Source organism: Rhagoletis zephyria, unplaced genomic scaffold (assembly GCF_001687245.7).
Source record: "Rhagoletis zephyria isolate East Lansing unplaced genomic scaffold, Rhagoletis_zephyria_1.1 Rzeph_scaffold_01075, whole genome shotgun sequence".
In the NCBI taxonomy this organism is placed as follows: Eukaryota; Metazoa; Arthropoda; class Insecta; order Diptera; family Tephritidae; genus Rhagoletis; species Rhagoletis zephyria.
Window position 1 is genome coordinate 1,378 of NW_016158159.1, and position 113,814 is coordinate 115,191.

Genomic DNA, 113,814 nt, shown 5'->3' on the forward strand with positions numbered 1-113,814 from the left:
TTTCCCCCCATATCCACATTTTGAAATTCGGTACAATAGTTTTCGAAATATAAGCTTTTGAAAATATTGAAAGTTCTACCTTTACCCTCCCCCAGCACCACCCCTATTAATTTACACCAACAAAGATTTACACCTTTCAAATCAGTAGAAGGGAGCTGACCACGCCCACTTTTAACTTTGTTCTACCTCAACGGCCGCTATCCGCACTTAAGCCTCATACAAAGAGTCAAATGAGTTAGTTGAATGAGCTGATTCCTTGAACTGAGTTGGAGTCATTGAGTCAATTCCCATATTTGCTGTGTTACCCATCAGCACAGTATATACAGAATACTAGGTTCACATATAAGTAGATTATCCTCATTTTCGAGCTGAACACCCTAATCTGTAATTATAAAATAATCTCAGATTAAACCGATAACTTTTCGGTGTCCATCCTAGTCTTATCGATTGTTTTTGCAAAAAAGAGAAGAATGCCAAATGTAAAAGTAAACAAAAATGTACGCTAGCAAGGAAAAGAGGTTTGTAAAGGTTTTTTTAATAAAATGTTAAGTTAAAATATATTAATATTGCTTATTATAGCATAAAAACGTGATCACGGTGGCACAGAGAAGAAACATAACTTTTCCTTGAGATGTGAGAATAACAAGCACAACAGATTTGACGGCTAATAATCTGAGATTTGCCTGTGTAAACGGGGTGATTAAAAATCGAGCTTTCATTGTGATAATATTGATATGTGAACATAGTTTAATAAACCTTTTCACAGTTTTTCACCAATTGGTGCCCGAGGAGTACTTTTGGGTTGTGTGCAGCGTTTTTGTTTTGCGCGCACAGCAACACTTACTGTGGGGAATTTCGTCTCATGATTAGAAAAAAGGTCTTTTCGAGGATAAAATATATATAATTGTGTTATTTATGAACAAAATGTAGGTTAATGCTAATAAAATCAATGCTTAATTAAGAATAATCAATAGTTAATAATTAACGCTTGCGTTTCTATAAACTGGAAATTCACATCGTATTTTGTATGAAATAACGTGAAAGAAATACTTTGAATTCCCGAAGTCTGTATACAAAAAAAAAAATCAAGGTTTATTTAGTTATAGAGACTCCAACGCCTGCCAGCGCATCCGCCCAGACAGCTCATTAAGCACAACCATGTTTGAGCGGAACTCAAAAATACTTAGCATCAAAGTATATAATATCACATATATGAATCATACACACATAAAATACCATTTGCTATGAATTGCCTCCGTATAAAATCAGGACACGCATTTGCTTGGAGACTGCGTTGGTTATGGTGGTCATAACTTCAGCCAACACATTCAATGGTCCATTGCCCAGAGCTGCTCCAACATGATGAGTAGATTTTAGTGACTCTGGCTACAAGTTGGATATCTGAATATTGGAAAATAAATAGCAATTATCTCTTTAATATTAAGAAAAGTGGTTGTTTACAAAATTACCCGTGCCCCTCTGCCGTGGTACGGTTGTTGCTCTCTTTCATACCACAGTAATTTTGAACGCAACTCTGAATCAGCAAAATTCATGCTCCTTCTCATTATCAACTCTGATGAGATTTTACCCCCGAGGAGTACTCATGAAGGTTTATTACTCCATATACTGTCCTTTCGCGGAAAATATTGTAGGGTATACTAGAAATGCAGAAAAAATATCGATGCATCGCAAACATCGATGTTTGCTATTCGGTGCATCGAATAAAACCGATATGGACCTTCCGTTGTATATCGATGTATTTTCTTTCGTTGCATCGACTTTTGTGAGCAATGTACACTGTCCATTTTAAAATTATTTGGTATGCTTCCAAACTCTTTGCTCTAGTAACTATTCTAACAGGTCTATTCTGCGCTGGTAATAAAAGTTTTGTAACCGGTAAATTAAGTTCCTGTCAAATTTTAAACCCTTTTCGAATTCTGTGTACTCTTGTATGCGGTAAATTTTGTTACCATCTCATAAGCTGGTAACAAAGTATTCATTCTTCATAGCTGAATTGCTAGATATTTTGAACTGCATTACCAACGTAATTAGAATCGCGGTGACAAGAACTGGTAACATTTTTTGGTAATAAAATTTTCCGGTTACAAAATCTTTGGTAACGTGAAGAATAGACCTGTAAATGTGGAAATTTCACTATTTATGCACTTCTAGAATATACACTCTATTAATATTGTGCAAAAGGTATGAGTTATTTGCACTAATATATTGCTAATTCTTTAGTATTTAGAAACGTTTAGTGCCAAACGACCATCTACAAAATGAAATAAATTGATATGATGTTGTCACCGGTTCGGAGTCTTTTCGTTTGCTGAGTATGAGGCCTTATGTTGGACAAAAGACGGAGTATAAAGGACCCAAATGGGGGAAATAAGCCTATATTTACAGAAGATATGTAATAAAGTAACCGACGAAGACTTGCGTGCCGCTTGCACTTTTCTCCCAAACCCGCTGGTAAACCCAAATGAAGGTTAAAATTTAAAAACCCAATAAAATTTTCGCAAAATCTATAAGGTCCCTTTTATTAAAAACAAAAAAAAAACTGTGAGACAGTTACTATTTTACACCATGTATATGATAAAATATTAATAGCTGGAAAAAGGAGAACAAAAGAAGTACAAAACTAATAAAGGGGTACATTTCCATATATTTTTTTTGGGAGTACAAGGGAGTACATTGCAATAAAACGGAGTACGTGCACTCCCAAAAGCAGTACGTCTGGCAACCCTAGCTGACATAGATGCGCCCATGGTTACTATGCCGGACAGCTCCGCATACCATGTGAATCCATTGCCATAGCGCCGGCTTACTCTGCTGCTATAATTGCAAATACATCAGAATCCATAATTTTCCTCAAAATATGTAAAATTAACCAATTTTACAATAAACAAGCACACGAGTGTTTTTTTTTTAATTCCTTTCACCTTTGTTTTCCTTCATTCAGCTATCTTCGAAAAACAACTAGTAGCTGGCAATGCTGCACATATTTCCGCAAGGGTTGCGGCATGTGGATTTGTCGTTTTTCGTAGCGTAGGTACGAATTACGAATTACGAAAATTCGGGTTCTAGAATAAGGGCGTTAAACAAACAATGCGTGCACAACGATTAGCAAACGACAGTGCCGTACTTATCCGCTTCTGCATCTTCTACGATATGCCGATAACTAGCCGATGACGACAAGTGTGCAGATCTCCTTTGAAATGCATGTGCTCGGCTCAAAATTAAAGCGCGAGACGATAACGCAACTATGATTGAACGACAAGTGTGCAGATAGCCCCCAGTTTGTCCATGGCGGCAACGCATGAACGAACGCACGATACAAAAATTTGAAGGTAAAACCGCTGAGAGGCAACCAAACCTTTTTTGAACTTTGCTAACATAACAAAAATGTTTTTAAAATTTCAATGTCACAAATACATTCTCACTTTCATGAAAACTTCAATTTTATAAAGTAGACAAACTTCAAAAAATAAATCATGGCAACGCTCGTTTAGAGATACCTGATGAGGTTAATATTCTCAATTGTCTTGTCTCAAATTGTTGTATGAAAACGCAGCGTTAGGGAGTGAGACAATCCAGCCAGCAAGAAAGCGTGCATCTTACGAACATGTTTTACGAGGGATTCTCGGTTGGCGAAACGTTACAAAAAGGCTCGTAAACGATAAAACAAAGAAAGTAAAAGAACGAGGTTTGTAGTAATTTGTTAGCACAAGAAAAAATTTTCATTCTGTTGGAAGTTTTTCTTGAACCAAAATATTTTATAATGTATAATACTCGAATACGAATGCTTTTTCGAGCCGTTTACGACTGATCGTAGGCGATCGACAATTTCAAGCGAAAAAGTGCTCGAACACGAATCGTAGCAATGATTTTGCTGGCTGGGAACTGTCATGTTATCGAACCTTTATTTTTCATGTTAAATGTCGATACAAAATTGATATTACACAAACATCGATAGGTATTTTGTGTCCTAGGAGCATAGTTGCCAAATTGGTGCTTTAAGCACTATATTTAGTGCCTTTTGAAAATCAAAACGCAAAAAAAAAATTGTTTAGTGCCTTTTTTAGTGCTTTTCTTCTGAACTCGAATTTTTCCTAGATAATTAAATTATGAAATAATATGAAATATTTAACGCTGTGGCAGCACTGAATTTGAAAGAATCTGCATTAATTTTTTCGTTTGTTGCGATTAGATTTTTCTTTCTCGAGGTATACCAGTTTTAATGTGCAGCACTTCGGTATTACTTCGTAAGTATGAGAAAAAGTTTTGTGTATTTATTTATACTTCTAAATATCGTTTATTTTTTTACTCTTCTTAAATACAAGCTGTAATGAAAAAAAAGTATCCTTTGATACAAAAAAAATCAGTGCTTTTAGCAAGGTAAAACGCTTTTTTCCCCAATTCTTGGTGCTTTTTGAAACTGAATAGTTGGCAACACTGCCTAGGAGCAACGTATTAAAAATAAACATTTATTGTGTACGCAAGAGATTTTAACATAAAATCAACGTGAAAATGGATATAGCCGCGTTATCCAACGAAAATTTTAATGCAATTGATTGGATAAATGGAAGCTATAATAAACATTTGAAGGAAATTGGAAATGAAATCGATAAAAAAGGTCCGACCGAGAGTAATGATAATGACTTCATTGCTAAGGATTTTATTGCCAAAAATGTTTCTAAATTACACTTGTATATACAACAAGTGCATAATGCCGTTGAAGAAACAAGTCAGAAAGTAGTCTCTGGCATGCCTCGGGTGGTCAAGGACGCTTTAGAGCTTCAAACCGAGGTAGAGGAATTAAAGAAACGCATGCATGCAATGCGGAGAGAAATGACAAATGTTCAAGAAGAAACTGGAGATTGTATGGCAGCGTTGGAACGTCTGAATACGATGCAAGCTAAACTTCAAAAGGCTAAGGAGTCATTGCAGGAATCTGATGGATGGGGAAATCTAATTTGCGAGCTCGAAGATTGCTTCGAGCACAACAACTTGAAGGTACTTATGTACACATAAAATTTTATAATTTCCTAGATTAATAATTTAAAGATTTTATAGGGAGCATTCGACAAACTTCTAAGTCTTCAAAAATCACTCCAAGTACAAGAACAATTAGTTGGACATGCAGAAAGACTCGCCCAAGTCGAAGATTTTAAGAATCGACTAGAAGCAGTAGCTTCTCCAAACGTTGTTCAGTGCTTCTCTGAAGGTAGCGTTGAACATACTAAACAGTACGTAAACATATTTTCTGGAATTCAACGGGTAGCACAACTTGAGCAATATTATCGGGCTGTTCAAAAGAACTCGTTGCAACAAAAATGGAAGCAAATACTGGATATGCAAGCAGCAGAAAGCTCAAATCAAACTCATTTTCTTTCAGTTTTTTATAATTATTTATTAGAGCATTGCCATCAGCAAGTAAAATGGTGCGCACAGGTGTTTCATAATATGCAAGGCAATATTCAGCCAGTTATTGTTATAATAGAACTTTTACCGTCATTGCAACCGTCACGTGACAGCTACATATTACAGTTGCTTAAGGCATGTAATGAGAGGTTAGAGCTTCTGGAGGAGTATGCACAAGCGAATCACACTTTCATGGCGCATCTGACGGCATTCCTAGAGCAATCGAAAATTGAATTGTCATATGAAACTCATTGCCAATTATTGCAGTCTGTATATGGATATTTCCATAAATTCATAGAGCAATATCCACGTATAGAAGAGACTCAACTCTCAACTCAAGTAGATAAATTATTAGTAAGCCAAACATCGGCAGTGGATTCGGTTCGTCATTTGGACAATTGTAATCAAAAAATGTTTGATTGGCTGTCTGATGCATGTGAGCGATGTAGCCATATAACAGATGACTTAGGACTGTGTAGGCTTGTTGAAATAATATGTGGAATTTTGAAAAAAATGCTGGAAAATTTCTCAAAAACTCAACGTCAAATATCGCTAAGTATAGATAACGGTACAGAAAATTGGTCAATACTACAATGTTCTATGTCACTTTTGCAATGTTTGGCAGACTTTCAAATTAAACTACAAAAGTTTGAAAAATCTCTACAGATCCGCATGAGTAAGTTGAAAGAAAATCTAATTTCAACCAGTTCCTACAAAATCTCTGTTTATAAAACCTACGATATCCAAGAGCAAAAAAAACTGATAAGTAACATTGAGAAATACCAGAAAAAAAATATGGAAAGCAGTAGTGCTTATGCATCGTCTTCGATATTTTTTACATTTATTTATGATCAAATTAAAATACATTGCGTGGAAACTCATGAAATAGCTCTAAATGTTTTGCTAAAGCCAATAGAGGGACATCTATTAAATATTCAACCATCACTTAACCCGTCTTCAGATTCCTTGATGCCAGCTAATATGCCAGAGTTCAGTTTCGCGCCACAAGAATGCATTACTCAAATTGGGCAATACCTACTAACCCTGCCTCAGCATCTAGAGCCGCTTTTGTTTACGCCTTCGCCGTTGCTTAAACAAGGGCTGGAGATATGTAATGTAAAATATACACAAGCCGTTCCGTGTGCCGACATTTTATTGTCCTTAGTAGTGGAACAATGCTGTCAAGTGTATCAGTCTCAACTTCTACAGATAAAAAGCTTGTCTGCTGTCTCTTCCAAACAGTTTGCTGTAGATATCGAATATTTATCGAGTGTAGTAGAAGACTTGGGACTATCCATTAGTGCTAATTTATCACAAATTCTGATCCTACTTAAAGCTGCACCGGAAAACTACCTAGCATTGAGTGCTGGATGTGAGCCCCGCTTGGTAACAGCCATACGTCAAATCCGCAATATAGTTTCAACTCAATAAGTACTATACCAACTTGTGTGCCACTTGTACATCATCTGCAGTTAATTAATCTATCTTTAAGGTGACTATAAACACCTTATTTTACAGCCATCTGTTACTCAAACTCTGATTGTCTTTATTGCGGTATTGATGGAAAGGCTACTGGGACTTAGACACATACAGTTGTCCACAAAATAATAGGAGTGCAATATTTTGGTCAGTTTCGGATATTTCTTTTCTATTTATTTTATGTTTATTATTAACCGACATCACAAAAAGGAGAAAGGTTATCAATTTTTCGGGATATTATTATTATTTTTTGTATGTTACCGCATAACTTTTTATAATTCTTTTTCTTTTAATGAAAGATGTTGCCTCACTGGTGGTCCCATATTAATTTGGTTTAAAATTTTATATGAGAATTGAAGTCGGTTTTTTTTTATAAAAGTCTACCTGGCTGTACAACAAACACCATATAAATTTATATTTCAAACTTAGTACAAAAATTATAAAAAATTTGCGAATTTTCACAAAAATTTCAAACTTTTTAATCAGAACCTTTGGAAAAAATTTTAGTTTATACATATATTTGTAGCGTATTTAATTCTACTCTAATGAAGTGCAAGTTTCGAGCTTCTAAAAAATCAGGTTGATTTTTGGCAACTTTTTCTGGCAATGTCCTCCATATAAAAAAAATTGTCGAACACATTTTATATATGTAAGGGCAAAACGTGAAACACCTTCAACCAAAAAAATTGTCAAAAATCAACGGGATTGAAACTTGCACTTCATCAGATTAGAATTAAATGGGCTACAAAACTGCAAATCTTCTCCGGGGAGAAAGTATATGCCCCTTTTGAACGTTGACTACTAGATTTAAACAGTGTATAGCTTAAGCACTCCTTCAATGTTTTAATAATTTACAAAATTTTTAAGTAATAAAATCATTGACTATAGTTGATTATAGCTTTTTAAATGTTATTCTTAACACTCGCATTCGCATTCCGAAAATTCGCATTCCCATTTGCTAATGTGAAAAATATGACATTCGAAACATCCCTAATACATAAATATTGTCGTTATCAATGCAAAAGGTGATATTAAAAAAATAAACGTTTTTAGGATAAGCACACAAGTTTTAAATTTACTAAGGAAATGTTTTTAAAGCTGTTCTACAGACATTAATGTGGAAGTATTAGTTGCGTTCCAGGTGCTTCACGATTTGCAGGTTTTTACAGGAAGCCGTATCCGGTCGCCACCTTCCATACGGTTTATTAATGGCAAAAACAGCTTTTTCTGTAAATCCTATAAAACCTGCAAAACGTAAAGTACCTGGAACATAGCCCAGTAAAATCAGATAAATTTGGTAGGAAAATTGAAAAAAATTGTAACAGCGATTTTTTGATGCAGTTTACTTTTATTTGTAAAAATTTAATTTAGCCATATATGTAGAAAATTTAATTTCCCTCATTTGGGTTATAGAAGGTTTTTAAATATAGCACTTTTTATTGTAAAAAACTAGCAAAAACTGCTAAAAAATTTTACATTGTCACGGTTTTCGCCATTTGGTGACAATTTCTGTTGAAAATACATAGCATATTGAAATTCCAAGGTTGTAGAGAATTTCATTCTTCACAACTTTTATACCTAATTTTTTTTTCTACGACGCTGATTACGGGCGGGATCGTGCCAAACATAGCGATTATCTCAGTAAATTTAGATAAATTTGGTAGGAAAATTAAAAAAAAAACTGTAACAGCGAATTTTTGATGCAGTTTACTTTTATTTGACACGTAGATGTATTCACGGTCTCGCCCCTAAATTTTATTTGGCAACAATCCGCCACCTTGTATTTTTGTATTTTTTTTTTGGTTTTTTTGCGATTTGCAAGCTTATTTTGAATTTTTCATAAAAAATTATTAAATACAAATATGTAGAGAATTTAATTTCCCACATTTGTTATACAGAAGGTTTTTTTAAAAATACATTTTTTATTGTAAAGAAGTAGCAAAAACTGCGAAAATTTTTTTCATTCTCCACAACTTTTGTGCCCACATGGTTTTGTTGGAATGTTGTTACGGAATGTGCCGTAAAACATATTTTTACACCACCACTGAGGTAGAGTTTTTCCGTTTTTTAACGGGGTTTCCCCAGTAGGCGTACTCCACGGGCAACGTTTTGTTTTTTTTTTAATTGAAAGCAGGTGAAGGTGTTGAACGGCGCATCCGGTACATCGCTATGCTGATCGCGTTCCTGGCCTTGATCTAAGCGTCGTACAAAAAAAACTTTGGCACAGAAGTTGTGGAGAATGAAATTCTCTACAACTTTGGAACTTCAATATACTATGTATTTTTAACTGAAATTGTCAAAGTATGGCGAAATCCGTGACAATGGCAAAATTTTCGCAGTTTTTGCTAATTTCTTACAATAAAAAATGTTTTTTTTAACCTTTTATATAAAAAACGTGGGAAATTAAATTCTCTACATTTTTGTATTTAATCACTTTTTACGAAAAATGCAAAATAAGCTTGCAAATTGGAAAAAACCCCAAAAAAACTTAGATCCAAGATGGCGGAAATTTAGGAAGTAAACTGCATCAAACAATTTGCTGTTACAAATTTTTTTTTAAGAAAAAGTCTAATTTTACTGGGCTGAACGGGGCTATTTGAATTTTTAACATATGTATTTGTTTTTTTGGTATAACAGAGTTTCTTAGAGTTGACTCACGTTGTATATAAAATGCAGAGTTCCGCAATATATGGTGATAATATGTATGTAATTGTGAAACCAAATATTATTCAACTGATTTAAAAAAAATAAGAGATAAAAATAACGTCGCGACATATGACAAAAGTCCTCTGTAATACATATGTATGGACGTTTTCATCGGAAGGCCCACCACGAAAAAAATAAAAGTCATTTATCTAACGGATTTATGGGCCAATTTGTCTGCTTTTTAAAATACATATGAGTAGTCCACTTGCAAAGGGCGCTATGTAACATTTTTTCGATTTTTAGTTTTTGGTGGATTACGTACCAGTATTTAAAGTAGTTTCATGTCCAGTAACAACAGAGTGCAAAATCTTTTTATATTCTGAAAAAATAGCACCAAATGTTAAGTCTTCTTCCAAAAGTCGCTATCATACTATCATTTATAAACATTCAAAAGTATACATCTTCTAATGAACTTAGAAAACTGCTTTAGGTCGTATAGACTGTTAATGTTATCTTATGACATGTTATGTTACGTTACAATTTTATAAGGCCCTTATTTATCCAAATTTTTAGGTAATAATAAAAAGGTTTCAATTTAAATGTTACTTGTTGTCGTAGTCGTTTTTTTTCAAATTTATGGCTTTCTATTATAAAATCACATAACGCTGTTTGCAAGTGGACTACTCATATATACTGGCTATATAGTATATGTATGCATGCATGGCGTAATAAACAGGTGAAGTAATAAAACAGCTTTCTCGCTTTATTTGCTAGCATTCGGCAATATGCCGGCTATTTGGTAGTTTGACAGCTACACGTTCATTTGCATCAAAACTTCGTGGCGGCAACATTATTGATATTTTAATATAATAGCAAATATTGATCTGTTTTCTGTTAAAATATTTGTTATTATGTAATTGGATGTAAAATAGCCAATTTTCTAAATTTTTGAAGGGATTAAGTCGGGCAAAAATACGTTTTAGAAGCTCTCTCACAAATGCTTATATCAAGATATAAAAAGCCCTTACAAATATTGCCACTGATATAACTTATATCTAGCGACCAAAATGAGAGCTGGACAGCAATAAAATTTATCCTATGGAGACGGCCAGTTATAGTCAAATTTTAAAAGCAATTTTTCAAATAAGATAGTGTCAAAATCTTTCTCCTCGCTCTAATTCCTTCACCTGGTATAATGCCGCCATGGTATGTATGTAAGTCGAAACATTTTTGCGAAAAATGGTCTTGCTAGGTGACGCCAGGATCGAGATATTTTAAAAAACCGTCTTAGAAAAGTGCTTAGAAAAGTGCTTAGAAAAGTTTTTTTTCTCTTTTCTAACAAATATGAAATTTCGGGTTAATACACTTATGAAAAAAGCGTTTGATATGCTCGCCACTCCACTATGTTTTTAACCTAAGCTAAAATTCCTGTTTAATTTGCGTTAAAAATTCGTTTAAAAGGTTTAAAAGCAATATAAACAAAAGTATTACGATGGAAAAAAATGTTCCGTGCGACTGATTAAAATTAAATTAAGAAAGTATAAATAATTTTTGGGTAAAATCAAGACAAATTTTAAGAGACATCAATATTCAACATTATAAAAGTAGTCACATTGAAATATTCAGGTTTCGCTGAAATCGGCGCTTGAAATGTTGGCCGCGAAAACCACTTCTGTTTTTATTGGCCCAAATCATCTTTTGCACCAATTATAGGGCTAAATAGGAGCTAAGTTAAGCCCTCTGTCAAAATAAAAAAGTTTTAAATTACGGTTTATTTCAGTTATGCGTACGTACGATCACGCACGTCATAATGGAAATGCTCATGTGTACATATACATATATGCATGAAGTATGTATATTTGGAAAAAAAAAAATTTTCAAAATATTTTTTCTTTATTCTACGCTTGCATCAATAAAGTTAATTGGCTGGGAGGCATATGGGCCAACTTTAAGTAGTTTCTCTATTTATTTTTTATTTATATTTATAAATAAATAATCAATAACAGAATATTATTTAAAATCATTTTATATGTATTTTAATAATTAAATTTTAATAACAATGTATAAAAATGAATTTCTATTTAAATAAAATCAATTGTATAGATATGTATGCCAATTCATACATACATACATACACAAAGGTATACCCATACAAAATTGCGCGCATAGTTTTGACATTGCGAATTTAGAACGGCCTAAAATGCAAAAGAAGCAACACTTGTGTAAAGTGACAAAAGCAGTAAGTCATGAAACAAGTGTGAGACTGCCAATGGGAAGTCAGTGTAAGGTTATTTTCATCTAAGTAAATTTACAGGAAGTGTGATGGGAAACAGATTTCTTTTCTGCACAACTAAGTACTCAGTTTCCAGTGAAAATAATTCACATTGATATAAGCTAGTTATTCAAAATTCTAGGGTACGAAGCATTGATAGAAAATTAAAGCAAAATTAGTGTCGTTATTCTAGCAATATAAAAACCGTGCCTCAATTAAAAAAAAAAAAAAAACAATGTGAAAGATGCTCCTACATATCGTTGCCTTAATATAGAAAGGCCCTATCTGACATCGTCGCTGATTTACAAAAAGTCGTAACTAACTAAAAATCGAAAATTTTCGTTTTAATTGATTATGATGCATTTGATCGAATTATGTGGCCTCACATCGTTTTATGCAATAAAAGATTTTAGTTAGTTACGGCTTTGTGCATTTCAGCGAAGATGTGAGATAGGGCCTTTCTATATTAAGGCAACGATATGTATGTATGTATGTACCAAGTTGAAGTCTGTATATACATGCTTCGTTGGTTTAGTTCGCGAAAAATTGTTAACAAAAAGTGTTAAATAATAAAATCGATATATTTAATATAGGCAGCTCGTGTACATACATACATCCCATTCTTGTTTGTACATACATACATACGCGAATTGGAGTTGGTATGTAGTGGGTATGGGAAAATGGCTGGGTGATGCATTCATTTGCATATACAGTCAGCCAATAAAGTTTAGGTACAGCGAATTTTTTACAACACCGGCAACCCCAAAAATAAGAGTTCCAAACCTCATGCAAAAGTAAAGAAAGTTGTACAAATTTGCATCCAAATATTGCACTTTATATTTACACTATTTAGAAAAAAGTTGAGTACGGAGTTTTTTAGCCCATTAAAAAATTCTAAGATATCTGCGATAATTTTTGGCCATTTGAAACTTTATTATACTAGAATTGAACGAGTTGAAATGCCACACAAAAGACGTCCATTCCCCGATTCCCCACGCAAACTGAAATTTCCCGCTAATCGGGGGAATTCCCCAGGAGTTGGCTTCCCTGCAAAAGACGTGCCTTGCTACTAGAGATGGGCACGGGACTAAAAATTTAGTCCAGATCCCGCTCATCCCGAAATTCAATTTTTAAGTGAAGTTTTTCAGAATTTTACCGCGGAACCCGTGGATCCCGAAATCCATCACTAAGAAAAATTCACATGTCTTTCAAATTAATTTTAAATAATGAAAGATCTGGCATCTTCCGATTTTTTGTTTTGCTTTGCTGTTCGTTTTCGTCCCAATAAAAGATAAAAAAAGTCCATATTTCACACATCGTTTTTAAAGAAGATTTTCCGAATTTTCCAAGGTTGCTGTTTGATCGGGAGTGTGGGAAAAGGTCCCGTCCCGCCCGCAAAATTTCACAGACCTTCCCGATACCGCCAATCCCGGCCAATTTGAAATCTGTACCGTGGGTCCCGATATCCCGCACCCATCTCTACTTGCTATTGCAAAATAAACACACAGTGCTGATACAAAAATAGAAGGTAGTTTCATTTACTGACATTCGTTGTTGTAGCCGAACACTTGACTTTTAACAAGTTTATGACATTTAACTAAAATCATGCTACCAGATTCACAAGCAGCAAAATTTTTGTTTCTTGAAAAAGTACAAAAAAATTTTAAGTCAGTGAAGTTGGATGAAAATAAAGAAAGTGCTAGAATTCGGTACACCGGTGCAAAGGTTCGAAAATAATTTGTTTTGCTTTTTCGATGATAGGGTTCGTAATACGATGACAAATTGCTGACGCCAAATAATTTTAAACCTCTAAACGATGTACCGTTGAACAGGGAGGAGGTCGAGTTAAAATGATGCCCTGCAACTTGTAACAGTACCAATTTTTGGATTCTCGGGATTTTCTGATAAAGATGTGGCTGAAAATTTTAAATAATTTTTTTTTTAATTCTAAGTTGTGTATAAAGTTTGACAGTTTGATAAACTAGATTTTTATGAAAAAATAACAAAAAAACAAAAAAAATTCAACTTTAAAAACCTTGCAAATAGTTAAACAAAATCACATGTACTCATTTCTGCTCCCCACTGTATATCAAAATATTTTGGAAGCATATGTATGTATGTATGTACATACATTTTATTGGGAATAATGTTAACATACATATGTACATACATCTGTACTTCTTTTTCGCAAATTTCAGCTCCCAATTTCGAGCTCGACAAGTTGGAAGACGATCTGTTTCCCAATGTTCACGTGGGTTGCTCAAAGATTTAGTTTTGAATGGTGCTGAAGTGCCGAAAGACTATAGAAACAGCTTAAAAGCTGTGGCGAGCCCAAAATTATCATTCTTCGTACGCAAATTTTTCACGGAATCGCAAAGTTTAGACCGCCAAACTCTACTATTAACTGGACGTAATTATTCCAAGTCAAGAATACGAGAACTAGAAAAAGCAAGAAACTTGAGAATGTCTAAGATAAATGATGAATCGTTAACTATATTACATTATAACGACGTTTACAATGTCGAGCCGAATTGCGGGAAGGAACCAGTTGGTGGTGCGGCACGTTTTTGCACCGCAATTAAATCCTTCTCGCACTTGGAGCCTCTGGTTCTGTTTAGTGGTGATATTTTCTCTCCCAGCATGTGTAAGAGAGCTTATTTTTATAAAAAAAGATTCAAGCGTTAACATTAAAATATTATTCGTATGTATGTATGTAGTAAGCACGTTCACGCAGGGCGAACAGATGATACCGGTGCTGAAAAAAACTGGTACACACTGCGCTGTCTTTGGAAACCATGATTTCGGTAATTTATGTATATATGCATATATATCTTTCATACTACCATTTATGATTTTATAATCCACTTGCAGATCACGGTCTGGACGTTCTAGTCAATTTGATTAAAAATACATCCTTTCCGTGGCTTATGTCTAACGTTGTGGATAACGAAACAGGAAAACCTCTTGGAGGGGGAAAGATAACTCATGCCATGCGCCACAATCAAATATTAATTGGTATGATTGGACTTGTAGAGCGGGAGTGGCTGGAAACATTACCCACTATAGACCCTAACGAAGTAACCTATACGGATTACGTCGAAGCAGCAAATAAATTAGTATCTGAGCTGCGTAACGAGGGATGTGAAATTATCATCGCATTGACACATATGAGAACCCCAAATGACATAAGACTAGCGGCCAACTGCCCCGGTATAGATTTAATTTTGGGTGGACATGATCACGTGTATGAAATCAAGGAAGTTAATGGTGTGAAAATCGTAAAGTCAGGCACAGATTTTCGCCAGTTTTCAAAAATCGTTTTAAAAAAGGAACGTGATGAGAATGGTCAAGTTGTGGTAAACATTGAACAAGTAAATGTTACTTCGGATTTTGTTGAAGATAAAGACTTGAAAGAAGAGCTGGACAAATACTCAGGTATGTATAGATTTTTAGACAGAAGATTATTTTCAGAAATGGAAGTGTACAAATCTGGTACACACGTTACATATCGGCCGTTATCAATGCAAAATGAAATGTATGTACGTACAGTTAAGAACATGAAAATAGCAGCACTATGGTGGATTTTTATCAATCCGCATAAAGTGTATTCAGTAAAATAAAAAATAAAAATAAAAACATATGTCAAAATTATCTGGTAAGTCAGTACAATGTTTGTAAAAATTAAAATCTTGGGAAATTAAGGTAGCTTCAGTTGTAAGTACAATAAAAAGAAAAATTTCAATGAATTTTTTGATAAAAAAATTTACGAACCACATAAGTAAAAAAATTACCAAGCACTGATAATGATTTTTAATTTGAAATATTGTTAAATTGGTATAAATGTGGGAAAGAAAATACTCCCATTTATTGTTTTAATATTAGTTAAATACCTGCTATTTTCGTATTTGCAGCTGTACATACATACATACATATGTATATGTATAAATATTTATAGTATTTTTACTATTTTAGAGGTTATTGAAGCCAAAATGACTGAAGTTGTGGGCAACTTTAGCGTGGATTTGGAAGGACGTTTTTCTGTGATCCGTACCCAAGAAACTAATCTGGGCAATTGGGTTTGTGATGTTGTTTTAGCGGCTACCGGAGCGGACATTGTCATAATCAACGCAGGCACTTTTCGTTCAGATCAAATACACCCGCCCGGTCCGTTTACAATGCGTGATTTGGTGAATGTTATCCCCATGCGGGATCCACTGATTTTAGTAGAAATTACGGGAAAATGTTTGTGGGAAGCCTTAGAAAATGCTGTTTCTGCTTACCCCAAGTTAGAAGGCAGATTTCCTCAAGCAAGTATCTTAGTGAACATTCCTTAGTTTACCCTAATTTCACTTAACTTTTTATATGTGTGTATGTATGTATATTATAGGTTAGTGGTGTAGCATTTGCCTTCGATCCTTCTAAACCACCGGGAAAGCGTATAGACCCGCGATTGATACGAGTGGCAGATGAGTTAATTGATTTACAGCAAATGTACAAATTATGTATAAAATCATACATATATAACGGTTGCGATGGTTTCACTATGTTCAAAAATGCTAACATTCTGGTAGGTAATATTTACATTATTTCAAAAGATTTCTAAACTAGCCGACACATTTTCAAAATGGTAAGTAAAGATCGATGAGGATCTTAGTCCGGAACTAGGGCTTGCAATACAGAACCATTTCAAAGCGATAACTCTACGCAACGAAAAAGGCGATCATCAAACCAAACATCGACAATCCTTAGTCACGCTTTCACGACGGCACAGCATGGTGCAAATGCTAGACAATCTTGATCTAAATGGGCCATCACCCATAAGGAAGCTATCTGTAGGACATCACGCTAAATCTATAGATGTTTCAAACACAAAAGCGTCGAAGGTAAGAACGCTGCAAAAAATTTAAACAAAAGCATTCAAAATAAGGTATCGTTTTTGTTTAAGATGCTACGACGACCTTCCTTGGAGGACTTAGAACAAGCTAGCTGCGAACTGGCTCCCACCGTACAAGAGAGGATTGTGCGCATTCAGAGTGAAGAGCACTATAATCAGTTATTGAAAAGAAAAGGAACTCCAGTAACGAATTCTGTAATTACCGAGGCTGAAGATGAGTAATTTTAATTTTGTAAAAGTAATTATGAATTAGTTTACTTATATTAGTACAAAATGAAGCATGTTAGCTAAGAATACCTGCTTTAATAGTTTATACAATTGAAACATAATCACAAAAGATTAATCTAGTTTATGTTTCATTCTACGCTTATCAAATATATAAAAATTGAGATAACGATTATTTGTTAAACATTTTTAAATATGTAAGGGTGCGGTAAAATTATCCCCACGCCTCGCAGAAGGGTGCCACTAGCTAGTGCTAAATACTATTTTTTTTTCTTTCTTGGTTTATTTATAGATTAATTAACAAGTAAAAAATTTTTAAATATGTATGCAAGTATAAACAAGCTCATATGTTTATAATATATTAAAATATGTTTTTCTCTACATATCACAACGCGATTTTCCTGAAAAATAAGTACAAAGGTACAATACTGTTCCGACTACACGAAAACAGCATACAATTTGAAAATTAAAAGAAGTAATATACCGTTACACGGCAGTAAGAATTTATCCCTCCATTTATTCAAAAAAGTATACGCTAGCATAAAGTGTTGTTCAGAAACATTTGATATTTTTTTTTAAAACCTTCCTCCTCCAGTCTTTTTGTGTCGGACAAAAATACTATTGGCCCTATTATGTTTGAAGACTGGTGCCTACCCAGTAGATAATTTCAAGAGTTGAAAGCCCTTTCCAAAGACATTCACTCTACATTCCTTTCTCCTTTCTTTTTTGTATGGAATGGTACAAATTGAAGGGCTCATTCTTTCGCTATCCAGAAGGGCTTTTATAGGACGTACTTCAGAAGGCCTTTTGGAGGAGTTCTTCTAAAGTTGTTTCTTTAATTTATAAAAATCATACCTCTTTAAAGTATTTGCTTACGGTTGATATCAAATATGTGTTATTGCAACTTAAAATGTTTATTGAAATTAATTTGTAATGCTAAACAACATAAATTTATGCATCTGGGTAAATTGTAAATGGATTAGCCCTTCTAGAGGGAATGCAAGCAGCACTTTTTTCAGCCTCTTAGAATGACAGATCTCCAAGTGAGCGATAATGATAGCTACTGCAGACCATTTTACAAAAAAGTGCTTTTAGCACTTTCTATGTGGCCTTTTGCGTTGATAGTGACGATATGTAGCTATCTAAATGCATCAATTAGTTTTAATTTAAAATCAAAACCGCTATAAAGTTTAACTTAGAATCGGAGTATGTACTTTGATTCGTTTTTATTTTATTAACTTTTTGTACATATATATGGATATAACGATGTGTATGTATTATTTTTTAATATTTTTAAAAATTCTTGTAAGTATTAACATCTAACATATTTTTTTTTTGTTTAAGGCTAGAACTTTAGTAAGGGGATGAATAACTCAATCAAAAAGAACAAATATGTATTATCATTGAAATATGCAGGTCATTCAAATTGCATGACGAGAGTTTTCATTGCGCTCACAATGTAATAAGCACACTCGCGCACTTCGTGATTGTACTTCTCAATTGCTGACTTATCATCCAAAGTATACGATTTCTGCAAGTTTTCACATTCATGGGGTATTAGAATGTTATAACGCGTTAATGTTTTTAGCATATCTCTGATCGTTTCATTGTAATTTGACTGTGAATAGTTTTAGCAAGAACGATTAATGAATTTATTACTATTTAAAAAGTAGTTAAATTACCGGTGTAGTAAATATTGAAATCAGTTCAATGACAGCAGTGCGTACTCTTTCCCCGCAAGGCATCAAATCATCTTTATTAGTGGGCAAATCTTGCATTATAGAAACAAGTTCTTTAACACGACGTGTCACCAGGTCTGTGCGATGTTTTAGTTCTTCAGAAAATGGCTTATCAGCAGCCATTTGATACATACTGGTCGTTGTTCGACAATCAACGTTTGGTTTGAATAAAGGTGGTGCGATACGACGCTCATACATGCTTGCAGGACGTTTGATGGTCGACTGGTTTGAACTGTTAGCCGAGGAGGAACTAGAAGTATTTGAATCTATAGGTACAGAGCCACTACCAACATCCTCAGAAGGTGAAAGCGATTCGTGTCCATTTTCAACTCCATTTGTGTCGGTTCGGCTTTATTAATATATTGTCATAGTGGCAAAATATACATAAACATAAGAGATAAAAAATAAATAAATTAATTAAATCAAAAATAAAAATTAAGACAGCTCACAGTGAGTCTTGATGAACGACGTTTTCATTAATAGCACAAACCAGGGAAACATTCGAAAACTTTGACTTCAGCTCAGAATTTTCAGACGATAGCTTTTCAACAGTAGATTTGAGCTGATTGATCACATATTTGTAGTCGTTTATCTGCCTCAATAAGTTCTGCACTTCGTGCTGTGGCTCATCGGGCGTTTGATGCACAATAGCCTGAATTAGCGAATACGAAATCATAAAAGGCTTAAGAACTTAAAATATAAAATATATTGTAGGAAACGTGCAGATAAATATAAAGTGTACATAAATAAATATGTAAAAAAAAACCTAATAATAAATAGAGTGAAATTTATACAATATATCGTAACCTTAATTCTCAAAGGCCCTACCATAAAATTTTTTATTTTACAGGAGAAGCAAAAAAAAACATTATAAAATTAGTACCAAAAACAGGTAAGGCATGTTACTCCGTTGTTTTTGGAACTAACACTTCAAAATTTTTATTGGATGTGTATTTTAATACTTCCTACTAAAATCTGTGAAAAACGCAGTTTCAAAAAAAGTGTTGGTTAGGGCCTTTGTGAATTAAGGTAAAGACATGTATTTATATGTAAAATTCCTTACCGCTCCAATACACTACGTATTTATTATTTTATGAAAGTTCTTATCTACATTTTATATTTGTGTTACAAGGCTTGTAAATTGACAAAAATTATCACACGGAAAAGTACATCTGCTTATTGACAATTATCCAAAACTATTATTCAACTTTAAAATTTTTTGGCGCATATTATTTACCTGCTGTGCCACAGGTTGCACGGGGGCATAGTCGTCATCGCTTGCAACAGGATCGTAAATCGGTTCATCATCAGACAGATCCAATTCATTTTCAGTTAACAATGCTGGATTATAAAAAGAATTAATATTGGGTCCATCGAGTGGTCGCAAACTTGCTATTTTTTGTCGCCGGCGTGCATCGTACAAAACATCTGTTAATAATCCAGCGAATTCTTTTCGGGAAAATCGTGCTAGTTTCTGTCTGCCCTATTATATGATTGTATTTGAATACAGCGTATTAGGATTACCTATATTGAATGTACTTTTTTTTTTTTTTTTATTTACTTGATTCCGAGTGGCACTTAAAAATGGATTTGCCGGCAAGAACGGCACTGCAGCGTTATCGGCATTCAACATAGAAGTGGCCCAAACTAAAACAACGATCATAGAATTCAAAGTGGTAATTTTCTAAAAAAAAAAATCACTACAAATTATCGTACTTGCTTCATTTTCACGTCGGTCGACTTCGTCGTATAAGTCCATAACCAACTCTTCGAACATTTTATTTGGAACCACTTGTAAACGGTTCCTGGCAATGGTAAGCTGTTCGCTCAATTCAGTGTTAGCAGTTTCCGGGATAATCAAGTGGCCACCTGACTATATTAGGAAAATCTCGTTTAAAAGTTAAACATTATAAAAGTATATTTTACCGAATGGTCTGGTTTCTTTCCACCCAAAAACATTATTATTCGATCTGTCACTTCGTACATTGCATCCAAAAGTCTCTCTGCTATGATATTATGATTGTTGGCTTTGGCAACTTCAAGTGGAGTTAGACCATTTCCATCGATTGCATTAATATCTGCTCCATAGACGATAAGCAATTCTATTTGGGACGCTTGTCCAAATTTAGCGGCTACATGCAGAGGCGTTGATCGCTTTTCTTCATGAAAGAAGTTTGGATTGGCTCCTTGCACAATCAGGCGGAGAGATGTTTCTAAATTGCTAGTCCTAACACTTGCGTGTAGTTGTCTGCTAAGTTCATTTTCCAGATTTATGCCAGAAATAACGCCTTCCTCTTGAAGATTCGATTTCAAAGCGAATACCAAATTTACGTGCTTAGACTTAATAAAATCTAATTTTATTGGATGCAAGGGATCTTTTGGATTAGGCTTTCGAACACGTGGTACGCCCTTGTCAGCTTTTGAAGAGTTAGTATCAAGAAGATGATGTTCCCAAACGCTATTTGCACCATGTGCGTTTAGCGAGTTGACGAAATTCAAAACAGACGGCTCCCAAGTTCCTTGGCGGAGTGACTTTACCAAGGATATGTGCCGGCCCAGGCTACGATGTATGGAGCAGCAGTCCGAACAAAGCAAAATACCGCGGTTTATGGAGGCCCACGATGGATCTTTGTGCAGGAAAACAACTTCGAATTCATAAGATTTTAATTCAATTTATTTGCAAACCTGTGGCTCCGCAATCCCCGCATATTTCGACTTGAATGCGCGATTTGGTACGCGACATTTTTGGTACTGTATTACTGACCGATTCTTCCTTTCTTTCGATGTAGCTTCTATTATGGGTGCCCGTAATTAGACTGCCACCTCCAGTCGGCGAAACGAACAATTTTCTATGTGCCTCCACAATAGTATTAGCGAAACACATTCATGTAAAGCTTTTTTGAAGGGTGCAACCCTTCATTCATTCATTTGCTAGTAATAAATGCTAAAATACATACGTGAGCAAAGGCCCCAAAAACATTCAGATGCAGCTTAGACCTTCGTGCAGCTATTTGCTAATTGCTGCTGTTAAAACACTGTTCATTGAGGACACAATCAAAATCGACCCCAATTAAGAGCTTTAATTAGCTGCAACACATTCACTCAAGGTTGCAAATGCCTTCGTTGCAACAATAAACAAATTGTACAAAATTTTTTCGGATTTTTCAACTAAACCAATTCCATTTTATTTATTAACATTGCTCTTTGCTTTTAACATTCGCTTTGTACACACCTAATAACTTAACGAAATTGCCGGGCTGCCACAGTTTCTCAAATCGCTTTGCTGAACGAGCTCTGAACATTTTGGCACGGTTGCCGTTTTGGCCGAAATATACCATTTCTGGCATGAACCAAAAATACAAGATCACGCAAAAACGCGACTTTTGTTGTTGTTGTTGTTGTAGCGGCTACAACGTTGTATTGTAACTGGTTTTGAGAAAAAAGTTTGCGAAAGGGGGCAGCTGAGCATTTGTTTCACACTTTTCTTTAACGGTAGTTCTCTAGTATAGGGTAACAACCCTAAAAACGGTCCGGAAAAGTCGGGAACGGTACCAGACGACGCGTTTCGGTCCCCCTCGACGTGCTCGAGCCCCCCCCCCCCTAACTTTCAAATTTTCCTTATATATATATATATAATAGTACCCTGAAATGCCAGCTTAACAGGGTCGAGCCCCCCCTTAATTTCATTCTGGCTACGCCGATTCCAGAGAGTAAGAAAAAATTATCTCAAATTCTCTCTCATGTTGAGAAACTTGCAAGTTTATGCACGAACGCAAATTTGCAAGCTTCCCTGCCAGCTGGGGTCCACGGTTGCATTTCAAACATAATACATTTTTATGGAATTTTTAAAATTCATTCAGATGGACAAAAACAGGATATACATTTATATTTCTTGTTGTTCTGACTTTCTTTAACATACATTTCAATTTCTTTATCGTACTACTAGTTAAATCCACTCTTGTTGCAATAGTGCTTTTTGCGTTCCCGTGCACCTCTGCATCTGTTCTCCTTTTACCCTGGCATTCAGTACGCGGTCTCTAGTCACTAATAGCGACTTTTGGTGGTGAACTTGGATTTTGAGACTATTTGGTATTCAGTACGCTGTCTCACGTCTCTAGTTCCCGCGACAGTCGAGTCTGTCACGGGAACGACCCAGATTTATATCTGGCCAAGGACTGTCACTCCAGCAACACTCTCCAAAAACTATTTGGTGGACTTGTATGCTGTTACAACAACAACGTCTCTAGTCTCAAAAAAAAGTCACTAATTTGTCAGCTGGCTAAGAGCAGGTCTCAAAAATAAAAATATGGAGAAAGTTAGTTGTTTTCCATTTTATTAAAAAAAAACGCGAATATGAAGCGAGGAAATTTCTCCAATAAGAATTTCGTTAGGAAATAAACCAAAATGCTTTAATATACAAACCCATTGAAAAAGAAATTTTTTTTTAACATTAAAATCTAAAGATTATTAAAAAAAAATAAAACTAAAAAAGAAAGAAAAAAAATACTACATAAAAAAAATAAAAAATAAATCCTCTGCCCGAGGAGTACTCGAACCCAGACCCGCTCGACTGGCAGCCTAATGCTTTGACCACTCGACTATTGCGACTCTTCGGGCAGCGCGGCAAAAGGCATACGTAAACCCTATCAGTTGACTGTCCGTGTTTGTTTCCACCACACATTTTTGGTGAACTTTTTGTAACTCTCTCCTACTGAATAGCCAAATAATCTCAAGTCACAAAAATATAGAGCGTTCCAGCACGTCTACGATTTGCAGGTTTTGCAGGATTTAGTCCAAAGTCGTTCCCGTACGCCAAAAATTCTGTATCTGGGAACACTCCCGTGAGAGTAACTGAGCAACTGTTCCCAGAATGAAGTTTCAAGATTTAGTCCGGAGTTTTTCTTCTGGCAAATTCATGAAAAGTGTCAAACGATAGGTTCGTAAGAATGAGATTTTGATGCTTTTTTTTTACTTTTTTCAAAAATTTATTTACGAAAAACTTGAATAACTGGGCCAAAATTATTCTGATTTAGACCTATGGGTTATTCGTGTCCCATTTTTTTTTTCAAATACCAACACATCTTAATTCAACTTTGAATGACGTTCGTTCATACTACCTTTATCTTTCATCCTTTGAATGAGTTTATTAGCTAAGAAATAAAAAGGGTGAGAAAATACCTTTCCAATGACACAAGGTTCAGTTATTAAAGACTTTTTTTATACCAACCTTTGGAAAAAGTCAAAAAAACAGCATCGTATTATTACGATTCCGTTAAAATTTTTTTAAAATATTTTTATGCAAATTTTTTTAACCTTAAACCATTTTGTCATTTGAGGGGATTTAAAAAAAAAAATGTTTAAGGAACTATTTTTATTCATAAAAAACTCCTTTTTTAGAGGTATTTTCAAATCGGTCCAGCTCACGTAAACCTTAATATTTTTCCGAAATATTTTGGTGGACGTCTTAAAATATAATAGATTTTATAATTCCAATGGGAAAAAAGTACCGATTTTTTTTGTATGGTTTGTTAAGTTTATTTCAAAGCATATAAATGCATGTATTATATGACTTTAAGGGCCGGTTGCTCAAAGCCTGGTTGACACTAATCCCCGGTTAAACATCGTTATCGACGTGTTCGGCTCCATGCATATAACATGTTGTATGCATGGAGTCGAAGACGTCGATAACGATGTTTAACCGCAGATTAGTGTTAACCAGACATTGAGTAACCGGCCCTTAGTCAGGCTCCATCACTATAGTAGCTAAAAAATGTGGAAACGAGTAAAATTGTAAGAAATACAAATTCTAATTTTTTGAGTCTGATATTGTTGTGAAATGTCCTCTGAGCTCGATTCTTACTGATTATGACGGTCTTCCGAGCGATATGTATCTTCTCTACAAATATTTATGGGACGATTATCACACAATTTTATGAATGCTTATGAAATAGCGGTTGATAAAATCAAAATGCTTTGTTTATGATAGGCAATTGTCGTGAAGCTTTTACCTTGCAGCCCTAATACGTGCAAAATCACAGCTATTGTAGTTTATTATTAAAAAAAAGCTACCTATATACATAGGTATACTTAAAAACATAGTTACGTTGATTGCTGCTAATATGCAGACACTGCACAGTCAACATTTAATTCTAATATCATTTAATACTAAACAATTCTTATTTATGAAATATTTGTGTATACGGTATCATTTGAGCTATTGTTGTTTCTTTGTAGATTTACGTAGTAATTATTTACTATCTCCTCGATGCTATGCTCATTCTTAAATATGCCGTATAAATCATTCTTCAATCTATAAATAACTCCCGCAGCGCTTATGTTCCAATTCCAGCATAAAAGATCACATTTGAGCACCTCCAGATCTTCTTTAAGTGATATAATGTTCTGAAATAGAAAAATATTCATGTCTGCAAGTGTTCTGATTTATGATTTGATTTGTATTTGTGTTAGGGCCGGTTGTACAATGTCTGGTTATCGCTACCACTGCACTATCGACGATTTCGACATCATGCATGTAACATGTGATCGATAAAGCAGTCGTTGTACTTAACCGGAGCTTCTATCTCCGATTTGTGCTAATCAGACATTGAACAACCGGCCCTCAGAATATTAAATTGTGTTTTGAATTTACATGTTTCCATACAAGGCGAAACATGTTAAAGTGTGGAAAATTTAATAATTTAAAACCAAGCGCCGAGAAAATACCTATGCTTACAGTCAAAAATATTGAGTGATTTTGAATTGATCAAATCACAAATCAAGAAATCAATTTTATTTCTAATTTGGTTCGGTGAGCTGATATGAGGTGAGTTCAAGAATAATAGAATACAAGATTGCGCCGATTGCAGCAGAATTCGTGAGAGTAATTTTGGCGGGACGTCATCGTAGAGTTGACAACTGAGGGCAAGATAAAACTGCTCTCTAGTGATATGCTGAATTTTCGGTACCCAATACTTAGAAGAGATTACGGTACCCAATACTTTTCGGTACCCGATACCGATTCTTTACATTAAACCTTCGCCATTATATGCATTTCAAGTTTAGAAAAAACTTTCATTACTAATTTATATGATGTCGGCTAAAACACTTAAACTTATCGCAACAGAGAAATACTATTTTATCAGTTATAATCTTAGTCGATCCAAGGTTCAAGAAAAATGCTTGGCCGGATGAAGAAGCCTTTCGGGTCGTGATGTATTCGCCCGGACCCATAGAGAAATATATGAAGGTAAGTGATTTTTACACCTTTCCTGTTTGCTTGCTTGTTAACTATCATTTTTCACTTTTTTAAGGTCGCATACCTGGAAGGCGTGGCGGTGAAACAGGACGTCCTGCAACGGTAGATGTTGAAGTTTTGTTAGAGGAAATGGAACTAGGTCCATCGACTTTAGTGAGCATGATGGAAAGACGGACGGGAATACCAAAAACTACAGTTCACAAAGCTTTAAAAGACCATCGATTTCATCCCTACCACATTCAACGTGTTCAGGCTCTACAAGAGGGTTAGATTTTGCCGTGAAATGTTGTGAATGCATGCATCAGACCCCACCTTTTTTAATAAAGTAATTTGGAGCGATGAATCATCATGCAAACGTGATGGTTATTTTAATTTACATAACCTTCACGGTAACGGTACAAAATAAATTTATGGTGCGGTATTTTTAATTGTCAGATATTGGGACTTGTGGAACTGCCGCCAGCCAACGCTCAACTCTCACAGTTATTTAAAGTTCCTTCAGGAACGGCTTCCAACTATTTTAGAAGATGTACCCTTAAACCTGCGGCGCAGACTATGGCTGCAAAATGACGGGTAAATTTTTTTACGCGTCTTTTTTCGCCGTCGAAACACTAGCGCGCCTTATTCGTGTCTAGTGACGAGAATATATGTTTATGTATGTATGTATGTATGTATGGGAGAATATATGTATATTTATATGTACATACCATAGCAACTGTATAATCAATGGAATTAATCTCTTCTCCTTTTATAACAATGAGACTTATGTCATATCGATATTCGTTCATAAACTTGACAACTTTTTCTTTCAAATACTCAGCAGAAGCGAAATCCAGCCTTTGTTTGACGTTTACAAAGCATATATCATAGTTATAAACCTATAAAAAAAATATAAAATCGGATCATTTATGCCATGATTTTGGAAAATCCGGCTTACCCTTTTCTTTTCTATGTGTATTTGGGGACTTGCACTTCTATACAGTATAAATGAAATATTGGCAACTACACCGCAAATAATTCCGTATTCAAGACTCCAGAATAGGCATGTAAAAAATGTCGTTATAAACGGAAAAATATCTAGTCCTAAAATGAAAAGTAATAAATACATATGTAGCTATGTATGAGGAAATGTACAAGTAAAGTACGTTCTTTTTTAGTGTATATCATTACCTTAATATTAGAAAGGCCCTAACTCATTTTGATTTCGAATCCAGATTTATACAAAATCTGTCAAATAGCTCACATTTTATCTAATAGAAATGGCAACCAAATATTATAGCGTTAGATAAAATATTATGTTTAATAAAATTAAAATTCAGCACTTGGACGAAATTCGCAACTGCAGAACCTTGCTTTTCGCTAAATTTTAAAACTATGTTTGAAGGAACAAAAATGTGAGAAGAGGCCTTTCTGTATTTAGGTAACGATATATACATATATTTACTTTTTGATTTCCATATATCGGGAATTTTCTTAAGTTCGACAAGAGATATCATAGCTGCAATAATGACTGATGCCAACGTCGCTTTCGGGATATAATAGAATGTTTGAGTGAGAAAAGCCAATGCCATCAATACCATTGCACCAGTTACCGCGCCACCCAAGGGCGTTTTAACGCCGCTAGCATTATTTACAGCTGTTCTTGTAAATGACCCTGTCACCGGCATAGATGACACAAAACTTCCCATGATGTTGCACATGCCAAGGGCAATCATTTCCTGAGATGCATCAACAATTTTCCCTTTGGCTGTAAAGAAGTTAAATTACTTAAAACATACTAAATGCACATAGTAAGTAATCTGTGCATTCATATACATATTTATGGAAATATGTAAGTATCTAGTTACTTTGGGGTGGGTCGAAATTGGTATTTTCCTGAAATCCATTAGTAAAATTGAAAAAAAAAAACATACGGTATTTTATGACATCAAGTGCGTGTTTGTAATATAGTTTTATTTGATTAAGCAGATTTGGTGATTAGTTAATTAATGTTCGAGATGCTTTGTGCCCCTATGCAAATTTCCATAACATTTACTATTAATAACAATTGTATTAATGGTTTCATATTATTTGATAGAATTTTCGAAGATTATTCCAGGGCTAGTGCATTTTCGTACAAGCACTGGTTTACGTCAAGGAATTGACTGTTATAGTCCTTAAAAAAGCACAATTTAATCGTTAAAACTACATTTCTATTTTTCAGAAAAAATTTTTCGAATGAACAAAAGTCCAAAATAACTATTAGTTTTAATCATCTGTATATATTATGTATCCTACATTTTTCTTCCATTATTTTATAATCTGCTCATTTTTTTTTAAGACAGATTTAATAAGGAATGAAATTACGATACCTAATTTCGGACAACCCGCATTGGACTTCATTTATCGCGATTTTGGAAACTGTCGAAATCACGCCATACCCATGGTTCTTTTAGTAAAGTACTGAAGTACAAAGCTCGATAAAATCTTTACACAACTCGGATACATTTTTTGAAAAATTATGTTTTAACTTGAGATACTAATCTTTATAGCCTTTAATTTGATATATCAGTTATTATTTATTTATTTCACATCGTCTTGAGACTATTAAATTTTGAAAAATTTCCAAATTTGTAAGACAATTGTTATTTATTTAGAGCCAAGGTAACTTAATATCACTATTACTTATAAAATCTTTAAAAAGCTTTTATTTTTCTCCATTCAAAACTCATTCGACCCGGCCAAATGTACAAATCTAGATATTATGGTATCAATACCGAATGAAAAATATACTCACAGAATGCTTTAGAAATGGCTACTATTTCTAGAATCGCTACCAAAGGTATTGATGCTAATGATGAGCCTATTGTGCTTATCATATCCGAGAAAGCGACTTCCTCTCCATCAACGTATGTGCTAAAGGGAGGCACTCGAAAAGGTGGCAATCCTGCTGTAATATTACCAGTAATTCTGAAAGGTTCAGATCCATCCCGACTTAGCTGGTAGGCCAAAAACGTTCCGAATATGACTACCAAGGCGTTGCGAGACAGGGAAATATACTTCCAAAAAGTCTTGTTTCCGTAGGGTATATTCTTTACTTCCTAAAAAGTTGACACTTTTGTAATAAGTACATATGTGCATGGTTGGATTAAAAATAATGTGTGTTGAGTTACCTTCATCAATAGAAGAAAGATTAGACTGCATACGCCAAGTAAAGAGTCATTCATACGAATTGATGTGAGGTGTGTAAAAAAATGTTTCCACGATGGAATTAATTGATTCGACGGACCTTTGAAGTAAACAATTATGTATTTTCTTTATTTATATTGCACATATACATAAAGTGCTCTTCCAAAGCTGCATTGAAAAGAACTAAAATACAAAAATATAGGAATGAAAATATACTTGCAGTTGCCTTTTAATTTAGTTGTGTGGCATACGGATTATTAAAGGTAATGATCTTTTTAAATATCCAATAAAACCGGCTAAATATAAGTCGAATTTATGCTACGTGACTTCGAGACAGTTACAGTATGATTTACACAAATCAATCATAGTTGAACTCATTGAAACTACGAATAGGACATCGATATGATAAAGTAAAGGATGTGTTTGTTAATGCCCTGGCGCATTCTTAATGAATTTTCATAGTTGCTTGCTTACTGCTCATTCCAAAGAGATTGTTGATTTGTGCACTACCGATTGTGCAGGCTGCTGCCATTGTGAAACCCGTGATGACTGGAACAGAAATGAATCGCACAAGCACGCCCAGATTAAAGATGCCTAGCAGCAATATAATGCAGCCAGCCAAAAAGGATATCAAGATGGCATAGTCCGGTGTTATAATCGCGTAATCATGTACCATCAATGCCATAATTGCAGTGGTGGCTAAATACATTCATTTAAATATTTAAATAAGCAATAAAATAAATTATTAATCTCGCGCATAAAACCTGGTTTTCTCAACCTTACCAATGGTAACGTCCTTGCAAGAACCAAATATAATATAGGTAAAACAGCCCATAAATGCCGCGTAAAGTCCATATTGGGGTTGTAAGCCCGCGACGACACCATAAGCGATTGCTTGTGGAATAGTCGTAAGACCCACTGTGAATCCAGCAATAGCATCGCGGAATAAAAACGATATCTCGTATTTAGGTAGCCATTTTAGTATTGGAAATTTGTTTGTTATCGTAGTTAATCGGCAGAGTTTTTTACTACTGTTGGAAATTGTTGAACGCATGTTGGGAAATTGCTGCTCGTATAAACCGGCTGAAAATCATAATACGTACATATTAACACATGTATGTACATTTAAGATAAGACAATAGATTGAGAATAAGCAACAAGGTTAAATCAAATCTGGAAGCAACTAATTTTGCACCAGTTCGCCTAGTTGCACCAATGAAAAAACAATCATTTATTTAAGTATATCCATCTAAACATATAAAAGTCATGCAAATTTATTAATTGTATAAATTTTTCAGCACATATCGGCGGTCGATAAAGTCGGTGTTGTGTGGCGGTTTCAAAACAATTTAAACCAGAAATATTGCCGTCGCCTTTTTGTTTTGACATTTTTTCGTAGAAATGGTATAGAATTCTTGAAAGTCAATATTTTTCGATCGGAAAACTCTGGTTCTCTTCAGGAGACTTTCAATAATAATACCCAATTGTTTATTTAGCCATTTTTTAATACTAACGATTTTTTATTAGTCGCTCCATTGCATTTTTCGGGCTTTTTGTGGGTTTTTGGCGGACCTATAAATTATAGTTGCAATGAAAAAATGGTTAAACAAACAATTGGGTATTATTATTGAAAGTCTCCTGAAGAGAACCAGAGTTTTCCGATCGAAAAATATTGACTTTCAAGAATTCTATACCATTTCTACGAAAAGTGGTTTTTCCCCATATAAAATACATGGAAACCTTTGGGCGCTTTGAACGACCTCGTATTTTTTGATTTCAAAATAAAAAATAAGGGTTATTTTTTCGGTATAGAGCAATCCTAGGGGTGAGCATAAAAATTCCGACTTTACTTTTTCACATGCATTTTTGGACCGCCCCATTGTACATACGTACATATATATGAATATATAACCTGCTTATACAGAAACAATCACAATCGGCTTTCACAAGAAACTCAGTTAATTTTTCACTTGTCAAATGCTTCCATAAACAATAAAATTTACCTCAGTCTTTTATGATACAATCTGAGATATGTATATGTAGGAATGTATTTACATTTTATTTTGTATGTACATACAGACGTACTTACATACCAGGGTTGTTGCGAATATTCGCATTCGCATTCGCAACCGCGGAGCTTCCGCATTAATTTTAACATTCGCATTCGCTTTCGCAAAAATCAATGCGGATCTTTTGCGAATGTGAATATTGAAGGGACCGAAAATTGCTGTTATTTTTTACGAGTTAAACTTGGCTAAATATTTTTTATTCCGAAATAAATGTACTTTCTGGATAATAAACAAACCGCTTATCCAAACTAAACAAGTTTGGTATCCAATGAAAGAGGACTGAAATAGCTTTAAAACTGAAATGTCTAAACGAGGAAAGCCACACATTGAAAAATATTTCAATACAAAATGTTAATTAATTACCATAGAACAAACATTGGGTCAGGTATGTATTTACATCAATTTCTTTAGTATTAAGTTATAAAAAAATATAAATAGAGGTGGTAACCTCCATTCGTTATTTCTGTTTAAAAGCTATATCAGTCCTCTTTCATATGATACCAAATTTGTTTCATTTGGATAAGCGGTTTGTTTATTATTCTGATAGGAGGTTTTTTTTGGAATGAAGAATATAAGGCCAAATTTAACTCGGACAAAATAACTGTTATTTTCGGTCCATAGAATATTGTCCAAGCGCACAGTCACAGAAGAAAGCATTAAAAATGAGTTTCAAAAACTAAAATCGAAAAACGCTGATGACGTGACAGGTTCTCCAAATTCCGAAACAACAAAAAGAATGAGAATGAAGAATTCTTTGAAAAAAAAAACGTTGTTTAAACAACGATTGTGCCATGATGCTAGATTGTGAAGATGCAAGTCAGGAAGATACATCCGACATTTGCAGCCCCGATGAAATTCTCAAAAAGTAATTATTGCACCGCAATAAAAATAAATAAATATAACTGAAAGTCCTCTCAACGGGTGCAGTGTCAATCGAAAAGAAGTTATATAGAGGCGCAGGTTGGATTTACGACCCTTCGAAAAGTTTTTATTAAGTACAATGTTCCAATTTTTAAATTCAAGTACTAAAAAAACATTCGGTCTTATCATGAGTTTAATTTTCCCCGAACCGGTTTACTTTTTACTTTTGGTTTTCATGTACATATTTCCTATGGGCGGAATACAAATTTTCGGGTGAATTTTTTTTGGGACAAAACTAAGGATAAGGCGGATTATTAAAAATTATTAACCTTTCCATTTTTTATTTACCTAAATCACCTAATTTACCCATCTAAATTATTTCTTAAAAATACATTCGCATCCGCAGATGTCTAAAATTCCACATTCGTAACATCCCTATTACATACATATGTGCATATCCGGCTTACGTGTGCGCAGTCATACTTCTCTTAGAAAATATCGACCCTCTTGCAGCAAATGTGCGATAAACTAAAAATTTCCGTTGGTCAGAAAATTAAACAAATTTTAAGCTCATCTTAAAGACATACTGTGGTATTTTGGCATGATTCAATAATAAAAGGTTTGCTCAGAAAACAGGGCTCGAATCGTCACATCCGTTTACAGATCGAAAACCATACGAAAGAAAATTACGTGATACCGTCAGTCGTATAAGCTGAGTGGGGTAAAGAGTACGTTCACGTATGTCATAATACGAAAAATGTGTTTTTACGTGACGAGTAATACGAATCGTATGTGACGATTCGAGCCCAGTTTTCTGGCTCCCTTTTGACAGAATCGGCTCCCTTAGCAAGGCAGTGTGTGTGGGTTCGTGTGTGTGTGCAAGCTCTTGTAAGGGAGTTAAGGGAGTGTCAAAACTCGAATGTCAATATTGAGCAAACCTTTAATTATTGAATCATGGTATTTTGGAACAAATTAACTGAAAAAATTTCTTTAAATTTTACTGAAAAATTTAAAATTTTCAGAACATACACTTTTGAAGAACGTGGACGACATGTACATATGTATGTATGTACATACGTAAGATTGCACAATACAATACGTATGGATGTACTAGGAATGTTAGTCCCGAAATCCCGGTCATTTTAAGTTCCGAATATCCCGGGATTCTTGGCAAATAATCTTCTTGACCAGTGTTCGCTATATACATATGTATGTATATTATTTTTTATTTGATAATTAATATTTTTTTATAAATGTCTAGCTCAATATACATACATATGTAGAACACCGTGCGATAGTAAATTTTTCACTCTGACGTCAGTAATTCAAAAATGATTTAAAAAATTCAGTGAAATGTGCTTAGAGAAAAAGTGTAGGTACCAAATTAAAGAAAAAAATTTGTAAAATTTAAGGTATCCACACATCTACGCGATTCTTTCGTAACGAATTCGTACCGTTTTTGATGCTACAGACATCACACATCTGTGCGATTTTATCGCAGTAAAACACTGTAAATTTATAGACAAACAAAAAATATTTTTCAACAAAAATAAAATTATTAACTTTTCTACATCAAATATGTTTCGTTTTCTTACGTTCAATTTTGTTTTAATATTGTAAAATCCTTCTATTGACCTTTTTCGTTCTCAAAACGCAGCAGTCTGCGATTTCGGCACGACGAAAAGAAGAATTGTGAATGTGCGAATAAATCGCTGCAGCAAAATCGTACAGTGCGTGGTTCCTCATTTATTTAAAACTATGGTCGGCATTGTTGTAATTTTTGTCGGAACAGATTTGCACCGACAGAATTGCATAGGTAGGTATGTGGATACCTTTAAACAGATGAATTTTTTGGTGCATAAGGACGGGTAAGTATTGAAAATGTCGTTTTAAAATTTTATCCTTGAAATTTTGCAATATTTACTTTTGAAAAAATTATATCTTAAGGGCTTATAAAAACTCGAAATCATCCTCGAATTTCGTCCTTCTAACTTTATCAGTTTAAAAAAAATACCTATTCGTCCTTGTGAATCTAAAAAATTTTAATTTTTTTTTTAAATCTAAAGAAATTTCCTCTTGCATTTGGTACCCATATTTTTATTCTACATTGCATAAATTTTTTAAATAATTTTTGGAATTAATCATATATTTTTGAAATTACAAAGTTCTTGAAAATAAATCCTGAGAGAAAAAATAAAAACGCCCTTTAAATAAAAAAGGCTTCAAACCCATTTATTTATTATTTATTTTATGGTAGGAGAGCTTCTAAAACAATATAGAAGCAATTTTTTTTCGATTTAAGTTGTTGAAAACTAATGAATATCTAAATCCCGAAAATCTCGGGATCGTAAAAAGTGAAAAAATTAACATCCCTAGCATGTACGTGGTGCTGCATATCTATCAGTTAACGAATTTGACATACATACTTGCATATAATGGTTTTAAAAAAGTACAAATATTTACCGTCTGCGCCTGTCATATTTACAATGATGCCAGGAAAAAAAAAAGCAATTAAACTGTCGTTAACGATCGCGGCAGTAAATCAATATTCAGGTTATGTGAACAAATACCATAAAGATATGTATGTATGTATTTATATGATACGGCACTGTGCGATATCACCACCGCTCGGCTGGAGTGTTGAGTTGTAAATAACCAACAAGAAGGCGAACTGTTCAAAATCAGCTTAAAGTTGACTGCTAATAGCTAATCTACCTTAACCCGCAGAGCTCTCTCGCGATTTGTGATAGCGATACAAATTCGCTTATTAACAAGAAATTAACTTTGTATAATTGGTTCGAGTAGCAAAATAATCTGGGGTGTGTTATATTCTACAATATTTGCATTATAACTTATTGTACATTATTATGAGCGCATTGCCCTATTCACTTTCTGGCAAATGCTTTACATTTGTACATACATACATACATACATACATATCGTCGTTTAAAGTACAAAACCGCGTATCGTCATTCTGCAAAACCGCGTAACTGAAATTTGCTGCCAAAAATTGGATTCCATTACAGAAACTCTTGGCCCAATCCTTATCCATGCGTCCCGAAATATACTAGCCTGAAATGCGACTGCTGTATAAAAAAGAGAACCATTTTTGGGATATGAGTGGTTTTACTCTCTGGAAAATAATTTATACAACCTCACATACGCGGTTTTGTACTTTAAACGACGATATGTAAGTATAAGGATGTGAAAAAGTAAATTCGGAATTTGTAAGCTCTCACCCCCTCTCTTTTTCATAGTAACTATACTTTATAGGCCCACCAAAAACTCCAGAAAATGCGATGGCGGAGACCAATAAAAAATCTTTAATATTAAAAAATAGTTAAATAAACAATTCGGTATTATTATTGGAAGTCTCCTGGAGAGAAACAGAGATTTTTCGATCGAAAATATTGATTTTCAAAAATTCTGTACCATTTCTAGGTATATTTTTTCCCCCTATATAAAATACATGGAAAATTTGGAGCGTTTTCAACGACCTTTAAATAATTTTAAAATAAAAAATAAGAGTATATTTTTTCGATACAGAATAATCCATGATACAAAAAGGAAGGTAGTTTAATTACTACTATTTTTTGATTATAAAGCAGATTTTTGACATTTCTCCAGATGCAAACAGTAAGCATAGCTTTGCCACATTGAAATTTTTTGAGGGGAGATTTTCTTTTAAATATTTGTGGATTTAGTAAAAGAGTAAAACTTATATACAAAAAATAGCAAGTTGATGTGCTCGATAATCAAATTTGAACGTTTTTCTCAAGCGTTTAAAAGATCCTTTGAATAATCAAGATGTGCAGAGATGAAGAAATAAAATAAAATCCAATTTTGAAACATTTATTTATTAAAAAGCTTTTTTTCATTTTAAACAAAATAAATAAATTTACATAACAAAACTCTTTTTTTTTTTAATAGTCCGAAGAAGCATAGTCCGGAACAGGCTTCGGAGAAGGTTGTATGGTCTCATTGCCTCACATTAAAGGAGTCACAATTTAGAATTCTTCCGAAGTGAAGTATCTAGAAGTAATTCAAGATACAAAACTGTCGTGAAAATCTAACGTGGAACACAAAACCTCTAAAGAATTGGCAGCATTTTGGCAATGTAAACAGGTAAGGGGCGCAGATTCTCAATCAAGAGCGTGGGAAGTCGGCTTGCAAAACTTCAAAGGACTAATGACTGTGTGTTGTACGGACGCTTTCTCTACAACACGTGGCGCTGCTCTTGATGCACTGCTGCATTTAGTGTCACTTTGTGTCTTCATACAGACTAAAAAGAAACGGATGCTGGTATAACACTGAGTGGGGCAAGGCGGAAATTGGTAGCGGCAGAAATCTGCAATATTTCATATAGGTCAAACCATAAATCATAGACGTTAAAATTTCACACCAGTGCATATTTAAGGAGGATTAAGGAAAATAATACGCCGNCAAGATGTGCAGAGATGAAGAAATAAAATAAAATCCAATTTTGAAACATTTATTTATTAAAAAGCTTTTTTTCATTTTAAACAAAATAAATAAATTTACATAACAAAACTCTTTTTTTTTTTAATAGTCCGAAGAAGCATAGTCCGGAACAGGCTTCGGAGAAGGTTGTATGGTCTCATTGCCTCACATTAAAGGAGTCACAATTTAGAATTCTTCCGAAGTGAAGTATCTAGAAGTAATTCAAGATACAAAACTGTCGTGAAAATCTAACGTGGAACACAAAACCTCTAAAGAATTGGCAGCATTTTGGCAATGTAAACAGGTAAGGGGCGCAGATTCTCAATCAAGAGCGTGGGAAGTCGGCTTGCAAAACTTCAAAGGACTAATGACTGTGTGTTGTACGGACGCTTTCTCTACAACACGTGGCGCTGCTCTTGATGCACTGCTGCATTTAGTGTCACTTTGTGTCTTCATACAGACTAAAAAGAAACGGATGCTGGTATAACACTGAGTGGGGCAAGGCGGAAATTGGTAGCGGCAGAAATCTGCAATATTTCATATAGGTCAAACCATAAATCATAGACGTTAAAATTTCACACCAGTGCATATTTAAGGAGGATTAAGGAAAATAATACGCCGCTGAAAAAGTTTTAGCCCCACGCAACTTAATTCGGCCAAAAACCATTTTTCGGAAAAACGTAGTAGCACTTACGTTATCACAAATAACATCTATACATAGTATAACGGAAAGTCGAGATTCTTTGTACGCGGTAATCTTGAAAATTACTGAACGGATTTTGACGAGATTTTCTCTGTATCGACAGTAGAGGGATCTTTTTTACTTAGAAATCTGCACCGTTCGTTGGATTACAAAAGATGAGATGTCAAATGAAAGGGATTGGCCTCTAGAAAAGCACTAATATGTTTTTTTTTTTTTGAATAGCGTTGCCACCTGTTAATATATTCAATCATAATAACCGTAGACATCAGTTCTGTACCGTCACTGTCAAACGAAAAGACTTAGCCTCTGGATGTGTAATAATGCATTATTTTTCTGAGTAGGGCTGCCCCCTTTTTAAAAACTATAAGATCTTCACCGTTCGTTGGATAAAAAAATAAGATACCAAATGAAAGTGCATGGCCTTCGCATGTACACAAACTTTAAGTTTTTGGAGTAGGGTTGCCATCTATTTAAAATGACTATCTTCTATAAATAGTATAAAGGAGAAAGGCGAGATATTTTAACCACGCTACTGAACGGATTTAGACAAGATTTTTTATGTACATAATAATCGAAGTACATGACGGCATATGATTTCTTTCTCCAAATACGTAAATGTACATACATATGCATACATTCAGCGCGTGGCGCCTCGCGCATCCATGGCCGGCTAGTAGAATATAACTGGTAGTCTCGCTATATTGCAGTCTATCATTCTTGCAATTTTTTTAAAGGTTTTTATAATTATTATGTTTGTTATTTTTTAATCAAACCATACTCAAGATAATCATGGATATGAATAATATACTGAGTGTGTTAGGGATGTTAATCCCGGGATTATTTGCCTAAAATAACGGGATTTCGGGATTTTTAATTTGNTAACCGTAGACATCAGTTCTGTACCGTCACTGTCAAACGAAAAGACTTAGCCTCTGGATGTGTAATAATGCATTATTTTTCTGAGTAGGGCTGCCCCCTTTTTAAAAACTATAAGATCTTCACCGTTCGTTGGATAAAAAAATAAGATACCAAATGAAAGTGCATGGCCTTCGCATGTACACAAACTTTAAGTTTTTGGAGTAGGGTTGCCATCTATTTAAAATGACTATCTTCTATAAATAGTATAAAGGAGAAAGGCGAGATATTTTAACCACGCTACTGAACGGATTTAGACAAGATTTTTTATGTACATAATAATCGAAGTACATGACGGCATATGATTTCTTTCTCCAAATACGTAAATGTACATACATATGCATACATTCAGCGCGTGGCGCCTCGCGCATCCATGGCCGGCTAGTAGAATATAACTGGTAGTCTCGCTATATTGCAGTCTATCATTCTTGCAATTTTTTTAAAGGTTTTTATAATTATTATGTTTGTTATTTTTTAATCAAACCATACTCAAGATAATCATGGATATGAATAATATACTGAGTGTGTTAGGGATGTTAATCCCGGGATTATTTGCCTAAAATAACGGGATTTCGGGATTTTTAATTTGCAATGGTGGCAACAATAGAAGCGCCTTATGTTGACCAGTTTTTGCTATATTTCTTTTGTTTATTTAATATTTAATATTTTTTTTATAAATGTCTAGCTAATTATACATACACTTAACACTGTGCGACAGGCAATTTTACATACAGAAAAAAAAAACATATATTCGCGAAGCCATGGGCCAAATATAGGCATTAAAATTGGGTTTTTAGATTTTCTCTCTGACATCAGGATTTTTTAAAATGACTAGAAATTGAATAATATGAGTAATTCAGAAAATGGTTTTAAAAATTTAGTGCAATGTACTTAAGAAAACAGTATGGGTATCAAATTAAAGAGAAAATTCTGTAGAGAAAGAACAGATTAAATTTTTTGGTGCATAAGGTATTGAAAATGTCCTTAAAAATTTTTATCATTGAATATCCTTGAAATTTTGCAATATTTATTTTGAAAAAATTATATGTTAAGGGCTAATATGAACTCGACAACGTCCTCGAATATAGTCCGTCTACTTTATTAGCTTAAAAAAATAAAATTGCTTAAAAGGGCATTTTCAATACCTATTCGTCCTTGTGAACCCAAAAAATTAAAATTTTTTTGATTCCTACAGAATTTTCTCTTTCATTTGGTATGTATTTTTATTCTATATTGCACTGAATTTTTTAAATAATTTTAGAATTTAACATACCTTCGAAATTATAAAATTCTAAAACTAAAAACGCAGTTTTACTATATTTGGGCCATAGTGTCGTGAGTAGGTATGTTGCTTGCTCGGTGTGTTTTGAATTTTTTTTTGTTTCAAACTGTTTCAATCTTTTTGCTCAGAATTTTTAGAAAAATTCTAGATACGCAATTTTATAAGTATAGCCCATTAAATTACAGGAGGATAAAATGCAAGTTTCAAGTGACTAAAATTAGCTTTGATTTTTTATAATTTTTTTCGCCGGCGGTGTCACGCATTTTCTTCCATACAATGTATGTTCGACAATTCGTTTATATGGAAGAAAATGCATTTTATCCTAATTTAATGGGCTATAAAACTGTGTACCCCACATTTTTCTAAAAATGCTGAGTAAAAAGTTTTAAATTTTGGCAATTTTTTTTTGTATTTTTATAATTTTAGTACAAGTTTTTAAAAGCGCATTTAAATTATGTTATATGTAGAATAAGGTCGACTTTTATAACAAAAAAATTAAATATTAAATAAGCAAAGAAAATATAGACTAAACTGGTTAAAATACGGCGTTTCTTTTATTTCTAGCACTTCTTTCAGCCACACAATATATATGTTTACTTAAGTTTTTTTGCATCGTATAAATTTGATTACTGTGGGATGGTATGAACAATGTCCCGAAAATCCCGGGATCGCAAAAATCGAAAAAATTAACATCCCTAGTGTGTATACATTTTTGCGATAATTTCTTCACGTTTATTCTCTTCATACTGAATAACGAATACAACCCCTGACTCGAAGTACCGAATCGTTACACACATAATAATCTCGTTACTCGCATGTTCCGTATATGCACCATCATCGTGTAAAGTAACGATACGAAAGATACGGGTGTTGATTGGATTAGTAACGAATACATACGGGTATCCGAAATTTCGTTACTTTTACAGCTCTAGTCTGTACCAATAGCAGTCCGGTTTACAGGATTTAGTCAGAACTTACAGGAAGTCGTTCCTATTGACATAAAACCAGGAGTGGGAACACTTTTGAGAGAGTAACTGAGCAACTGTTCCTAGTCAGAAGTTACAGGATTTACAGGCCAAACTAATATTACAGGCGTGAATTTTTCTACGCACGCACGCAAGTTTTTCACATTTGAGTAACCGAAATAAATTTGCGTTCAGAGTTGCATTTCTGTCAAATTTCAGAAGTTGAGCATAAATGCAGAATAGCTTCGATTCTCAAATAAAAAAAACATATGGGGATCGATAGAGACCATTGAGGTGAGTATAACGGTTAGTCTGTTCCTTTGAACTTCGGACTAAAACCTGTGGAACTGTCAAACTACAATTTTACGCTCTCAAATGAGAGTAAAAGGAGAACAGATGCAGAAGTGCATAGGAACGCAAAAAGCACTATTTCCTGTAAAAACGTCAGACGGTTTGTTTACATGTCATTGGTACTACACTGATTTGGCTGAAATATCACTAAATAATTATTAAAATCTATACATATTCAAATATTTCGTTGTTTACTTCCATTTTTTAACAAATATAAGGTTCTTTGCTTTCACCGCTTTCTGTTTTTGTTTGCACATGTAAATCAGCTGATCGTTTGACACTTTTCATGAACTTACAGGAAAAAAAACTCCGGACTAAATCCTGTAAGTTCTGACTAAATCCTGTAAACCGGACTGCTATTGGAACAGACTAGGTATATTTCTCTTCTTGCGGAAACAACAATTGCAAAATTTATTAAGGGTCAAAGTTCCAAGTAAAAAAATTTTTAAATCAAAATGTGTTAAAAACGAATGAATGGATTTTAAAAGTTTTGGTCTTAATCGATAGTTCCCTTTAATTTGATATACATACTTTATAGATGCCTTGTTTAGTTTTCACAAAAATCGAATTAATGTACGCAGAAAGGAATTCCGCTTCTCTTCTGTGGCAACACAGAAAGGAGAATTCTACTTAGGGTGGATTATATTTATATCAAATTAAAGGGAATCAAATTTCCTATCAAATGAGATCAAAATTTTTAAAATCCATGCATTCGTTTTAAAAAATTTTTGATTTAAAGAATTGTTTAATTTGAACTTTAACCCTTAACAACTTTTGTAGTTGTTGTTTCCGCAAAAAGAATATACCGTTATGTTCAGCTCAACCATCTCTATCGACCCCAACATTTTTTTTTATTTGAAAATCGGAGCTATTCTGCACTTGTTCCAAAATTTTAATTCATAGTCGCGCCACAATGTCAAATGAGCACATACGTCAAATCGAAATATCACGCAACACAAATCTTGGAATTTGAGCTAGCTTCTTACGCACGCCTGTTACAAGCCAACCTAATATTCACGCACGCCGGCAGTTTACTGTCAAAAATTTCTTATGCACATACAACTTTTATGGGACCAACCGATATTGACCGCCAATAGTCATTTTACGATAAACATTATACCTAGCATTTCTCTACGACTTGCGAGTGCCTGCAAATTTATGAGCTTTAGGGCCGGTTGCTCAATGTCTGGTTAATTATAACAAGAGGTTAAACATCGCTATCGACGTTACTGACTACCTGTTGTGTACGCATGGAGTCGAAGACGTCGATAACGATGTCTAACCGCAGATTAGTGTTAACCAGACATTGAGTAACCGGCCCTTAGACGACTAGTGTCGAAAATTTACATACATACATAGCAGATGATTAGAATTTGAATGCCGAACTCAAGGGGAGTAAGCAGTCTGGCAGTATGCCAAAACGTATACATATGTTAGAAGGACGTGCAGCACCACACGTACACAAATGTATCCATCAGATTTTTCACAGTGCCGTGTAGAATTTGATATCAACTACAGTGATTATAATCACTCAAGAATATTTCACTTATTTCTATGGTCAAAAGCAATAACCGCCTAAGTCGAAAAACCTTAATTCGAGAAAACACGTTTTGAAAATTTGAATTGTAATGTTGTTATGTTCGTCTATAACTTTTTAAATAGCCTAGCTGGGGAGAGGGGGATGTCACATACACATGGAATGTTAGTTGCAGAATACGATAGCATATATAATTCAATTCTTTCTTAAGTCGTCTTAGGCCGTTATTGCTTATGACCACAGATTTATGTACATAAATACATAAATATGTATTAAAAGCAGTATATCGCTTATGCATACTACATAGCGTTGCCATACTTTGTTCCCTAGTATTTTTCTTATTCAATGTACAATAAATAGTTCATTCGAAATTACATTTCCTAGTTGTACTCAGTAGAAAAAATATGTAGCTTCTGCTGACTATAAATATGTTGTATTGAATACAATTTGTTAATAAACAGTAACCGTAGATTTTAACCCGAAGGATTTAGGAATTCAGCGATTAATTCAAGGATAATCATAACAAAGCATACAGTGACGATATTTTAGTATTCTTTGGCTTTTTTTCTTTTCGTTTATTACGTTTTTATTCTTTTTTGTGAAAGTGTAGCTCGTTATCTAAAAACAAAACCATAATAGTTTCAAACTTTGTACAAAAATAGGCAAAAATATGTTTTTCTATAAATATTCTGAGTATGCAGTTTTGTGGGCCATTCAATTTTATTTTAACGAAATGCAATTAAGTAGCTAGGAATTACCCTTGGTTTTTTGGCAATTTTTTTGAGGAAGGTGTTGCTGATATTCTCCATGAAAAAACATACTTTACTTGCGTTCCCTAACTCGCAAGAAGTTGCAAGAATTTACAGGAATTTACCAGAAAGCGTTCCCGTACTCGGTTCTCTTGTTGAATAAGCCAAAAAAAGTTGATCTGCATTTTCGCCTTCTTAAATATATCGCAGCGAAGAAATATCAAGTTTTGTAAGTATTTTTGTTAATTTGCTTGTGTATTTGCACGGTGTATTTGACAGTTTTACCAGTTTTTACCCGAAAAGCATTCCCGTACTTTTTGGTTTTTCTCTCTTACTCTAACAGCAATTTTGCTTTTTGACAGTTTTACAAGTTTATCCATGATACAAATATTAGGTGCAATCCCGTATTCCTCGGACTCGGACTAGTAAAACTGTCAAAAAATAAAAATTCGCTCAGAGCGAGAGAGTAACATTGAAAAGTACGGGATCGCTTTCTAGTAAAAAATGGTAACTTCTGTCAACTCTGACTATTAGTTGCGATCCCGTACGAGTCCGGACTAGTCAGAATCAGTCAGATTTTACTGGAAATCGATCCCGTACTCGGTTCTCTGACTATTGAGAACAAAAAAGAGAGTAAATACGGTTCTCTCTCTGTCAGAAGTTACCAGTTTTAGTCCGAGAANTTAAAATGTTGGCAAACTTCAAAAAAACATCATGGCCGACGAATTGAGAGAACGGTTTTACCGTACTATGTTTTTATCATGGATTTTACCTTGTAATGTTTTTATCATGTCATGGGTTTATCATAATAACAAGTAATTTTTAGCAAAAAAAAAACCGACTTCAACTCTCATATAAAAAAAAATATATATATATATATCTCATGATCCACTGATCGGATCTTAACCAGATTAGTATGGGACCACCTCTGAGACACTACCGACTCCGACGAACTGATAACCTCCTCCTTTTTTGGAAGTCGGTTAAAAACACCATGGCACATTCGGCAACCGAATCAAATTGCCAATCGGTCACGAAGAGGTGGGTGTTCAGTTTTTTACGTTTTAAGTGCTCCAGGTCAGCATAACAAGTTACTACCTGTAATTATTGTACCATTGTCTTCCCAGAGAGTTTTGCTTTACATCGAAATTCGTGCTCCCTTATTTTCGTTTTGACGCATTTCAATGTTGATTCTTTTACTTTTAAGTGGCATTGCTTTTGGTTTTCGCTCACTTAAATTTTTATAGTTTTTCAAATGGTTTTTCAAGAAAAAAAAAAATGTTTGAAATAAATTGAGCAATAAAAATTTTTGTTTTGTTTACTAAGCAAATGTTTATTTTTCGGCTTTTGCAAATTAAATAAGTTCTCTGCCAGAAGGTTTGTTTAAAAAAATTCGACATATGTACATATATGGTGTATGGTGAATAGAAATGTCCATTTTCCCTTACAGTAAACCTTTTAGTGTGGGCAACAATGATATTTTTCAAATAAGGCAGATCGGAATATGCGCTCTCTGGGAAGACGATACCTGTAATTATTGTACCAAGGGTTTTATCCAGTTGAGGAACGAGACTCTTGTATGGAAGAAAATGCGTGAAAAAAAAATCAAAAATCAACGGTAAGTCCCAGCTATTTGTGTATAATGAACCATGGTTAATACGATTGTTAAAATTAGATAGCTTATATGTGGGGAAGTATTAATTGCATACAGTATTGTTTATTAATTTTATCATATATTTACCTGATTCTTCAGTAACTCCAAAATCTCCAGTTCCACCATTAGTCTAAAAAGATTTTCCACCAATGGTCTGAAAACATTTTTAAATTAAGCAAATAATAAGAAAACTTACACTTTCAAAAATGTTGGTATTTGCTTCCATTTTTTAACGAGAACGTTCAGCTGTACATTAAGAGGTTTTTATTAATGTGTTCACTGCTTTAGTTTATTACTTTGTTTTTTTTTCAGAGAAAACTGATCACTTGATACTTCCTAATTTGAGAAAGGTATGTTATTTATCAGTAGAAAAGGCCATAGCAAATAGGCTAATTATCACAGTTTGGTGCAGTTCTTAATATATTTATTGTTTATTTTGGTTTGTTTATGTAGATGCAATTTTACACAGATGCCAAGAACAAAAGTGCTATTAAGGATGCAAACGATGCATCGATGTTTTTGAAACATCGATAATATCGGTTCAACTTTCGATGTTTGCCATCGATGTTTACAATTTGCTAACCGGCCGTCTTCACGTGCTGGGAAATCTCGCTTGCGTGACGACGCAAAGACGCAAGACGTGTAGACCGCAAAAAGTACGAAGCATGCTTTTTCTCGCATACCGAGCAGCATGCGAGCTCTCGCTTACTTTCAACTGTCATTTTTGTTGTTTGACAGCTATGTTCTCATTTCGCAGAATTCTTTAGAGGAGCAACATCGTTTATTTTGGAGGTAAATGCAAATTTAGAGGCAGCCATACCATGTTCTGACCGAACGAACTTTGAAAACGAGTTTTGGAATTGTGGGCTGAAGGCTGTTCACACCGGCTGTTAGTGTTTTCGTTGACATTTCTTACATCCTCTCATTGCAGTTTTGCTACACAAAAACAAAACCAAAATGCTTTTGCCACATTTTCTTTTCATTAGCAACCTCTTGCTTTCATTCTTATTTTACTTTCGCCAGCCAATTAACAATAAATACGAAATAGCGTATTAAAGATGATAAAATATGACTTCCACTTCGATAAGTAATCGAAAAACTAGTGAAGACACTGATTGAAACGAGTGGAACGTGAGTTTTCAAGTAGTTTTCAGCGAAAACTGGTTTTCGTTTGACAGATTTTACATAGACGAAAACACATGTTTTAGGTCGAAAACTAGTTTTAGCAACGAAAACTTGTTTTCGATGTCGGTCAGAACATGGTATTAGTTATAATGGACCGGGCGAATCGTAGCAAATCGCGGCGAATTCGTAAGGATCTATTGATTTTAGATTGTTCCGTTTTAAGTTGCGTTTACGTGCATTATAACCATTTGCATTCATTTCCCATACAGTAGTTGTGTTCCAGCAGCAGTACGAATAGCAGGTTTTACAGGATTTTGCAGGATTTACAGGAACAGCTGTTTTAGCCATTAATAAACCCTATGTAAGGTGTCGTGCGGGAACAGCTTCCTGTAAGATCCTATAAAATCCTAGTATTCGTACTGCTGCTGGAACGCAACTAATAGATAATTAAGTGACAGTTCACTCCGTTCCGTTACTTCCATTATAACCCAGGCATTAGCCAAAGGCCCTTTTTATGGCCTCCAATTAATTAACAAGAAGATTAAAATTTTATGTTTAGATGAATGCATACATATATACCAATCAACAAATGGCCTTTTCAGGGCCGCAGTTAAGGTAATTATCTTGCTACACTATTTTTACGTAGAAATCAAAAACCAATAGACTATGTTATGCTGTGCGTCGGGTAACCGCTTACACGTGAAGCTCATTTAACAGATTCCTTATGTGATAACTCTCAAGCAATGCCAAGTATGTATAACGGAGCCTTAAAGCTGAAATAAGTCAAGAACGTATACCTACCGGTACGTAAACCCGAGTCAGCTGACACGATCTGTCTTACCAGATCGCCATTTAAATAAAAACTCAACACAGCAGAAATTTTAGTTGTAGCCCGTAGCGCAGAAATCTGCGGAATTTAGATTTTCCGTGTCAGCTGATTTCTTCCTTCTATAGCTGGTTGCCACTTCGGCAGTTTTGCAGATGGTAAGAAAGTTATAATTTCCTATTCAAAATACGTTTAAAACATTTGAAATTTACTATTGAATAAGGTTTTTCGTTGAAACTAAGTAGTTTATATATAGCTACGATTTATTATAGCACGAAAAACTGTAGTTGAAAGGGTAAGTTTATGAAAAGGCATTGAGGAGTGGTAACACTATAGTAAGCAATACTGAGGGCTCCAGTAATCGACAAAATTCTGCGTATACAGACTGCGTTTAAGTATACGTTCTGCGTTCTTGGCTAATTTCAGCAAAGTCAAANGCCACATTTTCTTTTCATTAGCAACCTCTTGCTTTCATTCTTATTTTACTTTCGCCAGCCAATTAACAATAAATACGAAATAGCGTATTAAAGATGATAAAATATGACTTCCACTTCGATAAGTAATCGAAAAACTAGTGAAGACACTGATTGAAACGAGTGGAACGTGAGTTTTCAAGTAGTTTTCAGCGAAAACTGGTTTTCGTTTGACAGATTTTACATAGACGAAAACACATGTTTTAGGTCGAAAACTAGTTTTAGCAACGAAAACTTGTTTTCGATGTCGGTCAGAACATGGTATTAGTTATAATGGACCGGGCGAATCGTAGCAAATCGCGGCGAATTCGTAAGGATCTATTGATTTTAGATTGTTCCGTTTTAAGTTGCGTTTACGTGCATTATAACCATTTGCATTCATTTCCCATACAGTAGTTGTGTTCCAGCAGCAGTACGAATAGCAGGTTTTACAGGATTTTGCAGGATTTACAGGAACAGCTGTTTTAGCCATTAATAAACCCTATGTAAGGTGTCGTGCGGGAACAGCTTCCTGTAAGATCCTATAAAATCCTAGTATTCGTACTGCTGCTGGAACGCAACTAATAGATAATTAAGTGACAGTTCACTCCGTTCCGTTACTTCCATTATAACCCAGGCATTAGCCAAAGGCCCTTTTTATGGCCTCCAATTAATTAACAAGAAGATTAAAATTTTATGTTTAGATGAATGCATACATATATACCAATCAACAAATGGCCTTTTCAGGGCCGCAGTTAAGGTAATTATCTTGCTACACTATTTTTACGTAGAAATCAAAAACCAATAGACTATGTTATGCTGTGCGTCGGGTAACCGCTTACACGTGAAGCTCATTTAACAGATTCCTTATGTGATAACTCTCAAGCAATGCCAAGTATGTATAACGGAGCCTTAAAGCTGAAATAAGTCAAGAACGTATCCCTACCGGTACGTAAACCCGAGTCAGCTGACACGATCTGTCTTACCAGATCGCCATTTAAATAAAAACTCAACACAGCAGAAATTTTAGTTGTAGCCCGTAGCGCAGAAATCTGCGGAATTTAGATTTTCCGTGTCAGCTGATTTCTTCCTTCTATAGCTGGTTGCCACTTCGGCAGTTTTGCAGATGGTAAGAAAGTTATAATTTCCTATTCAAAATACGTTTAAAACATTTGAAATTTACTATTGAATAAGGTTTTTCGTTGAAACTAAGTAGTTTATATATAGCTACGATTTATTATAGCACGAAAAACTGTAGTTGAAAGGGTAAGTTTATGAAAAGGCATTGAGGAGTGGTAACACTATAGTAAGCAATACTGAGGGCTCCAGTAATCGACAAAATTCTGCGTATACAGACTGCGTTTAAGTATACGTTCTGCGTTCTTGGCTAATTTCAGCAAAGTCAAATGGCCGGCAACAAAATATCGATGTCGGCAAAAAAAAAAAACAATTACTCGATATATCGATACTGACATCGATATATTTGCAGCTCTATGTTGATGCCATCGATAGTTTCGGACCGTTTCTTTCACGCTTTCACGTCGATAGTGATTTTTTTTTTTGGTTCTAAGTCTGCATGCAAATGCATATAAGCAATAGAAAAGCCTACGACGAAATGAATTATCTACATTTATCAGTAGCACCACCACTACCAATGGAAAGTGTTGCAACCGAACCACAGCCTCCGCTTCCTCCGGGCCTGCCACCGCTTCCCCCACCTCCGCCTCCCCCAGCACCGTCTTCGGAACCCCTTCATTTATATAATACCAGTGCTGGGGATACCACTAATCAAAGTTTCACATCAATACCTCAGGTTCCTGGAGCCAGCAATTTGCACCCTTTCCCCTCGGCATATTATCAAACTCCACTTTTGGATGGTGTTACCCCGCTTTATCCCCACTATCGGGAATCAAGCACCTACGTTGAGGGATATTACAATGAGCATGGGTACAGGATTTCATCATCTACACAGAGAAGAACTGAATACATTCCATATGAACCCACATATAACGAATACAATTATCATAAGTCTAAATATGACGACAATTTTCATAATAAATATAGGAGTGGAAGAGGGCTCTATAAGTGTGCCGAGGGCGTAAGATCTTTTCCATATGAGCATGGCAAAACAAATATAAACCATGTTCATAGTGCAACAAGGAGCAGTTTTCGCAATACGTCTAGCTCAACCTATATTCATCGTCCTCATATTTTGCCAATTTCGTCCCCAAGGTAAGATGTGTATATGTGTGAATTCATGTATCTTTGTTACACATAGTTATAAATTATAGAAGCTATGGCTATGCGAAACATCCAGACTACATTGGTTCCTACAATCCGCGGGAAAAGCATTATGATTCCCGAAATGATAGCAAGGGTAAACGACTTGAAACTGAAAGGGATAGATTGTTGAAAAATTGGAGGTCAAACTACTGTGAAACATCTGAGGATATTGCTGAAAAACTTGCAGAATTGGGTGAACAGGATGAAGATACGCGAAATGTATGGGTACGATCGTCCCCTGCTGATCCTTTTTACCGACGCACAAATGCTTCAAATGAAGTTGTATCGACCAGCAGATTAGAAGCACTTTGCAAATTGTTCGAAGAAAAATTAATTCAGCGGGCTGAACGCGTACGAAAAACCTTACCTCCGTATGAGCCACCAACACGAAAGTCCCGGCGTAGATTGTGCAAACACAAATCTGAAGCTTGCTCTTCGTCATCCGAAGATTCATCGGATGATGAATTAAAGATTGAACAAGACTGTTGTATGGAAGAACTGTCCCGAAAAATACAGCACCCATATCGAGTGCATGCGGATTTGTGGCATAATGATTCTGGGGAAATGAACGATGGTCCACTCTGTCGCTGTTCGGCGAAATCTCGACGTATTGGTATAAGACACGGTATTTATCCTGGTGAAACAGGGTATCCAAAATGTGTAATGAATTCAAATAATGCACCGCGACTTCATCACTATCGAATTACTATATCTCCTCCCACTAATTTTCTCACCAAAACGCCAACGATAATTAAGCACGATGAGCACGAGTTCTTATTTGAAGGATTTTCAATGCTCACCCATTCTCCTCTTGCCGATTTACCCACATGCAAAGTTATACGTTTCAATATTGAGTATACTATATTATATGTTGCGGAAAAGATGCCGGAAAACTTTACCATACGAGAATTGGAGTTGTTCGGTAAGTACTATCAGTGCATTTACTTCAGTAGTGTCATATTCCAAAAAATACAAAAGTTGAGTTAAATAACTGTATCGCTTACCAGTATCTCACTAGAACAAAATGTTTATTAATTTTTACTGGCAGTATATCGACACCTGAATGGAAGATCGGCCTATCTCGGCAGCCAGTTCTAAAACGCTCTATCTCAGAAAACTTTTTAAAATCGCCCTACTCCAGAATTTGATTGAAGAACACCCTATTTCAGAATTTTAGAGATATATGTAGGTCGTTCTTTCGCTCAGGTGGCAATATGGAAATTCAAAACTCTAAATTCGTGTTTCCTCGAGTTTTGCTTTTTTGAGTTATGGCACTATTGAAGTAAATGAGCGATAGGTGTACATGTATGTATGTATGTGCGTAACACACAGGTTCTACAAAAGTGTATTAACTCAAAAATTCTCCGATTGGCAGAAAACATAAACAAATTTATAAACACGGCGCACACTGTCTTCAAAAGGGGCACAACTCACAATTACACGTTTTCGTCAGAAAATGCGAAAAACTGTTTCTTGGCACATGATAATCATATGGCTAAGGTTTTTTCTAACAAATTATAACAAAAATTTGCTCCTGCTTTTGCTGCACGGTAAATAAAAGCTCTGTGTACAATTTTAGCGCATAATTTAAAAAATGCCAAATTTTGAGTTGTACCTCTTTTGAAGACTGTGTGCGACATGTTAATCATATGGGATTTTGCAACAAATGACAACGAAATCTTGCTGCCTTTTTGCTGGAAGGTAAATACGCGTTCGGTGAAGATTTTCTGCGCATAATATCAAAAATGGGTAATAGAGAGTTAACGCACTTTTGAAGAACGTATTTGCTTTTAAGGGATACCGATTTCCAGTAATTTAGCATATTCCTGTTAACAATATTTTTTCTGAACATTTTTCATTTTATAGATAAGTTTCTATTCGATGAACTTCTAGAGCTAGTGGATTTCTCAATGTATCCCAACGGTATGACAGGCGCAGAAACATGCCCAGCCTTTCATTTCTTACCGCGTTTCGTAAGGGACTTACCCGATAACGGAAAGGAAGTATTAGCTATGAGTGAAGTACTTCGATATTTACTTGACAGCGCAGCACCGCTGGTCGATCGTGAGCAATTGCATTGTATAAATGACATCAATCAGCATGATTGGCAGGATTATGTAGACTTCATAAAAGGAATGCTTGTAACGAAGCCTGGATACAAGCCGTGCTCCGTTCGGGTTGATCAATTGGACCGAAATGTTTCAGACTTGCCTGAATGTATCGACGCCGAAGAAAACGTTTCACATCCAGCAATCGTTCATTTCGGCATACGCCCACCACAATTGAGCTACGCTGGCAACCCAGAATACCAAAAAGCATGGCGTGAATATGTTAAGTATCGGCATCTGATGGCTAATATGTCCAAGCCATCATTTATCGACAAGCGTAAGCTAGAAGAAAAGGAGGCGCGTTTACAGGAAATGCGTACACAGGGACGAATGAAACGCAACATAACTGTAGCTGTTAGCTCAAAGGGCTATTATAGAACTGGAATAATGTGTGATATAGTGCAGCATGCAATGCTCATTCCGGTACTTACTGGTCACTTGCGATTCCATAGATCGCTCGATCTCTTAGAACAAAATATTGGTTATAATTTTAAAAACCGGTGAGTATTTATCATTAATCTCGCTATGATGCATTTATAATTGTGGGGATCCCTTTTTTTCAGATATTTATTGCAGTTGGCGTTGACGCATCCCTCGTACAAAGAAAATTATGGTACAAATCCTGATCATGCTAGGAATTCACTTACAAATTGCGGAATTCGACAACCCGAGTATGGAGATCGCAAAATACACTATTTGAATACTAGAAAGCGTGGTATAAATACCCTTATAAATATAATGTCCAGATTTGGAAAGGAATACGAAACGATGTCAAATATAACTCATAATGAACGCTTGGAATTTCTAGGAGATGCTGTGGTTGAGTTCTTAAGTTCTATCCATTTGTTTTTCATGTTTCCCGATTTGGAAGAAGGTGGATTGGCCACATATCGTGCTGCTATCGTACAGAATCAGCATTTGGCATTGCTTGCTAAGAAGTTACACTTGGAGGAGTATATGCTTTACGCACATGGTTCTGATTTATGTCATGAGTTGGAATTACGCCATGCCATGGCTAATTGTTTCGAAGCTTTAATGGGAGCATTACTGCTTGATGGTGGTATATCAGTAGCAGATGAAGTTTTTATGAACGCCTTATACATGGAAGATGAACAATTAAGAGAAATTTGGAAAAACTATCCAGAGCATCCCCTACAGGAGCAGGAGCCCTTAGGTATGCACGGTAAAAGTAAAATTGAAAAGGGTTTTCGGGCTTATTGTTTGACATATCGGAAAAATTAACTTAGTAAAAAGCATCGATTTATCGCTGATATCTGATGTTTGACAATTTATTAAAGTCTAGTTAAATTTAAACAAAACCTTTACATATATTACCCTGCTGCATTGTTTTTTGATGCATTTTCATCAGTGTACGAAAATTTGTTTAGACAATTTTGAAAAAAAGTTATCACAGTTTCACTAGCATACCGTTGCACACAGTGCCATTTTAGTTGAAGTGTATATCCAGCTTAAAATATTGTTTAATATAAAATCTCTATTTATTTATTTAAGTAGCGAAATTGATCGCAAACATCAAATTTGTGGCCGATATTGTCGATGTTTAAAAAAACATGGTTTGCATCGTACTCAATAAGGCATCTGTATATTTCATCTAATTTTTTATAAATAAATAGGTGATCGTGGTTGCATTGCTTCTTATCCAGTGCTGCAAGAACTAACCAAGTTCGAGGAATCCATTGGCATTCAATTCAAGCACATTCGTCTCTTGGCCCGTGCTTTCACTGATCGCTCCATTGGATTTACTCATCTCACGCTAGGTTCTAATCAACGTTTGGAATTTCTTGGAGATACAGTGCTACAATTAATTTGTTCGGAATATCTTTATCGTCATTTTCCTGAACATCACGAAGGTCACTTGTCTCTGTTGCGTTCATCTCTTGTGAACAACCGTACTCAAGCAGTAGTGTGCGATGATCTTGGCATGACTAAGTATGCGGTTTACTCAAACCCAAAGGTGGAACTGAAGACTAAAGATCGTGCAGATTTGTTGGAAGCGTTTTTGGGTGCATTGTATGTTGATAAAGGCCTTCTATACTGCGAGCAATTTTGTCATGTTTGTCTGTTTCCACGATTGCAAATATTTATTATGAACCAGGATTGGAATGATCCAAAATCAAAGCTACAACAGTGCTGTCTCACTTTACGTACAATGGAAGGTGGCGAGCCTGATATTCCTATTTATAAAGTAATCGAATCTATTGGACCAACTAACACGAGAGTGTATACAGTTGCAGTTTATTTTCGGTCCAAACGCTTGGCCACTGCGACGGGTTCATCTATTCAGCAGGCTGAAATGAATGCAGCTAAACAAGCATTGGATAATTCTCGTGATTTGTTCCCTCAATTGGACCACCAAAAACGTGTTATTGCTAAAAGTATCAAAAAGCAAAAAGGTGCCGAACTGAAGACAGAATTCGAAGAGATAATGCCTGAGCAAACAAAACCAAAAACTACGAACTCAATGGAGGATGAGTCACACCTTCCCAAACAATATCGGATACGTGAAGACATTTCCAGTGATGAACTACCAGAAGATGACATCAACGATGGTGGTATTGTGACTATCGCGGGTATGTATGTTAAATCCAATTGCTATTGATCGTGACATGTGTTAAGTAAACGATTTTTTTTTTATGACAAAAGCTACACTGAACCCTAAAAAGTTTTGCATTAAAGGTACTCATCTTCAAAGTTGAATACCTCTACCGTTAAAGTGTGTTTGCATTGTTTAACTTTGCATTCAACTATTGGTTGAATGTAGGTAAAACTAAAAATAATTAAAACACAGATACTTCGTTTTCATGCCAACAATCTTAAATAACTTAGCTTAGCTCTGAAACTTATGCAATACAAAGAAATTCCATTTTTTGAAACAAAAAAAAAACTTGTTAACTTTTTAATACACAATGGAATTTCTTTACATTGTTTAAGTTTCAGAGCTAAGCGTAGTTATTTGAGATAAATCTTTATTGTTGGCATGAAATCGAAGTATCTGTGTTGTAATCATCTTTTTACCTAAATAACTTAACTAACAGCAGAGATATTCAACTTTGATGATGAGTACCTTTAATGTACAACTTTTTTGGTTCACTGTAGATTAACGAATTTAGCTTAGCATTTTTTATTTAAAAGTAACGGCAAGCTTACAGTTTTGCGTAATATTGATTGACATTTTCTTCGAGTTGAGAATGTTTCCCCAATTTCTACATTCCAGCGGACTTGTGCACAAGATTGTTATAACTTTGTTCGTAGGAGTATATTGCATTGATTACTATCCATATCCTTCTATATTTTAGGTCATTTGAGGCATAGCAGCTCAAGCCATTCAAGTTCAGAAGAAGAAGTTTCGGAGAAACACTTCACATCGAAGCGAAAAAAGAAAAAACGCACTAAAAAAACAAATTCCATTGAAATGAGTTCGAATTCCTGTTCATCTAAAGTGATGTGCCATGAAATGGAAGATAATCAAAACGCCAACAGAAGAAACTGTGAGGATGTCAGTAGTGATGATTGCTTTGAAGAAAATTCGATTTCTAATCTTGAAAATCATGAGCTACCTTCGATTAAGCCTGCCTCCTCAAAAGAAGACCCTAGAGTAGTGAAAAATACAATGCTTCACGATTTAAAAGATTTGGTGGAAGATGTCTCGTCAAATTCGGATATAGAGTCAGGAGAAATAAGTAGTTAAGCTCCACTCGGGAAAACTATGTATTCGACTTTCATGTGTTGGGTCAAAGTATTAGTTTATTCTCTAAAGAAAAATTAAGTGTTTTAACAAAAGGCATTACATGGAAAAGGATCACATGGACCAAATCCTTCATATAAGTTTTTAACAAAATTTAGAGATGACTAATGCAAGATACCCACATGGCAACTTACGGAAATGCTCTGTTAGCACTTTCTATATTAATTTAAGTTTTGGAAATATATGTATGTATGTATATCCGATTTCATAATTGTCAAACAGAGCTTTTTGCATTGACTGTGACGCAGTGGTAGAACGCACCTCTAACCACTCAGCCACAATTCTTATAAAAAATATACTTTACGTCTTATAGTAGTATAGTTTTGCCTTTCTATAAAATTCGGAAGGTCAATAACATTTTCATAGAATGGAACCGAATATGGATTCAGCCATTGGGTTTTATTGTAATATTCTTGCACATATTCCACACCGTGTATATATGCATAGATTTATGTACATGTTATGTTATTATGAGTGAAGGTGCCCTCACTTAAATAGAGACAGTCTCCGAGAATACAATCGGCCACCATTACTAAGAGCATTTTGGACTTCTTTCAATTCCGGCAACTTTCCTATATCACCTCGGGCTGCCATTGATGGAGGTGTAGCTAGCAATCTTCTCGATACTCGTTGGATATCCTCCTGTTTGATTTTTTCTAGACAAAGCAACAAATTTAATTAAATTATAGAACTTTTTTTTTTTAAATACGAGTTTCCTTACCAATTTCGCGTATAAAATGTTCAGGACGCTTGCGATGACCTGTCGCTAAAACTTGTCTACCTACATCTTCAAATACAACTGGTCTGGATTCCAGGTTCATTAAAAGCATCGACTGTAACTGTATCTTTGATCGACTCAACTCATCCTTGCTGGGTTCGCATGCCATGTTAACAAGTTCGCGTGTAACAACCTCAACCATATCTCGCACATTGCTAGGGGGAGCACTGGCATGTATACAGAAGAGGCCAGTGTCAGCATAGGCGTGATTATAAGCAGTGGCACTATACATCCAATGATAGCGATTAAGTACGTTTGTATACAAACGTGAATACATGCCCTTGCCAGGACCGCCAGCAGAGAAGGAACCGCCCCCTCCCATCATAATGTTCAAAACACATAACGCAACGAAATCAGGATCTTGATGAGAACAGCCTTCCAGTCCAATTACAACATGGGCAAGTTCTGGCAGGCCAGTAGCTGCGTAGATTGGTATTTCACATTCTTCCTATAAAAATTAACTCCAACAATCTTTTGAAATGTTTGCTTGTATATTATAAAAATACCTTTGTCAAGCCACCTGTGTATTGTGCGATTGAAGCATCCACCTCGGTTGCTCCGGTTCCTTTAATAATTTGTGTTTCCCAAATAGCACTCTCTTCAACAAAATATTTCTCTACGTTTCGGACTAGCTCATCATGATTGACCTATATTTAAGTGTTTTCATTGTCCAACATTTCAGTATTTTATTAGGTGTCTAACATTAACTTACCCCAACACCGGCAATTACCATACGTTCTGGAGTATGATGATACTTTAAATAGTTCATTAGTACATTCCTATCAATGTGTGGAAGATTTTCAGCTGGGCAGAGTTTTGGTAAGCCTAGAGTATTATCTCGATATGCAGCTGCATGTATCATATCCATTAATATAGGCTCTTGCTCCGGTCGCATTCCTAAAGTCTCCAACTCGAATTGGACAGCTTTTCGAGCAGCACTCACTTCCCCTACATGAAGTGTGGGTCTCAAAGTTACATCAGCAAGTAATCGCGTTACCGATTCAATTGCTCTGCTATCTATGCTTGCTGCATAAATAAGTGTGTCACGGGAGCTTTGGCAGTCGCAAATGCCCCCATTTTTCTCTAGCTCCTTCAGAATAGCATCTTTGTTCGGAAATTTCTCAGTTGACTGTAATAATTGTCGATGTCGGTTAATTTGTAGATAACAATTTTCATTTAAATCTGTGAACTACATACATTAAACGCCAACTTCTCGAGAAAATGCGAAACTCCACTGGGATATGTAACCTCATACCGCGGGCCGGAGTCAATCACAAGGCCGACTGTACAGAATTGGCCAAATCTTGGCTCAGACGCAACACGAAGTCCGTTAGCCAGAGTAGTAACTTGTGTTAGGCTGCTTTCGGCTAAGGGTCTTGCATACTCGACTTCAGGCAGATTAGGGATTGCGTCAGTTAAGGGCGGTAAATGTGTGACAATTTTTGTGGAAGGCTGGTTCACTGTGAGAGAACTAGCGTTTCCTCGAGCTCTACCAGTTATATTACCAATCCCTGTTCCACTCCCAACTCCAGCTTCCTCTCCGGGCACGGAAGAGGGTTTTGTCGCATAACGTCTTAAAACTCTAGAAAAAATTCATTTGAGGTTATTACTTAGAATTCTATAGATTGCTTACCTCCAGCGTTGCCGCAATCGGCTTAATACGCGAACGTTCATATTTTTTTCGGTAACTATCTTTTATGAGCCCGATGTCAATAGTTATCTTTGGTGTTTGAGTGTCTCTATAAATCTTTACAAAAAGCAATTTTTATTGAAACATGATGCGAAAAGTAAAATAAATCGGAAAACGTTCCTACACACAGATGATTTGAATTGTCATTTAAGGAAATGGGCTGTATTTTGCTGTGGTGAGATCTGATGTATTGAATGTCAAATTTATCCGTACTGGTTTAAAGCAAGAAGATTATTCACAAGAGCTTCGTTCCCCACGCTTTTCGGACTTCTCCAGTAATTACGTGAAATAACGTAGGGTCTACACCGGACAATACTTTCATGACAATAGCAATAGGAGCGTTCCTGATCTCCCAGAAATAGTCAGAAAAAGTCCGAAGTAGTCAGATTTAGTCCAAAAAGCGTTCCTTAACTCGGAAATGACAGCAAAAATGAGAGAGCAACACTCAGTGAGAGTGACTCTCATCAGTCCGAAGTAGTCAGAAGAATTTTTTCTGGCAAAATCCTGAAAAGTGTCAAACTCAACTGAATTTAAATTAACGGAAATTAAAGAATACGCAAAAAGTGAGAATAATCTAAAAAGTAAAAAAAGTGAATTGAAATTGGAAGGAGGCAAAAAATAATTCATATAGTAAGTGTTTATTGTGCTTGTGTGAATGTGTTTTGTACATACATTTCCATTCTTATTTGATGTTAGCTTTGTTGTTGCCATTCTTTGGACTAAAAATTTGGTTTTTTGCGTTCCTTTACTTTTCCTGTTATTCTCTTTTAGTGAGCGCATTTTGCTTACGTTCTGGCATTTTGACACTTTTCAAATTTTAGTCCAAAAAGATAAGGAATGAACCTAATACAAGCCGACTTGTCCACTAATCATTCATACCTTTCCACTGAACAATTTTGACAACTAATACATATATCTTCATTGGCTTGACAGCATTGTCCAATGTAAACCCTGAGTAAGTTACTCTCTCACAAGTGTCAAAAATGTGCCAACCAGTGTTGCCATTTCGAGGCTTTTGGAGTTAGATTTAGCTCTATTTTTCTATTTAGCTCCGAAAATTGGGCTTTAGCTCCTAGCTCTCTTTTAGCTCTTCAAAATTATCTAGCATTTTTTTAGCTCCAGAAAGTTTTAGTTGCGTATGGTAATATCAAAGAACGTAGATAACAAGAGTATGCCTTCTCTTTTGCCCTAGTGCGTTTTTTGATTGGATGAAAAGAGAAGGCACGCCCCTGTTGCGCACTTTCGCCGGAATTATAACGAGTTGTCGCTTCTTGTTATCTACGTTCTTTGGTAAAATAATAAATGAAATCGCCATCGGCCATCACAAAAACGCAGCTAGCAACGTATACGCGAAAATCAATGCTGCCACTTTTTCTCATTAAACCATGTTCGAATCGTGGTATTTTTCGGAGATCACAGGGTTGCTTCTAGTTTAGCTATAAAAACTGCTTTTGAAAGTTACTTTACACGGCGTTTACATGAGGCAATTTTGCCAAGACAATAGTAATACATTTACACTAATATATTCATACTCCTCTCATCGTCTTCGTCACTGTCTTTGATTTTTCAAATACAGTGAATCGGACAGTAAATTGAACAATTCGGCCACGCGTTGGTTAATTTTAGAAAAAAAGGCAAGACAAAATCGTAAAAAAATCGCGGAATTATCATAAAGTGGTTTGTGTTTGGATATTTTAGTATATAATATGAAATTCACGCCAAACGACACTAACGGCGGTTGGTGAAAAATGTATCGTCTTTATAATTGTCTGGACGCCTACTTTACCCAACAATTTGATAACTAATACACATTCCCAATTGTCTTGTCTCAAATTGTCTTAGGTAAACGCGGCGTTACATGCAAGCTGCAACTGCTCCTGCAATCACTTTTGGAAATTCTTGAGTTTGACAGACTTTTAAAAAGGGCTTGCACTTGCCACGTCTAACCGCTACTTTAGAATTTCGAACTAGGTCACGCATTCACTTCAATGAACTAGTTCAAGGAACTAAATAGTTCATGAACGACACAAGTCTACAAGGTGGTTAAGTGAATGAGTCACGAGATAATGAGAGGCACATATGCCCGTTCAATACGGCATTATCAAATGGAAAGTTACTTTAATATTTCTTTTTTTTAATTTCAATGCCCTTACGAATGTTTTTTTTTTTTTGATTCCAATATAATGTCAATGCGATTTTTGAATCACTTTAGATTAAAACGGCGTTTACCATCAAATCGATATCCATATGCTGCTGCATTCTTTGTATCTACCAGTGCAGGATTGCGATGTTTGAAAAAGCTGCCATGAGCATGTGCTGGACGAGAAGCACTGTTCGGAACGCCATCCATTTCCCTTGGATAAAATGCCTCGAAATATCCTTCGGGAGGAATAACTGAGGCGATTTTGGTATCATTCGGATCATAGGCAAGCGCACTGCGTGATATTAAAGCGACGCTAATCAGATATAGCCACAAAAACGTATGCACTGTTGTCATTCTTCCAAGTTAGCTAGAAATGTTTTTATTCTAATTATTACTGACTGTTATCTGGCTAGTTTAAGAGATTAGTTACACTACTGTAAAGTTTGCAAATCTGTAGCTTCTGCTTATCTTTGATTTCCATATATCTAATTGGAATTAGGGCTGCTGCGTCCGCCAACGATTGACTAAACTTAAAATGAAATTTCTTTGCTTGTATGATTTGTACCATGCAACGTATGCACATTTATGCGCATTCATACATACATATGTACATACACACATACATATGTAGGAAATACTCGAAGAGTATAGGCGCCCACTGTGGTGTAGTGGTTAGAAGTGCGCGCTACCATTCCGCAGGGCCTGGGTTCAAGCGCGGTTTAACCCAACATCAAAGAATAAAAAAAAAAACAAACAAAATTTTTTCCAATAGCGGTCGCCTCTCGGCTGGCATTTTTATACCACTTAGTTTCTATATGTTTTTGAGGTCGCTGATTATGAATATGAAGTCAGATTTTACAACTATGGCGTACACAAAAATGAAGAAATCAAGGTGTTTTAACCGGCCCGTCTACACACTTGAAAATCTCGTTGCGTTCTGCGTTTTTCTCTCGCAAGCGAGATAGAGTTTTGTTGACTGGGCATTTGACAGCATATTTTTTCATTTGTTAAATGTCGCCAAAAAAAGGTTCGACCCTGTATTTTCCAATACCTGTAAAACATAAAAATGGTAGTTGAAAGCATGGGAGATCTCGCAAACCGCTCGGTATGCGAGAAAAAGTATGCTTGGTAGTTTTTGCGGTCTACACGTGCGGGATTCAGCACATGAAGACGGTCGGTAATAAAACATGGCGTGCAAAGGCTTTTTACGAATCTGAAGTCAGATTTCAAAAATTCAAAATGGCGGAAGGAAAAATGAAGAATTCAGTAAATTTTTATAAAACAGCTTATTTTGGGGTTTTTGGGATCGCTGATTACGCGTCTCGAATCTAAATCTTTCCGACGAATTCGCACTATTTAACTTTTGCCATTTTGAATTTTGTAATAAACAAATTTGCAAACACTATAAATTTTAAGCAAAAAACAAATCCGACTTCAATTCTCATATAAAAATTTAAAACTGCCGTTAATTTTTTCATGATCCAACGATCGGATTTAAACCAAATTAGTATGGGGCCAACTGAGGTAAAACCTTTCCTTTAAAAAAGAATTATAGAAATCGGTTAACGTGGTGCGACGGTATGCGGTAATATACATAAAAAAATATTCCGACGAATGGATAACCCCTCTTTTTTCGAATTCGGTTAATAATTTAAAGACTTCAATTTTCCGACTTTTGTTCACCTAGATTTCGGATTCAGACCACTGTGCGCCGTTCAGAGTCGATGTAAAACTGCAGTTCCCTCCCCTTTGTGTGAAATTATCACGGCGCACACCACAAATCAGAGGAGAAGCTCGGCCAAACACTAACATATCGCACACGGTCTTCAAAAGTGACGTAACTAAAAATTTGGCATTTTTAAAAGTATATCCTAAAATGTACACTAGAGCTTTTATGTACCTTTCAGCAAAAGCTGGAGCAAATTTTGGTTATAATTTGTTGAAAAACCCTAAGGTAAAGTCTTCCTTGCCAATATGATAGCAATGTGATAAGAAATAGTTTTTCGCCTTTTCTGCCGAACGTGTAATTTTGAGTTGTGCCACCTTTGAAGATCGTGTGCGATATTGGGTAAGCGCCAATCTATTAATATTATTATTATTATAGTGACTCAAGAAAGTATTCGTTCGACGGCTCATATATGTAGGTACATATGTACATACATATGTACATAGGTATCTACATACATGTGTACTACACTGTCGCCAAGGTATATTCACTTCTCATTTCGACAGCTGGTCGCCCCAACACCACCTTATTAAATTCGCCATGGTAGTTTGTTTACTTTAGGACTGTCCGAAGAGTGCACTAAAAGTGTAGAACAATGCAGTGCATAACAATATCTGATATATGTATATATCGGCATTCACGGCTGGCGGAGATCGAAAAAACCATCGACCGCATCACTTCTATGTCGAAGGCCGCAGCACCAAGCGGCGCAGCGCTTGGAATTTCAAGGCTTTCGGCATCACAGGCAGCAGCGTCCACCTCTGATAAATTGTCAGCGACTGACATGCCAGCACTATTCGTTGTGCGTACAGCAACGATACGCAATTCAAGAGCCTACCCCCATTCGGTATCATCCCAACGTTCGTTGGCGCACTACTCGCCACTCCAGAGCCCACTAATTCCCCCAGTAACTACACAAAAAATCTCTCAAATGAATGGCAAAAATAGAAAATAACATTTGACATGATGAGGCTTTTAGTTCGTCGATGTTTTTGCAAAACCGCCCATCGCCCAATTGCGAAACCGCCTATCTTACGGCACTCAAATTTTTAAAGGAGAGCGAAAAAACGGTTTATTCTTTGAAGGCATTGCCTTGATAGGCGGTATTTTCTCTAGCTAATAGCTCTGATCCAATACTTTTCGTGTTAAATCCTGTAAAAATGTCAAACAGCAAAATTACTCTCTGAAGTGAGAGTAAAAAGTGAGTAACAACAAAAAGTACGGGAACAAAAAAAGCATTTTTTCTGCAAAAACGTCAACCAGTGATCGCTTGACACTTTTCATGATTTTACCAGAAGAAAAGTTCGTGTAAAATCTTGCAATTTCATTCTCTACACAACTCTCCAAAAATCGCTCTCATTTGCAGGATTTTGGAAGTATCCGGAGTACGGGATAATTTTTCCTGCAAGTTCGTGTAAAAACCTGTAAGTTCATGGAGTACTGGATCAGAGCTATTATTTCACAAATCTGTTGTTGTTAATATGCCTGGAGTTCAGGGTTACCAAATCTCATTTTTGCCTGAACGGCGATTTAGGCGGTTTTGCAAAACTGGTCGATGGGCGACGAGTTATATTTTTACTATCCAGCCGTTCGGCATATTGTTGGTTGAGTGTTGATTGTAATAGTTTTTATTATTTTCATAAGTTTGTAATTTCCAAATCAAAATGACAGCTGATGTTGGGCCGAACAAAATATTTTTAATCTACGCAGCTTTGGACAAATTAATATAAGACACATAAGGAACGGCTTTGTAGTAAGGATCGTTTATTTTTCTATGGCTTGTCATGTAACAAATTGGTTTTCTACTTTTAAAGAAAATATACACACAGTGATGGAAAAATAAATATGGACGCGATATTTTAACAAATTTTGCCTATTTTATTTTGCTTATTTAAAATTTTGTTTAAATAAAAGTAAAGCTCCTTATCTAAGAAAACGCATATAAATTCATATTTCGACCTTGTGAAAAATTCTGCAAAATTTCATCTTAATTTTCAACTTTTTAATGAGATTTTTTTTTCAGAAAAAAACGCCTTCATTTTTGGCAATTTTTTATGCATTTTCTTCCATACAAAGTTTTAAATATGAATTTATGAGGGTTTTGTTATATCGAGCCCTAACCGCCAAAATAACGTAAGCGAGATTTTTTTCAAAATTTTATTTTTGATGCAGAAATGAATCTAGATGCTCTAGGTATATTTCTGCATCAAAAGGAAAATTTTGAAAAAAATGTCGCTTACGTTATTTTGGCGGTTAGGGCTCGATATAATGAGTTATACTTTTAGAAAAAAATATAAATTCTAAATAAACAAAAGAAAAATAGGCAAAATCTGTTAAAATGTCGCGTCCCCATTACTTTGCCACCACTGTACATTTTTAAAGAATTTATTAAATCTCGTTTAGGTAGATATCTTCCCATATTTAAACGAAATGTCGATCTTCTACTTTGGTACTTAACAATTTTTTTCGTTTTCTAATTGTTCGATATATATTAACGTAACTAATCCTCGGTGAAGGGATGCTCCGAAGTTTCACTGTTGTTCAGTCGTCTGTTTTCCAATATTCTAGTAGATTTCTCTAGTGTTTCTTTGTAAAAAATATTGTTTCCTTCCATCGGCATCGAGTACTTCGAAGCATCTAAATGCCATGTCAGACCCAACACTATATTGAATGCCGATACGTCATAGGCGTGGCATCCTGAATACCGATACAGTGGTTTTTTGTTGTATTTACAGCCATTCCATTGTGCACCTAAAAAAGTTTGTTATATTTAAATATAAATTTTTACAAGTTTATGGTTAGTTTTTTGAATTGAAGCTTAAGCGTTTGCATATACATACAAACATATATGTGTATGGCATACATAACAGCTTAAAGCTTAGTATCCAGCTCTTAAGAAAAGCAAAAACTCCATATAAAATGACGTACAAGAAATGGCTAAGAAATTTTCTTGAGTCAAATTTCCTTAAGGCAGTACGCAGTTCTTCAGAAATTTAGTACGCTTTCTACTACGGTTTTCTAAAGTTTTTTGTGAAAAAAGAGCACAAGGCAACCCAGGTTTGCAACAGAAATATATGCCCGTTCCATTATTTCTTGAGGAAAGAGTGAGGCAACAGGCTGTGAGGTATAAAAAATGTCAAAATTCCTTGGACACACACGCGAAATAATGGCAATTTTTTCTTGACCGTTTTCTTAAGAGCTGGATACTAAGCTTAAGTCGGGAGACAGCAAGAAAATTCTAAAAAGTTGATTTTCCTGTGTTTTTTTTTGGACCGCCGTTATGTACATAGTACAGTTGTCCAAAAAATAATACGAGTGCGATATTTTGACCAGTCAGTCTATTTTCCCTTTGTTTAATTAATGTTTGTAATTTTTTTAACAAAGGTTTAGCAGGTTATACAACAAACACCCTATACATAAATCCACATTTAAAACATTGTACAAAGAATATAAAAACTCAACAAATTTGCACCGAAATTTCAAAATTTTTAATCAGAATATAAAAATTCAGCTGGTTTTTGAGAATTTTTTGGTTGAAGGTGTTCTTGTTTTCATACAAAGTATGTTCGACAATTTTTTTTTTATGGAAGACGCCAGCAAAAAAAATTTCTAAAATCACCAATTAGCAGCTTGAAATTTGCGTTTTTTCCCTTCTATCAGTTTTCATATTAAATTCAAAAAATAATTTTTCACTGAAATTGCTTTCGTGAAACTGGCTATTCGTGATGTAGAAGCTAATTTCTAATTCTGAAAGGTTTTTATCATCGTACAGTTTCCTATTTAAAAACACTATCAGCTGATTGCCGAAAAACACCAGTACACTAACCAAAAACACACCTACAGCCTGCCATGAAAAACGGTAAGAAGTGTTACGTTACTTACGGAACTGTGCGATAGTTTTTAGTGAGTAATCAATCGAACTTCGTACAAAACATACATACATGGTGGAAAAATAAATAGGGACACGACATTTTTTTTTAATTTTGCCTATTTTTCTTTCGTTTGTTTAATATTTATTATTTTCTTATAAAATTATAACAAAATTGCATCTAAATTTTCAACTTTTTATTCAGAATTTTTTTGAGTATGCAGTTTTATAGCCCATTAAATTCTAGTAGAACGAGGTGTAAGTTTTAGTTTCTAAAAAATCGCGTTGATTTTTGGAAAATTTTTTTAACGCATTTTCTTCCATACAAATGTTCGGCATTTTTTTTTTTTTATGGAAAAAAGTGCGTAATACATTCAGAATAAAAATTACCAAAAACCAACGCAATTTTTTAGGAACTTTAAATTGCACTTTATTCTACTAAAAAAATATGATTAAAAAGTAGAAAATTTAGATGCAATTTTGCAGAATTTTCATAATTTTTGCACAAATTTGATATATGAAAAAACAATAATAAATTTAAATAAACAAAAGAAAAATAGGAAAAATTTGTTAAAATGTCGTGTCCCTAGTTATTTTTCCACCACTGTATGTATATACATATGATTCAATGTATGTTATACTTACATATCGCTAGCTCAGAAAGAAAAGTTGCTAAGTCCCATTTTAAAAATTTTACAGGAGAGGAAAAAATTTTCCTATAGCCATTTTCTTTAACTATTTCGCAAGACTTTGATTCAAACATTTTGCGCATTCAAAGCAAAGCAAAACTCCATAAGAATCAGAAGGATTCGATATTTATTAAAAGATGTCGTAGTATTTTGGCCTTATCGGATTTGTGGTGCTTCTTTTGGACTTTGCAAATTTTCCTTTTATTGCTTATGAAGAGGAAAAAATAAAACTAGTACCTTTATAATTTTCGAAACGATGCGTATTCAATTTCTCTAGCCTCCTATATCAAAATATGAGTTTTCATAAAAAGTGGACTTAGCAACTTTTCACTCTAAGCTAGCGATATGTATATGTGTATATTGTCGTTTAAACTACAAAACCGCGTATCAGGATAATGCATAACCTCATATGTGAGGTTGCCCAAATTTTACTGCAGTAGTGCAGTCCATGGAGAGAGTAAAACCTAAAGTAAAAGACGTAAGAGAAGAAGAAAAAATTAGAGTAAAACCGCTATTATTTCAAAACGGTTTTCGATACGCGGTTTTATTTTACTTCAAACGACGATATGTTTTGCACGAAGTTCGATTGGTTTCTCACCGAAGACCTCGTTTTTCTATGGTTTTTTCCACTACTTTGTGTACATACATAGATTTAATAAATATATATGTGCATATCGTTTATTTAATTAAATATCGCCGTAACTTAAAAATGGATGTTAGTGTGTAAAAATTTGGGGCCAAACTCTTGTGTAGTTTCTGCGTTAGAAAATTATACGCAACTATTTTTTTACTGCTTTTTGGGAGCAAATTAAAATTTTTAAACGTGTGCGATATCAAATGTATAAATGTATGTAGTAACAAATGTGTTACTCTAATGTTTTAAATTCAGTCCATAAAAGGCCCATGCTGCAACAGTTGTGATGAGATGAGATGTGTAGGATTCCCTATTAGCGTACGCGCATGATTAGAATTTGTCGCCACCAAGTCTGAAATGTGACTACGTGTGCCTTTTTCTTGGGAAAGAAGTTTATTCACCAAACAAATATGTAGTTGTAAGAGGACGTCGGTTGAAGATGTTGAAAACCTGATCGGACGTCATTACATTTTGAGTGCAAATCTAAATATACGAAATTCGGCACAACTGAAATCAGTTTCTCATAAAAAATGTACGAATATAGTGATGCCTCAATTTTAAATCCAAACAATGGAAATAAAACTGTGCCAAATGTTATGTTTGATAACACGATTCCGAATTTACCCACGTTGGAAGTTCAGGAAGGAGGTATTTTCCTTGCCGTGCAATTTTAATTGCTCTAAAAAATATTCATACATTCATATACATATGTATGTATGTATGTATATATTTATGTACATGTGTATGCATTTATAAATTTTCCAGCAAATTTGAATGAGGGAAGCTCTATACCGTTAGAGTCCAGTTCATATGGAGGCCCAGAGCAGACTTTGCCTATGTACGCAATCGATAGTACTGTTCAACAATTCGAAATACCTGATCCTGTTCTGCGGCGGACTTTCGCCCGAAAAGTTTTCATTACATTGCTAGTAAGATGGCGTAATTAAATTTTTGAGAGTACACAAATATATATATATATAATTGATATTTTCGCCTACAGCTACAACATATAATTGCTTTGCCAATTATTGAAATATTTATCGTCTGTTTCAATCCAATTTCTCATCCCGTTATTCAAGGCGTACGAGGATTAGTGTTTTGTATTCTCATAGCACTTTATTTTTTTAGTGACATGCGGCGATATACACCCATGAATGCTATAGTTTTTGTCATAGTTACATTGTTAATGGCCATAGAAGCAGGAGTCCTTGCAACGTGGATTCATTCTCAAATTGTAAGATTTCAATATATGTATTTTTTTATCAATGAAACTAAAGCTTGTTTATACTTTTAGGCCATATTCCCTCATCTTATAGTCATCGTGCAAATATTGGCTATAGTTGGCTACTCCGAACAAACTCGATATAAATTTACCGTTGTGAACGCTATTTTATTGGTTCTTCTGGTGGCATTTGCTGGTCACTATATCACGGAAATAATATTCTTCTCATTTTCCTTTACTGAGATTGCCTACACACTTCTCTCGGTTACGACTTATCGAGCAGCGTACATTGTTTATGATATGCATCTAATGTTGAGTGGACATCATGGTTATAATCTTAAACCAAACGAGCATTTATTCGCATCTACTAACATCTACGCAGACATTCCTAATCTTGTTTGGCGATTGTTTAAATTTATCGTCATAACTCCACTGGTTAAGGTGTATCAGTTTATGGCAAGTTGCTGCTTTGCAGAAGTGTGTTAATTACAATCTATTCATTAATAGTTCTCTTTGCAATATATATATATATATATATATATAGATATTTATATGCTCATATCGCTGATTTACTTTAATAGTGGCATAATCCAAAAAATATAAAAAAATAGTTAATAGTGGTGTAATTGCAAAGCTGCATCGATTACCATATCTATTCGGTTTTACTATGCGAGCATACGTATGTAAATAACCAAATTTTGAAGCAATTTATCTCAACTTTTACTTATTTGAGTTATGACACTATTGAACCAAATGAGCGATATACATATGAAAATTGCTATAACATCGCATTTAATATTGAAATATCGCTTTTGTCAGCAAAATTTATTGAAAACTCATAACTATTAGCTCTTGTTGAGAAATATGTGGATTTTAATTGCTTGTCATTGTTTGTTTACCATTAAAGTTAAAAAGTGTTATCATAAAGGAAAATAAATATTTGCCTATACAGCTGCGAACATGAAAATAGCAGAGCCAAATGTAATCTATTAATGGAAAATAGTGATTTCCAAAATATAAAAAAAAATATGCTCACCAAAATAATCTGACAAGTTGTGCAAAGCTTTGCACTGGTGAGCAAACAAAAATTGATTTCAGAGTGAATTAATTAGTGCGTTATCAAATATTAAAAAATATTGAGTTAATTAATTTTTGAAGTACATGAGCGATATGTGAGGTACATACCTTCATATGCACATATCGCCGATTGAAGTATAAAACCGCGTATCAAGAAAGTGGGAAACGTCATATGTGAGGTCGCCCAAATTTTATGGGATACAGTAAAACTTGTCTTAATTCAAAACGGCTCTCTCTTTTATCCCTAATTATCTCTTCTTCTTATATTTCTAAGTATCGATATTGTAGTATGAATGGATAAGGGCTTTATGCCAGGAGCTTCCGGTTAGCAAATATCTATTTACAGGTCTATTCTGCACGTTACCGAAGCTATGAAGAATTGTGCAAATCCTGACATTGCATATTTCACGGGGCAATAATTTGTTACCAGCTTATGAGATGGTAACAAAATTTACCGGTTACGAGAGTACACAGAATGCGAATAGGGTTTAAAAATTGACAGTAACTTTATTTATAAAAAGTTTGGAACCGGTAAATAAAGTTCCTGCCAATTTTTAAAACCTTTTCGCATTCTGTGTACTCTTGTAACCGGTAAATTTTATTACCATCTCATAAGCTGGTAACAAATTATTGCCCCAATTCTTCATAGCTGAATTGCTGAATATTTTAACTGCATTACCAACGTACCTAGAATCGCGGTGACAAGAACTGGTAACATTTTTTGGTAATACAATTTTCCGGTTACAAAATCTTCGGTAACGTGCAGAATAGACCTGTTAGGCTCAAATCTATTCATTAATACAGTTACAAGGTTTAGCATAACCGCGGTTGTGTACTTTTAACGACGATATGTATATCCTAGGTACCAAAAACTCAAAATTTATATCAAATTACACAGATGACTTGTGGCCCGCAATAACAAAACTCATCGCATAACAATTGCTTAGCTACAGCACTCAAAACTTTGGCTTTAAATATAAGTATTATTTCGTCGTTGTCACGTGCTCAATAAGTCCTAACAATAGCTTTGTCTGCGTACTTCCGAGTAAAAAATATCCAGTAACCCGATTTCGGAGAGTAAGACAACATTTGCCCAAAGTACTTTGCAAGTAGTTTTAAAATTTTCTAGTTAAATCGTTCAATTTTGGCAGTTTTAACATTGCCATTCCAAAAATGTATCCAGAAATAGCTTGCCACTTCCCCTCAACATCAAATGCCATGGCAATGGCAAACCTCCGAGAGTATTTCTGCCATGAAAAAGCTTCTCACAAATATACAACTGCCGTTCGAAGTCAGCGTAAAACTGTAGGTTAGGGCGGGTCGAAAACCAAATTTTTCTCAAATCGCTTGGTAATAGTGAAAATATATTGTATCATGAAGTCAACAATAATTCTCGCCTTCAATTTGGTAATTATTACGTACCCTTCTAGTAATATTTACCAATTGTATAACTAACTTCTAAATGAAAGAATCTGATTACAGAAAAGTGTGCTAGGGAGTGACTTTTTTCGTTCAAGCTGAAAACAAAGCAATATTGTCCAATTGGAGAGCCCTCAGAAGAATTTCCCAGGATATGTTAAAGACTATTGCATTTACCAACAGTAACTTTTTCCCATAATGGAATTGACTAAAATATTTATATCAAAACACTTACTGCACGTCCCCTACTTTCATATAACGGCAATTTCAAAAACCGCGAAAAAATGTGCTTTTCGGTGACTAATGAAACCATTCCGCACCAATTTTGAAGACTGCATAAATGGACTTAAAATGGGCGTTTCTCACCCTAATTGTATTTTGTTAATGTATGTATGTACTTATGTGCTCGAAGCTACTACTAACTTATCGCACGATTAACAATCTTGGACAATGCGTACGTACGACGTACGGGAACGACTTTGGACTAAATCCTGCAAAACCTGCAAATCGTATACGTTCTGGAACGCTCTACGTGTGTAAGCGCCAATCATGATTATTACCATTATAAAAGTAAATTTTTTTGCGGCATATTTTTAGGCGCAGCAGTTAACGTCATTTGCTATGCGATGAGTTTTGTCATTGGCGTGCGAATATTGCCGTTAGTAACCTTATATTCATAACAGATACAACAATGGTTATCACACACTTTTTAGTATATTCATATCCACACTTACCTATGGGATCAATACATTCCAATGTCAGAACACACTTTAACCATGGCAGCATAATATTTTTTTCTAAGAAGGGACTGCCAGAAAATAAAGCTATGTCGAGGTCAATCATCCGCAGGAAAATAAAATCATCAGCATCAGTTTGAAAGTAATCAAACATTTTGGGATGTGTGAGTGTCGATACCGCAGTGGGAGTATTCCAACCCAGGACACCTGAGGTCATAACTCTACTTCGTAATTTTTGTGAGTCATGGCTACCACCACGAAATCGAATATAATTTTCTGCGAATAGAATGTTGTGGGATCGGGTCAAAGCGTCTTTTATAACAATCGGGCGATAAGCGTGCATACGCTGCTCTGATACATGTGAGGGGAAGAGCGACAAGTCATAACTTATAACTGAACATTTAGAGATGTTACAGTAAGTAATTAGAGCTCGGCAATCATCTTCTGATAATCCAAGGTCATAAATGAGCAGATGGTCATCCGGTAATTTCATAGCGATGTTTTGAGCAAGTAAGATTGCCGATGGCGCTTGACCATCCTGTACGTATGTGACAATGGTGAAATTAACCTTTGTACCATTGTATGGCGGTGTTGCTATGTGCGATCTGCTATTGTGCCGAAATGAGTTCGGGCTGTAAGGACTATCGCCAACATCCTTTAAATCCTGTGAACCCCGATTTGGCAGCGGAAGATGGGATACTTCTATAGTTTCAATTTTTCCCTCCGACTTTGGTCGGTTTTCAATTTCATAATGATTAAATTCTTGAGCCTGTTTCGTGTAAATCGTATCGGTGAATCCAAGCAAAGCCAAATATTTCGGGTCTATTTGAAGCTTTTTTTTCTCAGCAACACGCAGATTTTCCTGTATTTTATTTAGAAAAAAAAACGGATAAGAAACCATTTTAAATAAGAATTTTCTATATTAATAAGTTTTTTCTAGATTTTAGTTCCTGAAAGCCGCCTGTAAATTTTTCTCCATTCGTTTAAAAGTTAAACGCTGCTTCTCACAAATCCTGTTTGAATTTTTATGTTTCTTGTGTTAAAGTGCGGTTAAACGTAGCAATGCAATCGCTTTTCGAGGAACTTTGCGGTCAAAATGCGAAAGCAAAAGTCCACTTTCCCGTGGAAATACCTAGCAAGCAGCTTTTTTCAAATTTGCCGAAATCAGATATAAGAATTGCAAGGTGTAACTGGAACTGAAAAAGCGAAAATCACTTTCGAGAAATAATTTCAACTTGCTCGTGCTGCACTAGCAATTTTAATTTTTGCTGAAAGTAATGTCAAACCAATCGAGGGGTTGCGCTGTGTTGCAATTTTTTACGAATTTGTGTAAACTTACAAAAATACGTTGAACTTGTTTATTCTCCTGGGAGCCAATTCTGGTACTATGAAATTGTGAAGTGAAATTGAAGAATTCAATGTCAGTGCAGATTTAATTTCTTCACTTTATCATTTTGTTATATCATTTTAAGCGATTCTCGATCATTAAGTGCTCTCCTTTTCATCTAGCATGTAATTATTACTTTTCTCCGTTTTTGTATGTATAAAGCCGATTGGCGTTAATAAATAAATAAAATAAAATAAATTATTGTCAGTTTAAGACAATGAGATTCTTTATCACAAGATGGTGATTTTGGGAAAAACGCCCGACTTTTCTTTTTCACAGCCACAAAACTTTGTGAAAAAAATGTTCACAGTGAAAACTTTTTGGCAAATTCATTTATTTCCTTTTAAAAAAGGAATCGTTATTTCACTTCACGTTTTCACTGATATGAAATATTTAAATATTAATGCATTAGACATTTTGTGGTTCATTTGTCTGCACTTTTACTAAATTTGTTTTTGTTATAAGCTTAAAAATGAAAGTGACATTTTCTTAATTCTCCGTGTAAACAGACGAAAATGACTATAAGAAAGTCGATATACGGAAATTAAAAACTCTTTTTGAAAGTTACTTTTCACGCAAGGTGTAACTGCTCCTACCATCACTTTTGGAAATTCTTGGGTTTCACAGACTTTTCAAAACTGCTTGCACTTGCCATGTCTAAAGAGCGCGTCAGATATTTCGATGCAATAAATTTCGGAAAGGCTGTCAAATTGAGAAATCAGTTCCATGAGCAGTCACACTTTGCATGGAAAGTGTCTTTTGAAAGAGGTTTTTATTTCCGAACGGCGAATTGCAGGAAAAATTTCTGAAAGTTTTCTGAAGTTTCTGGCAATCTTTCTCGATACTAAAATGCAACCATGAGCGGTGGGGTTGTCGTTTGTTTGATATTTCTCTTGTAAAAGCGAGAAAATATAGGTTATAATTAACATATTTGTCGTGTAAACAATAATTTAACGATTAAGTATATTAAACAAAATAATATATTTCAAGCATATTTGATATTTAATTCAACAATAGTTGCGTTTTTTTACTCATTTCCAGTAAAATCCAGTAAAGCTGATGCCAGATAAAACTTTGTAGCTTTGCGTGACATTTATAACTTTGCCAGCAAAGCGCCAAACGCAAAAGGTATGCCACAATGAACGCCAAGAAAACAATTTTGTACCGCTTTTTTACTAGTCAAAGTTGCTGTGGATTTCATATATTTTGCTTTAAAATTATCAGCAATGTAATTAAGTTTTATGTTTCTGCATGAAAACTCGAATTTGGACGAAACAAAATAAATATTAAACTGGCTGATTGTCAAAGCGCGCAAAAAGATGGGAGTTGGCCATCTTTTCGCTTCGCGCTGCAGCTTCGACGATTTATGTGGCATGCTTTGTGCATTTTCATACAATTCATCTTATCTGTCAAAGCGAATCTGTCACGTAAAGCGAAGCAAAAGTTTTATGTGGCATCAGCTTTANCGTTTTTTTACTCATTTCCAGTAAAATCCAGTAAAAGTTTTTACGAATTTTCATGTTTTGGCGTTTTCGTACGCAAAAACTTGTAAAGTAGGGGAAATTGAGAGAGCGAAAAATGACAGTTGAAGTTGCAAGTTTTTACTGGATTTTACTGGATAAATTTTTACTTGTAAGAATTTGCCAGTACGAAAAACAGCTGATCGCATGTTGCTGGATGAAATTTAAACTAATAAGGAAACTGTTTTTGGGTTTTTATTGTTGAATTGTTGAATTTAAATACAAAATATATTGTTTTATTAGGAATTTGCTGCGAATAAACAACCAATTTATCAGCTGTTCATGAAACTTGCAAATTGTTACTGGAAAAGCGTTCGCGTACTTTATTGCAATTTTTTTCTTTGAGAGCGAATTCTTAGAAATAAAGTTACTGGAGAGTTGCTGGCAAGTTACTGGATAATTTGTAAAAAAACACAACTATTATTGATCTGTAGTCATGATGCAATAATACAAGGTGGTATCAGTTGTGACAGCNTATCATTTTACACAAATTCACGATCAGGGCCACACGTCAACACTCGATTAGTTTGACAGCACTTGCAGAAGAAATAAAAATTGCTAGTGCAGCACGAGCAAGTTGAAATATATATCCGAAATCGATTTTCGCTCTTGCAGTTGCAGTCCCACCTTGCAACTTTTATTTCTGAAGCTGATTTCCGTAAGGTGGCAGAAGCATCTCTCTGGCTGTTCACACATCGAAATAAAATTTCTCTTTCTCAATTTGACAGCGAATTGCGTGCGAAAGACGGAAATATTGGCACGTCTGACAGGCTCTTAACAGCTACTTCATATGTATACACATACAATGGTGGCAAACATGATAGAATCACCTCACTTTGACCAGATTTGGCTAAATTTAAGCTTCCAAAATCTGAACGAAATCTTTAAAAGTATCGGAAATATTTTTCAAATTCTCTAATGATTTCTTTATGAATTTTGGAAGCTAATCGTATGAACGGGTTCAAACGAACTCGTAGACATTTCTGTACAATTTCTTAAAGAAAATCCTGGAAGTCTTCTTTCCAGCGTTACTTTACCGACTTTCTTCCGAAATTCCGAAAAAAACCATATGTGATCAGTGCATTTCATTTTAAAAACTCGGAAAAAAATAGGAAAGGAAATAATTTTAGAAAATCTTTTAGATTTCTGTACTTCGCAGGGTTTCTTCAAAGTTGGAGATTTATGTCCTTATTCAAAAGAATACATAGATTTGAATTTGAGTACAATAAAGTTAATTATCAATTTGAAAATCATAAATTTAGCAAAATATTAAAGAGCTTTCTTACCTGCAATTTGTTTAGCTGCTGATGTGTATGCGTAACAATACTTTTCAAAGAATCGTTGGGTTCACCAGCCGGTCCCAAAATTATGAAAAATATTGTTGTAATTATAATGCAGCAAAGTATTAAAATAAAGTGTTTTGTTCTCATTGCCGTCAGTTTGTGCGATTTACGTTGAATGTTCGATTTTCTTCGCCCAATTTCCTTCAAACGCTCCAGAGCAGAAATTAAAATGGAGATACGAATACTGATCTAAAGTTTTTAGAGCACTGCCATGAGGATGTTACATACAATAAGGAATCTCACATGCCTGTATTTCAATGATCCCTCTTTTAATATAGATAAACAGTAAGCGCTTACAAATATTATTTTTATTTATCATCGAAGCACAGAATTTATAGATAATCTGTTTAACTAGTATTTCCTTCGTTTTATCTAGTAAGACAGTTGTCTTTAGAATTTTTGGAATGTATGTTCCGTTATTTCAGTATGTTTATTTTTCTTTATATATCTTACTTTAGTAAAACGTTAGTAGGTAATTTTTTTGCAACCCGTTTTTCGTTTAATTACAATTTGAGCTACAGTCATTTCCCCAGTAATCGGGTTATAAGAAATGTAATTCACATAACTACATGCGTAGTACATATATATATATGCATAATTTAAAAATTGCCAAACGTCCTTTCAGTTTTCGGGGCTTCGCAGGGAGCATTCCACACGGGACAAATAGCACATTTATTGCAAATAAGCTATCGTATGTTCATTGATTTAGAATGGTTCGAGCCCCCCCGCAAGATGTTGAGGCTATAAATATTTAGTCATGCAGAGGTGAGTAACAATTTCCGTACCCATTATTTCACTTTATATTATCTCGTCATAACTTGCTTATTGTATTTGTTTAGATTAAATTATTTATTTACATTCGATAATGCATTTTATTTAATTCCAGCTGAGCTACGACAAAAACTGAGGCAAGGAAAAATGTGAAAACTAAAAAAAAAATCAGGATGTCAGTTGAAAATGGAATGTCAAACTTGCTGGAATTTTTTTTTCTGGAATGCACTACCGGAAATCATTGGAACGAACTACCGGAAATCAGTACAGGGTGATAAACAGTTTTAGATATGCAATTTTATGATATCGGCGTCGTATTTTATAAGATTGTCGTATGTTAATTTCGGCAGGTTGTGGGAAATCGCGATTGAAGTTTGGACTGGGGAAAATTTTAGTATGCGGACGGCAAATTCTACAAAAAGTGGATGAGGGGGAGCGGGGGGTAGAATAGGACCCCATGATTTAAAAAAAGACCCCCTATATTCCAAACAATTTTTATTTTATTTTATATTTTTATTTTAACATAAAAATTATTTTATTAAATTTTGTTTTATCTTTTTTTGTTTAGGGTATATCATATAATTATTTCGTTATTAATCAAATTTTTCGGAGTTTAGTTTTAATTAAAAAGGCCACAACAACTATAATAAAATAACAAAAATTTAAATAATATTTAAAAGAACAAAAACGATGTAAAAAAAAATGTTCCCTGGCAGTGGGATGCGAACCCAGGACTTCCCGGCTTACTAAATCCGCAATCCTGCAGCGGACACCACCGGGTGAACTAATTAAAGTACTCAAATTTCTATATATTGCCGCGTAAATTTTTTCTCTTCATATGGATAGCACCGTTCTCTCCCATCTTAACAAAAAGCTGTTTCTAAGATGTCTATGATTGACACAACTTAAAAACCTATTCTAAACTTAAAGCTGTATTTTAACAAGAATGAGTTTTAACTTGCGGCTATGACTATGAAATAATTGAACCGTGTTTGGTAGAAATCGATGAAGCGGTTATTGAAATACACGTATATAGTCATAAGTGTCACGCCCATTTTCCAAAATTCCATATTATTCTTTTCAAGGGATTGTTGTGAGTATCAATTTTGAGTAAATTAGAGTCCTTAAATTTCGAAATATCAAGTTTCAGCATTTCTGAAATTTACTGTTATATGAAAAAGTCCTATTTAAAAAATTTTCAACGTCTAGCTTTTATGTGGAAAGTACAATAATTATACTGTATGTGGTCATAAGAGGGCGGTGCCACGCACATTTTCGAAAAATTTGGGTATAAACGTATATATTGCAAACATCAAATTTTGAATAAATCGCTTCAGTAGTTAGGTACAGACTTATGGAAGATTTCGTATTTCTCTAAATTAACGTTTTATGGGATGTGGGTGTTCAATTTGCTGATACGGAGATATGTATATCTATCTCGATTCGTTTTGGCTGTTACAAACAACCGTTATGTGAACAAAGTTGTAATACCCTTGTGCACAAGGGCGCTCGTGTATAAAAAAGGAAAGGAAACTTTTCCTGAGGCAGCGCGAAAAATTATATAAATACTTATTACTTATAAGGCAGCAACTGGGCCATTCTTAAATTTTTAATTAATTAATGAGCCCTTGTCTTTTAACTCAGAGTGAAAGCATTAATTAACAGATTTAACGATCATTAATAAAGTGCCATTAGAGCTAATTTAATGAATGTTTCTGAGTGCGGCCGTAAGTGTTGTAAATTGTTTGTTCATCAATAAAGCTAGTTGGATTAATTTTGAATTTTGCTTTCCGCTTCCTTACGGCATATGGTTTTTGCGAGAAGATTTTTCACGGAGGAATTGGCACTCTAAAAAGTACATGTAAAAAACTACTACTGAAAAGTGTTTATTTTTCAACCAGAATCTATGCAAACATACGCATAAGATGTTCAAGATCTGGTTTTTGAACATGATATGTTTAAAATATTCACATAAATATACACATGAACGTTTGAAATTGCAAACATTTTAAACAAAAAAATCATTTTCTACTAATAATAAACATTAAGTGCTGATATTCAATCGATTTTAAACATTTGATGTGTAATTTAGCTCCCCACGACAAATTTGGTATGAAAAAGTAAACAAGCAGTGTTTAATTTTATTAATACAGTGTGTAAATTTGCACAAATTAGGTGAGAAAATTGGTTACGTACCTCTCTGGACAAAATTTTGATGGTTGTCCAACCAGGAATCGATCCTGCGTTATTCTGAGTTGTGGCGCTCGGCTATGGCGACCGCTTCATTACATTTTCCCGCTGGGTAGGTATTGATATTAGATCATAGACAATAGATATGCCAACATACATATGCTTTTATTAATTCTCTCTTCGCGCAACTTCATTCAAAATAGAAATTAGACGGCAACTGGGTCAGCTCAGATTTTATTGAAGGTTGTGTAGGATACCTAAACACATATGTACACTTACGTATGTCCATACATATTTATTTATGTTAGAGTGCAGCTGTGTGATTGTGGGTACTTCTCCCACATTCGATTAAAAATTGAGGAAAGTGAATATGATCGCCAATCGACTGTTTGCAGAAAATTTACATATCTTAAACAAATACTATATTTGGAAATTAACTACAAAGAAGTCGGTTAATTATTTAGGGAGGTAAAACAAACACCATTGATATAGCCCAGCCGGGCGCGGATGTGAGAACGATTTGGCGATTCGGCAGAATTCCTCCTTATATCATATTTTCATGCTAATTCTGGGCAGTTTCCACGTGAGCAGAGAATATGCATCTCTATTTTCTGCATTTTGCTAGTCAATTGAAAACTTCAAACGCGTCCTCTGAAACATTTGCGGATTTTAGTGTCATACAAATTTGCGTCCTAGCCAAAATCGAGTTCGTTTCATAACACTTTCATTTGTATCCCGCTTTCAAAATGTTTTTCTCATGGAACGTAGGCAAGGAAATTTTGAGTACTACAAGAAAATATTCCTTTGAGTCAACTCAATTTTTCTCAATGGCCATAAACTCAAAATTCAATGTAATATCTTTAAAATGGTTCACGGTGCTAAAAAAAAAAAAATCACGAAATACACACGAAAAAAAGAACTTGTCTATTTTTCAACCGATTAAACATCAAAGCGCACACCACAAATCGAAGTGGAAGCTCGTCCAAACACTAACATACATATGTGTAAGCGCCAATCTATTATATTATATTATGTACATAAACAAAAAATTTGAATCATCTTGAAACGGATGCTTTGCTAAATTCTATGGTTTTACCCGAAACTGTGCGTTGACACATCATTTCGTAGCTGTGCATTCAGAATCTGAATTTGTATTGATTTCGCCGCAGTGTTGGCGTTACGTATAGGTGAATTAGATTTGTGTGATTAACACGAGTATACATATGTACATACTCGGTAGGAATTAGGAGCAACTTATACCCCACCCGGTGTTGGCCGAATTCATCTTACTCTAATAAATGTATGACCGCCTTATGTTCATAAGTAGGAATTTAGAAGGACATTCGGTATCAGACATTCTTCTAAGCTGCTTTACCAAAATAAAACTCGAAGAATGTAGAGCAAATACGGCGATTGTATTTGTATGAGAAGTTGTTTTTCATGGCAGAAATCCACTTGGTGGTTTGCTATTGCCTGCCGCGGGGCGGCCGCTCTTAAGAAGAAACCTTTTTTCTATAGTTTTTTTTTTTGCGATGTTGCTTTGACCAGGGCCGGCGCGCACTGCTAACCACTACACCACAGTATCTTCTGCGACACATTATTTTACAACTTACTTAGTAACATGTAATCGGAGGTGTTAATTTTGTGCTTTACTAATAGATAACAATATTTAGTTATGATAACAATGTTGGTACTAAATAAAAGCAGAGCAAAAACATAGATTGATTCGTAAGGTGCTTACCTATTTTCCAACTGGGTGTTGATTCGAGTGACTCAGCATGTGGTAATATTAATCGGCACATACAAAAATACATACTATGTATATTAGGGTGGGTAAAAAAAAAATCAAGTTTTCTTTTTTTGGATCCGACACACGAAACCTAGTTCCTAGGTACCTCTAGAAAGTACTTATCAAATCTGAGCTCTTAATATTAACGGGAAGATTATTCTCATCATAGTTTTCCATTTTCAATTTAGTCTCATATAGATATGGTCATATCTTATCACCAATAGATCGTTAAACCAGTTGCATTGTCAATATTTATAGGAAATTGAAAATATACTCTTTTCATTAATCTAACCATTTAGAAGATATTCAAGGTCAAAGGTTGAAGTATTTTAAGAAAAATAACTTTTTGTTTTGAATTTTGTAACTTACTAAAAAATAATTATTGTCAAATGAGTTTCAATCAACCACATGAGAGCTTTTTTGTAGAGAGTTCAATTTCCTATAGAAATAATTGAAACTCCAACTGTGTCGGGTCCAAAAAAAAAACCACTTGATTTTTTTTTACCCACCCTAATGTATATACATGCATCTGTATGTATATGAACATATGTATGAATGCAGGAGAAGATATACGATTGAAATTTTATCCACTCGATTTTATCAGCTTTAAAAAAAAATTAAAATTAATCAAAAACTATGAACATTGGACCGCAAGTGGGACTTTTCTTAAATTTTTAAATTTAATATTTTTTGATAGTAAATAATTTCTTATCAATATATATTTAGTTTAGTTTTTTATGAAAGTAATCACGATTTCACTTTTACTAGAAACTGTGCCTTAAATAACACAACTGACTTACCAGTTTATACCGAATTTTAGGCAATTTCGTAATCGACTAACTCGCCCTTAAGTGCAAACTAAATTTCGTAATTTGCCTTACATGCAATCTTTTGTTCATTTTGTATCATAATTTTCGTTTTAGATTAAGTAGTATTTATTAAGCAATGGGTTGTGCGCTGGGTTTGGGACCCATCACGTAAAAACCCCTTCCAGCGAAGAAGCGAAGCAATGCCTCGGATAAGATCCCCTTTATGATGAGGACCACGGCAAACGTTTAAAGGGCTACGTTTTGAGGGCATACCTCTAGAATGTCCGGACCCTTAAAGCGGAAGGTGCCTCTTCCCGTCTGGTTGATGTCCTCGTAAGAACAAAAGCTGACATCACCGCCATCCAAGAAATGCATTGGACGGGGCAAGGCAAGCAATGCCTGGGGCCTTGCGACGTCTACTACAGCTGCCATGTAAAGGAGCGCAGATTCGGTGTTGGATTTGTGGTGGGAGAGAGACTCTGTCGCCGAGTACTGTCGTTCACCTCGGTGGACGAGTGTCTAGCCATAATCCGCATCAAAGCGCCCATGGCCCGACGGAAGAGAGGGATGAGGTATCCAAGGATTTCTTCTATGAGCGCTTGGAGCGCACGTACAAGCTACGCCCCCGCCACGATATCAAAATCGTGCTTGGCGACTTCAATGCCAGGGTGGGCAAGAAAGGGATCTTTGGAACCACCGTCGGAAAATTCAGGCTCCACGACGAAACGTCCGACCACGGACTGAAGCAGATCGATTTCGCCGGGGCCCGAAACATGGTAGCATAAAAAGATACATAAAGCTACGTGGCTGTCTCTGGATCGAAAAACGAGATAGACGGAGGGCATGCTTCCAGTGTTTTGGACGTACATACGTACACTCCGAGGCCCAAACATCGACTCGGCCCACTATCTTGTTGCAGCCAAGATACGCACCCGCCTCTGTGAAGCAAAAAATGTGCGCCCAAATTGCAAGAAAAGCTTAACGTCGAAAAGCTGCAATCACAATAGACAGCCAATGAATTCGCTACTCGACTCTCACACCTGCTCTCAGAGAGCACTCTTCAACAAACCGACATATGCGAGCAGTGGAACCACATTTCCCGCTCATTAAGTACCGCCGCCGAAGAAGTAGTCGGATTTCAGCGAGCCCGAAAGAACAACTGGTACGATGAGGAGTGTCAGGAAGCTGCAGAGAAAAAAGATGCCGCCTACAGGGCCACGCTNTCTTTAAGTACCGCCGCCGAAGAAGTAATCGGATTTCAGCGAGCTCGAAAGAACAACTGGTACAACGAGGAGTGTCAGGAAGCTGCAGAGAAAACATATGCCGAATAGTAATAACACGGCTGAAAAACAACAAAGCTGCTGGAGCTGACGGCCTGCCAGCTGAGCTATTCAAGTACGGTGGCGAGGAGTTGATAAGGTGCATGCATCAACCTTTATGCAGGATATGGTCAGATAAACGCATGCCCGACGACTGCTCTGCCCAATCCACAAGAAAGGCGACCCCGCCATTCGCGCCAACTAAAGCGGGATCAGCCTTCTAAGCATAGGTTACAAGGCCTTATCGAGCGTATTGTGTGAAAGACTGAAGCCCACCGTCAATGAACTGATTGGGCCTTATCAGTGTGGATTCAGGCCTGGAAAATCCACCATAGACCTGGTATTCACAATACGCAAAATCTTGGAAAAGACCCGCGAGAAAAGGATCGACAATCACCACCTATTTGTTGACTTTAAAGCCGCTTTTGACAGCACTAAAAGGAGTTGCCTATACGCCGCTATGTCTGAATTTGGCACCCCTTCAAAACTCATACGGCTGTGTAAAATGTCGTTGAGCAGTACCACCAGCTCCATCAGAATTGGGAAAGACCTCTCCGAGCCGATCGCCACTGAACGGGGTTTCAGACATGGCGACTTCTTTAATCTAATGTTGGAGAAGATAATAAGAGCTGTAGAAATGAACCGCTCAGGAACTATTTACTACAAGAGCGTGCAATTGCTGGCTTATGCCGATGACATCGACATCATCGGTAACAAAAACCGCTTAGTCTGTTCTGCTTTTTCCAAGTTGGATAAGAAAGCAAAGCGAATGGTGGAAAACGATGACAAGACAAAGTATCTCCGAAGTAGAGAATTTCGTTTACTTGGGAACCAGATTTAACACCGAAAATAATCTCTGCATGGAAATCCATGGCAGAATCACTCTTGCCAACAAGTGCTACTTTGGACTGAGTAGGCAATTCAGAAGTAAATTCCTTGTGGAAAGCAGAAAACAAATACTAACCGAAATTCCATCATATTTATTTAAAGATTAGGCCCATATTTTTTGCGAGTTTTAGATGTTATAGTGATCCGATCTTCCCCATATTATATTATATTTAGGCTTTTCTAATACAAGAGAGAGTACAAGCAAAATTTCATCGGAATCGGATGAAATTTAATATTTCCGCGCACGAGTGTGGAAGGCGTGGCAATTATCCTATTTTTACCAGATTTCATAATTGCCCGTTTCTAGGAAAAATTAGAGCACATGTCCGAAAATAGTTCGACTAGTTGCGTTCATTGGTAAGCAACAAAAGAAAGTCCAGTTCGGCTAGAAAGTTTAGAGATTCCTTGTAGATTAATATTGAATTTCGCCTTTTATAGGCGAAATACACAGTGCGTTTGACTCGTGAGTCGGTTTGGATGTGTTTGTGAAAAAAAATGTTTGTTAGTTACACTAACATGACTCCCGTCATGACCGAATGATTCAACTGTGTGTAGTCGAAGGCGAGTCCACACGTACACAAATGACTCGCGAGTCAGACGCACCGTGTATGCCGCCTATTACATATATGCGCTAACCAATAATTTTACTGTACCTGTTCTACCTGGAATTAAATGTTTTTTTATTTATTTCTGTTTTATACACAAGTCTCAAATGACAGTTTCTGAATTTGATCAGTCAGTTTTGATATACCGCCGGAGCTTATACACAGACATATTTTTACAAATCTAACGAAACAAGTGAAAGAAGATCAGACAATGTGTGGGCCAAATTTTTATCGACCGCAAACGGTTGGCGCTATTTTCGAAACTGTGTACAGTACCGCTGAAGTAGAAGCAAATAAATCAGATCGCGGCAATAAACTACAAAGTGCCGAATATGAGACAGACTATCACAGAGTTCTTCCATTGATGTCCTATAAAAATGCAAATCACAAGAAAATGTTGTCCCTGAAAGAGAACGAATATTTACGAATGCGTTGGCAAAAGTTTTTATCCGACATACCATCTGATTATATACGCATTCGTATTTACAGAGATCAAGCGAAGAAGTAAATATACATACATACATATGTATAAGCCACAGACTTATACATATGTACATTAGACTGCATCACCAAAAAAAGTTGCGGGTTTTCCGCCTGGATTACTAAATTTATTATATTTTAAGACGTCCACCAAAATATTTCGTAAAAATATTAAGATTTAAGTGAGCTCGACCGATTTGAAAATACCTCCAAAAATGGTTTTTTTTTATGTATAAAAATAGTTTCTTAAAGAATCCCCTCAAATGACAAAACGGTTTAAGCTTAAAATATTTGCATAAAAATATTTAAAAATAAATCTTAATATTTTTACGAAATATTTTGGTGGACGTCTTAAAATATAGTAGATTTTATAATTCCAATGGAAAAATAGTACCGATTTTTTTTTTGTATGGGGAGTGATGCAGACATTTGAAAATATGTACATACATATGTACATATTCCCACATAGCATTTGGAAGATTACTTTAATAAAAAATCGCCTTAATGAGTATTCTTCGATCACCTTTGATGATTAAAAACTGATTAATCGCTTCCGCGCTTAACCCGCATCCGTCGTTTGTATCAAATTGATGCAAATTTCGAAAACATATTAAAATATTAAGAAAATTAGTTAATGCTTTGAATTGGATTTTTGCGACAAAGGCGTATAGATCTTTCAATCATTTTTATTCTTATTATCTTTGCTATTAAAAAAAAAAAAAAAAAACATTTGAAACATTTGCTTCAGCTGCCTTTGCTTCGTGGTGTGAAGCGCTTGGTGTAGGAAAAATTGCAATATATGTAAAGTAGTATGGCCTGATAAATATTAATATTTTTTATCTTAGATATTTGCCATCTTAAATTCAAAACAACAGACCAAGAAATAAACGGTGTGCTATAAAATCATGTTGTTCGTTAGAAAAAACGAAAACAAACATCATCACTGCAAATACATAAGTACGGTCAAGAACCCGGGCAATTCGTAAAATGGATTTCTTGATTTTAATATTTTTTTTATTTTTTTATAATTTTTTATCGCTATTTTTTTTATAAAAAAATTGCAGTTTTTTGACATAATTTTCAAAACCGCTTTAGGGTATAATTTTTAACCGAAAATACTATAAGATTATTGATATAACTTACAAAAGTTTCGCCATAAAAAAAAATTAGTGGTGGCCCCGAAGATGAAGAGTGGATGAAGAGAATATTTCATCCAACAAAATACCAAAAATACGCCTTGTTTACAACAAACACATCATTTTGACATTCAGTAGTACCGCGGCGAAAATTTAATTCGCCACCACCTTGTATAAATTCGCCTTGATAGGCGTAGTTTGCCTCACGCAGCAGAAATTCAAACACCCCTCAGTGAGTACCTGAAAACGGCGCTCATCTCGCTATAAATCCATTGGGAAAAACACAAAGCCGATGTTTTTTGCCGCATTAATGTTTAAAATTACAAATTTGATTTTCCGTTGTCAACGGATAAGAAAAAGGTAAATGTCAAAGAACTGTTCAGTGATTGCAAATCAGTTTTGGAAAAGGGAATGAGGTAGTTTAGTACTGTTTTAAAGGCGGTAAAATGTAGTTTTTCCAAGAGGGAAACATCGATTTACCTATGGGAGCCAAGATGGCGGATTAGAGCGAGAACGCTGTCAATATCCAACACCTTGTATTATTCCACCATGACTTCTCAATGTGTAAGCATTCCGAAATCAAAGCGAGACAGTCTAGTACCGTTTTTGTGAATGTATTGTGTACGTTAGTGTCCTTATCCTTCCTTTTGTGTTCCTTTGTGTTCCTTTTCTTTCGTACGTGTTTATTGATATATCTGTACTGTAATGTTTTCGGACAGTACTAGCTCTTACTTCCAATATAGGAGTATTACATATATGATATAAACATTCCAGGGTAAATTCATTCTCTCAATCCGTCGGCCATGATTTTTTTTTCTGGCGTTTGCCAGCATTTTAAAATCATATAAAATTGAACATAAAAAAAATTCAATTGTTCACAATTGTTGTTGTTTGAGATTGAAAATGGGAATGTGTGTATGTTTGAGTTTTGAGTTTTTAAATTATATATTGCTGGCAAACGGCAGACTGCCTCTCAATGGTTTTACCATGTTATGTTTTTATCATCACAAATACGACTTAAAAATGAATCAAAAAAGACTCGCAAATGATAGGGAATACAACTGAAATAATATTTGAATAAGGCTCACAAATTAATATATAAATACGACTCGAAACAAAGTCAAAACTGATCAGAAATGTGGATAATAAAAGACGTGTCAAGAAGAGTCGCGGGCAGGGTACCATTTTCTACCGAAAGAAGAGTCTTTTACGATAAGAATATGAGCGCATTTATGATTATTTTAATCGCGCATAGGACTCAAAAAATACTTGAATATAATCAATAATTTCAGAAAATGCTGGGTGGGTTGTATGCTCATTGTAGATACACTCATAAATAGTTATATTGTCAATATAAAGCGAAATCACATAATTTTCGCGATTGGATTTCCAATATCCTCATCATTAATGAAAAATACCCTACTTGTACATACTATGTACATATGTACATATTCTTATTTGGTAACCGTTTGTCGGTTCGGGCGGAGATCAACAAGTTTTGCCAGTGGCCTTTCTCCTTGGGCCCTTCCATTGTGTTCGTCGGCGCCCTTGCTTTCGTTGTCCAGCCAATGGGTGCTGAGTCGCAGGATCTTTTCACCGGACCGTTGTCATCCATGCGTACATGTCGAAGCCAGTGAAATCGTTGTATTTTTATGCGCTTAACTATGTCCGTTAAAAGCTTGTACAGTTCGTCATTCCATCTTCGTCGGTACTCGTTGCCCACGCAAACAGCGCCATCGATCTTGCGTAGAATAGTTCACTCGAAAGCTTCCATTGGCGGCGTATAGGCAATCGTTTGCTGCGAATGCCGCATTATACTAAAGCCAGCCTTTCGACATAAGCTACTATTCCATACACAGATATGTACATATTTTATTTTTATGAATTTGTTTGTTGGTATGTATATAAGTAATTCACGATTTATCGGTCTCTTGTTTCAGTCCAATATTACCTCGGCGTATGCAGCTAAACGGACGTTTCTATGGTGTCGATAACAAGCTTTCCCCAGTTCCCATAATTCCTGACCCAAGAATCATTTAAAAGCCAATTCATATAATAATTGAGCGTATCATTTATGTAGATATGAGTTTACATACAATTGTACTTGGAATGAATAAAAAGAAAAATTCGCAAAATTGGATTTCAGTTTGAGCGTAAAATCTGAAAGTGAGAAACTTTGTAAAAAATTTTCTCAGTTTTGACTTCATAAAATTTGTAAATCGAGACTACTGGTTAGGCATAGCCAGCGCCTAATAAACTTCTTTAATTGTGTCTAGAGATGTACGTACATACATATGTATATCGCTCGTTTAATAATATAAAGAATTATTTTTAAATTTAAATTCTGTGGAAAAACGCAATCAAAGTTTGATCAGTTCATATAATTGGTATACCAAAAAACAGATGTATGTGGGTACCCCAAAAAGCAATGACTCCTATTCACCTATGATTCTGTGAGAAGGACTCTTAAATCCTCCGACGATAACCAAGACAGAGTGTTTTCGGAGTGCTCCGATAATAGACTGGAAAGGAGGCTTTACGGTTTTTCAAAATGTTCGTAATTTTGTTTATAATTAGTAGGTATTAAAGTTTTTTATCATTTATTTTTATTGAAAAAAACGTTAAATTAAAAAATAAATCTAACAAATATTTTTTATCCTATTTAAAATACGTTCCTTTTTTTGGTTTGGAACCACTTTGCGCCCGCTCTATGGAATATTTTGCCAAACCCAGCACACTTTCTAATAAATACACCTGAAAAGTTCTAATGCTGGATTTCCACTAGGCATTAAATGGCAAAAATGACAAATGACAAAGTTGGGCATTAAAAAATAATCGTGTCATTACGTTAAAGAAATAATCATTAAGTTCATTTCCACATGGCATTTTTTTAAATGGCATAAATTTTTTGTCATTTCAATGCCTAGTGGAAATTAAAGTTATGCTGGACTTCCACTATGTACTAAATAGCAGAAATTATAATGACAACTTTGGCATTAAAAAATATTCTTTTGATTACCTTAAAAAAATAGTAATTAAATTCATTTCCACATGACACTTTTTAAATGCATCCAAGTTTTTGTCATTTCAATGGCTAGTGGAAATTCGGCATTAGACGAAAGTAATTTTTTATGCATCAATGCATTTGAAACTGCTATAACATCAACAGTTCTTTTGGCGGTGACCCTTTGAAAATTTCTTTTTAAATTCACCGACTATGAGACAAAAAAAAAAAAAAAAACACTTTATATATTCGGAGACCATTTATTCGAGGTGTTGCTGTGGTCGTTCTTTTTTTAGTCCATATTCAGAGCGCTCCACAGTTGCTGCCTATTGAAATGAACGTAGCAATGCTTTGTTCAATGTAAAACTTTAAAAATTTGTCCATGCAAATATTTCAAAAGTGGTCTAATGATTCTTGAAGCCTGATTATGGCAACTTAACTTAACTTAACGCAACGTAGAACTTAGACAATCAAAATGAAACAGATTTCGACGTGACATTAAGTTACGTTAAGCTACGGCTGTTCAATTATAAGCAAGACCCATTTAACAGAATTTTAAAGAGAGAGCCGTAAGTTACATTAAGTTGCCATAATCAGACCATTAAATCTGTAATGTTTGTGCAAAGTTTCAGGTCAAGCACTTTAATTTGATCCATGGCTTGTACGATTAGTGGATAGCTGGGAATAAGCGCCTTGCATTAGAATAATATATAGTATAGATTTTTAATTAAAAAAAAATGTTATTTGTTGAATTGGTAGACTGTTACCATTTTTGTATATTCTGCTTTTACCATTTTCTCGTTACTTTCATACTAAATATTTGTGGTTTCTAGTTCATTAGACTTGATGTAGCTGAGTGTCCCCTGCGCTTCTATTTGGGAGCAGGAATCACAACATTTGGCTGGCGACAATTTTGTTAACGCCAATTTTAAAAGCGGAACAAAACAGTTTTGTCACTTTTTCTACTGGAATTCGTCATGGATTCGAAACGGTGGTTAAAATTGTTTTTACGAAACAAAACACCCAACGAACTGTCAAATTGTCACCAACAATGCGTCGACCCATTTTTCTTTTTTTATTCAATGCTAACATATTGTTATTGTATTATTATTATTATTATATATGTAAGTATGTAATTTGCATACAATTTGTATGTATGTATGTTTTTAATAGGTATGTATATGTAAATACATACAGACCTAGGTACATACATATGTATGTACATTTGTATGTATATGCTAAGGAAAATTAAACGTTTCGTTTCTCCATGTTAACTATTGCAAACGAGGTCAAAGGCTACGTCGTGGTCAATCTGATCTGCCATTCGAAGTTGTGTGAATTGTGCTTTAATGGCAGACACCTTCATCTTTGGCTCCACAGAACTATCTATGTATGTACATATGTATGAATGTAAGTATGTAGTGGCGGTATGTTTGACGTTGGTATCGTCACTTCCAACTTCGAGGCTAATGGCATTTTCATCAAGGTTTACTTTTGTCATTTAAAAAGTAAAAAATTATTTCTAATTCAAAATCTGACAACTCCAGCAAATTTGCTTTTGGATTATTACATACATACATACCTGTACATACGAGTTGTGTATTACTTACTTATATCTGAGAGCAGAAGCTTAATAATTTTGCGATTTCTAGTTACCTACAGCCGTTATTTGTTACTTGTCATAAAAGTCGATATCAAACATGGAACAAGTACAAATGGTTGTAACTTATAACAAAAGCCCAAACACAGATAGATCCCTCAATTTATTTCGGTTTATTGCAATAGTTGGTGGATGCGGGTGCTACCCATTGCTAGAATAACAAATAATGCTGTTGTGGCTTGTTCGGGCGTTGTTCGTGTTGTTGTTGCAATGTACAATTTATGTTTATCTATCAATATTTGCTGTCGATGTTTACTACATACATACATACATACGTACCCTGCAAAAAATTGTACGTTTAATTTTTAAAAGTAGTATTCCAGGATTAGGCTTCATTGGGTACAATTGGGCATTAATTAGTCGCAACTACGGGTATCACTGGAGATCAATTAGTCCACGACGTACCTGTAAAGGGGAGAACAGCTAAAGATTTAATGATATCTACGCCCAGTGGCGAATTTGCAGTGTTGTCCGCCCTAGGTCCTATTAATTCCAGCAGCCCCTTTTTTCAGCGCCCCGTTATTTAGGTACTACATATAAAATTTATCTTTTGCCGACTTTCATAGAATCATATTATCGATGAAATAACACCAATACATATCTGTATTGCTTTCTGCTAACCAGGGTTGCAATTGACAAAAAAATACTTACCATCCACTTAAAAAAATCTACCAATAACTTCTTTTAGTTATTTTAATAAAAACCATAGCTTTGTTCTATTTTTTAGTAATTTCAATTACAGTTAAAATTTTTTGTTTTCGAAAACACTTCAACTGGAGTTATTATAGATACGGTGGCCATCCATCCTTTATTATACGGGACAGTCCTCTTTTTTCGTCAGTTGTCCTGGTAATTTATTTATATCATACGGGACGCCAAATGTTTTGTAGTTATTTTACTGTCTCTTATTTGACCCGTATTCGGTATTTTGGCGCCTTAACAGTTCATAAATGTGACATGCCTATGAACCAGGTTTTTTCTAAATCTCGCTTTCTAAATCGCTTGTGATTCGAATCGAGGAGCACATATGTACTTAGATGGTTTCTGAAGATATAATTTTGCGCATAAAAACTGGGTATTTGTGGGTATGAAGAGAAATTAGACGTTAATGATTGTTGTTTATATTTCTAAAAGAGATTTCACTAATATTTAGTTTTTCAAAGGTTTTTTTCAATGCATTTCACGTTGTATATTCTGTGTCGAACAAAGCATATTGAATAGGTTGCAGCAGTAGAGCAGCTGATTTTATTTTTGTCTCGAATTTCGTCTTTAAATTGTCATTTTTGTTTAAATTTTACTTTAAAATTTCAAACTTTGTTTACGTCTGTGGATTCCAAAACCAACAAGAAAATGCACGCAGCTTGCTGATTTTTCTCGGGTACTATTTTGTGAAGGGAGAATATGTTCATTAGACGAGACTACGGCAGAAAAATCTATGCTCACTGTTTGAGGGATTGTATCTGCGACATGAGAAACTCCAAATAGGAAGGCTACTATGAGAATGTTGTAAAAGTAAAGAAGTTTTCAACGATGGGATGGAAGTGGAACCCTTCGAAGGTACGCTTTGCAATTCAGCTAGCTCCGGATGTTATTCACTACATTGTGCTTGGCCCAAATCCGAGTCCGTTGAATCCCGCTTGTGTGCCTAGGAATGTTTGTAACAATTTTTATGGGGTAAAAATCCCGAGCACAAAGTACAAAGTCATGGAAAAATATTCTACAAATTTGTGATGTTGCAACTGTATATTTATGTGCTGCGTTCACAAAAGACGGCTAATAGCTATAGGATTATTGAAGAAGATTTTCAAATACTCTAGCTTTTGTGGAAAAAAATGGTAAAGTTATTTTTTGTACCGTATTCGGCTGCCATAAATATGGTCATCGTAATTATAGACAAATTTAGCAGGGTTTGAAAATGCTGTAATTTTTTAATTTAATTTGCTTTTGCTGTGCTTTGACTTCGACAAATATGATATCGAAAGCAAAGCAACAGCAATTCATAAATAAGCAAATGCTTTGGCTGCCGTTTTGCTGTAAAATTTCGAAAGCAATCATAGAAGATATTATATGTATGCATGTACAAATACACTACCGTGCAATTCTACTGGTGACAAGAGACGATCATTGATAGGCTAAAGATTCCATACATTATGGATTATAGGGCTCGGAAGGTTCCAATGATGCCATGTTAAATTCGTTAGGCAAAGGAAATGGTATCGCAAATTTTGTCGCTGGTACCAAAGAACGTAAATAATATTTACGTTCTTTGAAATTACACCATGCTGCAAAACTTCATTTGCACAGCACAGTCAAGCAGATCACAGCACAGCAAAAGCACAATCACAGCAAATCGAAAGCAATAATAAAAAGAAGAATACAATTTTCAATTTTCATTACCGTAGCAGTTCGAATGAAAATCAAAAATTTCAAAGCGAAGCAAAAGCAAATATGGTAGTGCTGTTGCTGCTGTGCTGACAGTTTTTCAAACCCTGAAATTTAGTGAACCAAAAAACGTTTTAAATTGTTTTGCTGTGTTTGCGAACAATCATAGTGTGTAATTACATACCTGTCCAATTATTATTTTTTATTTAAAGGATCATTTAAAATATTAAGGCAATAAAAGGCTCCTCAGGATTCTAGTAAAATGAGTTTTGAATGAAGCACGATATCTATATACATACATATATATATATAAAAAGTGCATTAATGCGTCCGAAAATAAATGCAATAAAGTAAAGTACACTTTTGAAAAGTAATTTATAAGATAAAGATTACTACGAAAAATAAAACGGGAACGAAAAGTTGTATTTGTTTTTCAAACAACATTTTGCTTTAACAAAAATCCTGCTGCTAACATTCGTCGCTTTATACCAAGCATGCCCAACGCTGGAAAAATGCTTACCTTTGCGTATGGAGTTCTGCCAGCGCTGGCATGGCTGTTTGAAACCTTGTCGTTGCTAGGATTGCTTTTGGCTGTTCTTCCACTTAAATGCATTAAAATGTCTGATCGTAGCCCAACATACTTAACCCCGCTTTGATAATCTACATACGTCTGTCTTTTAAAATTTTCGCGCTCTCTTTCTGGAAATTGAAATATTATATCGGCCTTTTGTTCCTTTTTAATTAAGGAAAATCTCTAAGCAAAATACATATGCATAAATATTTAGTGAATTTTCTAATAACCCATATCTGCTAAACGAAATTTCATAATCCATCATCGTTATAATCCATTATCGCAATATAATCCATTATTGAAACATCTCACAGATGTATGGTTATCTTCTCAGCAACTTTCAATTAAGTTATCAAAGCGGGGTTAAAGCACAGAAAGACGGCAGCATTTATCTCGATCGACTCGTTAATTCGGAATCCGGAATAAGTTCCGTAGGTAATCCTCAAAATTAACGGGGATCAGGGGAATTTTCGACGACAACACTAGCAAAAACGACTAGCTGTCGTCTATTGTACAAGTAAGCGAACAAACTAACCGAGTCTGTCGTTCACAACAGTCGAAAGGTGAGAGTTGCATTAAGCTCTACCCAGAATTGCAGCGGACGACGCTAAAGCGGTCGGCGTCGTTAGAAAACAGCTGTGTAGTTGCCGCAGTGAAATCGGTCAGAGAACATAATTTCGACGCACGACGGCTTCCGTCAGTTGTTATTTGGATTTGAAAATTATCATTAAAATTAAATATTTGTTCGGTACGTGACTGTATGTAGATTTGCTGGGAATAAAAAAATAGATGAAAACATTGGAAAACTTGTGAAAATAATAAAAATTACTACAATCAACCCTCAATCAACATTGCGCCGTTCCCGTGGGGCGGTAAAATAGAAATTAAATTAAATTAATCGAAAAACGTCGGCGGTAAGAACGCTGCCGCCTCATTTATGAGCCATTCCATATGCTTTTGTGAGTTTTAATTACAGGTATTGTCTTCCAAGAGAGTTTTGCTTCACACCGAAATTCGTGCTCCCTTATTTTTCGCTCAATTTAATTTTATAATTTTCAAAGAAAAGAAAACACGTTTGAAATGAAGTGAGCTATACAAATTTTGAATTTATTTACAAGCAATTATTTTTTTGCAAATTTAATAAGTTCTCTGCAAGAAGGTTTGTTTTAAAAAATACGTGTACATATAGGGTATATGGGGTATGGAAATATCCCTTTTCCCTAGCAGCTAACCTTTTAGTGTGGGCAACAATGATATTTTTTAAATATGGCAGACCGGAATATGCGCTCTCTGGGAAGAAGAGCAAAGAAAAAGCAAAGCTGTCCCATACGAGCACCGGTTTCTACCGTGCAATCTGTGCACCGTGCAAGGGCTTTGAAGGCCTCAGAGAATACCCCTAATATGTTAGTGTTTGCCCGAGGTTCTCCTCCGATTTGTGGTGTGCGCCTGGGTGTTGTCCCTCAAAGGGGTGGTTTGCCATTGCCCGCCTAGGGTCGACCGCTATTAAGTAGATAAAACTTGTTTGTTTTATTTTTTATTTTTTATTTTTTGATGTTGGTTGGAGGAGTGAGCTACACTGTAGCGGCGTATCAAAAGTGGAATTAGAAGGCGTATTTTTTTTTTGTGATTTATCCTGGAATTATGCCGGATTAGTGGCATTTTTTGCAGGGTACTGTTCGAAAAATGGAAAATGTAAATACGTTTACATATATTCTGATATATTTACATATCCACACAAAAAAAAAACAAAAACGAAAATATAATTCAAAACGTTTGGCATTTATTTAATTATGTTGTTAGTCGCCAGCACACTAACCGGTTAAATAGAATTACATTATTTGTTTTGGCCACTGCGTCAGAATGTTATTTACTTACATACATAAATATATGTATGTGTATGTATGAACATATGTATATGTATATGTATATGTAGAATAATAGATAGTTATGGGTATGCAAGTATGTTTTAAAAAGTCACATTTATGTAGTCGTATTTATAAACACTAGATATTATAAATGTACAGAAATATACATCTACCCCAATTAATTAGCAAAAAAAAAAAAAATTCTTAGTATTTTTTTTTTACTACAAACACATTTGAAATAGAAGCACATAACTTAATTTTAGCCTGTTTGTTTCTGATTGATTGAAGAGAAATCCGCTTTTTGAATAAAAAATACACGCAAAACTTGTTTGTTTTTATTTAAATAATTAATTCTTTTTTAATAGATAGCATTAATAATGATATAAATATGTATAACCTTGAGATGTTTTTTTTTTTTTCATTGGCATCGTATGCCTTGCTTTCTTCCAACAAACGAAGGGCCCTACTGTTACATACTTAGACGCCAATATCCTTATAATCGAATCCAAAACAAATTTTGGGCTCAAAATACAACTAGCTAACGAAAGTTTTTAGACTCTACATAATTAATTCTCAGGTTGTATGAAAATGAATGCCAAAGTTGTATGTAAATATCATTACTACATATTAGGACGGGACATGAACTGGACGGTTATAGATGTCTCAAAACTGACGTAGAGAACAGCATAGTTAAATACACATCAGCGGTGCCAGATTCACGTTTTTAACGTCATATTGATATTTTTCATTGCCTGTTGTCGTTAGGGCACTTTTTTTTTGCACACAATTTGACGATTGGGTAAACCCGAATTTAAAAAGTGGAAAGAATTCGTTTGCGCCCGAGTAGTTCGGCAAAAGTTAAACGGAATGATAGATATGTGAAATGAAGAAAAGCTCATCTATAGGAAATACTTTTATGAGCGAACAATTTATCAACAAAGCCGGGATTTAGATGACCCGGGTAAAGGCCCACAGTCTAAATGGTTTTCGTGGGTTGGTAAAATCTTTCTACTGGTCTAAGTGATCCAGTCAACAGATTTGTTTCAGCTGAATTTTTTTCAAAACAGTATACAGAACAGGTCGCTTTGGAAATTACCTTAGGTTTGCATGCCAACCAGCTGGTGGTGTGACATAAGGTCAATTGACCTATTTCTCAAACTTAAATTGATGGAATGAAGGGCTATAGCCATGCCCATTTCTAAAGGTTCGCTTTAAAGAAAAATCTCGCCATACAAATATTATTCCTGGATAGGTATTCTATTGGAATCCACAATAAAAGTCTCTACGATGAGAAGAACCTGAGATATAACGATTTGAAGAAGTTCATGAGTAGTCAGAATCACGAAAAAATTCAAACTTTGACAGAACATATCTCCGCAAAAAAAAAGAAAAAAAAAATCCTCTAATACGTGTAAGCTTAGTTCATGTATAGAACCCAGACAAAAAATTTAAGCTAATCGAAAGTGTGACACAAAGGAAAACCAAGAATGCAGTGCAGTTATTCGAAGTATGACTTTTTTTTATAAACAATGTTTTTTTAGGCTAAAAAAGTGGAACGCTTTTCCACGTTTAAGATCTGGCAACACTGGTATACATAAATTTATAAGATGTTTAAAATATACATTTGTATAAGGAAGCTAAGAAATCTGCCGAATCCGCTGACAAATATCTAGTGGGGCACCAAAAAAATACATACATAAATAAATATATCTCTCTGCTCAATTCCAATACACATTTTTTGTTAAACTAGATTTTAGATTTGATTACGTACATACATATGTATGCATGTAGTGTTGTTGGGCATTAAATCTGAGAAGATCCAATAAATAACTAATTGTATACAACAAATTATAGATGTCTTAAATTTGCTTTAGCTCTTACGTCTATTCTTTATTTTCAGACAATAAGAAGATTATTCTCAATTTGAGTTATTTAGATAAAAATAATTACTACCGGAACATCATGTATGTATGTGCGTATGTATATGTATACGGGTCATTCCATACAATATTTACACCTTAAATGTTTTTTTTTTTTTGTTAACTTTATTTTTTTACATTCTCTATCGAACAAAAGAAGACACCAATTTTTTTTTTATTTCGTCAAGATATTCGAAAATCTCGAAAAAAAATTCCCGAAACTTTGAACAAACGGAGAAGTTTCTTTTTTCAATTGTTTGCAGTTAATAAACTATTTGTCGAAGAAAATCAGTTAAGGTATCGAAATGTGCGTAATTACCTCGGCTTTCCATGAGAGAGTGAGATACATAGATTAAAATAAAGACATGTTTGCATTAAAAAATTCAATTTTTTTTTATTTTTTTTCATTTACTACACCATGTTCGATTTTAATTTTTTCTCATGGAAAGCCGGACATGGTGAAGTTAATGAAAAAAATAAAAAATAAAATAATGCAATTTTTTAATGCAAACTTAACTGATTTTCTCCGACAAATAGTTTATTAACTGCAAACAATGGAAAAAAGATACTTCTTTGTGAGTTCAAAATTTCGTTTTTTTTTGTTTGAGATTTTCGAATATCGTGACGAAATAAAAAAACTTAGTGTTTTCTTTTTTCGATAAAGAGTGTAAAAAAATATATTTCACCCACAAAAAAAATATTCAGGTGTAAATATTGTATGGAATGACCCATACGTAAAATATTTGGGGAATTTATGTAAACTCATTAGTAGGTTGTTCCGGGTTCACTGGCCTGAAAGTGAAGCGACAAATAGTAGGAAAATCATCATTATATTCTAACTTGAGGCCACCCTTTTTTATTGAGATATTTTTAGAAAAGGACAATTACAATTTAAAGTATTCGAAGTTCTGGGTTGGCAGTTCATCACACCACACCCGCTTCACGCTACAAGTTTTGTGAACTTGTTGGAAACTTGAGTCAACTAATAGTTTATTATGGCAAAACAAAATTTGGGTTTGATGCAAATAAAAATTTAGTCTAAGGTTGCTAGAGTGGTTCGTAAAAACACTCTTTTTGGAAATTCATAAACGCTACATCAGAATAATATTATTTGTGATAAACAAAGAGACGCATTTTTTTATTTTGGAAAAAAAAGTTTTTTTAGAGGTTCCGCTGGTCGGTTTTTTATGAAAAAGCTGAAGTTCTCAATTTTTTTAATTTCTTGCCATTTTAAAATGCAGCTTAAAATGTGGTTTTTACATATAATTACTCTGGTATTATTGGGGAACATTCCCTTAATTACACACCTGCCTTGGACAGTTAAAATGGGCCTAGTTCCCGAAAATATGCTCTCGTAAAGACACTAGTAAAATTAAAACGTTGATACTGAACGTTTTAAGTATTGTCAAGGGTTGAAACTCGCTTACAGTGGGTTTCTGAGCTTGCTGATTATGAATCTGATGTCAGATTTTCAAAACTCAAAATGGTGGATCAAAAATGGCGACCAACTTAAAAAAAATTATTGGATTTGTTTGAAACTCTTAACCGCCATTTTGAATTTTGAAAATCTGAATCAGATTCTTAATCAGCAACCCCAGAAACCCACTGGAAACGAGCTTCAACCAGGTCCGCAAACCGGTTTTGAACCGAAAATGGCTCGGTTCGTTTCAAAATATCCGAACAGACAACTGCTTGCAGAAGAGCCCTCGTCAAGGCACGTCAGGAGGCATCGCTAAGAACTGACGGGCGCAGTCCAGAGGTTTATTAAACAACCTCTGGACCCAACTGCATACCGACAGGCCCTGAACGGCATTCGCGGGGAGTCGGTCTCGAACTTTGTCTGCTTCGGGAGACCTGCACCACAATAGCCCAACTAAGCTCTAGCTATTGCAGCAGGCTAAACTCATACCTGAGCAGAATAAACGAGGATGTGCCCAACCGGTGACCGACATGCGGAGAGTCACCACATGACTCACGGCACTACTTCGCATGCCCCCAAAATCCCACACTTCCTGGGCCTCCCCTTAGCTGAACCAGACGACAGCGATAGAATAATGAAGATAAAAAAATTGGAATGCTTTTTCGATCCGTTTACGACTGTTCGTAGGCGATCGACAATTTCAAGCGAAAAAGTATTCGAAAACGAATCGTAGACGGCTATCATAAACGACCATTTGGCCGGGTTTTCTTGGAGAAAATATCCAGTTACGCGCTCGTTTGCAATGATTTTGCTGGCTGGCAACATACATATTTATGTATGTATGTATGTATTGAATATTTCACACTAACTCGAGTGCTCATAAAATGCTCTTCAAAAATCAAAACAATAAACAAACTGAGCTACATATGTACATACATATGTATTTCTAGCGTTTGTTCATATTAAAGACGTGTGTATCCCGGAAATGGAGGCGGCTTAAATTAAAAAAGCGAATGTTGTATTCCCAGGGTATTCAAATGCCAGTACGCATACGAGTACTAAAAAAAAAACACAAAAACAGCAGTAGCTTCCCAAGTGTGTAGTGAAACCTGCTGGCGCCGCTGTTATAAAAAGCATCACCTGAAGCTTAGAGATTTGCAATTAAATTACCGTATAATGATGAACCAGCAAGAAAAATTAACGAAATTATAACCATAATTAATTATAGTTATTAGTATTAATAAAAATATTAAACCAGTATGTTAATGTATTGTCCGAATTCCTTTAATCATTGTGATATACATACATATGAACATACACTATTGTATGTATGTATGTATGTATGTATATAATCAACAACTCGCAAATTCCACCAGAATTCCTTTCTACGCGTTTACATACAAATATGTACAATAGTTATACGTAGGGTTGCCAGACGGCCTGGACTCGCCTGGATTGTACAGATATTTTACTATGTGTCCAGAGTCCAGATATTTTAAAATTTGTCCAGATATTTCTATTTTTTCCTTTTTTAAGGATATTTAAAAAAAAATGTTGGTGCTAAAGGAAACAAATACCAAACTCTGTACTGAGTTCATTTTCGGTATTGAGTACTTCTTATGTACAAGTACTTGTTAGTAGTAGTAGTAGTAGTAATAGTCGTAGTAGTAGTAGTCAGTATCGATNTATACGTAGGGCTCGGAACCGTATGCACTCAAATTCAAATATATAAACATATTTTTATAATATTTTATTTATTTATTAAATATTATTTTTTTTTATATTTATGTATGTATAAAATAAGTTTATAATCAAGCAGACAGTTACAATCTTGTGTAAATAGAAACACTGACGGTTTAATAGTGGTTCAGATGCATGTTTGGTTGGTTTAAGTAGATTGTCACCCTAATGCAGTGTTGCCGTTTTGGTTACTTTTAACCAATTTTGGTGATTTTTCTCTTGCCTTTGAAGTTGTTAAGATCTTTCCCATTTTGGTTATTTTTTAATATTTACTGTAGTTTTTAATTAGCATAGGCCAGCTAGGTTGAGGTAATTGGCAACAGCCAGTGGCAGCCCCTTTACTTTTTCAATTTAAGTTAAGATTATTAATATCAATCTTATAGCAAGTAGGTTCAGTGCAAATAGCATTCCACAGTTTTGAAAAAATCGGTTTTTTGCGCTTTTGTAAAATTTATTTTATTACAGTACTACGTTTGGCGTATACGAGGTATTTCGCGCTGAGCGACGATATAGTTCAATAAGTCCAATTTTTAATTGTTTAACCTTAATCTTAAAATATAAACAATGTGGTTGTTCACGCTGTTTAGGGATTTCATTGATTTACAAAGAAGTTTGAAACTATGTACCTATGTATGTACTTATTTAAAAACGTCATTTAGAGTCAGATAATGTATACGAAGATATTAACATTCATACATATGCATCTAATTCGGGAAGACAGATTTTCTAAAATATATATTTACATATTACAGCATTAAAAGGATGTACTTTTCAAAAATGCAATTAAAAATCGATTTTCTTTGGTTTCTAAACTTTTTTTTTTACGTATTATATAAAAGAATTGGTGATGACCTGTGAATTGTTAATCTAATAAAAAAGTTGGTTATTTGTCCTTACATTTGGTAACTTTTTCGTCTAATCTTGGTTAGCAATTTCTTTGAGCGGCGGCAACACTGCCCTAATGACACGCAATTAGCTAGTTTGCCATTTTGATTCCTCGACTCGTACAACCTGCAGCCACTTGGCGACTTTAATGAGTACGTCATACAGAGAGAGGCATCTGCACTCTAGAACATTCAGCACAGAAAGTGTTCGACTGTCTCTTTTGTGCCAGCGTCATCGCATCTGCGACGGAACCTGTTGAAGGGCGATCCAATCATTTGGGCATATACCCCAACGGGCCAGTACCCTGTGCACACTGCAGTAAGTTTGTAATCTTCTTTGCTCATTTCTAAGAGAGCTTTGGATTTAAGTGGGTCGTAGGATACCCAGAATTGTCGGGTTATCCTGTACGATCCTGTAAGGTTCCTCGTGTGCTTGGCCTTCAAGTGATAAATTTCGGTAATTTTTGCGTTCGAAACACCTTGCTAGTTCGTGCGCTGCCTCATTTCCGTAAATGTCCCATATTAGGGTAATTTCGTATTGATCAGAGACAAAGGCCAGCTGTCTCCTACAGTCCTTGTACAGAGGTACAAGAGAGTGCCTTATTGCCCGCTTGACTCTCCGAGAAGATATTTAATATGAATATTTGGGAAAAAATTAAAGGTAATAATTTTTGTGAAGAGATTTCGCACTAAATGCAAAAACTATATGCTTTTATTGTAAATACACTATAATATGTGCAATAAATGTGCAAAAACAGGTACTTTTTCGCAAAATATGCAAAAATATGAACTAACGATTGAATGCCATTTAAGTGAAATTTCATGATTCGTAAAGACAACTTAACCATGTCCATTTGAAGATGCCCAATAAAACATACATTTGCATGAGAGTTTTTAAAAGTTTCGATAAATCTATTATTTCCGCCCATTACTAAACTAATTGACCAGGGCGAAGAAGTGCATACGCATTTCTTAAATTGTTTTCCCGTTATATCAGCTGTTAAAGTCGACATATCTACAAAAAGTTTAAATTTTTTTTTTCGTTATCAGAGTTCCTGTAGTTCGAATTTAAATATTTCTTCGAGTGATAAAGTTATTAAAAAAAAAGAATGGGAATTAATAACAAAGCTTATATTTGTGTGATTAACAAAAAAAAGCTTGTACATAGGTTGCTAAGTAGAAATGAAACTCCTTTTCAAAATGAACTATAATTTGCGTAATAATATCTCACTTTAAGTGGAGCTATATAAAATTGGCTCCATTTGGCGGTCTTAAAACTTCGTGGACATTGAAAAGGTTCAATTTAGAGTTTGTGGGCTGAGAATCATGTTGCACTTTTTTGCATTTTTTTTTAAATGAGATTTTTTCTTAGAAAACTTCTTCCTCTATGTACATAAAGGAAAAAAGCAAGAACGGTATGCCAGAAAAAATATGTGAAGAAAAATCCTTAAAAATGGATCAAATGAAAAATTCCCCATTTTTTGGTGAGAAGGAAAAAATGATAAAATTTGGGCGCCATATTGGATCCGCCATTTTGAATTTAAAAAATCTGACATCATATTCGAAATTAATAATAATAATAATAATAGATTGGCGCTTACACATATGTTAGTGTTTGGCCGAGCTTCTCCTCCGATATGTGGCGTGCGCCTTGATGTTGTCACACAAAGCGGAGGGACCTACAGTTTTACGCCGACTCGGAATGGCGATTGTATTTTTATGAGAAGCTGTTTTTCATGGCAGAAATACACTCGGAGGTTTGCCTGCCGAGGGACGACCGCTGTTAAGAAAAAACCTTTTTCTACATTTCATCCGATGTTGCTTTGACCAGGTCTGGAACACAGGTGCTGATGAGTGAAAGCGCGCACAGCGGCTGAAATTAGTGATCTCAAAAACTCCCGAATACGAAGTTTAAAATCAATTTGGTTACTTCTCGACTTTTGGCCAGCAAATGATAGTCGCCAGTGCATTGTGCCTTCTTAGCCTTAGCCTTCTTATCTCTTTCTTGGACACATCGAATCTGCCTGACGGTATGCCTCCCAGTCATTCGCTGTCTTTTCAAAACATCGCTTTGTTAAAAGCTTTCCTAATAAATAATAAAAATAAAATAATCTTAATTGCTATGCGTATGCACTCAGCTACATACATACATACATACATACATACATATGTACATGTGTATGTGAAAGTTATAGCTATGTGTAAATGGTTGCGTACACATATGCTATGTCTATTATATGTACTAACATACATATGTATGTACATAGATACATACATACATCTGAATTTCCAGTCCACAATTTCTTAATTTCGAAAAAAAAATTTGAATGCTTGTGACCATGTCATCACGTTTGTGTTTATTTTTATTTGTAATTATATAGCAATATCAATGCATTTGTTGAGTGACTTGCAGGTACTAAGAGGGGCATCCCACCTTTCGTGACCTTCTATGCATGGATTTTGATTTCCAACTTTACCTTTATTTTGATTCATATTCGTGCAGATACTATGTAGAGCTTTCGATTGTTAACGGTAAAATAAGATCTCTTTTTTAATGATTTGGCAGAAAATGTGGGGGCCAATCAGATTTCCAAGAAATGAACAAATATAAGGGATGTCCTTATTTTTAAATTTCAATCAAATAAAATTAAGTTTTTTTTTACACAAATCTTTAATTTTCTAGAAACGCATTTTTATTAATTTTAATTTAGTGATGGGTTTAACGATTTTAGTTAAAAAATTTAAAATATTAGCACAAGTAAGAACACTCCTAATAAATCCATATATATACATACATACGTGTAATGTATGTATAGACTAATGGTCGTAATAGGTGTATTATATTCATGTGTGTTGTATCATTGAAAGCGATTGATTGTGTAAGTAAATTAAGGGCGCATTTTGTTTTCCAACTTTGGTTGCTTGATCTAGTTTTCGCATGTTAAGCTCATGAAATGTAGTAGTAGTTACCACAATGCCCGCCGTAATTGTGATTGATTTTTATGCCCACAAATACACAAATACTTACATTCATACGTATGCACATGCATACATACATTCATGAATATGCACGCAAATACAATAGGGCGATTCAAAAAAAGAGAGATTAACAGCTTAATTAAATATCCACATTCAAAAATTACTTTCATTTTTTTTTTTCTACACTTTTTTCTACAGATTCTTTTTTGTATTCAGGACAAATAAAAAAAAGGTCGAAATTTTATATTATAGTTTTGATGTTATGTCTGATCGAATTCAAATATGAGACCACCTACAAGAGAACATGTAAACCATATAAGCAAATACGTAATGTTAAATAAAATAAGTAAATAAATTAAAATATAAAAAATTAAAAATTTTTTTTATTGATAGTTTATGTTTAAAAGTAGTTAGCTACAAGTTAGTTGACATCTAAAGCAAAGGAAAACAGTTCTCACCATTTTGCGGACATCGCCCTTCAAAAGTAGTTAGTTATGGCCAACGGAAAAAGTTAATAAATAGTTAGGACTAGTCGACTGCTAGTTAGTTAATAGCTAGGTACAAACTAGTACCATTTCCTGCAGGGTAATTACATTATGCAAATAAACTTTGCAAGTGACCGAGTACAGAAATATTAAACTACCCAAGAACGTGGGAAATATACGTTTTCAACCGAATTTGTTCTTTTTTTCACTTCCATGGAAGTTTTCCCCAACACTTTTACAGAAAGGCATTTCTTCTCTTTGGTTACTGAAAAATTAAAAGAAATTATCCACTAAAACTGAAACGGAAAACATATTTAACGGTTAAAAAAATGTTTGTTAAATAGACCTGTTAATAGAACTAGGTGCCACATTCATATGTATGTATGTACATATGTATTCAAATTAACGAAAAATACAATCTCGGTTCGGAGTCGGCGTAAAACTGTAGGTCCCTCCTAAGGTGGTGTTATCGGTGCAGTTGGTTTTTCGCCTCGGTGGTTCTTAATGTTAAAATGATGTATTTGTGTAATTTTTACTGTAATTTTTATTTCTGTACTCCTACTATAACGTTGGGATAATTGTCTTTTTTTTTAATAAACGAACAAAAAATGTATTTTACGCTAATAAAACATTCAACAAAAAGCATATACATAACACTGGGCCAGAATCATGGCATCCGTGATCGAATGAAACTCGATTCGAATCGAAAGAAATAAAATGACAGCTATTTTCTCCCAAATATATTTAAATTTAAAAAGCGAGCTCGTTATCAAATGCCGTAATCTCATTGAGATCATCTAAAAAAAAGATTTTCGATTCGAATTTAAAAAGAAGCTCAAAGAATTACCTATCTTCAAAGTTTTTTAATTAAAATTAGACTTAAACTGTTTGAAGTTTGAAACCATTTGTTTGGCAGTCCTTCACAAAAAGCGTATTCCAAAGGAAAAATATTTACCTAAACAGCTGATAGAGATGCAATTTAACTATTAACTTTTTATTTTTAATTTTGGTGTGTTCGATGACAAAATATGCATACACTGCGTTCATTTTATTCTATTTTTTTCTTTCCGAAAAATATCGGTAGAGTTTTAGCCTTTGTTGGTAAAAATGGTATAAAATAAAATACAGCTAAAAAGTTGGTAGATCTACCAACAAATTGGTAAAGTCCGTGCACTGCCCACGTCACTGTTGACAGTTATAATTTCGAGAAAGTTGAGAATTTCGTTTACTTGGGAACCAGCATTAGCACCGATAATAATGTCAGCATAGAAATTCAATGCAGAATCACTCTGGCCAACAAGTGCTACTTTGGACTGAGTAGGCAATTCAGGAGTAAAGTCCCCTCTCGACGTACGAAAACCACACTCTATAAGTCACTCATCATGCCAGTGCTGGTATATGGCGCAGAAGCATGGACAATGAAAACATCCGATGAGGCGGCTCTTGGAGTGTTCGAGAGAAAGATTTTGCGGAAGATTTACGGGCCTGTACGCGTTGGCGACGGCGAATACCGCAGACGATGGAACGATGAGCTGTATGAGCTTTACAACGACATGGACATAGTGCAGCGAATAAAAATACAGCGGCTCCGCTGGCTTGGCCATGTCGTTCGAATGGACACCGACGCTCCAGCTCTGAAAGTATTCAACTCGGAACCCGCTGGTGGTAGCAGAGGAAGAGGGAGGCCCCCACTGCGTTGGAAAGATCAGGCGGAGAAGAACTTGGCTTCACTCAGCGTTTCCAATTGGCCGAAATCGCTTAGGCGGTTACAGCGCCAAAAAAGAAGAAGTTTAAGATTTCTTTCAAAAATGTTCCATATTTCTAATAAATTCTTGCGGATTTCATTATTGTTTTCTAATTTAAGGTATTCTTCTTTTATAGCCATCTTTAAGCATAAAACTAAAAATAACAAACCGAACCAAAAATTTTCATTAAGTTTTGAAATTTATCTGCCCTTCAAACACAGTTTTTTTTTTAATAAAACTTGTGTTTAAGGCGCAGATAAATTTTAAAACCTACTTGAGAAAACGGCCCTTAATATGTATTCACAAACTTCATCAGTGAGAAATATTTCTAAAGTTTAATTTCTCATACACCACCGGCTCACTCTTATGTTTGCTATTGTTATTTTCCACTATTTTAAACCAGATTTCAGAAAGTGTTCATCAACAAACAATAAATTAGATGAGCAACTGCACAAATTGGTTATTTCAAAAGAAGACGGAAGAAACTTAAGGTAGACATATATATGTATGTACATCCAAACGTATGTATGTATGTACCAGACCACTGCATGAGTGGATTCAACTTTCAAGCCAAACAGACTACAGTCGAATTGTGTATAATATTTCATTTTTTAAAACACTCAGCGTTTTGAATTTCGTAAGTTATGAATATTCATTTTGTTTTTACGGCTCTATTCTGTATCAGTGACAAATTCTTGTCACAGTGTTTATTACGGAAAAATAAATGAAAAAGTTTAAATTTGTCAGTAAAAAATTGTTTGTCACTGATAACTGCATTGAGTCCATACATTGATTTAAAATAATTTTTATGTCTATTGTTTAAAGACAACGATATCTCCCACATGAAGTGCAGCCACTGGGCACATTTCGTCCTATTTTTTAAATATCCGTAACTTTGCCAAATGGGCCGATTGATACTTTTTAATGTGTTTTTAAAAATGCCGATCGACCTTCTTAAAATATTTTTTTTTTTTTTAACTCACCCATTCCGGGCTACGTCTGTTCTGCCTTCTGGGGATTACATAGTACAGCGAATTAATATTCAGCGGCTCAGCTGGCGTGGCTATGTCGTTCGAAAGGACAGAAACGCTCCAGCTGTGAAAGTATTCAACGCAGGTCGGGATGCTTGTAACAGAGGAAGAGGAAGGCCTCCGTCGCGTTGGTAAGACCAGGTAGAGAAGGACTTGACTTCACTTGGCATTTCCAATTGGCGTCAGTTGGCACAGAAGAGAAATGACTGGCGTGCTGTTTTGGAGTCGGCCAAAATCACTAAGGCGGTTACAGCGCCAATAAAGAAGAAGAAGAAGGGATCCAGTAACTTCTAGGCCTAGTGGTATAGCAATGGGCTATATTTTTTCGAATTTTGAAATTAATCAAATATTTACTAACTATTCAACACAGGCTAAGTCAAAACAAATATGTATGTACATTAGGGTGGGTTGATTTGTATGGATGAAAAAAAAAATTAAAAATCGTATAGCAAAAACGTAGTCTACATTAAATTCTAAGAAAATTCCCTGAAGAAACCACGGGTCTAAAATCCAACTCTAATCCGCGCCTCTCGACTTGAAAATTTTTTTCCTCTTCTTTCGCTAAAATTATTTTCTTTTTTTTTAAATATATTATGTTTTATTATATTATATTATAGTCTATGCAATACAGGTTTTGTTTTGAGACTAATCAAAATATTCAATTATCAAAAAGGCAGTTGAACCGAAATTTGCATCTCCTCTGATTTGCGTACTTGGGTGAATATTTTTTTTAATGAAAAAAATTGTTATCCTCTTCCTTTACGTTTGATCCCACGCCTGGATACTTATGCATGGCGTATGTGTAACATTATTTCTTGCTCATATTTCATACAAAAGAAATCATTGAATGAACTATTTTACTACTCCAAAGTGATAAGTCGCGACGTAATACTTTCCACTGCAATTATGTAGAGAATTTCTTCCTCTACAAAATGTGGTATATTTACCTTTTTGATTAAGGTATTTGATTTGAAGCAGGAAAAGTCCTTGACTTTGCATTGTACAAGATTTGTGAGTTTATCATGAATTTAAAAACTCAAAAGACAAAGAATTAATTAAAAAAATTTATAATATTTTGACACTTCGAATGTTAATTCCTCTCTTCGGAAAAACGATTGGAATAAAAACTTATTCCTCTGTCGGAAAGTTATTCCCCGCTATTCCATAGTGAATAATTGACAAAAAAGTTATTCTGTCGTCGCTCAGAATTTCTCAGAATAACTAATGCGTAGAATAAGAAGGAATAACGACCAGTTAATAATATGGCCGTTAGAGCTCGTAGACCGGTTGAACCATTACTCAAATTAACATGTATGGCTTGTTCAAAGAAATGTAATGGCGTTTTCGTTTCTTCAAAAAATGTTGCCTTCTCATTTCACTCTTCTTAGTATTTGTGCGTAAAGGGCAAAGGGAAGGTAACCTTTGTTTGGTAGCAACGAAAACGCCATAAGTAAAAGTTCTGAAATTCAAATCAATTCAAACTCATTTAGGTTATAGTTTTTTCGACAAACAAGTTTACATATTGGGAATTGAAAATACACAAAGCCCATTTAACAGATTCTTATGGGACAACTCTCATGCAACGCTAAGTATGCATAACTGGGCTAACATGAAGAAAGTACTATTCATATATATACTATGTGCATAGGGAATACTGTGTAAAAATGTCCCACGGGGCGTATACGTTACATACGCAACTACGGGTTTATGAGCGTGGGTGGTTATTTTAACTTTTTTTTAGTACATCCTTTTCAAATTTTCATCTAAATACAATTTCGCGTTGGAATCTGGTTCTTTATACAAAACTAACGATAATGCATTTTCTAAGATAAGTGTGACTTCATTTTCGCCAAAAAGTTTGAGTTGCTTTAGCATGCTTACATTTTCACTGCATTCCCGTCTACTGTTTTTTTACATTTTGATTTCAAAATTTAAAAAAATTCCAAAACGTTTGAATGTTGTGATATCGATATTCATATTAACGTAGCTATTCATTCAAATAAAAAAAAAAATAAAAAAATCAATCAAACACATTCATTCAATTTGAATCTCACCCAGTAGAAATCGGTTGTATGCATTCGTGAAGAATGCTTGCTATATGAGTGAATTTGTGTGAACAATTCATGCGTAGTCAGCTATACTATTTTCAGCACAAACGGGCTTTTACAAGATATGCATTTGGCATATGTAAATGCTACTTGTTTGTATGTCCCCGTATAGTAAAATGCATCAGAAAAGTAACATTTATTTACATATGGGGCTCTACTGTTCCATTAATGCATTTTTGTATGTTTGAAACATTAATACAGCCATATGCATACAGCAGTAGTACAAGTGCATGATTAAGGTACGCATACGCTCTGAGAAACCACGCGTGTTAAATGGAAATGAAGGTTCATTTATACTGGCATGTATACACAGCAAAAGCAGCAAGCTCATGCCACCACCAACAGCGATGTCGTATGCTTAAAATTTCTACTGGGCATTTACCGTTTTGAATGGATTCATGCAGGCGTCTCATATATATGTATACATAAATAAATAAAAACACGCATACTAAGCAGCATCGCTTAAGCATGATTCATTCAAAATAATAACAAGGAAGATGTTGGCTAAGCGAAAAGATAGGAATGTCGAAAGAAACTAGAACGTACTATGTTCTTCAACTAAAATTCCTGAAAAATAAAAACCTGAATGAAAGCTACATACCTGCAAACCTTTGTGCTATGCCTTGCAGCGCTTCGGAATTAACTGTTCGTCATATCACATACTAGTTGCTTCTCCAACTCGCCAGAAGTGGCAAGTTTTGGTCAGAACTTACCAGAAAGTAGTACCGCACCAGTGATGGAAAAGTTGGTGGAATTCTTCTTTTTTCAGCCCTTTTTTAATTTGAAAGTAGATTCGGTACAATAACATCATTTGAGGTACATTTTAAACGTAGCCAAACAACTTTTCAGGAAATCCTTTCTTGTTTTTTTTTTTTATACTCGTATGTAGTTGATTGCGTCCAGCTGGTGCAGAAATCGGCGATAGAAAATTGACTCAGTACTACTTCGCAATTAAAGTAAATAGCGAGCATTTCATTTTCAGATTAGATATCTCGAAGTAATGTGATTAATTCGCTTTTTATAGAACGGGTTCTTGCATCGCACTGCAGGGATATATTGCTTCCGATGTGCGATGTTTATAGGCAATTTTTTAAAATAAGTGCAAAAGCATAAAAGCATGTATTTATTTTTCTACTTTTGGGTAAAATTTTTTCCGCAAATTGGGTACGATTTGAAAATTGCCTTGTCCACCCCTGTCCCGTACTTGAGAGATAGTTAATGAGATTCTCTTTAGGCTCGCTATCAACAGTAGTAAAATTTTACTCGAAGGGTTTTTGCTAGTAAAATCTCATGGAGTACCAGCAGCTGTTCTCTGTGTGTTCAAAGCCAATTGAAAGTTGAGTAAACAAAAAAAAAAACACATCTGCATATTCATCTTATTTACTCAAAAAGCGTGCGTGTACTTTTGGTGTTTCTCTCATTCTCGGAGAGAAATTTTGCTTTTTGACAGTTTAGCCAGTTTCTTCTGGAAAAGTTGGGGAACGAAACTCTGGCTAGGCTGTATGCCATTTCCGCTCGCACTCGATTCAAAAAGCCAATAGACATTCTCTCAAACCCTACGGAAAAAAAGTAAAAACTATTTTCTATCCCTTAAAACATTTAAGTATTGCACCCTTAATTTAATACAAGTATGTATGTAGGTAACACTTTAATTTAATGTCGTAAATTGACTAAACCGAAATAGCCTTGGTAGATAGTGCCGAGATATGATTTTGAATTTCAGCTATATATAATCAAAATAATAATAATAATAAAAACTTGCTATTTCACATTCATTGAGTATTGTAAACTCATTGAATTGAATGCAAACGTATTTGAGTATCTGATAGCTGCACCCCAATTACGTAGTTCGCTCTCTCATTCGTAATACGCACTCCAATTATCTTCGAATTACGTAATTCGCCATAAAAAATTTTGAGAGCGCAGATCCAATTACCATGCGAATTACGACCCAATCGGTGCCGTCTCTAATTTTTATCGGAAATTTATCGAAGCCAGCTCACAAATTAAAACTTGCATTTTTTCTGAGTACGAAAAGTAAAGTTCATAAATGTATATCCCTACTTTAATACGGAAACATATACATAATAATACATATATAGAAAAACAAAACACAGAGACAGCGAACTGTCAAATCGAATTAAGAATGCACCCGTGGGAATGGGGTAATTCGCGATCGTAATTAAGAGAGAGCGAATAAAGTAATTCAGGATGCCATGGGAAAATGGTATAACGGCCTGTTTTTGGGCCTTAGCTGTAGAATACCATCTACGATGCAACGTTTTTTCTTTACGAACGACGCACAGTGGGGTAATTGATATCGATATTGGAGATTAATTCAAAAAATTAATTCCAAAGTACAAAGAAGTTTTTACAACCAAATGAAAGTAGATAAAATTCTACATCACTATGCAATCAAATATTTGCCCAAAAATTTACATTTTCTTGCAATATACTCTTAAAGTCGGCACTTTTTCCTTTTTATGTGCGCGAAGTTATAAACGTGATTTAAATTTTCATATTTCCAAGCTATTTCTAAGTTTTATTTAAAGATACATCAAAAACGGCAAAGGAATCTTCTTGTTCAGATACTTAGGCATTTTATTTTTCTTTTCTAAGCATTTTATTTTTTATAGAAAGGATAAAAACAAGGGGGTTTTTGACTATATACGTAGACAAAGAACTAGTTTATCTCAATGATCTGGCTGACATTTCATTGGCTAATCTTAGTTTAAACCTTGATATATAAAATTAATATATAAAAAAATTACCTATAAAGGGCAATGATTACTATTTTATGAACAATGAACAAAACAGTTATTATGTCTCTAGGGCCAATTTTTAAACGGTTTAAAAACAGTTACTATTACATCAGAACTTGGCAACGTGGGTGGTGAACTAATCTGCTCTATGAAGAAATCTTTTGAAAGTGGTACTCCTGTAAAGTGATGATGAAAATAGTGATGAAGATAATCCTCATCTGATGATGATATTTATTTTGTAATTAATGATGATTATGATTTTACCAAATTATTAATAATAAAAATTATTTATAAGTACAACCAAAGTTTCTTTTTTTCGCTCTTTGGTTATGCCATAAAAACCTTAATAAAAAAAAATTTTCCCACTGAACTATTTTCGGATTTGTCTTTTTTTAAATTTATTTGGTGCTAGTTATACAAATACATCAATATTTTTTAAATTAAATGTACGTATGAATTGATCCCCAGTTTCAGGGTCGATTACCCCACTGTGCAACGTTCCAATCGTAGCCACAGGAAAAATACTGGCTGAGATATTGGCAAAAGCGGATATACTTACGTATCTATTACGGCAGCACAATAATAGCTACAAACAAGGTTTTTTAGCACTCGCAAGGGAGCAGCATCTTATTCCCTGTCTGGCCCGATATCAAATATTAGCGGATCCAGACAGAAGTCCAGACAATACGCCTGCCTACACATTTATTGGGAGCGACACTATTCGTATGTTAAAGCTCTTTGCTCAGAAAATAGTCGAAATTGCAAAACCAGTCGTGACAGACGAGAAAGGCAATGCAGCAGCATAAGGCAGTTGGGATAATACATACAACGAAAGACAGGTGAACGCACCGCACCGCCGACGAATGAGAGTTAGATTTATATATCCATAGCGGAAATGGCTGCTTTAAAGCCTATCTCCATCGTTTTGGACATGAAAGCACCCCTTCTGCGACTACTGCACTGAAAAAAAAATGAACCCTGAAGGACCTTTTACTTTAAACAGATTTATTTTTGGAGATTTTTTTCGTTTGAACAAGATTTTATTCTGCACTGCACAGATGATTTTTCCTGGTTAAAAAAATCTAAAAAAAATATCAAAAATGTTATGTTCCGTTTAGTGGCATTCGAAGCCGGATGCTACTGGAAGCTTACAAATGTACATCATATGAATCCTTTTCAGTTACACCTGCATACACATAAATATATGTATATATGTATGTATGTGTGCAGCTTTTTCATAAATATTTGGATACTACGTGCATACACAAACGTACATACAAGACGCCATTTATGGAATTCGTTTGGAAGGCATCCGTAAAACAGATTAATTAATTAATGCGTATACATACATACATACTTACACATCATCACCTGAAATGCAAAAAGAAGTAGAAAACATTGTAAATGAAATGGCAAAAGTCATGACTAATATTTTATTTTATTTTTTCATAATATAATGTAGGGAGTTGTAATTCGATGAAATCCATCACATAAATCAAAAAGTGAATTTTTTAAATTTTTTATTAGTTATGCCTCTTTGCATTTCAACGATGATGTTTGTTACGTCTTTTTGCATTTCAGGTGACGATATGTGTGTTTTCTTTTTTATATGTATGTACATATGATATGTATGACGATATGTGTGAGTGTAAATAGTTTGCCCAACGAATATTTGTTGGTAAGGCAATTTTGGATTCTCTGCCATTGAATCTCAGATCAAGAGAAAATCACTACAGCGCAGCGTTGCCGAATTGACGATTTCGTCGTCATTTTGACGCTTTTTTTTTAGCTGAATGACGTTTTGACGATGTTTGCCTTCGTAATGATGAT

General features: G+C 34.9%; 10 protein-coding genes and 1 long non-coding RNA gene across 23 annotated transcripts; 6 read left to right on the forward strand and 5 right to left on the reverse strand.

Moving 5' to 3' along the window:
- Positions 1 to 4,456: 4,456 nt before the first annotated feature.
- Positions 4,457 to 7,139, forward strand: Cog7 (conserved oligomeric Golgi complex subunit 7). The gene is made up of 3 exons (XM_017615789.1): positions 4,457 to 5,016; positions 5,077 to 6,855; positions 6,917 to 7,139. Exons 1-2 carry the CDS (start codon positions 4,531 to 4,533, stop codon positions 6,853 to 6,855), a joined length of 2,265 nt encoding a protein of 754 aa, XP_017471278.1. The 5' UTR covers positions 4,457 to 4,530; the 3' UTR covers positions 6,917 to 7,139.
- Positions 7,140 to 11,839: 4,700 nt separating this feature from the next.
- LOC108362704 (5'-nucleotidase) lies at positions 11,840 to 17,109 on the forward strand. 3 transcript variants are annotated; one of them, XM_017615794.1, is made up of 8 exons: positions 11,840 to 11,903; positions 14,020 to 14,465; positions 14,539 to 14,625; positions 14,693 to 15,256; positions 15,794 to 16,128; positions 16,209 to 16,388; positions 16,459 to 16,704; positions 16,767 to 16,937. In XM_017615794.1, the coding sequence occupies exons 1-8, from the start codon at positions 11,872 to 11,874 to the stop codon at positions 16,935 to 16,937; spliced, it is 2,061 nt and encodes a 686-aa protein (XP_017471283.1). In that variant the 5' UTR covers positions 11,840 to 11,871. The 3 variants fall into 3 exon arrangements, with proteins under 3 accessions (XP_017471283.1, XP_017471284.1, XP_017471282.1); XM_017615795.1 differs by having other exon boundaries at positions 11,843 to 11,964; XM_017615793.1 differs by lacking the exon at positions 11,840 to 11,903 and adding an exon at positions 13,802 to 13,940 and having other exon boundaries at positions 16,767 to 17,109.
- A 409-nt stretch (positions 17,110 to 17,518) lies between these two features.
- Positions 17,519 to 21,959, reverse strand: Git (ARF GTPase-activating protein GIT1). 2 transcript variants are annotated; one of them, XM_017615790.1, is made up of 9 exons: positions 21,637 to 21,959; positions 21,365 to 21,573; positions 20,606 to 21,306; positions 20,396 to 20,552; positions 20,226 to 20,326; positions 19,917 to 20,162; positions 19,129 to 19,331; positions 18,623 to 19,028; positions 17,519 to 18,558 (listed from the first exon to the last, which is right to left on the reverse strand). In XM_017615790.1, exons 2-9 carry the CDS (start codon positions 21,561 to 21,563, stop codon positions 18,358 to 18,360), a joined length of 2,214 nt encoding a protein of 737 aa, XP_017471279.1. In that variant the 5' UTR covers positions 21,564 to 21,573; positions 21,637 to 21,959; the 3' UTR covers positions 17,519 to 18,357. The 2 variants fall into 2 exon arrangements, with proteins under 2 accessions (XP_017471279.1, XP_017471280.1); XM_017615791.1 differs by having other exon boundaries at positions 20,241 to 20,326; positions 21,365 to 21,957.
- Positions 21,960 to 22,905: 946 nt separating this feature from the next.
- LOC108362706 (uncharacterized) lies at positions 22,906 to 41,166 on the forward strand. Its single transcript, XR_001847509.1, has 4 exons — positions 22,906 to 22,918; positions 22,992 to 22,994; positions 40,586 to 40,664; positions 41,083 to 41,166. It is a non-coding gene; the product is annotated as an uncharacterized LOC108362706 (long non-coding RNA).
- LOC108362705 (sodium-independent sulfate anion transporter-like) lies at positions 24,660 to 45,154 on the reverse strand. The gene is made up of 10 exons (XM_017615796.1): positions 44,846 to 45,154; positions 44,737 to 44,779; positions 29,886 to 30,185; positions 29,577 to 29,801; positions 29,087 to 29,202; positions 28,711 to 29,014; positions 27,379 to 27,681; positions 26,872 to 27,017; positions 26,642 to 26,812; positions 24,660 to 25,081 (listed from the first exon to the last, which is right to left on the reverse strand). Exons 1-10 carry the CDS (start codon positions 44,873 to 44,875, stop codon positions 24,860 to 24,862), a joined length of 1,860 nt encoding a protein of 619 aa, XP_017471285.1. The 5' UTR covers positions 44,876 to 45,154; the 3' UTR covers positions 24,660 to 24,859.
- Positions 45,155 to 48,559: 3,405 nt separating this feature from the next.
- drosha (ribonuclease 3 drosha) lies at positions 48,560 to 55,529 on the forward strand. 2 transcript variants are annotated; one of them, XM_017615797.1, is made up of 6 exons: positions 48,560 to 49,284; positions 49,344 to 50,257; positions 51,202 to 51,943; positions 52,007 to 52,617; positions 53,078 to 54,034; positions 54,761 to 55,529. In XM_017615797.1, the coding sequence occupies exons 1-6, from the start codon at positions 48,629 to 48,631 to the stop codon at positions 55,150 to 55,152; spliced, it is 4,272 nt and encodes a 1,423-aa protein (XP_017471286.1). In that variant the 5' UTR covers positions 48,560 to 48,628; the 3' UTR covers positions 55,153 to 55,529. The 2 variants fall into 2 exon arrangements, with proteins under 2 accessions (XP_017471286.1, XP_017471287.1); XM_017615798.1 differs by having other exon boundaries at positions 49,347 to 50,257.
- Positions 55,530 to 55,561: 32 nt separating this feature from the next.
- LOC108362708 (mitochondrial-processing peptidase subunit alpha) lies at positions 55,562 to 57,990 on the reverse strand. Its single transcript, XM_017615799.1, has 6 exons — positions 57,621 to 57,990; positions 57,185 to 57,569; positions 56,700 to 57,116; positions 56,494 to 56,634; positions 55,931 to 56,435; positions 55,562 to 55,865 (listed from the first exon to the last, which is right to left on the reverse strand). The coding sequence occupies exons 1-6, from the start codon at positions 57,659 to 57,661 to the stop codon at positions 55,696 to 55,698; spliced, it is 1,659 nt and encodes a 552-aa protein (XP_017471288.1). The 5' UTR covers positions 57,662 to 57,990; the 3' UTR covers positions 55,562 to 55,695.
- A 1,769-nt stretch (positions 57,991 to 59,759) lies between these two features.
- LOC108362712 (uncharacterized) lies at positions 59,760 to 60,402 on the reverse strand. 2 transcript variants are annotated; one of them, XM_017615810.1, is made up of 2 exons: positions 60,256 to 60,399; positions 59,760 to 60,187 (listed from the first exon to the last, which is right to left on the reverse strand). In XM_017615810.1, the coding sequence occupies exon 2, from the start codon at positions 60,172 to 60,174 to the stop codon at positions 59,881 to 59,883; it is 294 nt and encodes a 97-aa protein (XP_017471299.1). In that variant the 5' UTR covers positions 60,175 to 60,187; positions 60,256 to 60,399; the 3' UTR covers positions 59,760 to 59,880. The 2 variants fall into 2 exon arrangements, with proteins under 2 accessions (XP_017471299.1, XP_017471300.1); XM_017615811.1 differs by having other exon boundaries at positions 59,787 to 60,187; positions 60,251 to 60,402.
- A 3,417-nt stretch (positions 60,403 to 63,819) lies between these two features.
- On the reverse strand, positions 63,820 to 76,376 carry LOC108362710 (uncharacterized). 8 transcript variants are annotated; one of them, XM_017615808.1, is made up of 4 exons: positions 76,300 to 76,376; positions 75,386 to 75,631; positions 71,190 to 72,054; positions 63,820 to 64,297 (listed from the first exon to the last, which is right to left on the reverse strand). In XM_017615808.1, exons 2-4 carry the CDS (start codon positions 75,527 to 75,529, stop codon positions 64,047 to 64,049), a joined length of 1,260 nt encoding a protein of 419 aa, XP_017471297.1. In that variant the 5' UTR covers positions 75,530 to 75,631; positions 76,300 to 76,376; the 3' UTR covers positions 63,820 to 64,046. The 8 variants fall into 8 exon arrangements, with proteins under 8 accessions (XP_017471297.1, XP_017471295.1, XP_017471292.1 ...); XM_017615806.1 differs by having other exon boundaries at positions 76,228 to 76,375; XM_017615803.1 differs by having other exon boundaries at positions 75,386 to 75,648; positions 76,228 to 76,375.
- LOC108362711 (protein lifeguard 2) lies at positions 66,446 to 69,365 on the forward strand. Its single transcript, XM_017615809.1, has 4 exons — positions 66,446 to 67,385; positions 67,503 to 67,666; positions 67,738 to 67,971; positions 68,032 to 69,365. Exons 1-4 carry the CDS (start codon positions 67,268 to 67,270, stop codon positions 68,443 to 68,445), a joined length of 930 nt encoding a protein of 309 aa, XP_017471298.1. The 5' UTR covers positions 66,446 to 67,267; the 3' UTR covers positions 68,446 to 69,365.
- Positions 76,377 to 83,968: 7,592 nt separating the features above from the next.
- LOC108362716 (uncharacterized) lies at positions 83,969 to 87,469 on the forward strand. The gene is made up of 2 exons (XM_017615823.1): positions 83,969 to 84,317; positions 87,370 to 87,469. The coding sequence occupies exons 1-2, from the start codon at positions 84,025 to 84,027 to the stop codon at positions 87,467 to 87,469; spliced, it is 393 nt and encodes a 130-aa protein (XP_017471312.1). The 5' UTR covers positions 83,969 to 84,024.
- The last annotated feature ends 26,345 nt before the right edge of the window (positions 87,470 to 113,814 follow it).

Excerpts from the sequence above, each read along its gene's own strand:
- LOC108362705 (XM_017615796.1), bottom strand. The coding sequence starts at position 44,875 with ATGGAAGCAAATACCAACATTTTTGAAAGT. Across the intron at positions 30,186-44,736 it reads TGGAGTTACTGAAGAATCAG|CCGGTTTATACGAGCAGCAA; the intron begins GTAAATATATGA and ends TATGATTTTCAG. Across the intron at positions 29,203-29,576 it reads CAATCTCTTTGGAATGAGCA|GTCCGTCGAATCAATTAATT; the intron begins GTAAGCAAGCAA and ends TTTACTTCAAAG.
- Cog7 (XM_017615789.1), top strand. The coding sequence starts at position 4,531 with ATGGATATAGCCGCGTTATCCAACGAAAATTTTAATGCAATTGATTGG. Across the intron at positions 5,017-5,076 it reads TCGAGCACAACAACTTGAAG|GGAGCATTCGACAAACTTCT; the intron begins GTACTTATGTAC and ends AAGATTTTATAG.
- Git (XM_017615790.1), bottom strand. The coding sequence starts at position 21,563 with ATGTGTTTCGCTAATACTATTGTGGAGGCACATAGAAAATTGTTCGTT. Across the intron at positions 20,553-20,605 it reads GAAAGAAACCAGACCATTCG|TCAGGTGGCCACTTGATTAT; the intron begins GTAAAATATACT and ends TTCCTAATATAG. Across the intron at positions 20,163-20,225 it reads ATCAAGTAAATAAAAAAAAA|GGCAGACAGAAACTAGCACG; the intron begins AAAAAAAGTACA and ends ATCATATAATAG.
- LOC108362711 (XM_017615809.1), top strand. The coding sequence starts at position 67,268 with ATGTACGAATATAGTGATGCCTCAATTTTAAATCCAAACAATGGAAAT. Across the intron at positions 67,667-67,737 it reads AAGTTTTCATTACATTGCTA|CTACAACATATAATTGCTTT; the intron begins GTAAGATGGCGT and ends TTTCGCCTACAG. Across the intron at positions 67,972-68,031 it reads CGTGGATTCATTCTCAAATT|GCCATATTCCCTCATCTTAT; the intron begins GTAAGATTTCAA and ends TTATACTTTTAG.
- LOC108362712 (XM_017615810.1), bottom strand. The coding sequence starts at position 60,174 with ATGACAACAGTGCATACGTTTTTGTGGCTATATCTGATTAGCGTCGCT.
- drosha (XM_017615797.1), top strand. The coding sequence starts at position 48,629 with ATGCAAATGCATATAAGCAATAGAAAAGCCTACGACGAAATGAATTAT. Across the intron at positions 51,944-52,006 it reads GGTTATAATTTTAAAAACCG|ATATTTATTGCAGTTGGCGT; the intron begins GTGAGTATTTAT and ends CCTTTTTTTCAG. Across the intron at positions 52,618-53,077 it reads ACAGGAGCAGGAGCCCTTAG|GTGATCGTGGTTGCATTGCT; the intron begins GTATGCACGGTA and ends ATAAATAAATAG.
- LOC108362710 (XM_017615808.1), bottom strand. The coding sequence starts at position 75,529 with ATGAGAACAAAACACTTTATTTTAATACTTTGCTGCATTATAATTACA. Across the intron at positions 72,055-75,385 it reads AGCAGCTAAACAAATTGCAG|GAAAATCTGCGTGTTGCTGA; the intron begins GTAAGAAAGCTC and ends AATAAAATACAG. Across the intron at positions 64,298-71,189 it reads GGAATGTATTGATCCCATAG|GTGCACAATGGAATGGCTGT; the intron begins GTAAGTGTGGAT and ends AAACTTTTTTAG.
- LOC108362716 (XM_017615823.1), top strand. The coding sequence starts at position 84,025 with ATGTGTGGGCCAAATTTTTATCGACCGCAAACGGTTGGCGCTATTTTC. Across the intron at positions 84,318-87,369 it reads TACAGAGATCAAGCGAAGAA|TCCAATATTACCTCGGCGTA; the intron begins GTAAATATACAT and ends CTCTTGTTTCAG.
- LOC108362704 (XM_017615793.1), top strand. The coding sequence starts at position 13,882 with ATGTACTCATTTCTGCTCCCCACTGTATATCAAAATATTTTGGAAGCA. Across the intron at positions 13,941-14,019 it reads TTGGAAGCATATGTATGTAT|CTCCCAATTTCGAGCTCGAC; the intron begins GTATGTACATAC and ends CGCAAATTTCAG. Across the intron at positions 14,626-14,692 it reads CTTTGGAAACCATGATTTCG|ATCACGGTCTGGACGTTCTA; the intron begins GTAATTTATGTA and ends ATCCACTTGCAG.
- LOC108362708 (XM_017615799.1), bottom strand. The coding sequence starts at position 57,661 with ATGAACGTTCGCGTATTAAGCCGATTGCGGCAACGCTGGAG. Across the intron at positions 57,117-57,184 it reads TCGAGAAGTTGGCGTTTAAT|TCAACTGAGAAATTTCCGAA; the intron begins GTATGTAGTTCA and ends CAATTATTACAG. Across the intron at positions 56,436-56,493 it reads ACACAGGTGGCTTGACAAAG|GAAGAATGTGAAATACCAAT; the intron begins GTATTTTTATAA and ends TAATTTTTATAG.